Raw genomic sequence first — 106,749 nt, forward strand, 5'->3', positions numbered from 1 at the left:
ACTTAAACTCTGTGTAGATTCAGGACTGAATGGTATGCATATTCAATTTTCTACAGAAGATGGTTATAGTGGATTGCGACCAAACAGTGAAATAACAAAATCAATGACGGTCTTCTCAGGTAAAACCTTGTTTTTCTAGGAATCTGAAGCAAAAGCAATTCAGGAAGCAGTGAGTTAAATAATTCTGTTCACTCATTTGCTAATACCTCATGCTATTTCTGAATACCAGGAAAGAGATTTGATCTTAATGCTGGCATTGAGTTATTTAAGATTACAGTGTGTCCTGTGAAAAACAGAGTATGAGCTTTAGTGAGTGAATCACAAGCAAGGTGTGCACACCCACTTCCCTCCTGATCCCTTCTAGAAAGTGATACCGTGCTGTTTACCTTTCATAGGTTATTAAGGAACTTGAGTGAATTTCCTATAGTATGAGTCACTCTCAGGCGATACCAAGACTAAAATAAATTATATATTTTTTCAGGTGTACCACTAACAGCAACCACCATTTTTTTTATATCTACTCTTTTTTTATTCAGTGATATGAAAAGCAGGGAGCTACAGCAGTGCACATGAACGGACATGCATGTTTTAGTCATGTGCTTTTTCAATTAAAAGATATCATCCACATTTATGGGAAAAACATTGTGTCCTGCCACTTAGTCCCACAGAATCTAGACTGCTCCCAGTGAGGGGAGAGGATCTCTATCTCAGTTCCCTTCCTACTCCATCAAAGCAGCAAGGACATGTGACAAAAATCACCTGACATGTTCTGCTAAATGTTCCCAAGGCTGGAACTGTAAATTCACAGGGAGACTGGGGTGAAACACAGGATCTCAGTATAAGAACAGGAACTGTCTTGGTGGATTGGATGTGGAATCTTGCAGACTAATGGCAAATTGCTCAAAACCTCATCTGAAACACCAGCAGCAGGCACATCTGGATTAACTAAACCCTTACACAGGCCTTAACTGATCTCTGAATTTAGTGGCTAAAGTTATCATGCGTAAGATTTTTTTCCCTTTCAAAATGATGGTCGTCATTATTGAGGATGACTTTGTTTAATTCTCCACATCAGTATCATTACTCAATCATTCGCAATCTTTTAATCTCCTTGTTCTTCAGGGGGTTTCTGTGAAATTCTCAATGAATTCTATAGATGAATGAGAAAATACTTCAAAAAAGTTCTCACTTTTTGATATAGGTAAGTGGCCATATTTATTGGAAAATGTTTTGAAGCACTTAGGTATTTTCAGTCACTGCTAGTCTTAAAAGAGAACAGTACTAATGCTACCAGTGCTTTTTCATACAGAAAATTTTTCTGAGACACTGTTTTCTCTTGTTTCCACTCTTTCAGCCCTCCTTTAAGACTTGGGACAGCTGGAATGAGGTTCCCTATTCCAATTTACTGTCTTTCTTCATCAAACAGAAATCAAAACACTTGGCAGTTTGAAATGTAACAGTGGAATGGAACAGGAAATGGGTTTTCAGTTTCATGCAGGATTAGGGAGATTGCAAAGTGAGAAGAGTGGGGCTTGAGGCATGAACCTTCATCCCGAACCTTCATCCCCTTCTACCTCTACCTGAAAATTGTTTTATTCCAAAGGTGTGAGGTAGGTGGCTGGGGAGCGTTGTCTTGGGCTGTTTCAGAAAGATGTTTGTTAAGAGTCCCGGGCAGTTGACTTGTCTTGCCCCTTGAATCCTGCTGTAAACAACCATGTATATTCAAACAGGTCCTGCCTTCATCCAGATCAGAAGCTTGGGAATCCAGCAGGAGATGAGCTCACAGCTGAGGCACAGTTCTGCAGTGCAAATGCATGGAGAAGGCTAAAGAGGTTAAAAATGTGGCTGTAAAGATGAAATGTAAAATGAATCAAAATACAAAGCAGGCAAGGAAACATTTTTGCAATTTTTTCTTTTAATAATTTTTTTCTGTGTACAGTTTTTTACAACTAAGTTGACAGCTTCACAATACAGTAATCTTCCTCAAGAATATACTGTAAAGCTAGTATCTTCAGTTGCATTTGTCTCTTAAAAACCCTGCTATGATGCCTCTGGGCCCCATGGCTTTCAGTGAGGGCAGTTATGTGTTAATGGAATATCATAATCTGTTTGTTCCTGCTAAATGGGAAACAAAACCCTTCTGTGCAAATACGGAGTAATTTTTCAACAAATAATCTTCTTTTTAGCTGTCTCCCCGCTGGTGACAATTAATTAGCTATTGTCAGCAATTTAAAGTCAGAAACTTTATGCAAATTGAAGGTCCATCCCTGCAAGGTACTGAGTGCTTTGCCATTCTCAGTAACCTCAGTGATTCTCAAGGCCGCTGTAGGAGCCAGTTCAATGTTAATAGACATAGTGTAGCTGAAAATACGAACACCAAAGAGAAGTCACCTGATGGTTTAGCTTCTAGCAGCATTTTCCAGGAATGTAGTAAGGCTGTGTACCCATGCTGTTGAATGGATTCACAGGGTGAATGGCTTTTTCAGAGGTCTTCTCTTTTTTTCATGATAATCTGCCTAATTAATGATGCTACTTCTGGCTTGATATTTTCTATGGGCTCTTCAGGTCTCCAGAATTTCACAACTTTACCCTCAGGGCTGACAAGGTACTTCCAGAAATTCCATCGGGGCTCCTTCTTTGAAGAATCTGTAAGAATGGCATCAGGTCATTTTAATGACTTAAACTTGTTACTGTTTAATTACTCTGCAGTGATTCTTCAACTGTTTATGTTGAAGTTATCCTACCTTGTTCTTTGCTAGTAGTCTGAGCATGGATTTACTGGTTGGTGTTAATGATATGAAAATTGGGAAGTGAATGATGCTTTCCCTTTCTTGTGAAACTGTTTAAGGAGTTCCTACTTTTACTATGCTCTGCTTCCTAGGGAGGAGAATATGAGGGGCGCATACTCATTTGGGGCATCCCCAGTTTTGTGTTGGTTTAGGGGAAGTGAAATAGCAGCAGGAAGTCATACTGGTGATGGTTTAAATGGGCTCCTTTCATCCTATGAACAAAACCTTACTGGTATCTTTGCTATCATGAATACTTGGTAAGGTAGTTTCTAGGATCAAGGGGCTATCAGGAAACTGTGGCTCCTAGAGGAGACAGAAAAGGTTTCTTGACTCTGGCTTTGTTCTTGGAGAGTCTCACACAGATTAGAGGGAAACCTCTTTTTGAGAGAAGAACTAGAAGAAAATTTTAGATTTTGACTGGGGAGTATGTGTTCAGTGGGGAACAGTGCTACACCCTACACTGATTCTTGGAAGCAATGGGCTGAATTTTGCCATTGGACTACATTGTAATGTCATGATTGTAAGGGGACACCATGGCAAGGAAATGGGTATGGTAAGGCTCATGTCCTGGAGGCTCTGGCCCAGCTAGTAACTGTATCTTTGCTGAGTTATGTCTAGGATCAGTCTTGAAGTAACATAACCCCCTCTCTGAACGTGGTTCCAGTGTTCATCAATGCATAAGAATAACTCATACAAAGTAGAAACACATAGGAAGCTGCACATTGAGGAAATGTGAGGCCGCCAGCCTTGCACTGGCCCAACAAAATGCCTTGCTACTATGAAAGCAACAAGAAGCAGTTGCGTATATTTATGCTGCAGGTGGATTCTTTTTGCACTAGACTGTTTCACAGCGCTGGACAAATTGTAGCTAGCAGTCACAGTCACAAGGGGGTGTAGCATGAAGATGTTCAACCTTTGATTATCAAGACAGCTACATGAAGAAAACAGGTGCTCCTTTAATTGAAGATGCACAATAACTTCATGTGAGGCAGAGGAATGCAGGAAAAGAAAGACTTATTTCAAAATATTTGAGTACCAGAGTATCCTTCTCCTTGTGGGTGAACAGCATGACAGATAAGAACGAACTGACTGAATATGGCTATTCTGTTTCTGTATAGGTATTAATGTCTGATACTGATTGCACTGGTAGTTAGAATCTGAATTCACCCCACTCAGCTGGTACCTACAAGCTCTAGTCTCCTCAATAATGAACTGAGAGACGCTGCCAGAGTGCGTTCAATAATTCCACTGGACATCAGGCAACTCAGAGTAACAAGACTTCACCTGTGGTCTTTGGTGGCATGCCTACGGGGAGGTATAGTAAGGAACAGTTACAGTGACAGTGGTGACCACTTAAATGACTCCTAAATGATAATTTTCAAGTATGTAGGAAGTATCACAGAGGATATGGCAAGAAGCTACAGACTTAAGTGGTGTAAGAAAATTTTCATTTAGATGTTGAAATAGCTTTCTGACAAGAGGAGCTGTGAACTGGAATAGACTGGGAGGTTTTGGAATCTCTCACATGACTACTGTTCTAGTCTGGAGGAGCACATGTAGTACTGATTTGGGTAACTGTGATTCTGTCTTGGGGCAGGGAGATGGAATATAGGTTTGGGCCTTCCCCTACCTTATTTTCTATTTAAAATGATGTGGTAGAGAAGGGTTATGTTCTAACTATACTTTCTTTAATATATGAGTAATTAGTATGGGTCAAAGACCTGGCCAAAGTTCAGGAAAATTCAGAAAGGCTTTTCAAGTTGGCTTTGGGTCTATGAGCTCTTTGGTCAACTGAGGGGATCTTCATTTTGCTTGTGTGAGAATATGAGGCTCCAAGTCAGTAAATGCGTACTGTAACAGGAGTATTTGTGTCAGTGGGCTTTGCAGGCTGTACCCTTAAGGTCACAAGACAAATTAATGCAAATCAGTGATTATCTTTAACTACAGTATATATAACTCTGCTTTACAATATAGGTTTCATAAAGGTGGATATATGACTCAGCTAAAAAAGGAATCTTCACATCTGCATGTGTTTATGTAAAATCTTCTGGTAGTTTTGCAGCCCTAGTTACTTTTTTGTCCATAAGAAAAGTTGTTTTTCAACAAAAGTCACATGATTTGAAGTGGGATTTGTAGGTGGGCATCTTTGCACTCGAGTTTATACATCCACAGAATGGATATTCCTAGTTGGGCTGGTCACAGTAGGCTGTTATAATCAGTGAGGAGAGACGGATGGTTTCAGGGTACAGCTCTTCTGACCACATTTTTGATATCCACATTGGAATAAGATGAATTGTATGCTGAGTGCCTGTTCCCCTCCATAGACTGTGAAGACTACGATGTTTCCTGACAAACACAGACTCGAATTTAGGGAGAATACCATAGTCATAGGCAGCTTGATATATAAAAGAAAATAGTTACCGATTAGAAATTTAAAGGCAGGCTCTGCTTCTGATCCTAGGATCTTGATTTTGTGGAAAACAGGGAAGGTTACTCCATAGTTTCCTTTGGCAAAAGATTCTATTTCCTGGCTCGAACTAGGCTCTGATTCTCCGAACTGGTTGCAGGGAAAAGCCAGCACAGTGAAGTGGGAGGGACCAAACTCTCTGTGTAGTTCTTGCAGTGCGATGTAATTTTTGGCTGTGTGTTGGCAGTAACTGGCCACGTTTACAACCAAAGTTGCCTTCAGAGAAATAAATTTATAATAGTAAGAAAAAAAACTAGCATAAGAAAAAAAAATGGCATAGCAATTACAATTGTATCTTAAAATGGCATCTCCCACTACCACAGTCATTCCTGCTGAAAGGCTAAATTTAATCTATCTGATTATAATTTCATTAAACAGCTAAGGATGTTACCAGCTTAAGATACTTACTTTTAGACAGCCCGTTTTAAAAAATCCAGTAAATGGATAAATTTCAACTTACAGCTTTGTTTAACTATAAGCATGTAAAAAAAGCAGGTATTTAGGACAGGCACTGAAATCATATTTACTAAATCAACTTCCAGTCATCAACACAACACACAACCATTCTTAACTATGATTAAAATGCACGAATTGTATTGTTAGGCTATATTGATTTATAATAAAGAATACGAAAAAAACATTTTTCTTGATTTTTTTAGACCTAATACTTAATTCCTGGAGCAGGCCTAGATAAAATAAATTTCTCTCCAGCTTTCTGTTTGAAGAACAGAATTTAGCACAAATCTCTGCTGACGATTCCCATAGCCAAACTTATTATCTAGAAATTGGATACTTGTTTTTCTGTAAAGATTCAAGACAAAGATAAAATGAAGTTGCAACTTACTTTTCCTCTGTACTTCTCCAAGGAAATGATCCTTCCCCGGGAATCCTTGACTTCAAAAGAATAAAAATCCTTGATTTTAGGTTTAAAAAATCTGAGCTGCAGCAGGCAGAGAATGGCAGTACACAAAAACATTGACAGAAAGACAACAAAGACCCTGGCTTTGGGCACTGAGTATTTCAGAGGATAAGTAGTTGTGAGAGGCTCCATTTTTGAAATCTTTGGAGAGGAGCCTGGGCAGGCCTGGAATGTGAAGGAGGAGCTGAAACATGAAACTCGCCGCTGGGACTAGAAAGAACAAGCTGCTCATTTAGCCCCTGTTGCAGAAGTGCCTGTTTCATATCACAGTGTCTCTGCTGGGCTTCAGAGCTCTTGGGTAAAGTACAGAAATCTCCCGGGAGGTGGGGGTGGAGGGCAAGAAGAAAAAAAGAAAAGAAAGCTGAAAAAAAAAAAAGAAGGCAAAAAGGAGAGGAGGAAAAAAAAGAAATGAATGAGGAGTGTGTTCTTATCACCTAAAGCTTTTGACCTGTTTGCTCTGTTTGACCTGTATGGGATACATCAGTGTCTGTCTGCACGCTGGCTGAGAACTGCTGGGGCTTCTTGTGGGTCTGTTGTGCAGCAATAGTGCATCCCCTGGCCCCCTCAGGTGTCCCATACAGAGTTCAGCAGCAGGCACCTGTGCGGTCAGATCTGGAGAAGCAGTTTGGGGTAGCTGTTCAGGTAGGAGGGCAGTAGGACTGAACTAGCCTGTTTCATAGCCTCAGTTATGCTGCTTCTCATCAGCTGCTGTAGAATTGCAGGCAGCTTTGTAAAACTCTTACAGCACATGGGGCAGAGAAAAACTCCATGTTGACAGGCTGGCGTACGGGAAGATAATAAAATGGGTTTTTTTGTAATGGGGGGGCTGATGGAAAATGGGTTGCTTTTTTTTTGTTGCTACTCGCTAACTAGCACAAGCTGTGCTGAGATGAGAAGAGGGGAAGGTCTGAGTGACCAAAGAGTATGTTAGCTGAGAATCTCGGGTATAAGCCAGGCAGCTCCATTGGTGTTTTGTTGAGGCCATTGTGAAAGACAACCTGAACTTCAATGCCACACAGGTCTGGTGTCTTACCTGTCTTTGTTTATTGTTTTCTATTTTAGAGATGCTTGCCTGTTGCTCTTGGTTTCTAATAGCACATCAACATGTAGTGGTTACAACTCAGTTATGGAAAACCCAAAATTTTCCTCTTTGTCTTTTATCAGGTCTTCCTGTCCTCAGTCCTCTCTTTCTTTATGTCCATTTGCTGTTCTCTCTCTTCCTTTCAGCTTCCATAATTTTATTTTGTCCTGCTAATGCTTAGTTTTGGGGGCTTTTCTAAGCTGTTACTTGTCTTTCAATCCATGTTGCCTGTCAGTCTCTGCTAACTTTCTTTTCCTGCCTGTCCAAACCACCACTGAAGAGTGATTTCTGTCTCAGTTGTCGTTCTTCTTACTGATACTTCGCTGTGCTGAGAGGCTACATTTTAAAGGATGAAAATAGAGTGGGACTTTCTGAAGGTGAAACCTGGAATCTGGGGGTCTGCTGCTTTTCAGCAACTTTGAGATCACCTCATCTATCCCTGATTTGAACCATTTCTATAATCTCTAAATAGCTAAAGCCCATGTCCATTTTGTGTGTAACAAGATTATATAGAGGGTTTCATGCAGTTCTACGTGAGAGATGCTTGGGAAAGACTGTGACATTTCAGTATTTGTATGGGTGTTTCCCGTGAATTGGGGACATGTGAGGCTTGATCTCTGTATGGCAGTGAGGCCTGTGAGTACTGTTTTGGTGGCGGGGACAGAAAAGGCACAGACCTCAGTGCTGTAATGAACAAAGGTTTACTCAACAAGCAAGCACAGGTGACTGATTCTGACTTTAAAAGCAAGTTTGAATGTGTTTGATTTTAGAAAATCCATGCAAGATCGTGGTGTCTAAGTTATGTGTCAACAGCTTGTAATTTGTGTCTAATATTATTTCAGAAATTAAAAAATTACAAGACTTAGCGTATTATAAATATTACTGGAGTACCTAATAATGATCCAGAAGCCTATTATACTTGCTGTGCTTCCTTACTGTTGTTACTTTCACCTAAAACATTGCTTTAAAATTGTCTGAAAAACAAAGCCTTGTGTTCAGTATTATCTAGGCTGTTAGATTTCAAATTTTGATACATTCTTATGTTTCACGTTTTTCTGACACAAATTGCTCTATGAATTAATCTGAAAGTAAGAAATGTAAATCTGTCATTGAATTTTCATTTAGTATGCCTTAATGTATTAAAAAATGTGAGATAATATTAAAAATAGTAACATGAGCAAGCTGCAGTGGTGGTGAGATTTAGAAATCGGAAGAGATCTAAGCCCTCATTTGAGTGAAGATCAGAATACCAGCCTGGTTCCAGACAGCTGACATGTGGGTTTGCCCAAATGCCCATGTCTTAGGAAAGACCAGACCCATGAGCCTATGGAAAGTGTCTGAAGATCTCGGATCTTTCAAAGGCCAGTGCTGTAGCCTAGTGCATGAGTGACACAGATTTAGTTGGTGGGTTTTTTTTTTTTCTCTGCTACAGGCTGTGTGACAGTTTTCAGGGCTACATACCTAACCAGAAACATTTCTTTATGTTTTTTCCCCACTCCTTACTCTTTCTCCACCCAGGTGACCGACTGCTGGAGCCATACTCAGCCCAACATCCGTTTCCACGGCCCGTTGCTCTGAGGTGGGCTTGAGCCCTTGTAGCGCAGCAGACGAAAACCTGAAACATCATTGAGGAACGGGAATGCTGTTAAGTCATGACGCATTTTTTAGTTGGTGTTTTGTCTCCTGTCCCTTGTGCAGGTCCCAGACTCGGGAAGGATCACGTACTCCGGGTTTAAGAGCTCCATGAAGAGGAGGCTGGCGGCCCGCGCTGCGGTGGCGAGCAGCCCCATTGTCACAAGATGGCAGCAGCTGCACGCGAGAGGCCGCTCCCCCGCCCGCCTCGGTGCCTCCGCGGGGCCCCAGCGCGGCCGCGCCCCCGGGGAGACTCCAGGTCAGGCGGGGTGCGAAGGGTTTTCATGCAGAGGGTGGCCAAACTGCGGATGTCCACCCACTGCTCCCTCACAGAAGGTGCCAGGAAGGAATCCTGGAGCAACCCGGAGCGGGGTGTCGTGTGAGGTGTGGGCTGGTGTTGGGCGGTGGCCGTGTCCAGGTGCTTTGGGCATGGCGGTGTGCCGCAGCAGCGGTCTGCGCAGGGCTGCCCAGGCGCGGCGGGACAGCGGCCTCAGGGCAGCAGTGCGCCGCTGTCGTGAAAGGAAAGCTGGGGCTAAGGTTCCTGTTACTAGTGCGCAGGCTGCCCGGGGCAGCAGGTCGTGGAGGTGGGTGTGCAAAGGAGAAAGAAAAGTCAGTCTCACCCCCAGCCCAGCGACGCTTGCTGCAGACCAGCCTTTCTTCCTCTGTGGTGCGGGCTGTATCGGGCCGAGTTTAAGTGGCACTGGGCTGTGACAGTGTGCAGGGTTTGTTGGAGTAGCTAACGGTAACTGACAGAGGAGAGCAGGAGAAGTCATGAGGCCTCACCCCTTCCTTCTGCTTCTCCTTTGCCTTACACGCAGCTGCTGCAGACCCGGCCATAACTGCAGAACTTGGATCAGTCTACATGCCTGCATGTGCTCTAGCATACGCTCGCTGAAGAAGCAGCTTGCCTTGTGTCACTGGGTCTGCTCCAATGCATGAAGCGTCAAGTATTGACAAAGGGACAGCAGCCAAGGGACGCTCACACTCAGCTCACTTTAGGGAGAGACCTGACGGCCGCTCACAACACAGATCAAACTTTCAGTACTCGGACTTTGTCTGAAGAACTGACTATAGGGGAAGCTGTTTCTCTTCCTCAACAGCAGAAGGAGCTGACAAAAGGCTGAATATGAGCCCTTGAACTCACCAACTCCTACTTCCAGCAGTCCTGTGAGAAAGTGCGGAAGGGTCTACATGCAGCACGTACAAGAAGAGCTTCCTGGAAGACTGAGGGATCTAAATAGCTCATTTCTTGATTAATAATTGAAATCTTTAGAGAACAAATAAGAGATGCTGTTTAGTGTTCAGGATATGTTCCTGTGACGCTGTGGCTCTTGGCTAGAAAGTGCAATTTGTCTTCTGCTAAGCACAATACCAGAGCTGTTCAGAAATACATGCCCAGCTCTGAGAAACCCAGGTTCTAACACAGGGTGAAGTCTTCCCTACTTCAGTTTCTAGAATAAAAAGTCCTTCATGCTGTCTCTGTTAGCAGTGGTGAAAGGCTGTATACAGGTTCTGGGAAATCAGAAATGGATTTTCTGTGTAGCCGGTGATAAATATAAGGCTGGTTATGAGCTGCAGTAGTAAACAAGCACTCTTTAGAAAGCGAGTGATCAATCTGACCTTTATTTAGACACATGTTTTAGGATAAGAGGAATAATGCTGTAGAAATGTCTCCACTGACAAAAGGAAAGCAAGGGTGACTGGTTCAAATGTCACTTATTTGCGTTGTCCCACTTATTGTGTCAGATCTGCTTTTAGAGTACTGTTACTATGAAATTGGTGCTGTTCTGAGAAGTACTTGACAAATATTCCTGTGATGTTTTTTAAAGGAATTGATTCCATTGAAATTCTTTCTGCAGTGACACCTCAGGTGCCTAAGAAACTCTCCGTTACGAAAACTGTTGTGACTCTACCTAGCAGTCATGCTGCATTAGGCTTGGAAGGGAGCAGTAATATGAGAGCTGGAATGGAAAAGAAACAAGTGAGTAATACAACATTCAGATGCACTGGTAGGGTATTTGTTTTCCTGGGGTTTTTTTTGTTTGTTTGTTTTTAAATCTTATTTTTGATCTGGAATCTGTTGTGTGGATACTGCCTTATTGGCATGGAGAACAGCAACATGAGGAGATCTATTTAGGAAATGCCTGCTAGAGAGATGTCAGGAGCAACTTTGTTATTTATTTGATCTAGCTGCTCTCCCCCTCCTTCAGATTACTGTCCTGCAAACTAAAATTGAAACCAAGCTAATGAAGCCCTCAAGATATGTTTTTTACCTCTGAGGGAAAACATACGTTGCAAAAAGTACTCAAAGCATGAATGACTCAGTTTTCCACTTGCTTTAATAACCACTATGTGCGAAGAAGATAATTTCTTCGGTTGTGCAGGATGTAGCTGTTCATTTTATCACGTAGACAGAAATGCTATGAGAAATTTGGCAGAAAATAGCTTTCTGAGAGTAAAATTTTTTGTCATGACAGTAAAAGGTCAGATTCTTGTTCAAGGATAAAAGAACGCATGGAATTTGCCTAATATGTGAAACAAAGGCTTCAGATCACTTCGCATTTAGGTGTTATTTTCTGTTGCTGTACATGTTATACCTTCTTTTTTCCTAGTGGACACTGCCACTTTTTCTTTTTAGGCATTATCTGTTGCTTTTTGGTCATCCTAAATAAACCTGTGCTCTAGCCACCCACCTATTTCTGTTCACCGACTTCTTGAAAATTGAATTCTTGGGTGATGCTTGTCTGCATTAGTGAAACTCATTACCCTAACATTACACTCAAAACAACTTATCTACTTTAGTGCTATCAAATTGTGACTGTTCAATAATTAAGTTGTAAACTTTTAGTCAGTGACCATGCTTTTTTTTCTTTTTGGTGTGCTCTCCTTTCCTTGATTGCACCAGTTACAAGTTCAGTACTGAAGATACTGATAGCTGTTGACCGTAGCTGTTGAGTAAGGATGCTTCAGAGATGCATGCTCTATGTCCTTGCTTATAGTGGTTTAGAATCCTTAATTAATATTATTGAGAAGTTTCTGTGAGGGTACCAAGCTCAACTTCTAAGAAAAGGAGGACATACTGTCAGGACATGTGGGCTAACATGCTCACTGACTGATACCTTGTAATAATTGTATTCTTGAAAGTTGCTGGATGTTGGAAAAAGACCATGCTTTTACATCATTCTGGGAAACCTGGTCCTCTGGGCAATCACTTTCCTTTCTAAATAAGCAAAATAGTCTGGGAAATGGTCCTTTCAACAGCGTCCTTCCTGCCCCACTCCATGGTCTGATTGGAAAGTGTGAATTTTTTGAGTGTTAAGATATACGTCTCAATGGGTTTAGTAATCTTAGTTGAATTCACACTACAGAGAAATTTAATAGAACTCTTTTGTGAAATGGTAAGAACTTTCTATGAAGTACTGTGTGTAAAATATTCTTCCTTAAAATGTAAAATCTTTTAAAAGATGAGTACGTGTCATCGGTGATTGTCTTCACTCTTAGTCATAGAGTCAAAGAATGGTTTCATTTGGAAAGGACCCTTAAAGGTCATCCCTCCTGCAATGAGCAGGGACAACTTCAACTATATCAGGTTGCTTAGAGCCTCATCTTTCCAGGGATGGGGCGTCTACCACCTCTTTTGGTGACTTGTTCCAGTCTTTCACCACCTTGTTGTAAAAAATTTCTTCCTTATATCTTGTCTGAAACTACCCTCTTTTACTTTAAAACCATAACCCCTTGTCCTATTGCTACAGGCCCTACTGAAAAGTCTGTCCCCATCTTCCTGTAAGCCCTCTGTAAATATTGAGAGGCTGTGATAAGATCTCCCCAGAATCTTTTTTCTCCAAGATGAACAACCCCAGTGCTCTCAGCCTGTCTTTGCAGGAGAGCTGCTCTGCCCTCTGATCATTTTTGTGGCCCTTCTCTGGACCTGCTCCAGCAGGTCCATGTCTTGCCTGCGCTGAGGGCTCCAGAGCTGGATGCAGTGCTCCAGGTGGGGTATCACCAGAGCAGAGTAGAGGGACAGAACCACCTCCCTCAAGCTCCTGGCCATGCTTCTTTTGATGCTGCCCAGGGTATAGTTGTCTTTCTGGGCTGTGAGCACACATTGCTGGCTCATGTTCATGTTCACCTACCCGTACCCCCAAGCTGTTTTTAGAAGGGCAGCTCTCAACCCCTTCCTCCCTCAGCCTGTATTGATAATGGAGGTTGCCCCAACTGAGGTGCAGCACCTTGCACTTGGCCTTACTGAATCTCATGACGTTCACATGGGCCTGCTTCTTGAGCTTGTCCAGGTGCCTCTGAATGGCATCCCATCCCTCAGGCATGTCAACTGCACCACTCAGGTTGGTATCAGCTGCAAACTTGCCGAGGCTGCACTTGATCCCCACTGTCTGTCATTGGTGAAGATATTAAACAGTACAGGTCCCAGTATGGACCATGTGTCAGTCTGTCATTCCTGTGAAGTGACTTACCTGGAGTTACGCTGTAATTTACAAGTGGGAGCTGAGTTAGAACTAAGATATTCAGCGTTTGACATCAAGGACCACAGCCATTTCCTAAAAGTTTGGGGTGCGGGTCTTTGAGATAACGTTGTGGGATAACAAAACCCCAAGTTCTTCCTAAAACCATTTGGAAGTCAGTCCTGGCTAAAACCATATGAAAATCTATAAATTTTCTTAGATATAGTAATTAATGACTATTTAATTTGACTGCCTGGTAACATGAATGGATGGAATACATTGAAAATAAAATCTCACATCCAATCAATGCATGTGGTCTCTTTGTGGGCCAGAAGATTATTTCCTTGTATACACAGTTGGTTTTCCACAGAAATGTCTGCACTTATTTTAGAGGGACACAGATCCAAGCAATCTGATTAACTTTCTGCCAAGTTGTCTATATAAATAATACAGAAAGTGCCTCTCAAAACTGCAGGCCTGCTGTAGAACAGCTGGGATATGTAAAGGAGGAAAACTTTTTTTCCACTATGTTTTTGTAAGACATTTTTTATCATGATCGCAACAGGGTTTTGAAGAAGAGTAACACTGAGTGTGCTTGGAAGGACAGATTTCAAAGACATTAGAGGAAATACATACCAATCTTGAGTGGCTGGTAAAAACATCAGCTGCATTTCCACCTGACTGTAAATAAAGAATTACAGACCAAACAGACATCTGGCATCAGAGCATTCAACTCGGTGAACATTGTGAAGAAATGCATATCACTAGGGGTTGGTGAAGAAGTTCATATCCTGGGTGAGCTGATCTGAGCCTTTGCTTGAATCTTGACTAAAGGCCTAAGCTAATTTTTTTTTTGAAAAAAGAAAAGGTTCTGTTAAAAATTCTGATCTCCTTTTTCTTATTTTTGCTGCATCATCTATTTCTGTGATGCCCAAGGAAATAATAATGTAATGGAAAAAATTTTATTCCTCTGAGACACCTTGTATATATTTTCAGTTTCATATTGTAGAACTGGTTTAAGGAATGGGATCATGGAGTCCAGGCTTTGGAGCCCTGGTTTGAGAGAGGACTCTGACTCTAGTAGGTGTCATGGTGGAATCAATGGCCTTACAGTTTATGCACCACAAAACTGATCTTCTCTCATAGAGCAATCCTGAGGCATCAGACTTACTGTCTGCATGTAGAAAACATGGCATTGCATGCTGGTAAAATTAGCCCAAATGCCAATTCAGAAGAGAACAAGAGGGCACTAAGGTTTGGCAGGTGACCTACAGATGTACAGGCCTGGGACCTCTTCCATTGGTAAGATGGTCTTGTTCAAACAACTTTGTTGAAGTTTGTGTGATCATTAGCAGTGAATTGGTGTTTTGTGAAAGGGAAGATGGTGGCTCAAATTAGAGCACACAATTTTGGACACTGGTATGCCGTATTTGTTACTGATCTCCCATCCAAGAGGCAAGTTGTTTTGAAGCTTTTATATGACAAGTGTTGAGTCCTTTGGTGGGAGTTGTGTTATCCATAATGTTAAAATAAGGTTTTTGACAGATTTCTTCACTAAGTCATGTTTTCACTTCAATATATTAGCAGATATGTTCTTCTCAGCTTCCAGTGCTCCAGGAGGTTGGATATAGCATTGCAGAAAATGGTGACATGAAGGTCTGTGAAAATACCAGTTGCATCTGGAAAGGTATGTCCCAATATAGCAAATATTGTCATGCATGCTAAACAGAGAAATACAGCAGGCTGCATCTACACTGGAAAAGCAAGTGTATCTACCTGTTCCAGCAAGTGTTTCAGAATAATACAAAGTGGTTGAGATCTGTGCTGCTTGGGGCTACTTTTTTAGAGTTCCTACCATCTGTGAAGACTTCCAGTGTGGTTCACCCCTAGTATTTTACCTGGCTGTCCTTTGGGCCCCATTTAATGCGTTGATGACCCTAAAACATTAATTTCCTTTTAGCTTTTCAGTTTCAGAACCCTACAAATAATGTAGAGTTGTGCTGCAGAAAGGGCACAGGATATGTATCATATATATGGACTGTTGTATACATGAGAGTGCAAGACATGCAGAGATGGCGAGTCTTCTTGCTCTTACCTGTAGATAAATACAGTTGGAGTGAACGGTCCCTAGCACTCCCTCAGGTTTCATCTGTGGGAGAGTTGGTAAATTTGCTTCAAAAGATGTCCTGGGAATGAATGAGCATAAGGGAGTGTGAATGATCAGGTGACTGGAAAAGAGATGGGATGTGAGGAGCTAACCCGTGAAATAATACAGATACTCCCAGAGTTGTTTTAGTATGAGGGAATTCATTAAATATCAGGCAGATATTTTGTTGTGTTCTGTCTTGGACAGATGATTTGTTTTGGTGATCTGGCTATTTCTGTATATGATGGGTTCTTGCCAGTCAAGGCCTGATTCATACTCATGTAAAAACATTAAGAAAAGCTTCTTTATGAATCTGGAGTTCAGCTCCTGTAGAAGAAGCTGGGAGCTGTGGGATAGATTTTATATATGCCTTTGTGGCTCTTCTTCATGCAAATAAGACTCATTTCAGAACAGTCAATAGCAACAGTGTAGGAATTGTTGACAGTGGTTCTTTTCTTGATGGCAAAAGAATACAGGTATCAGGAATACCAGCTTTTATTCCACCCATCCACTTGTTGATTATGTGGTCTAGTGTGACAGTACTGACTACTTACCACTTCCTGAGTCTCATTGTGAGAAGTGACACAGACATGTGAGACCAAAATTAAAAGAAATTAAAAGTCAGTGATATCTGCTGGTACCAATGCAAAATAACACAAAATGGTGTAATGAAGCTTAATTTTCACTAATTAAAAATCCTGTTATGCACATTCATGTGTCTATGAAGTAGGTGAATAGACCTGATGGTGTATTCAGTATGAATTTGCAGTAGGCAAATTAATTACTCACGAGAGAAGAGAAGCCTCAAATGAGTTACAGAGATGATTTCATCCTTTATATCTCACTACTCAGTACCAGTTACCAATGTTAAAGAAGAAAAGCATTTTCAGTGTTTCAGAAGTGTTGCCATTCATCTCACTGTTGCAATTAAGAGCCTTAATTTTCCTGAATTATCTTACTTGGCTGGATTCAGAAAGGTTTGGTAAAGTTTTGGAAAAATAACCAAAAATCTAGATATTAGAAATACAGATTTTTCTGTACAGACAAATCTAATTTCAGTGACATTAGACCTTTTAGGGGTAGAATGCAGCGTTACATCTCCTGTTGGGCAGGTCTGAGAAGGTTGTTCCTGCAAGCCTTCTTGATAGTTTAACTCCACAAAATTTTAGACACAGAACGAAATCACTGTGGTCTGCTTCTTGCTCATCTTCAGTCCTTATTTGGAGAGAAAGGGGGTACCACAGCTGAGAGGGGAAATAGTTGTGGTCTGGCAGAAATGAATTTTGGATTAGGGGAGAAGATTCAGGACAGACTAAGGAAGGACCGCGTGAAATAACTTCTCCACAATTTGTCATTGGACTTCCATATAGGATGTTTATCTGTGTATTTAAGTTTGTCAGTGTTGGATTTTTTTGAATGGAGGAGGTTACCAGTAGAGATAAGTAGTGTCTTCTGCCCCTGAAAATTTTAATACTTATTGCAAATACTTCTTTCTGGAGAATAATTGAAAAAGGAGGTCAAAACACAGAGAGAAGCACAGAAATGTGAATCTCCGCCTTTCTGCTCTGCATAGTACATTAAAATGATTTCTTACACATAAAAATCTAGCATTAAATGGTTCATAGCACTAATGATCTGGGTTTTTTACTATGATGTTTAGGAGTCCTTGAAGCGCAAGTTAGACAATGACTATAAAGGGTGACTCTTCTGCTTGCTCGTACTTGTTATTTGCTTTTGTTTCTTGCTTATGTGCTGTCACAAGCTTAGTGTGCTGTGATCAAGGTGCATGTGCTTTAAAAACCTTTTCCTGTGGTTAGGTATTGGTGGGGGAGACCTTTTGGTGAGAAATTAACATGAGAAAGCAAAGTTTATTGCTGTGTGAGGGGGTTTTGAAGTGGGAGAGCATGTATGAAACATTCTGCTACTAACAACTTTTGACAGAGAACTAAGGCGAAAAAGGCAAAAAAACCCCATGTTCCGTATCGAGCTGTGGTACAATTTAAACAGAGTATAGGGTTCCCTATTCTCTGTTCTAGCTGACTAAATCTATGGAGGTTTGAAAGAGGTGGTAAAAGGTGGCTTTCACCTAGTTCAGCGTGAATGTTTGGAGCCTACCCAGGATAAATTAGACCCTTCTGGCCTCCTCTGGACCATGGAGAGACAAATATAGTGAGAATGTGAAAGGCTTAGGCCTGAGAAAAGTTGGTGGTGTTTTTGCATTACTTATCTGTGTGTGATGAATCTTCAAATACAGGATGCCAAGAGGGGACCCATAGTGACTTCAGAGCTGTTACCACCATGAAGCCTTCCATACTATGGGAACCAGAAGCGAGGCTTCATATTAGTGGCTTGCGCAATGATTACTGTAAGTTAATTTCTCCTGTGTGGTGGTTTTCACAGAGAATGGGAATTCTTATGTATATTTCAAGATAGATAGCAAAGGTGTGCCCCCTTCACATAAAATGGAAACTCTGCAGGACATATGCATGAAGTCATGTTTCTTATAAGGACACATCTTTGAAAACTGGCTGTCCCAGGACAGAGACATGACTGATCAAACCCTAGAATCAATACTACCTAACTCTCACGTAGTTTCCTTCAGCTGTAGATCTCAATACAACTTTCAAATCAAACCAATTTACTTACCTCTGGTTAATTAAGTTAAAACGTTTCAGCTATCAGCCTTGGATATCCAGCAGCCAGTCAACACAGCAGCAACTTTATTGAGCAGACTTTGAAATCTCTTGTTTTGGCAGAGATCAGTGACATTGATAAATACATTGACAGATGATAGATACCTTCTGAACTGAATTCTCATTTGTGTCTTTGGTGGTGCACAAGGAAAAATTAAACATGCACAAATTGCACATGAAGACACATGGATCTCTGGTCTACAGCAGCAAATACATGTTTTAACAGTTCATAAGATCTAATGAACAGCTCATTATGTGCAAGTGTTTGTAATTGCCCTGTGGAGTTTTTTTTCAACATATCTTTGCAAGTGTTCATGTATATCTATGAACAGGACAAAAGTTTGTGTGATTTACACTGTGCACAAAGTATGTCACAAGACTAACGGCATGAACAGAAGTCTTTGGAAGTGATTTCTGGCTACACCGATCAGGACTGTAGTTAAAACAGCTGACCGATGGATTCAGCTGTTCTTCAGAGTGATTTTAGTTACCAAAATATGATGTCAGACCTTGGCCTGTGGTAAGTCTTCTGTGCTTCAGAGGTCATGACTTTTAAGCTGCCCTAAATCATTATCATAACCCTTATCATTAGCAGCATAAATGTTATCATTAACCTGAGGATGTAGGACAGACTGTAGCATATAGGCTCTCTCCTCTGTCTTTCTCAATTACAAGAATTACCTTGGAACAAGGGTGGTTTTGGAACTGGAGTGGTTTCTGAGGGAGCCTCATTTCTGGTGGCAGAAATGAAGAGTGAATAACATAGTGATCCAAAACACAGCGTGATAGATTAAAAAAATCTAGTGGAGAAGCTGCAAGTCAGATCCTGCTGTGCAAACGTACCAGTTTGTAGAGATTAGTCTTGTGGAGACCTTACGTAGTTAGAGATACTGTCCTTCATGTAGGAGCAATACTTGCTAGTAACGGTTTCGTAGAAGCATTCTCTTGAAGTTTTCCCATAGCTATTAGAAAAAAAGTTTCTCTCCCCCAGAATGATACTCCCTTTCACCCCATCCTGTTACCTACAACTTTTTTGCAGTAATTTTTGGTAGCTTTCTTCTAGATCTAAACATACTGGACTGGAGCCTGGAAAATCTTGTGGCTGTTGCTGTAGGACCGGCTGCACACATCTGGAAGGGAGGAGCTCTTCAAACCATTGAAAGAATTTATTTGAATTCGAATTCCAAATACATTTCTTCTCTGGCTTGGATAAAAGAAGGAACTTGCCTTGCAATTGGCACCAGCGATGGAGAAGTACAAGTACTAGATAGTCTACTTTTTTAGTCTTTCTCCATTTTTAGCTAAAGTCTCCACATGACAATTTGATACTGAATTTTTTTTAAGAAAATAAACAAAAAAGATGGGCTAAGCTACAGAAGAACTCTGCTGGAGACAACATATAGCACTTCCCTGTATCAGTCTGCACCTTACTGAATGGCTTAGTAACATCCAGAGTTGTCTATATGTAATGGAGCCTCTGAAGCCATTAAAAAGCTGATGACTGAATAAATATTCAGTTGTCCAGAGACAATCAGATTTTTTTTCACTAGTAAGAGGAACTCCTTCATTAAATTATTTTACTCAGCACAGTTTTTTCTTGTATCTCTCTTGCTAAGATTATTGTAGTGATCCATACTCTGACCTCTCGACCTCTCCTTATGGATTCACACATGAGAATCTGACTTCAGTGTGATTATACACATATCTGTCAGCCTGCTTTTATGCAACAGTCCTATTATCAAAAGATTTTTTTGGCTGAGATGCTAGATAATATAGGGACCTACCAGCTGCAGTCCTGAGTCAGCAATCTGAAGGTACTGAAGGCCAGTGCTTTCAAGTACAGACTTCCAAATACTAACGTTTTAATAAATAGCTTTAAACTCAGGAGATGTGCATTCTCTTCAGTCCACTTCAGCATCATGGATATAGCTGCCAAAATCTGGAAATACTCCTTCTTAACTTTTGAAATAAATGAGCTTGAGGTTGTCCATATGTCAGAGCAGAACTGGGAAGTGGGTTACTTGCAAACAAATGAAGACAGCAAGAATTTTTTTTCTTTTTGTTGTTGAATTTGTATTTCCCATTTTTTTTGGTTTGGCAGCTGTGGGACATTGAAACCAAAAAGAGGTTGAGAAATATGTTTGGTCACCTGTCTGTAGTTGGAGCGCTGAGCTGGAATCATCATATTCTGAGCAGGTGAGTGGTGTAGTATATTCCCAGGCGGAGTCCTGTGGGTTTTACTTATACAAATGTCCCGTTCACTTTGGTTGTTTTCTTTGGCTTTGCTCAAAGATGATTTACCCTGTCCCTCTACTTATTGGGCATCTCAGAAATAATATGTAGATTTACTGTGTGGCAGGAAAGCAGCCAAAGGGGATTTAGCCTGCCTCTTTAATCTCTCTTCTTACTGTCCTTCCAGAAAACTGTCAGCACTCGCAGAATTTTACTAGGATGTGGAGACTGTGGCTCTGGTTTTGCACAAAGCCTGATCATAGCCTGCCCAGTGCCAGGGAAAGGACACGTAGTTTAGTCTGCCCCTCTGTTGATATCAAGATTACATCTGTCTTTTGAGGTGCACAGCAAAACACAGCTGTTAAGAGTTACACACCTCTCTAGCTGGGTATCTGCAAAGGAAGACTGGCTCACTGCTGCCTACAACCCAAGGAGGAGTGAAGTGGTTGACCTTTGCTTTGCCAAGGGTGAATTTTAAACTAGCTGGTGAATATTTTATATTTAGGGATCATTTCAATATGGGGACTCAGATGAGAAAGATCAAGTGTACTCTTTTATTGTTTTATTCCTCCCGCTTCCTGTTTCAGATCTTTGACTCACACTTGAAGGGGCTTAGGTTAGACTTGTTTAGGATGGATGCTTCTATGATTTTAAAATCATATGATAGCCTTCTGTTTTACTTAAATGCAGAACTAATAGCAAAGGTAGACTTACTTGTTAAACTCAAAATGACACTGGTATCTCTGGATATGAACACTAGAGGTAGTGTTATTTTGATTTTTCAAGATGCTCTGGGTTTTGGTTTTGATTGTATTAGGTCTGCTAGGTGCAGTGCAGTACAAGAATACCGGCTGAACAACCAGTTAATAAAATGCCGTTACTGGAGCTGGTACATTGCGTGTGTTAAGTTACAAGGATGCAGCTAGAACATCCTGCCAATGCCATGACCTTATTAGAATACGCAATAGTTTCAATTTGCATTTCAGCTTGGCCAGAGGAGTGAAAGCAACAGAGAAAATCAAATTATAGATTTATCTGAATAGAAATTGGTGATAAAATTCAGCATGAACCAGTGAACTGTTATGGTTAACAGATTAGGTTGAGATAACATTTATTTCTCTTGTTAGGTTTGAAACTAACCAGTTCATTCTAACATTAAGGCAGAATTAAAATACCTGTATAAGTAGAAAAAAGATATGAAGTTAATACTCATTGTTACTAAAATAAGAGCAACATTCTTACAGTAAACTTCACTGTGGACAATCGATACTTTGGGATTACATACTAATTTCAGTGGTTTAAAATAGCCCAACAACACATCATCATGAACCTGTAAATAAATTTCAGTACCATAAATTAATCCATCACAAAATTTTGTTGGCTTCTTTTTGTCTTTAGCAAAACAGACGCCACCTTCTGTGTCAAAAGCAAATAATTCTGATTTGATGCCAAGTGGAAAAAATTCCTTTCAGCCAGGATTCTCAGGACCCCAGTTCTTTCCCATGCATACCACTAGAAGTACCGAAAACCTTAATATGGCCAACACTGGCAATTCAGTTCTGTTTCTTTTGGTGTGGTGAGTTGACCTTGCCTTGATACCAGGTGCCCACCAAGCTGCTCTATCACTCCCCTACTCGGCAGGATGGGGAGGGGAGAAAATAGGATGGAAAAACCTTTTGGGTCAAGATAAAGGCAGTTTAATAAACCAAAGTAGGGCTGTGTGTAGAAGTGAAGGCAAACAAAAGATTATTGTCTACTTCCCATCAGCAGGCAATGTCCAGGCACTTGCTGGGAAGTATGGCTTTAGTACACATAGCAGTTGTTCTGGAAGACAAAAGTTATAATAATGAATGCTGCCACATGCTTCGCACCCTCTTTTAGCTTTTATTGCTAAGCAGATGTCATACGGTATGGAATATCCCTTTGGTGAGTTTGTATCAGCTGTCCTGGCCATGTCCCCTCCCAAGACCCTGCCCACCCCCAGCCTACTGATGAGGGGGGAAAGGTTGGAGGGACAGCCTTGATGCTGTGCGAGCGCTGCTCAGCAGTAGCCAAAAGACAAAACATCGGTGTGTTATCACTGCCTTTCTGGCTACCAATGCAAGGCACAGCACTGTGAGGGCTGCTATGGGGAAAATTAACTCCATCTTAGCCAGACCCGATATACTTGGTTAAATTTTCTGCATAGTATTTAGTAGGAAAAATCAGTGTAAATCTTTGGGAGGCAAATGATGATGGCTTTGCATATAATGCACATATTGTCATGTATTTTCTAGGTATTTTCCAGAAAAGTGTGCTTAATATTCACTGAAGCACTGCTTGGTTGCAATCTTTCATGCTTTTTGGTGAACTTCAAGAGCTTGGCAAGTCCATAATACAAACACAACAGAATGACATTTCTTGCAATCAGTCAGTTTTGAGTGTGCTTTTCTAGAGTTTCCACATCACTCAACTTGGATCTGAAATGTTTTGAAGAGCCGGTATGGGACAGTCTCCAGTCATTATTGCCTTCAATTAATAAGTGATGCCAGATACATGTCATCGTGTTGGAAATGTGAATTTCCAGCAGGAAGCCCTTCTGTTTTGTCATAGGTTTACTGTAGGTAGTATCCTTAGAAAGGCAGGAAAAGAAAATGTACTGCAAGGTATTTTCAATATTTTCATTTCAGCTGTACTGTTCATATGTAAAACCTGTATCTCAGAACTAAGCTGTAACAGTAGCTGTGCTTCCAGGCAGGATATTTCTTCCTTCTTTTGATAAACTGATGATACTGGCTGTAGAACCATGCATCCATTTCCTGACAGGCAATTACTGCAACAGTGTCAAGCTGTGCAGATTTATTTAAGCCTGGAAGTGGGAGGGAGAAGAGACAGAACCAAGTTACTTGCTAGGAAGCCCTTTCCCAGAGCGATGTAGTTTTACACTCCCTTTTTGTTGGGCATAGAGCCATATCTGGCCTTGGCAAAAATCATTTTGCAAAATGATTTTTCATGAAGAACAGGAAATAGTTTACATTAAATGGCTTGACAGGGTGTGGATTAGTGGAATACAGTGCAATATATCTTCAGGGAAATGAAAACCATGAGAGAGAACAGGTATTCTGCCTGGCTTGAACTGAGCAGCTGCTTGGCTTATTTCTCTTGTCAGCCACCTCTACAGTCAGGGTGTGCTTTCAATGGTTGGTTTGTGTTTCCTTTTACTGAAATAGTGTTGTTCTGCAGATGCACCACCCTGATGTGGTTTGGTTCTGAAACCACACATCTGACTCACATCAGTGTGATGTTGTAGCTTGTCTTCTTTAACATTAAACCCATGCTGTCTGTTCTCATCTACAGTGGTTCACGACTAGGATCTATTCATCACCATGATGTTCGGGTTGCTCAACACCATGTTGGGACTCTTCGCCACAACAAAAAAAGCATTTGCAGCTTGAAATGGTCACTAACCGACCAGTTGCTGGCCAGTGGGTCTAGTGATGGTATATTAAATATCTGGCCTGGTGACCCTGGTGTGAAATTGCAGTTGCAGCCACTGAAAACCATACCTCATTCTTCAGCAGTTAAGGTATATGGAAAAAGATTGTCTGCTTTTCTATATTTGCTCTCTTGAAATCACATTGTTGATGGGGACAGTTAGGAAATTTTTCAAGTTATTTCAGTGATACCTATTAGTTTCTTCTCCCTGTCTGTGATGCAGTTAATTTTAAGACCAGTTCTCCTCATACCAAGTCACAGATAAATTTGCTAGGGCTTTGATTATGAAATTTTACTGGATTAGTAGGCCTTTGTAAATATAATGTCAAACAGAACTAAAATTTACAGCCTTCTTTATCTCTCTGCCTTGCACAGAAAAGTTTGATGATGCAATACTTACAAGTTAACAAACAAGATCTTTCAATTTTTGGAATTTTGGAAAGTTCTCTCTACTGCAGTTAATTTAAATATGCAGTTTCTTCTGTCCATATTTTTATGTGTTCGCTGGTAGCAAATAATCTGAAGTAGGAAACTGGAAATGAGACCATTTAAGATTTTTCATCTTTAGAAAGTTCCAGTCTGTGTGGGAGAAAGGACAGGTATCAGCAATAAGAGGCAGGGGAGCCCAGAATATATGAGCTGTTTATTCTCCCAAAAGTCTGCGGCTGGCCTGAAGCATTGGAGTTAAAAGGTTGAAGGAGTTTGTTGAAACAGATGGAATTGAATTCTTAGTAGCTTTTCTTCAGGTAGAGTCTGGGCCTTAGGCATATCCTGGAAATATGTCAGAAGAAACCTTGTCTCTTTTAAGCCCTGTAAGTCACGTTGCTTAGGCTTCTGTGATGGCTTAGCATAGGCAGTAAGACCGTATCCTGCTGGGTTCTTCTGGTCCTGAGTGTGAGTCTATGAAGGGTAAACAGAGAAGCTGGAGTTCTGTGAGTGTATGTGGGGCAGTGCAGGCTACTGTGGAGCAATGACAAGGAAAGCAACATTTGGAGTTTTGGGATCCTGCTGTTCTGTGAACGTGTATTCTGGGTGCTTGTTGCAGTTCATTTTTCCAACTAGTCTTTTAAGCAAAAACTATTCTGTTTTTACAGCTAACCTCCTAGTCTGTTCTGGCATCTCTTTTTTTTTAATTATTTTTATTTTTTTTTTTTTTTTAGGCAATGAACTGGTGTCCTTGGCAGTCCAAAGTCCTTGCTACAGGGGGTGGAATGAAGGACAGGATTTTGCGTGTCTGGGACATAAATTGTGAGAAAATTATCCAAAGTGCAGCTACAGATTCTCAGGTGAAATGATGAAATGTCTGCATACTTAGGCTATGCTCTTCTGGTAAAGCTATGCTCATTTGGCAAACTACCACTGACTTTGAGGGTGGTTCTGCAGTCAGAAGAACAGCAGGATTTTCTCTGGATGTGCAATTGTGCTACATTCAACACGGCAGTGTGTGACTGAACTCAGAAGCGGTTTGTTGTTTCCATTCACTGCTTCTGTCTCCACACAGAAGTGATTGAAGAGGAGGTGGTCTTGCAGCCAGACACTTAGCATAATCTTTTCTTTATTGGCAATAATAGTTCTGGCCAAAACTCTTGGATGTGGAGAGAATGTTGAGTGGGAGGGAAAATTCCCAGAGTCCTGGGGTGGGAAGAGGTTAGAAGAGTCAGAGGGCAAATATCTGCCTCTGGAGTTTGAATATTAAGAGACAGAAGAACAGATTCGCAGCTGGAGTAAAGCAGCCTAACTGTTGATTTTCCTGGAGCTGTTACAACTTAGCTGAGGATGTGTCTGAAGGGCTTTGGTGTTATACTAATAGGCTGTTAATCACATTTACATAGGACAATAAGGCAATTGTACTTTGAAGTATTGTAAAGAAAGAAATGATCCTTTTAAATAAGTAAATATCCTGCTGGGACTATTTCTCAGTAGCTTGTTTAAACGTTGTAGATAACCTTTGAAATATATTGAATGGTGTTATGTTGACCCTTCCTGAAAACAAAAGCAGAATTTTAAATTGCAATAGGTTTGTTCCTTGCTCTGGTTACCCCAAACCAGTGAACTGATGACTGGACAAGGCCTTCCTGGAAATCAGATGAAGATATGGAAGTATCCCATGCTTATCAATTCATCAGAACTCTATGGCAAGTATTTCAGTTAATAGTTTTAACTATTTCAGTTAACTGTCTGTCTAATCACTGTGTTTTTGCAAGTGCATACTTTACACGTTTACATACAGAGTTAAAAGAGCAGTCACCTACACATCCTCCCTCTGCCTACACCGCATACATTCATAAGCACAATTCTGATTCATGGGATTGTAAATGTTGACTTCCTAAGATAATCGTGTAAGGTGCTTCTGTAAAATTCCTTGATTTTAATGATGGGATTCTCTCCTCTAATTTCTAAGGTCATCCCAGGTGCAGGGTGTGGATTTCCACTTCTCCCTAAGGCTTACTAGGCCTGAATTGAGTGTGCCAGTGCCAGGTTGCCTCCAATATATTCGAGGCTGATGGTCTCCTGGGCAACACAAACTAGATGTGGCTTTTTGATTTTGCAGCTCATCATGTAAGGATACTGAACCAGCATCCAAATGGTGTTTGAAATAAATCTCCGTGTTTTATTTAGAGCTGTCTGGGTTTTAATGCATGATTTTGGCTGTGAAGCAATGTGGTGCAGCATGTTTCCCTTGTACCATGCTGACAGCTAAAGGAAAGTGGAGTTTCCTTGCAGCTCTGTATTGGTCCATGGTGCTGTAGGGCTACCCTACACATAAAAGTTACTTTCTATTAAGTCGCCTTGTTTCTGATGCTTGCTGTTACTTCCTATCCATTATTTTACTTGTTTCAGTGTTAACTGAAGCAATCCAACAGAAGCATCTGAAGTTAAAGGAAAGTCACAAATTACTTGCACACTGACTGCATTTTCCCAAGTATGGTTGTTTTTTCACAGACTGACAAGATATGGCCAAAGAAGCCCTGGATTTTTAACCTGACAGCTGATATTAACAAATACTTTTTGTACCCTATTGCTACATTTGAAGGCATTCATTAAATTCCTAATCTATTAAATCCTAGCTATGCTGGGATGCTGTGCTTGGAACCAGGGACTTGGGTGGAACCAGGGACTTGGCTTCAACACTAGCCTGTAAGAGGAAAGCACAAGAGAGTCAAAACAAAGATGGATGGAAGAGAAAGGGCAGAAGAGACATATGTAGATGTAGTTACATTATCTTTGTGTAATGTTGCTTGTCTGTGTTGCTTTTCCTTATCCACCCTCATTTATGTACAGCTTTTAAGGAATGTCCTGTGATGTTCCTGAGAAATGATCTGGAAAGTGACACCATCATTATAAAGTAGCTTGAGGTTTCTGAAATCGTTGTAAGTCTTGAATATACTATTTGAAATGAAAACTAGATTGAATTTCACCTTTGAGAATAGTGTATGGTGTAAAGTATTTACCATATAAGTCAAATGCATTGGTAATTTGGTGAAGCCAGAGGTTTACTTATCATCCTGTTTCCTATTCAGTTTACTTATATGCAAAAGAAACTAATTTTCATGAACAAATAGACGAGGTAATTGTTACACACATACATTCATGCTTATGACAGCTCATAATACCTTACTATAACCAATTGAATATTGGAAAAAAATTGTGAATGTATCAAAATATGTTCAGAAAAAATACTGTGGTGAATGATTGTGGGATGGTTCAAAGTGAGCCTCAGACATCCTTAACCACATGAGTTTTACACCCAAAAAAATGAACAGATAAATTGTAACTGAATCTCATTATTTAGTCCTCCTGCAAAACGCTGAAGACCTCAGCTAACAATGAAGCCCTGTCAAGCTACTTTTAGGTAGTTTAGTAATTGAGGTTACCTATTACTGAGCATATTCAGAACAGAATAACAACTGAAAGATAGTAACCTTTTTATAGCACTAAGTCGATTTTTGAGATACTCCTGATAGAACTAGTAATTTACTAGAAAAAAAGATTAAATTTTGGATATAAATGCCCTCCCCTTAGAAAAGATGTTGTAGATCAAAGAAAACACACCAGCAAACAAAACAGTAATTGCTTTGAAACATATCTGAATGTGATCTTGAAACAATGAAATAAAACCAGAAAACTCCACTCAGAAAACATGGAAATGAGCATCTCAACTTTTCTGATTTCTCCCTGTCCCCCTTCACTTCTTTTTGACTGAAACTGTTAATTAAATTTCGGTCAGTGTTGTGGATAGATTTGGGTGCCTCCAAAAACTACATCTCCAGCTCTTCTGTCAAAGTCACTACAGACACTGAATGGAGGCAGTGTAAAGAATTTGCTGAATTGTAAATTCATGGTCTTAAATATTGACAAAGATAGTGTACACTTCAATAACCTGAGAAGGAGCAAAGCCTTAAAATTAGATTCTGCTGAAATAATATAACGTTGTTACCAAAATTCTAGTCACAAAGTTTAGCAGAGGGACCATGTTACTTAGCACCAGGACAGCTGATATTTGCTTTTTGTCACAGTGGCTCTGTAGCAGCTTCGCAAAGTTAGGGCAGACTGTCCATCTGCAGCAGTTCTATGAATCTTCACCAGGTGCCGTTGTGGTAAGTACCACAGTATCAGAGGGCTTTACAGTTCCTCACATGTTTATTCTCATAAAATTATTTTGAGCTAGGGAAGTGCTGTTCCTTTGTGTTCATAGTGAACTTGGGTACAGAGGATGTGTCACCTATGCTCATTCAAGTTGGTCACCCAAGACTTCATATGTACCTTCACACTTCCTTTTAGGATGTGGTTCATCTGGTCTGTTTTAGGTGAGATACACTGCGTCTCAGAAGGTTTTTTTTGACCTTGGGTGACTAGCTGTGCTATATGATTGTCGGTAACTCACCCAACCAGAGGAGCTAATGGCCAGTAACTTGGAGTAAAAAGGCTCCTCATTTCTCAGGCCCCTGTGTGCTTAAAAGCTTCATGGATTTGCTTAGCATTGGCATTGTGCTAGATGATACAGGAGGTCTATGGCAGAGCAGTGAGGTAAATACAGCTCTCAGCAGTCTCAGCTTAGTATCAGACTCTTTCTGGCTTCAGTTCAAATTCAGTTGATTCTACTGAGAGAGATTCTTGTATAATCAGGTTAATGAGTTTTGCACATTCTTTGTTCTCCCAGACTGGTGTAGCTTGTGGTCTTCAATGTCTAGCTCCCAAAGCCTACTGCAACTGCGGACAAACTCAATATACAATTCCAGTAAATTATTTTGTAGGATCACTGTTAAATGATCTTCTTAACAACAATAACTGAGCAGCTGGGGACACAGTCTCATTATTGTTGGATCAGCTGCAAACTGTCCCCAAGGTATGTGCAGCCAGATGGGGTGTCTCAGCAGTGAGATACATCGCCAAACACAGATGAGACTTACGTTGTAAGTGTGTGGAGAATCAAAGAGTTCAGGTTCAATGCTCTCCTTTGACAGAAATATCTTCTCAATGTGCTGCAGTCCTGGCAGTTAAAGCTTGATCCCTAATGAGAAAATATTGCCTTCAGCTCTTTCTTAATGTGAAAATATTCTATAGGTAGTGCTAGCTTCCCACATCCTATGCAGCATATTTTGCTGCTACAGTAGAAGTGGAACAAGCTACAGTATGTGTGGCAGTGGTGAAAGTGACTGGCATAATCAGAGTAGAATTGTGATGAATCTTTCCTTCTTTTGTATATATTTTATTTTACAGGTCACAAAGGGAGAGTCCTGCATATAGCTCTGAACCCAGATCAGAACAGGCTCTTTTCTGTTGCGGCTGATGGGATAGCTTGTCTGTGGAAATGCTGTGAGCCTGGGCAGAGCAAGCACAGCAGCAAGGCTTTTTCTAGTGATTATTTGAGCTCATTCTTGTGACTTCTTTTCCTTGAAAGCAAGTGATTAAATGTATTTAGAAGATTCAATAATTCAAAATATGTGTGTTCATTCCAGTGGAAACATGGCAGAAGACAGTATATTTTTTTTCAAGAAAAAGCAATTTTCCCCGTCAGTCCATCATGTGAAATGTTAGTAGCTTGTCTTACTTACCCTAGAGAAAAAATATTCTGACTCTGAAGAATAACATGATATTTATTTTCATTAAACTAGCAAGCATGGATGGAATCCACACTGTATCAAGTGCCAGCGTAAAATCTTAGGTCCTGCTTTTAGCTATGATTTTCTAAGTGATTTTACATCTTACCATCCCCATTGGGAACCACATGCCAATAATGTGTAAATTCGCTTGAATCATTCAAAGGGCTAGAATCAGCAGAGGACAGTCCAGGGGTCTGTATTGTTCTATATATCACATGGGTCATGGAACAGAATCTGTCTAAGTATTTCTAGAGATCTAGGTTAAATATGTAATTGTGGCTAAATATAAATGATTTCTTGGGAATTCTTTGGTTTTTTCATAGTAGTAATGATAACTAGCTTAATTAGAAAACTGTCTTTATTGTTTTGAATTGTTTCCTTTCCTTAAACTTACCTGATATGTTTAACAATGATTGAAAATATAAATAATCACACAATAGTTATATTATGTATAATTATGTAATGAACTGGTTAATAAGCCAGATGGACATAGTCAAAGAAGTTTGGATCTAACACAACATTTAGTTCATTCATTCCTTAAAGTTACCAATTAATTCTGGGTGTCAGCAAACCTGGCAGCTATCACCTTCTTATGAATCTTCTTTAGCGTTCACAAGGACCAAACCTCTTGGACTTTAACAGATGTCTGCCCGTGTTAAGACTTGCACACTGTCAACAGCTAAGTAAAGATGTCAGGATTGGTCTTCAGATGCTATTCAGATGGAATTTAGTGCTATTCAGTGCTATTCAAAATGTGTTCTATCCACAGACATCTTTGGAGCTTTGCTTTCATTATTAGGAATGACAGGAGGCAAGGGGTAAGGATTCACTCATACATTTGTATATTAAAAACCCCGTGAGCTCAGAAACTCATATTGTTTGGATTTCTTTTTTTTTCTGCTTGAGATTTATTTTGAGTATTACCTGTAGCTGGGGAAGAATGGGAGATTAGGCCGGTAAAGCAGTGTCAGCCCATGGAAAATTACATTTTACAAATGCATGAAAAGAGGTTGATGATGTTAACAGGGGCACAAGTATCTGGAAATGGGTGTGAAATTTTAAAAACCTCATCTTCTGTTGATAAGTCACGTGTATGCAATCTTTAAGTGTGGAAGGTTGAGACCACTCATCTTTTTTATCTAGTAAAATGTTAATTTACAATAAATCTGCTACTAAACTGCTTGTTTCTGACATCATCTCATGTGGTCTTCAAAATAGGTTAGAAAATGAGAATGTTGGTTATCAATTGAGAAATGACTACCAAGAAGTTGATGTCTAAGAATGGGAAATTACTTATCCTGTGCCTGTCTTCTAATATGAGCGTGTTTGTTGCAGCAGATTTTATCAAATGTTTATAATCTGATTTAAATATTCAAAATAGTTTTGAAAGGAGTTTAAAAGTTTTTGAAAATGTTAAAAACTTCTTTTCTCTTTTGAATAGGGGGAAAGGAGTGTAATTAATCTCTTTACTTGCTTTTATGATTCTTACAGAAATTCTCTCTCTTTCCTTAGGCAGTACCTACATTGTATTGGTTTGCCAAATGTAGGAAGAGGTGTATAACACGTGATGGGGGGCTGTGGTAGGGTAGGAGCTGTCAGTACTGAAGCCATGCATATTCTGTTGGATGCTTAACTGTCAAAATAAGAACATACATTTCTTTATCACTGAGAAGTGCTTATTTGTTAGTTAATTATGCTAGTTCGTTACTGAGTGATCAAACTGTATTGCCCCAGAAGTATTTTAACTTAGTATCTAAAGGTGGAAGAAGTCACTGATTTCAGTAGAATTAAATCATAAATATGACACAATTTTGTATGTGTGACCTGTACCTCTATTCTCTGACCATGTCTGAGAAAGCATTTAAGCATGCATTTAAATTCCAGATTGTGACTAATCTGGAGTGAAATTAAACATGTATTTGAGTACCTTTTCTGGATGTGCTTCTTTTCTAGGTCCTTTACTGCCAGTTTCTCTCACATGGCAAATATCTATTTTGCTGTAATAGGAATTTGAGGTCTTTTGCAGGTAATGCTGCTGAATACTAGAGTGTGCAGTTGCTGAAAGTACATCATTGTACTTGCATAGCTGTGTTGTTCTGCCAGTGTAGAAGTCTTAACATACAGAGTCTTGGACAAAACATGAAATCCTGACATTCTCCTGGTAGAATGTGACATATTTTTAGCTCTTTGCTTATTATGTGCCTGGTATGTTGTTCAGGCCCAGACTGAGACAGAAATCAGAACCTATTTCTAAGAGGTCAGCTTGTTCTGCACCAGAGGTCTGTATGCATTAAAGGCTGAGTTTCCAGAGGTGGCACAGAGGATTAAGTTAAATCTAAGTTGCCTAAACTCGGGCCTTAGTGTCCACAGTCCTGTCCAAAGTGGAGCACTGTAAAAGATATGGAATCCAAAACTTCAGGATAAAATTGTTTTTATAAGAGGGAAAACATCATTGCCCATGCAGGGCATGTGTCTTCCCAGCTATGTCAGTACAACAAAACGATTGTCTGTCTGTAATGCAATGAAATGGATTAAAGAATCTCAGACTGGGGAATCATTTTGTTTTGTGCCTAAATAAATGCACTAGTCTCTAGCAGACAGTTCCCTGTTTTTCAGCCACAATATGATCTGACTTGATGCTATGTACTTAAATGTTGCGTTGGTTTGTGTAATGGAGTTTATACTTGTTCATTTCCCCCAGTTATAGCATATAGCCACAGTGAGAAAAAATTGTTACATTCTAGATGTCACAATGACATCAAATGATTGTAACATTTTTCTTAGCTAGTACCTAAAACTTGTTCCATTCCGTAGTTGGTGGAGCTTATTGGGAATGGTTTCAAGCCTCTTGATCAGAAGAAGTCCCTACCTAGATGAAAACTCAGTTCTATCTTCTTGCTCTTGCTTCTGCTTTTTCCACAGATTTCCACTACTGGCAGTGGTGACAGAGGCTAGAATGTTTTGTTTACCATGTAAGTCCAGTTTCACTAGTTCATTTTGCACAATTCACTAAATAACACTCATGTAACAAAAAAAAAAAAAAAAAAAAAAGAGAAAAAAAAGTTTTAAAGTATTTTGGGGTAGACCATAAATTTCAAGCTAGAGAAGGAAGGCTGCACGTGTTTTCTTGCACATTTCTTCATGCACTGTAAATTTCTTGATCAGAACCTCTTCCTGGTCTGTAAGGTTCTGCAACACTTGGGGTCAGGACTACTGTCTGAAAAATAGAGAAATACTGAATTGGCTTTGAGGTGATTTTCCACTGACAAGGATGCTGCCTGTAACTTTCAGGAAGGAGGAAGAAGCAAACAAAATTGCAAGCAGTAAGATGAAAAAAATGCTGTAAGAGGATGAAGGAAAGACAGAGAAACAATGGGCAAAGAGGAAAGAAATTAATTAAGACTAATGTATGGGAAGAGTGAAACAGCCGTAGGTGATCGATTGTCTTGAAGGTCTGTTACAGATTTTCACTAGATTGATAAGGATATTTTTGTTTTCTGAAGGTTTTTAGAATCTGTTCTTTCCTAAGCAAGGGCTTCGTAGTTTATCAAAGTAGAAAAAGTCTGGACTAATCTTACTTCCTGTGTGTTTAAAGACAGAATCAAAGTCACCACTTTGGGTGTCAGTACCTGTCAGTGGGGCAAATTCTCCTCTCAGTTCCACTGATGCAATCTTACTTGGCTTGGAATCCTTCTCTTTGCTCCCGCTTTGCTTCTGCGTTTATGCGTGCCTCTGTGTCTTTGTTTCTGTGCTTGTTTGTATGTTCAACCCAAGAGTCCAGAACAAGCATTTTAGGAGTAAGAATAAGGAATGTGGAAAGTTCTGACTGTGTAACATTTGTAATGGACAGAAAACGTAAAAGATGTTCAGCATCAAAACTTTCAGTAAAGGTCCCTGTAGTTTAGGCCCTCTCCCTCCTCACCCTTCATTATTCCTCTGTGGCAAAGCTACTGTTTCTTCTCACCAAGATCAGATGAAGGTAGTTGTGTAAAAAAGTTTTTCTCTTTATTTTCTCATATTTATAAGGGATGTTTAATTGCTCATGATGAACCAAGCAATCATTTTTTAATGAAAATCAATACAAGATTTCTCCACCCTTTGAGTGTCCTCAGCATTCTCTTAGCCAATGCCTGCTTCCAAGTAAAAAAACCCAAAGCAACAGAAAATGAAACCAAGCCCTTTTAAGGTGTTCATGGCATTGAAAATGCCCAACACTGTTAATACAGAGATAGGCAAAAGCATTTTTCACAATAGGTCTGTTTGCTGTTTGACAAGTGGTTATTGAAGCACTTAAAAATTTCATTGCATATCTGAAACAGCAGTAGTGGTATCATAAAATTAAGATTGTTTTATGTTTTGAACAGCACTTTATAATACTGTTACTTCAGCTATGACACTTTGTGTATTCTCTGGAGGATGGGTTTTCAACTGATCTTTTAACATAGTGGTGTTGATCTTGGTGCATTCTGCAAACATATTGCATGTCCAGAACTTTATGTACAGACTATCTGTATTGCAACAGAGCGAGCTTTTCACATAAATTGACAACTGGAAACAGTAGATTTTGATTGCCATTTCTTTATTAGCTGCAGAGTGCTTAAAGGAGTGAAATCTAGAGGTTTAAAATACAAGACAGTTAGGAAATGCACATTTCTTATCTCCCACAATCAAATCCAGTTTCTGGAAATTTTCTGAAGTTTAGTAGTCCCCTACACCTGTAAAGTCAGCATCTCTGCTGCAGAGAAGCAGTTTTTCAGGTGTCTGGAGCTGTACCTAGCATCTTTACAACTTTCAGGTTTATTTGCAGAAGTCCAGATACAGAGGAGTGCAGTATATACTTAGCATACAGTGAGGACACGAACAGCTAGATTAGATTCTTGGTCAGAAATACTCATCCATGCAGAGCTAAGTCTGGATGTGCAGCACAAGAATGTCGGAAGCCTGAGTCACAAATACCTGTTGAATGACTCCATGGCTGACAGTATAAGCTACAAATGCTGTTGTAGCAGAGCACTCTGTTCTGGCCCTGTTAAAATCACATCTGTCCTGAAAACAGACTTAAGTATTTTCATCTGTAAGAATGTCAGGCTCTAAAATTCAGCATGGGAATACCTCTTTTACCAGTATAATGAAGCTGTTTTAAAAAGCGTATTTCAAAACTAGTTACTGTTACAAATACAAAGTAGGAAATCACTTGGTCAAAACTCCAATCTGTTAGGCTCCGCGTATGGTTTTCCTTATCCAGTGAAGGTACTGGTTTGTGAGCCGAGTGTAGACACCAGGGCCATCAACACTACCACACTTGCCTTTCTTCCCAAAAGAAGTGATGCCTCTCATCACATTGTCGCATCTTAAAGGTCCGCCAGAATCCCCCTGGAAAAAGGGGGAAAAAAATTGTTATTCAAGTTTACAAAAGCTAAAAAATGCTTCTTCTAAGTAAAATTTGCACCAGTAACATGGAGGAAATAAAAATGTAGATAGCATTATTGTGGGTTTCTTTTTTTTCCTCCTTGGAAGTTAAGTTTTTCATTAGAAAAAAAAAAAAGACGACTTAAATCTGACTTTTGCAGTGTGAGTAATGGGGAATGAGTCTAGCTCAGTGCTAACGAATAGTTAGTCTTTTTGAATATGAAAAGAAAAAGCTGAGAACTTTCCTCTTGAAAAGCAGAAAGTCTCTAGAAATCAGTACTTTTTTTGTAACTTTGTTAATTCAATATTTAAATCTTCTAAGGTGTGGTAGTTCTTACATAGTTGTGCATTTTACTTGGGGCCCAGTCAACATGATTTTTATCAGCAAAACCTGTTTCAAAGCCCTCTGACATCAGAGAAGTTGTTCCATTGAAGTGAGCTGCTTGAGAATGGGCTTATAAGCAGTTATGTGGAGGTTTTTCTATTAAAATGGCTATCTGATATGCCTGGATAAAACCACCATATCCAAAGTCTGTGAAGGTGAATTTATCAATCAGAAGTTTTGATTTTAGGATTTATAAGAACAAGCTTTGGAAATTTCATTTATTTTTAATAAAACTCTTCATTGAACTGAAGAGATGCAGAAATTACAAATGTGTAAAAGCTAGTACTTTGTTTTTTTTTTTAATATAATCTATGTGGATACAGACAGTAAATATACTTACAAAACATGAGTCCTTTCCTCCATTCTTAGATCCTGCACATATCATGTTGTCTGTTATAACAGGGTTGTTTTTATAATGATTGTTGTCGTTGCAGATTTGCCTGTTGATGACAGTGATGTTGACTTCCCTCAGGGTATTAGAAAACTTTTTCTGATGATTGTGAGTTTGTCCCCATCCTGCAACTGTGCAAGTTGTTCCTGGTTTGGGATCATCACCTGAGGTAGGCAGGGGAATGACTTTCACCGCTTTATTAAGTCTTGCTCTTTTCTGAAGCTGTAGAGGATATGGAAAATAGTTACTATGGGGCAGAGTCTAGCAAGGGCCCCTGGATGTTAACTGTCAGATCTTATCCATTACAGTAATGAGGGATTACTGCAATCTGTTTTTGGGTTCCTCCATTCTTGGTGACAGGATTTATGTCATCAATGTAAGAATGAACAAAATGAGTATTCCTTGTCTCCTGAAAACCCATGTAGCTTCTGCTGAAATATTAGCTTTAAGAAATACCCTATTGTACTTCTCTGGCTCTCAGACATTAGTGACAAAATAACGGTAATCACTGGAGCTGCAAAACTGAGAATCAGAGAAGTCAGACATTTTTCATTAGAACTGTTTTTAGAGAGATCATTAGGGTTTTTAACCAAATCATTTCTATGTGTGAAATATGCTTCTTTCTGTGGACAATATTTATTCTTTCACTGAAAAGCCAGAAATTAAAATATCTTGGTCAAGCTCCAGAATTTTTCTACTTCTAGCATTGTATGCATTACAGGAATGGTTGATTGCCTTAGTTGCCAGTGCATACCCAATTCCCCAGTCTGCTCGATTAGCAGACCAGACCATACCACCCCAGAAAAACAGTCACCAGAAACTGCCTTAGCCCATCTCCCTCACAAGAAGGAAGAAACTGGTACATCATAGGAGATGCATACTCTGCAAGTGATGTGTAAGTCTATACCTGCAGCAGCATAAGGTCATTTTCCTTATGACTGGAACTGTAGCATGGGTAGGGAATTTGTTTTGCAATCTGAAAAATCTGTCTTTCTTTTTCCTTTGCTTTCAGTGAATGAGCTCCAAGAATAACTTTGCCTCCTTTCCTGAGAAGACAGACAACATGGTTAGTTGTATTCACTTGCTGTAACTCCATAATTCTTTGCTGTTAAATATGATGCTATAATGTTCAGCTGCTACAGAGTCTCTTTGCTCATGCCTGAAAAGAAACAGTAATTTAAAAAAATATAATTACCCTGTTTTTACAAGTAGTTAAAAAAATTAACGCAGTGAATCAAAATCCATGCTATCCTGTTTTCAGCTTTCCAGGAGACAGGGTTTGGGTACTTGACTGTGAACATACCCCTGTTGTTTCCCTTTGGAAACTGATTGAGGGGTTGATGCATCAGCTTTGCTCTGGATAGTGGTCTCACTAACTATGCCCTCTGCAATTTCTGCTGAAAATTTAGGAGAATAGCTCACAGCATTATTATTTCAGAGATCACCACAACTGGACTGTATTGTACCATTGCTTTTCCCTAACACCATTTCAACACTGTTTTGAGAGTTCATAGGGGACGTCACTCGCTACCTTTCTCTAACTGTTCTGCAACATCATAATACTTACTAGATTCTGAAGTGGTGACAGAGTTGTACCTGCTGGGGCTCTCTGGTACAGAAACCATGAGGCTAGCACTCCTTGGTCAAGCAGTCCAAGCAGACCTTTATGTCAGGCCATGGGTTTAGCTGTATGTTACATAATGTACGTTATAATAATGTACGTTACAGCTGAATGGGAGAATATTTTTTGAGCAGATGTGCAGGTTGGCCCTCATTTGCATCTTACAGCAGCAAACAACCCTTAGGAACTGGCTGCTCCTTTCCTTCAGCTATTAAGAGCTGTCTGACTGTTGACTGAGCTTCATTAAGTTATTTATTTATTTTATTTTCTCTTAAATGCAGTCTCATGTGTAACTGCATGCTGTCTCTTTCTGTGGTGAACTGCATATTTTTTGCGGAATAAAATGAAAGAATATATTTCTGTTTTCTGAGCAGCTATTTAGGCTGGCTAGTCCTCTGGCCTAATACACTAGTTGACTGAGAAAATGGGGATAAACCTTTCCCCCAAATTCACTACTTCAGTGCTTCTATTCTGTGCTTGCATGCAGGTGGAAGCTTGTAAAATATCTCTTCAGAAAGTGAAGATCAGTATACATAGTTATATTATTTTTTACTCACTGAAGCACACTTCTCAATATAAATTATAAAACATACTAATCAGAACATGATTATGGTCATGCTAAATGCACAAAACCACCAGGGATATTAACTTTACTTCTTGAGCAGAGACACCATGTACTCACTAAGGACAATCTCTGAATTGGAGTAAGAACTTACACATCACAGTGGGCAGCTGTTAACACCCAGTTTTCCTTGATCAAAGCTCCTCCACAAATAGGTTTTCCATATTTTCCAACGATTAAGGCCATAAATGGTCTCGAGTGTGGTGCTATTTCATATCCTCCAATGATATCCACACAGAAACCTAAAAATAAAAATAAGCCACAATAGACACAACTGGGCTATCAAATACTGTAAGACACTCAAAGTCTCAGAAAAAAACAGTTAATGTAATTACAAACTGTTACAGACACACCGGTATGTACAACATGTCACAATGCTGTCTTCAGGGTAGACAGCATTACTATTCTGTATGTTTCATTGGCACCAAAATTAGATAGTAGGGTGAGTTTTGACAAGAAAAACACCAAAGTATTGTTGCTCTTGTACAGATTTCTTTTCTTGAAGTTTGCTGCTGTGGTTGATTTCTTAGCTTTCGTCGTGACTAGCAACCTCAGATCTGCCACATGATAAGTGTTGTAAAATATGTGACTTAGGCAGATACCTGGAAACTGGGCTGTATGGGGTGTCATATTACATGAACCTGCTTTTCAGAAAAACATAAAATCAAGAGACTAATGTATGTGTATGCTGCTGGAGAGAAAGGTCAGATAATCATTATGTTAACTCCTCAGAACTCCTCCAAATAGCTTGTCCTCTTTAGTACTTTAATTACTAAAGTAATTTAATTAGTACTACCCATTCAGAAATTATTTTGTTTGTATGAAAGATCAAACGCATGCAAACAGTGGAAAAGAGCTAATAATACCTCAAATAATAATTGTAACTGCTTCCTTTACATTAATATATGTTGGCTTAACTAGAACTTTATACATCAGCATTTACCTTCAAAAGGATCAAATTGGGCACGTACCTCCACGAATTACCAGGAGAATTACAGCAGCAGAGGCAGTCAAAGTGAGGAAAGCTGCCATGATTTCTGTTTCTACTTATTCACTGTGTAATATATATACCTAAATAAAAAGGATGTGGGTTTTGTTTTTCCTCTTAAGGATAGTTGACATTCGTAACTGTGGCAAAAGTGAAAAACCTCCTCAACAATGCAGTTTACTGCAGAGATGTTAGTGAGAAATTGAGTCATTTGTGGTGTGAAGATGGGGTCTGCACCCTTTCGTGTTTTCACTATAGCATTTGCAGAGAGCGAATATATGAGTACTGGGGTGAAACCCACCAAACCGCTAAGCCCCCCAGTCCAGTGGGACTCAGCTCACATAAATTTATGCTTTATTCAGTTGTCCCCATGACATATAGTTTCATTCTAGTCATCCCAGGCCTCCAGGGCTGAGATGAGTCCAGCCCATTGCCCATTAGAGAGCTGTCTGTGCTAGTCAGAAGCCCCTCAGGGCCAAGGAATCTGATGTTTGCTCCTTTCAGCATCTGATCCTATCTCATCAGCTTTGCACTGGATTAGCATCCATATAACACTGAGTGTGGTTTAGTGACTTAGAGCTAAGGGTATAACACCATTTAAAGTGTCTTAAGGTGTCTTAGGTCTGCCTCCTGGTACAGGAATCCAGGGGTCTTCTGTAGGTGCTATGTCAGATTTGCCAGCCCTGCACCCAGGGTGTCGCAAATGTCTCTAAATTGCCTAGTTTTAGGTGACTGGATTGAGTCCTGAGAACTGAATAAATCTTAATAGAGCCTTGTAAAGGCATGTTTCCTCACTTTCAGATATAACCCCAAATAATAGAAATAACTTCCATCAATATTAGATAATATGGAATATCAAATATTTTATTAAGTAACTAGGTACATTCAGTGAAGTGTCACTACCACACAGCCTGAAAGGTTTCTTGAAGGCTTGGGCTCCGCTACGGTCAGCCTGCAGAAAACTTCTGTGTTCTGGCTGTGTCACATCTTTGAGCTCATTTGGCACAACCTGATGTAAGTTTTATCTGTAGAAGGCCTCGGACTGATAGCTGGCCCAAATCTGCTGTTACCCTCCCTTCTGGGCCAGAAGGTAATTGGTGGTGGTTTCTCTGAAGAGGGCAGATGTGGGGCTGTTTTTAGAGATTGCAGAGTTCTTTGTCACTGATGTGTCTCATCAAACAGTCACCTATATGACATGGTGACAGCTTTGTGCACTGCAAAACCACACCAAGCTTTTAATTTTCTTTCATTTTTCTCCTCATACCTGCACAGCCCCTGTAGCTATCAGCAGTTTGTAGCACTGGCATTCTTTTTTTCCACTGTTCTCCCAAACACAATATCACCAGGTATCACAGGTACTGCTCTTTCATTTGTCACTTATAAATAGTTGCCAAAGACAAAGATTTTATGACATTTTAATTAGCAATCTTACCATATTGAAGCCATTTCCTCTCTGGATTATGTAGAGACATGATCAGGATGAGCACCTGTGGGCAAAAATCCTGTACACTGAGACCTGCTTAAACTCATAGTACTGCAGTGATTCATCCTTATATATTCCTGTATGTGGTGCCATGTCTAGTGAAAAGAGGTTTGGTTTGTATCATCCTATGTTTACGTGAGCTGCTTTCAAGAAAAAACTATTTGGGAGATACAGAATAAAAGATGAGCAAATGTTCCTAGATGTTTTCGAGGCAACTAAGATAGATCTATGGCCACCATCTAAAACCAATTCTATAGCCTGTTTACATTTTCTTTCAATATCTGAATGCACTCCTATTTATTTCTAAATCCTACTTCTAAAGATATTTTTCTGTAACTCCATAGGTATTAGCATACCCCTGCCTTTTAAAAAATTCCCTCTAATCCAGAGAGATCCCATTTACATTGATAATTACAGTTAGGAATATACAGTCTAAACTACTGTTTGATGATAACCAATTGCTTTCTGTGCAAGCTTATTCTGGGCTAAGATTGGTTGTGTGGGTATTAAAGATCAGATTATTATAGACATAATCAGCCTTTAGTTTTCTACCCAAATACTTTTGTCAGTGTCCTCTTCATCTTGTAACTTATGTAGGTGAGGCTGAAAATTTGACATGAAATTTTAGGGTGTGCAGCAAGTTGGCTGGACTCCTTTGGTTATGGCAATAACAATTTATGGTCAAGTTTAGATTTTATTGACCTTTTGTATGTAAAGGGAAACCTCAAAGCAAAACTTCCTTCTCTATTTGAGTGCATCGTCAAATTCTTTTATTAGCTTTGCTGCACAAGCAATTGGTCTTCAAGAGGACTGATGTGTAAACAAAATGCTCTATCCTTTCTCCCTGCAGTGCCCAGGAGGCATAGCCACTCTCTCAGCAGAAACCACTGCCTGAGTAACAGAACAGCGAGCCTACCCAGGTTCTATTTCTAGCCTTTGCCTTTGAGGAAATTCACTATGGGCATTAAGCCCATGGATCAGTGGATCACTTTCAACTCTGTTCAGTACTGTGTCGAGTGCTTCTGTCCTTTACCTCATACTTAGTAATTCTGATCATTTTGCTTCTGCAGTGACTGTGTTCCTTTTCACTTCATGCTGCTTTCTGTGGTGCTAAAGGTGAACATCAGGTGTGATTTTAGGAGACCAATCTAAGCTACAGCTACAGCTCTAAATGTTCCAGAGGCACTGGGTGCCCTGGTTCAGACAGTGTCTTAGTTCAGCCACAGAGCTGGGGAAGGGAGGGCAGGAGAGTGGTGCAGAGCAGACAGCCGCTCGGAGCACAGCGAGGCAGAGCTGGGGTGCTTTCTGTCTCCTCCCTGGACTATTCCATCCCCAACCCCACTCCAGTGTGTTTGTCTGGACACATCCCTCAGTGGCTGGGGGACACACTCCCAGCGACTTGCTGGAGGAGGGACAGGACATATGCTGGGGATACCTATTTTACTTTCTTTGTTGCTACCAGTGTCTCATGATGTTTATCTGTTGTCTTTCCTGCTTTGACTATTTGCTCAGCTTCTCTCTTTCCATCTATTTACTGTGTGATATCAGAGGAAAACGCTGAAACACAGAAATACAGGTAGATGTAGTTAACTCAGAGAGTCCTCAAAGCCTTGTAGCAAATTGGTGTTACTTCTATGAAGTTTAAGGTACTTGGCAGGAAGAATCCAGCATTAGATATAATGCTCTGGAAACATAAGCCTTCTGTCTGGTCAGAACATGGATCTGTTGCCGATTTTGTCTCTTATGCTGCTTTCTGAGCTAGCCACCTAGTGGGAGGGCAAAGCCCTGAAGTACTCAAACATGCCTTTAGGACCCTCTTTGCAGAGGTGACCTCCAGTGGGTGAATAATCCCAGTATTGGTTGGAGGATGGAGAGTGATTCTAGGGTAACTAGAGCTGACTGTTTTATGAGCTGCTGAATTCTAAAAGTCACAGGTTTTCTTTTAAAAGAGCTGTGGGAAGAGTCTTCTGAAATATGGAATGTGTTACATTGCATTGCATTGTGTGTGTGTTTTCAAACTGGGTTATAACTAGTAAGATTCTGTGCCACAGAAATAAGCATTTCTATGCTGTAATCTCATTCAGCAATCTGGAGAGCTGCCATTCTCCTAACTCTTGAATAAAAATGAGAATTAGCTATATTGGGCATTACATTTCTGATTTTTTCTAAAGGTACTTCAGATGATAGCAGGTTTTCAAATTTCTTCACAGAAGAGCACGCTGTTTTTTTGTAGTGGTTTACCAGCAAGGCATGCAAAATAAAGCTGCAGGCACAGAGGTTTGCAGTACAGAAATGTCTTTCCCACCACTGTGTCTTTTTGTCTTTTTCTTGTGACCACTGATTAGATACTTTGTTTGCATTTGACACATACACACTCTAGGGTTTTCTGCATCTGAATCCTGCACCCTCAAAAATTATTGCTAAGAAAATACAAATTGCTCTGCCTTCTGCCTTCCATGTGTGTAGCTTGTCTTTTGTGCCAGGCATTCCTAAGCTTATCAGACAACAGATGTCTGCCAATTCTCAGTGGCTCTCATAAAATTAAGGTATGAATCTTTTCAAGTCTTTCAACTGAAAATATTACCTGGGCAGTATGATTCTGCTGGCTGGTGGTGTACTTGGTCCACAGTTTGGCAATGACTTTTGTACTTCTCATGCTCTGAGTTTTCCCTCACACTGGTGTTCTGTGAAGTTTTTTCAGGTGGCCTTTGTATTTGTTCTCACACGTAGTCACAAGCTTGATGATGGCAAATTTCACTCTTCTCACATTTATTTATTTTTTTACCTTCAAAGTCAAAAGAACGTTGAATTCTGGAGACACTTAGGTTTTATTACATGTTGATTGCATGTAATGCTCAGGAATTTTCTCATGTTCTTGTTTTGTAATATAGTACCTGTGATGAAGGGCTACTGAAGTTCTTGTAAGACTTAGATCATTATTAATATTGACACGTGTTAGGGATTCAAGAAACTTGAAGAAAGAACCTAACGAGATGAAACTTCAGTTAAATGATACAATATTAATGATGTAAATGGAAATTTCAAGGGAGGGAACTAGTCATAAAACCTTTCAACCACTATTTCCTGTAGGGAGCATTTAAATAGAAAGGACTGTATCATAACTTACCCTGCTTTCCTAAGTAAATAGCAGCAGCTATGACAAGCCACCTGTCAGTTCTCCTGTTCTCTCTAATTGCTGTTATCCTACCCTTGAGATGTAAATATTCATCTAAGGATAAAAATATCCAAATTCCCAATTTTTATGGATAACACATAACATAATTGCACTTCTGTTGCATTTCAGATGGCTGCATGGACATTATCGGAGGACATGTTGTGCGTCCTCATTCGTGGCCTTACATGGCTGCTATCCAGAGAAAGGATTTAACTGTGTGTGGAGGAGCTCTTGTGGAAAAGCAATGGGTTTTGACAGCTGCGCACTGTGAGTAAGTATCTTATACTGGGGCAATTTTGACTCTTCATTGAGGTGGGGCATGGTGTGCAAGCCTGTAAGGAAAGAAAGGTAGATACTGATTTTTAAAGGATTGTGAAAAGCTGCAGTTCTCTCACTAAACTGATCTATGAACTTGTCATTCTGTTTTAAGTTGTTTTGTAAACTACTGATCTGCATTGTGTGCCATTACCTTAATTAGTCATATCCCGCCAGTGTTACAGCATAAAGACTGCATTGACAAAAGACCAAATTCATTATTTATGCATCTGAAACAGCAGTGTTTTAGAGATGAGGGTATATTTCAAAGACCTTTAAATTTATCTTACCTGTGTGCCTGGGATTAAGCCTCAAAACAGCCTGAGAGATGAAGCTGGATTAGGTGGAAACACTATTCCTGCCATTTACGTGACTTGGGCTCACAAAACCTGAATGTCAGTCATGACTGTAACAAGGAGCTTTGTCCTTTTGACAAGTCAGATGTGAGCACAAGCACCCCTTCCCCAGGTGCAATACCCCAAGACTGGCACAGATGTTGAACAGCTGGCTCAGGGTAAGGAGGACACCTGCTGTTCATGTTGGGAAGTAAAATGCCCTGGTTTTGCTAAAATATTCTCAAAATTGTGTTTTAGTTCTCCATTCCCCTGCCCCCCTCCCCATATTTTGAGGAACTAAAAGCAAACCAATTACAATAAACGCGGGCAAACTTGACCTCCTCAAACACAGCGTGGGCAGCTCAGCCAGCCTTCTTCCATCAGTTAGTCTGAAATAGAGGACACAGCTCCTTCTTTCTAAATGAATAATTTGACTGTCACACTTGTTCAGCTGAATCAAATTTGTTTGCATTTTTGTAAGGGTAGACATATTCACACCTGGCATGTGTTTTTTGGACAATTACAAAACAAAAGCCAAGCCTTCCTCTTTGGAATTAAGGGAGTTTTTGATGGGAGTTGGGGTCTCTCACTCTTCAGTCAATGGGCCGGAGACATCCAGTCTGTTATGGTTATAAAAATTCAGATTTGGAAGCTATTCAGTGGAAAGGGCACTAGTTGTCTCTGGTCCTGTGGAGAGTGTCTTCTTGTCACTGGTTTGGTTTTCTAACAAGCACATTAGTTTGGGCTGACTTAAAGTCTTTGTCACTGGGGCAATCTGAAACAACATCTGTCTGGTCTTCTCCTGACTTGTATGATGATGCCCATGCAAAACCCTCTCACCTCTACGCTATGTCTAGACTGCTCTTATCAGATCCAATTACAGTGCATGTAAGCCTTACTAACTAATGGATATTACGTGATAATCAATTTTTGTCTTATACAAGATAGCATGAACCCAGCAACATGAATTTCTGTGTGGCCTGCCAGAAACCTATCACAGACCTGGATGAGGTGGCAGTTGTTTTTTTGGGTTTTTTTTTTTTTTTTTCCTTTTCCTCCCAAGCATCTCTGTATACATAGTAGCTGATTGCCTGGGCTTTGTGCAAGTCCAGCAGTTGCACCTCTGTTGGGGATTATACATGAAATAGTCCCAGGATGGAGTTCGGTGAGTCTTGTATAATTCTGACTGTGTAAGTGTGCTTTGTAGATAAACCCAGAACTTTTTAGGATCCAGCACTGCCTTTGTAGCTGTTTTCACAAGCAAACATTCACATACAAATAAATTAATTTTATCTTTCAGTAAGACATGCAGCTGGAATAAAGAAAATAACTTTTTTCTTGTTTGTTCCAGCTTGAATAGGTTGTCCTGTGTGTAGTGAGATTGTGTTCTGAAGATGAAGCACAGGAAACCAGCAGTGTGTCTTCTGGCAATGTCATCTTACTGGGCTGTGTTAAATTTAGTAGGGCAAAATGATGAAAGACAACCTCTAATGAATACATTTCTGATGATACTTAGAGTGCTTGGGGGAGAGGGAGATTCATGAGTTGCTTAGCTCTTACTGTTTATTAGCAGGAACTGGACTTAAAACTCTCTTTGGGTTTTGGCAGTCTCCCTTTTTAATATTCACTATAGGGTTGTCTTAAGTTAGGCAACACCCGTCCTTCTTCCCTAATAGGCTGAATCCTGTATTTAGTGAAGTTAAAGACAAAACTCTTATCAATATTAAAGATGTCCACTTCAGTGGAGCACTTACATGTATGCATAATGCTTGGAATGAGTACTGAGTGTCAATGTGTGTTTTGACATCCCAGTGACGTCAGCAAGACAACCTACATGCTATGAGTCCGGCATGTTTAGTCCTTTGCAGGATTATGTCGTGAGTCCAAAGGAGACCATTAAAAGATCAATGAAAGGCATCAGTAGCAGCAGCCCTTTTGCAAGGGACTGTCTTTAAAAAGTCAGTAGGCTTTTAAATTAAACTAATTTTAAACTCTGGAAATCTTCAAAGGTCAGCTATCACACCATTATTTTACCAAACTAGATTTACAAAAAGAAATGTTACTTTGTAGAGGAAAATACAAGGTCATGTCAAAACATCAAAATGAACAATATCCCTCCCTATGTTTTAATCATGTGGTTGTAAAATAAAACTGTATTATGTTATGTGTCTTTTGATTTTCTTGAGAGAAGTTGCCTAGTTCCAGTAATGACCTTCTCTCCCTGTACTTTCTTTAAATTGCAGATTAAGCAAATCAGAAGCTAGAGTTGTTCTTGGAGCCCATCGGCCATCCATTGCTGAAAAAGATCAGCAGATATTTGAGGTTATGGACTACTTTCCTAATCCTCAGTATGATGGGTCTTCCAAGGAAAATGATATAATGCTTCTCAAGGTATTGTGTTAATTACTGTTGTATCATTATAAAAGGAATGGTGCTGATGACCATTTTGGCTGTTCTTTGATGTCAAAGAGTGCATTGTTTAGATAGCTTAACAATATCAGAGAACATCCTGCTTTTGGTTGTACTAATCTAGATAAGGTTACAAGATCACTGGCACTGTGAGCAGGGATCACATTTCAAGCCCATTCTGTGCTCTGGAACTCCCTTTAACCCACTTACTGCAGCAAACACTCCAAAACCCCCAAACACATTCTTCAGTAATTTTTCAAAGACAGTGCTGAAGTCATACATGCAATGGAGTCTGGGTTATACCTCTATCCCAAAGGGATACCTTGTGCTGGACTAAGCAAAAATGGGAATCAAACTTACTGATAATTATTTGGGGTAACAACATAAAGTAAAAGTATGGATAACACAGGACATAAATGAATTCAGCTCTAGGAGCACAGAATGGTCACATAATAAGGAAGGTTCAGGACACTGTAGAATGAAGCATGGAAAGATGCCCTCACTAACATCCCAACGTCATGATCCTGGAGGCCAAAGTAGGGCAAGGTTGTGAGAATTTCCTGCATACCAGCTCCTGCTCGAGCTGGCTCATGCCTCATGTGTCCTTGCACTGAGAACTCCATTAATCCAGCACTGAGATTGACATGGAGGCAGCCATGGGTGTTTTGAATAGGCAGAGGGCAATCTTTATGCAGGAAACCTGTGGATGGTCAAATGGTGCTGGAGGACTGCCTTCATGGTACCAGCAGTTGCAGTGCCAATCCAAAGTCCCTGAGAAAGGCAAGGTTTGCACATTATCTTGCCTGTACATTTAGAAACATCATGACTTCAGTACAATGCCTACGCGATCTTGGATGGGTCTTTATTCAGGCTATGCTTTAATGTTATGTCTGTAATAAGAAACAATTTTATGTAAAGGACCAATATGTATATTTAAAATAATTGACTAAGTACATTATATTATGTATATTGCCACACTTCTGAAATAATTGGTGGAATTATCTGGAAAAGGAAGCGATGACTTACTTGAACCCTATTTCTAATATTTAGATGGTATCACCAGTTTGATATGACAGTGACAGGGAGGAAACTAGCAATGTCCCTTTCTGGAACTAGCTGGAGCATTTACAGACATACGTGCCTCCAGTGACTTACCACTGCCCAAGTGAGAGAAGCTCCTTTCCCCAGATGTTAGCGAGTATTCTCCATCTGCCTCATTGTCAAGGCACACAGATTCATTTCACTGGCTTCTGTGGCCACCACCAACTTACCAGAGGCACATGTTATTTGTGGTCACAATACCCAAACGGATTGCTAAGAAGTAATATTTATAGAGCTGAAAGTTACAACTGTGTTGCAGAATGACATGGATATCATAAAATCCTTTGCCTGAATTTGATAAGGAGCATGGATAGTGTTGGCACCAGGGCTCATCTCCCATCTCTGTGGTTCTGCTGTAATGGAGTACTAAGTGACTTGGGATTAACTTGCCATCTTGGGAAGTTCCCACCAGCACAGGTGATAATAAAGCGTAAGAATTTTTAGGATAAACTTGTGATTTTTTAAGAATGCCTGTTAAAAAATGTATAAAGCCAGAATCATTTAACTGATAACCATTCAGCAACGTGTATAACCACCTGTAAAATGAATCATGGTGTGCTGATCATGTGTAAAACAGAAAATGTCTGTTCAGTAGCTGTGAGCCCTTACCAGGGACATTGAGAGTATGTTAGTGTTTGGCTGTGTTTTAATTTACAGGCTTAAACTGGCCTCTGCTGAAGGATGAATCTATCAGGTAAAGGTCAACAAAACAGTTTGGATCATTTAGGCCCTTTTGAATCTTTCAGAGCAAAAACTTGGCAATCTGAAGAGTTCAAGATCTCATTTTTCTCCAGTTATGTTGCTGCTGCCATGTCTAATTAGTTATAGCTTTTGCTTTCATCTTTGTTACTGGGTACATTGTACCATGCTTTGAGATTTTTCTGGATATCAGTCAAGCAACAGAGTCTGATTTCAACATAGAGGTTTAGTGGCAAATTTGGTTCTCCAATAGGACATAGATCCAACAGCCCAACTCCTGTGCAGGTTTTTAATTTCCTACTGTAATCAATGGAAAGCTGGGCTTGAACTCATGAGTACTGCTGTGGATAGAGAATTGCTATACAGACATGAGGGAGATTCTTTTGGATTTGCAAAGGGACAATTTGCTCAGGATCAGTTCCTAAATATTGAAATGTGCTTTATAAGGAAAGTATTGGTAAAATGAGAATAATTGCCAGTTGAAACTAGATTACACTTTCCTTCCTTTCTGCATAAGGAAGCCTTTATTTTTCTTTTTGTTTTCCAGCTGAATGATACTGCACAGCTGAATAAATATGTGCAACTTTTGCCTCTGCCTGACTCTTGTGAAGACATCAAACCTGGCACAAGGTGCAAGGTGGCCGGCTGGGGACGCACATCTTCAGGAAAGCCATCAAAATATCTTCAGGAAACAAGTATTGCAATTGTCGATAGAAAAAGCTGTAAGCACAGCTATAGAAATAATGTAAAAATAACCAGCAACATGTTGTGTGCTGCAGGGAAAAACAAAATTTTCAAGAGAGATGCTTGCCAGGTAAGAAGCAAAGTTACAAAGAGGATGTGCTTTTAACAAGGGTATGCTGTTCACTAGTAACAAAGCAGTACCAGACACTTAATGATGCTGATCAGATTTACAGTGATTTTAACCACATTTGTAAGAAACTTCATTGCTGTGAAAAAGAAGTGTTAAAACTTTGCATAGTTTAGGTACACAAGATTAAGAGTATGGGAATTTGAGTCTAGGATTCTCTCAGTTAACTTCAGGTGCATTTCTTTAACTAAGGTGCTCTTCTTAGGCACCACAGGTACTTGTCAGAGAAAAAGAACTTCCAGGGTCTGAATCATCTGATCCTTTCCAGATGTCAACATCTGAATAGTACAGAAATAACTTTACACTCAAAAGTGCTGTTTGGATCTTGCTTTTGATGTCTTCTGTGATGAGTCCAGAAGGGCCTGTTGCTAAAGAAGGAGAATCAGTTTATACCAACATCAGAAAGATACCTTTTAAAATAGAATTATGATAGCACTGTGCTGATTTACAGCAATTATATCAAAGGCTCCCCTGGGCTGGAAAAGCAACCTCTCCTTATACCTCACCCAACTACCATGAAGTGATGCAAGCCAGCTTATACATTTCATAGGTTGGAACAGGTTAGAAGCCACGTTACCAGAGATGCTTATGCACTGCAGGTGGTACTGTATGCTCCTCTGGAGAACAACGAACACACATTGATAGTTACTTCTATTTTGTGTTCTAGGGAGATTCAGGTGGGCCGTTAATCTGTGCCGGTCAATACAGTGGGATTGTTTCTTTTGGAGGACGATGTGGAAGAAGAAACATGCCTGGAGTTTATACACGACTGACTGAAAAATATGTTGACTGGATAACAAAAATAGTTTCCCTTCACAGAGATCCATGAGGCAGGCAAGATAGTTTTAATAAAGTGCTCCACCTTTAAAAAGTATCTCCCAGCTTTACAGCTTTGCACCGCCACAGTTTTATGAGAACAGTTAAAATGTTCCCCTTTGGACAGATAACATATTTACTAATCTTTCGTAGGAAACTGCCTCTTCAGTAATAGAATTTGTATTGGACTTCACCCAACTTCTTAGTGTGAAGGGAAAGTACTGCTCACCTTATTTGTTGTGCCTGGGATGAGGCAAAATTTTTGAATCTGCACTTAGAGAAAAATTAAATTTCAGACTGATAATGAATGATATGTCTGCTGAATGAGAAGAAACAAAACAAAAGCCTTTAAATGTTCAGATATTTTGCTATGATATTACTCAAAACCAAGTACTTACATTCTCCATTACTAAATATTTACTTAACTAAATTAATTTTCATAAAGTATTAAAAAATGAACATTTTTCCAATTAATCTTCCATTATGAGTGGGATAAAAATATTATTTTCTAGATTATTTTCGCCATATTTTTTTAGTGTTAAAATCAACAAAATCCTCTCTTCTCACAGCTTAGTTCATGATCTCACCCTTTCAGTGAATAGTCTGTTGAAAAATGTATAAATACTGATTGTAATGGGAGTAATTATACTTCTGTCAGATATCGATCTGTTTTTGCCAACAGTTTGGAAGGGAACATCTGCAGCGCTTCTCTGCTTCTTTGGTTACTGCATTACTATGTACCAAATACTGTAAACTTTGGGACATCACACAGGCATGGATAAATAACTCCAACACATCAACATACTGGCCTTGATTATTGACCAGCAGCTGTGTCACTGCACTGGGCAGAGCAAAGCCCAGTCTCCTAACAGCTGTGCAGGTAAAGGAGCAAATGGACACTGCGAAGTTGGGTTGGTGGTTAGCCATGGTGCGATAAATGATGTGGTGTATGGGGGCTTCATTCAGTTCTCACTGAAGGTCATGGGAAGGAAGATCTTAGAAGATGACAGTAAGAATTGACTCTGGAATACAGAAACTGGGAAAAAAATGAGGAAAAAGGGGGAAGTGATATAAAAGTGGGAAATATAATATACCACTGTTAACACTTTTCAGCTGGGGGTCTCAGAGGGTGTTACAAACCAGTCTCTTTTACCTTTGCAAGGTAAATAATAGCAAGGGTATCCTTCTACCCGTCCCACAGGAGACTTTTTACACCCTGCAGCCTAGCTACAGCTAAGTGGTTTTTAACCTCTCAAAGGCAAAGATTTCACTCACTCTGTTCATGTGAACAGTGGCTGTATCTCAGTCACTGGTGGGCAGTAATGAGTGACAGAGTGTGGAAACCCTAACCCAGCAGGTCAGGTCCAGTTCAGACACTGGGCTTTTTGTGTGTGATCTCTTGTTACAACTTTACTCCATGTACATTTCTCTGAGGGATGATGTGGCAGGTGGATGGGCATTACTGCCTGGCCCCCAGGGCACCAGCAGACCTGCCTGCCCCTGCCCAGCCCCTGGGGCTCCCCCACCCCCCTGCCCACAGCCCAGGACCCATGTCAGCACCTGGCTGGCTTGGCCCCTGCCCCAGCAGTGCCCCAGCAGGGCCAGTCCCCAGCTGCCCTCAGCCTGGCCCTGCCACCATGGGCCCGGCTGAGCCAGGCCTGCCCCCAGGCTGATGTCCCAGCCTGGCCTTGGCCTGTCCCCAGGGGGGTGCAGGAGCAGTGAGCTAAGCAGTGACCGTGACTCAATTTCTGTTTACCCTGAGGCAGCAGAGTCTTTATCCTTTCCACATACAACAGGAGGGAAGTCATCGCTGGTGCTGAAACCCCTGTGTCTTGAGACAGCGCCTGCCCGTGCACCCCCCTGGGTGAGGGGCGGCCTGGGCCAGGGGGCGGCAGGGGTTTCGCAGCAGGGCGCAGCGTGCCCGCAGTTCTGTGCTGGGGCAGCCCCTGTGGAAGCACGCAGTGGAAGGGTGGCTGGTTCTGCAGCCGGCGGTAGGAGAAAGTCCTAAAGGAAAAGGATGAGTGTTGGCTAAGGGAGGTGACGGCCAGTGTCACTCCCTGCTGAAGGCGCTGCCAGGCTGGGTCTCAGAACTGAGCTGAGAGTGGGAAAGCCACAGAGCAGCCCCCGGTGTGTTATGGTTTCACAGTAAGAGACACCCACAAGGCCTGACAAAATTAAGCTAAGAACGCATTCTTACTAGACTGAGAGGAGCCCATATTCAGCAGCCCCTGGCAGAGTTTACTGTAGATTCCAGTTGTTTCTAGCACAGCATTTGCAATTCTACTTTCCTTCCGTAAGGGACATCTAGGCTTTTCTCTTTTAACCTGTCAGGCCTCAGCACTAATCTCTGGGTGCCTGTGAGGTGTCCCCCTGCCCACCACCTCCCAGTTTCCAAATACTGGCTTCTAGTACTAGACCAGCTTTCCTATACTATCTGGTTTTATCTTTACTGGAAATTTCTGAGTGGATTAAAGGAGTCCTGACCCGAGAATCCTTCAGCCCTTGGCCAGGGCTGGACTCCTATCTACACGTGTGCTTTGCAGCTTGGTCTCTGCTGGGTTGGACTTCTCTGTCAGACATTTGCATCTATCCTTGCTTTTACTGAGGTTTTTCAGGTAAGCGATATTTCTTAAGGATTATTTGCTGAGAAGCCTGACTTGCTTGTCGCCTGCTCCTCACACAGTCGGATTTGGGCACAGAGCAGCCCCCAAGGCTGACTGGGCCATGCAGAGACACGACGTACGGCACTGACATGTGATGGATGTATGGTGTTGATGTAGAGCATACAGGGCTGACATACGGCTGATGGTTTTCTGTCCAATAGAGGGGGCTGACAACTCGTATTCACACATCACACAGGGATGCAGGTGGAAGTTAGCTTTAGCCCTTACCTTCAATCTGACCTTGGGCAGTAGTGGCTGGTGTTTTGTACTTCTTTTGGCTGTACATCTATTGCACTGTATGTTCAATTTGGGAATCTGTTTTTTTTTTAAAAAAAAACCAACATATTTCTGGTTCTGAGTACAGAGGGTGGCATCATCTATTGTCAACAGCTGTTGTTTTCTGAAAGTGCAGTGATATCTTTGGAGCATGGATTGCCTCTGCAGCTCCTGCTCAGTCTTTGTTTTATCTTCTGACTACAGAACTGCCTGCCATCTAGCAAGCTGTAAAAGTAACCTTCCTTCTGGGCAACTCAATCTAGCATCAGGAAGAAATATTTAGAATACAGAATGAAAACAAAGCAAGCCATCAGATTTTGATGATAATTTTATTGGATACTTGCCAAAGAAAAATAAAGGTAAACTCAGAGGACTCTTTCAAAGTCTGAATAGGTCAGTTCACCACAGTCAGATAAATTACAGCAAGTTATTTTAATATGTCTGTTACATCTTTTAATTATGATATACTAGTTTCCAAAATGTATCCTCATCTCATTAACAATCTAGCAGATGGTTCAGACACCTCCATCCTAGTATGTGCATAACCCCACAATCATCTAATGAAGCTCTTTTTGGATTGACTAATAATATTTAATAATTAATACCTAGAAGATTGCAAGTATGGTACATTTAGCTGTAATTCAATTCAAAGTGGCACAGGTTGCTTCAAAGCTGTTGAAATCAGCTGTGAAACGTGCATTGAAAGTTAGCCACTAATTTCACAAAAAGTCATTGAGTCTAAAAGCTGTACCAAGATCCACATCCTTGTCATGACAAAGAGGAAACCACAGAAAGATGAGCAAAAAAAGCCCTTATTTTAATGAAAAATAGAACAGATCTTAGTTACTTCAAAAGGCACCGATTCGATTCAGTGTATAAGCAATGGCGTTTCACAGGGTTCATTCTTGTCTATGTTTGTTAAAAGCAAGAAACTTTGCCATGTTAACACACACTCACAAAACCTTTGTTTCAATAAAATATCAAACCTGTCTGCAGCCATTTAGAAAATTAAGATAAGCAATAATTAAAACAGTGACATCAGTAAATGAAAGAAAATGTTACTTTAATTACTCTTAATCACTGCTGTCATTAAAAAATACTACTCAGGAGTATTTTATTAACCATTGCCCTTTAAATGAATAAATGGCACATGGCTGTTTGTTCAGGTTATCTTGAACCCATGTAGAGGATGTTACCTATCAGGGTGTAGTGTCCAGGTTGCTTGAAACATCCCTATCTCAAGCTGTTACAACCAAAGCCACATCACACATCCTTTCAGCCCCCTTGGTAACAGATAAAAGCAGATGTATGAGAAGAAGAGGGAGCTCTGGACTAGTGTGTTTTCAAAACCCCCGAAATTTTCAAATGGCAATGGACCACACTGACAGTGATGTGGCTTTCACTGATTAAAATCTAGGGCACCCACATCTTGTGCCAAAAGCCATGGTCCTGTCCTAGCACTGGTTTTAGCAGAGTTCAGGTAACAATAGTCACACTGAGCACACGAGTATTCTCTGAACTGAGGTTTCAGGCATGCTGATGGAGCGCTGTGGAAAAACTTGCACTGCTTCCTTTCACTGGGGATCATGAGAAGCCCCGTCTTCTAAGGTGGGGCCTTAGAAATCTTGTCTTCCAGCTAGACCTTGTCGATAGATTCCTACTGTGTACAATCCACATCATAATGAAAAGAATAATGTGGAGGCAGCAACTATACTTGCAGCACTAAAGATCTCACAAACACAGGGACAGAAGATAAACTTGCTGATACTGCTGCATAGCTTATTTTCTTTCTGCCATATTTCAAAGGGACGCGTTCTAACTGCAGGTTATCTTGAGGATGCCTCTACAACAAAACAGGAGTACGTGAAAATATGACTGTGATGAAAAGTGTGATACAGGGGGCTGTGGTGCTCATGATTCAAGGTACCCCAGCTTCAGGTTTTATCACCTCTGTAGCTGGAGGGCAGTGGTGTTTGTGCTCCTCCTGATGTGGAAATGGGTGGTTTGAGTTAACTTGCTGCCCTGTAAATTTGTTTATGGAGCTGTGAAATAAGACTCTGCTGCCAGGCAGTACCACAGTGAGATTTAACAGGGACTGCTCATTAGTGCACTGAATTATACAAAGTCAGTTTGTGTATTTTGTCTTATGAACAATGGTGTTGATCTTATTGGGTGGTCTTGGCTTCATCATGCAGAAGTATTGAAAGTATCTGCATGAGGTAAGAAGACAGCTGGTGATAAGAAAATGTAAGAAATAGACTCAATTCTAATGGGATATTCAAAGTTTTTCTCTTCCAGGGCTCTTTCTCCCTCCCCTTGTTTGTCCCGCACATAGTTACTGCAGTCAGGGTCATGGTAACAGTGACTAGTTTTGATATTCGTATTTGCAACAGTGGTTTTCAGAAGGGTGTTATTCCACCAGCTGTGTTGGGTTTGGGTTTTCCCTTCTCATGATGCTTGGTTCCAGCTTAGCCATCCTGGGCAGTATTCATCTGCCTAGCCAAACACAGCTAGTCAGATGAAACTCCGGGTGGGTTTCAATGGGCACAGCCAGTGATTCCTAAGTCCTGTTTCAGTCACTTATCTTAGGCAATAAACAAACAAAAAGTCCTTTCCCTCTATGTTTGTTGTAGAAAACAGACTTATTAGTTTACTACCAATGCTTTATAAAATGAAAAAAACAAGTTTTCATTTTATGAAACAGAAAAAGCCACTAAAGCCATAACTGAAGATACCATTGACCAATTCTGGCCCCATTCCCTCATGGGATCCACAGGAGGGAATATCTTGTGTACTACAGCTTTGGTGGCTGTTTCCTACTGTCAACAACCATCTGCAGCTGACCTTCCTCTTGCTCCCCTTTGCAGCTTCTCGACAGGCAGGATGACACACTTAGCCAGCACTTGGCCAACATTTGAAGTCTAGAACATTATAGGCCAACTTCTGGAATAGTGAAGGTGATACAGCATGGCTGGCAATTAGAACATGATTGGGGGATGATCAGTACTATCTGATTTTAATTAAATAATCTAAGAAAATATACCGATTGTGAACTATTTCAGAAATTCTGCTTGCTTAAATAGTTTACTCTGTCAGGGACAAGTAACTTCGAAAATAACCCATGGTCAGTCCATGACAATCCAGAAGATAAAGCAAAAGAGTAGAATATGTCAGTATGGAGAAATCACACATTCAGGCTCTCAGATTCATCATTTGGAAGAACAGTTGCAGCTTTGAATAGCTTACTCAATTTTTTCCCCAGCATTTTTCTTAAAGGATAAATGAAAAGAGTGGCAGAGCATTTACATCACCAGGTCAGTGCTCACCCAAAATATGTATACCCCAGAGGAAAAAAATAATAATATTTTCAAATATGTGAAAATACAGCCATATGATTGATGAGGCAAAGGGCAGAGGATGTAAAAAGCATGTACATGTGTGAAAAGCCTGTTCACACCCTGGAGAAACAAATGGACCTGTGCTAGATCCCTCCAAATGCATTGTTCTGGGAGACCTTGACTGGTGTCAAGACTTGGAAGCCAAGATATTAATTAAATTTATGTCCAAACCTGTTCACTGAATTATCTATCAATTGCATATAGCATGGAAATGCCTGATGACCAACTGTCAAAAGTCTCCTTGAAGAATGCTCTGCACTAGTTATCCCAAAGTCTCAAAAAGGCTTCAGCCTGGATAGACAAGATGGACAAAATGTGAAGACTGCGAACAAAATAAAGCAATAAAGATGGGCTGAAGTGGCACAGTCTTGTTCCACTCTTATTTTTAGGGTATATTTTATTTGTGGCATAGACTCACAAAGAATAAAGCTACATGTAAATCAGAGAGAGAGAGAACGCATTTACATAAAGAGATGAAGGTGTCAGCAGTGAAGAAAACCAGCATAGTGAGGACTAAGGGTGAGCTGGAGAGATTGCGTGGTAGAGAGAAGCCAGGATAAAACAGCCACTCATCCTAAGGAAAGAAAGTAACTTGGCGGAAAATTCTTCTAATAGTTCCTGTTGGTGTCCTTACTCCTTGCAGCCTTTGGCTAGCTCTTGCCTGAAGCTTTATCACTAGGAGATGCTGAAGTCCTCTTATGGCCTTTCTGGGTTCATGTAATTATTCTGTAAAGTGTTTATGCTCCAAAGATGGTTTCTTATGAAAAGGAAGAGAGTTTTCTTCTAAAAAAAAAAAAAGATGATTGATACAAATTTGATCATTTTGCAGATCTAAATGGATTAGTTCAAACTGGTTTTTCTCTGCCAATGTAAAGGTCATTATTCTGGCAATATTGCAGAGGTTACATAGAAATATTAGCTCATAAGGACACCTAGCCCAAAATCAAACAATGTTTTACACACATAATGACAAATTTTCTTATTAGAACACACAGAGTACCACAAAAGTTGAGCTTCTAATTGCTTTGTCATTCATTACAGGAAATAGCTACTTATTCAAGTGTGAACTATATATAAAGCATAGCTAAAACTTTTGCAGAAACCTTGTAAGACAGTAGCACTACTGAACTGCAACAAGGCTTTCAAAAACATGTTCTAGTACAGAAAAGTAGAAATCACATTAATACTTAGATATGGTTCTATTGCTCTGTCTATAGAGATGTCACTTTTTTTTCCTTAAAGAGCAGAGATCAAAATCAGCTTGAGTTGAGAGTAAAAGGATACTCCTCACCAGTCAAAAAACATTTGATTCTAAAATTTATACCTAGGATTTGAAAACCAAATGGTGCATTTTGAGATCCTGCACAGGTAACCAAGAACAAACCTTTCTCAAATGGGAATTTGGCTTAGTTATCAGGGACTGATAGAGTCAGAGTACAATTGCCATTCACATTGAGTAGGGAAAGGATAGAATTCACAATATTTGTCATTTTACTGACTGCTGTATTACTGTTTATGTCCCAACAAAACTAATGGCAATGCTTTTTTCAGTCTAATATGTTTTATTCTAGTTCTGCAGAGAACTACTGAGAGCATAGGCTGCATGGCAGTAGGGAAATGAATGTGTATTCTACCTCAGTTTATTATGTCGAGTAGTGAGGGACAAAATATCTTTCACATTATCTCAACATTAAAGCTGCATACCTGCATATGGGCAGAATATATACACTTGCACACCTAAGTACAGCATGCAAAGAACCATCATTCACATCTTGTTTTGTTTTATTGATAAAGAAACCGAATATTTGAAGACGATTCCTGGAAGAGGGTTTGGGATTGGGTTTTTTTTGGTTTTTTTTTTTTTTTTTGCAAATTCTTGAAAATTAGTAACTGTGAAAAATAGTGAAGATGTTTTTCTATGCAGAAAGGCTTTTTTTCCCTAGGTGGACATATGGCTTAATCAGGGTGATTTAGATTCCTAGGACCAAGAGATCTCACAAAAGAAACTGCTACTGACAAAACTACTGATAAGGTAGTGATGTGTGAAAGCAGGGCATTGGTTTGGGCTGTGAGTGGTCAGTCAAATTTAGTATTGTATTCAGAGAAGTAGATTTTCTGAAGTACAGAGAAGGTATGTGACTTTCCTGTACTTTTTAGAAACTCTCTAATATAGATCTTAGAGGGCTTGAGCACTGAAACTCTTTTCTTCCTCAGGAAAAGTAGATGATTTGGAAGTAGTAAAAAAGACTTCAGCATAATAGAATCCCAATCTATTTTTTCCAGCTTATATCAACTGCCTATTTATTGTGTGTGACAAACTGGAACTTGCCTGCTTTGGAGAAAATTGACCCATGTTGCCATGTAGTAGAGCTTTTCCACCACTCTGTGATGTTTTTTGTCTCTTGAACATGTTCTCCAAGCACAGCAGAATTATTTGACCCAATTAATGAATTAATTGAGGGAAAGCCAGTGATTTCTGCTACACAGATATTTGCAGTGGCTGTAAAATCACTAGGAATAGCCACACTGTGCAGGGATGACACAATGCAGAGAAGCTTCTATCAGGCTAGGCCATGACCGTGACCCGTTGAGGAACAGGGCTGTGCCACATGGACTCAGTAGCACAGACCTGAAAAGTGCCCAGCTCCATTTGTATGAACAGGTCTGAGGGAGGAAATTCAGAGCAGAAGTTACTTTCAGTCAGCTTGGCTTCCAGATCCCAGGCTGGACATGCCATGTATTTGTAATGTGAAGTAATGGGTAAGTATATTTTTAGTGTACTCTGAACAAGCTATGTATGGCTGTAGTTCCTGAGGCTCTCTGTGAGTAACCCCACCATATCCAGTCATTTCTATAGTAGTTCCTGAGTGTGCAAAGGTAACCAGCCTACCCAGTCCTGTGCATAGCACCTGGTCTGCCTGGAGAAAACATGTAAGCACCTCTTGCCTTCAGCAAGTAGGAAATGTCCCAAAGCATCTATTTTTACCAGAGTGAAGTTGAGTTGCCATGTTACAGTTAAAACAAAGAGTAATTAGCAATTCATTGAAAAGATACAAGAAAAGAAATCATACAAAGGGGAGTCCTTGCTGCTATCTCACTTTCCTGATTCTTATCTTTTACTTCCTATTTCTGGCTTTTCATATTGGACTTTGCAGCTCAGCTTCCTTTCGGTGTTTCCCTTTGAATCTTTGATTCTCATATAGCATTGTGCTTACGGCTTTTTGTAAAGGAAGCCTGGGAAAGGGTTGGATCATTCAGGAATGTATGGTAACATATTTTTAGTTTAGGGACTGCCTTTTGGAAACGAGCAACAAGGGTCATGCATTAAAATCTTTCCTATGTTTAAAGAGATATTAATGTTTCCTGCTTATCCTGACTTCAGTGTTCAGAAGACTGGATAATAAGAGTGGCCAGAATGTTTAAGTTCAGAAGAACTGAAGTGAATGTTACTCTCTCTATCTAAAGAATAAAATGACCAAAGCCTTAGACTACTGGCCTAATGAATAGATGGCTCCCATGTATCAGCACCAATTAATAATGTATATCATGAGGTGTGTCATTTCATAGGGATCTTTAACAGGTGGGGTCAAATTTTTCAGAGGGTATAAATACAACCTCAAGACCCCCACACAAGCTGCTTTTGCTTGAAAAATGGATTATTTGCAAAAAAACTAGAAAAAATGCACTCTGAAGTATTCAGCTGGAAATCGTTCACAGCTCACTGATACTAAACCAGTGATTGCTCATTTCCTTGTGAAGTGTTGAACCAAAGGGCTGAAATCTTTTCTGCTTCTAGAAGGAATGCCAAACATTATATGTGATGATGTAATTATGATGTAAACTGGCACTAAGACAATTTATACTGCACATTTGGAAAAAAAATATTAGCTCTGATCTGATCCAGAAAACCTTCCATATTTAAAGTACACTTATACCACAACTTAAATAATGGTGCCAAATTTTCTGCTGTTGATAGCTGGGGAAGCTTCATTAATTACCATTGCACCAGTTTTCAAGAAAGAGCTTACTTCAGGGCTTTACAGGATCAAGCTGTTCATTGGAAAGAAAAGCTTAATGGATTCAACAGGTAAAACAACAAAGAAACATTAAAATCAGAGAGAGTGACATGGGATTTATTTCACTACTTAATGAGTGGACAGTGTGGAAGGTCATAATATCGTTGCTTCCTCCATAATACTTGTACAGTAAGCCAGACCTTTAACTGTTCATACTTTTTTCTTCCATTATATGTATTTTTTGATCCATTATAATAATTTACTTTGGCTTCCAGCTCCAAGCAGAGAATACAGTTTCCATCTTATTCCAAATATTATTGGCTAGTTGCTAGGGGAGTGTGCTGATTTCTTTTACAATTTCTTTTCTTCATCACATCTGTGTGTAATTTTTTTATTTATCATCTCCCTAGGACATTTTTCCTGTGAGAAACCCAAACGTGAAATGTAGCCCTTTCAGATCTTGTTTGGTGTTTTATACAAGGAGCATTTCCTAAATATATTCACAGAACAGGATTTTACCAGCTGATGTTTACTACCAGGCATAAATGCCTAAATGCATGTGTGGATTGGGTCTGCATACTCCTCTGTTATCTCCACTGAGTGAACAAGCAGGTATGAATTTAAGGGCAGGTGTGAATTAACATAAGGGAAAACTAAGGGAAGGACTTAAGGGAGAGCCTTCCCGCTCCTTACAGCTGCAGACCTGTGAAGTCTCATGCACTAAGTATGCAACCTGCTTCTTTGGGCTGTTTCAACTTTGCAAGCAGATTTGGCCAGGGGACTGAAATGTTTACTGCCCTTCACTGTGCTCCGTGGCCTCTGATCGAGCTTAGCCTCTCTCCACTGAGGGACTGCCCAGCAGGGTTTACATAGGCTTCTCAACCCTACAGATTAAAGCCTGACCTATTAATATAAACAAATGTCAATTTTAGTTGATGCTAATGCCAGCAGAAATGGACAGTGGTTTACATTACTTTGCTGACCTGTGATCTGTGGGGGAGGTATTGAGTTGTGGTGAGTTGTGGGTTTTTTTGTTGTTGGTTGGTGGTTTTTTTTTGTTTTTAACCAGGCTTTGCTATGTTGTAGTTGTGATGGGGCCAGGGGTAGCACATCCATTTCTAATTTATCTGCTCATTATAACCTTGCACTTGTGCTCTTCCTTGGGTTATAGCTGCAGTCTTCATTTCCATGTTTGAATAATTCCTTTCACTTCCCAGAAGATGGTTGCATTGGATTTTGAAGATGAAGTTGTCTGCTACTGCTAATTGCTGTCACCTCATGGCTACCAATAGCACTTTGTTGGTTTATATAAAACTTCAACCTAATGCTTTAATTTCTACACTTTAAATTCACCGATTGGTCCAAAATTACATGTAAAACCAGGCATGAGCTACTGCATGTAAACATCTCCCAAGTGGCAACTGTGATTAGAACTGTATTTCCAGTAAATATACACTATATAAGATGGATGGCTGCAAATGTTTGCCTGAGTGTAATCTCCCTTTCACATGGGTTGAACATATTAGGCCCCCTTCCCTTCCCTTCCCTTCCCTTCCCTTCCCTTCCCTTCCCTTCCCTTCCCTTCCCTTCCCTTCCCTTCCCTTCCCTTCCCTTCCCTTCCCTTCCCTTCCCTTCCCTTCCCTTCCCTTCCCTTCCCTTCCCTTCCCTTCCCTTCCCTTCCCTTCCCTTCCCTTCCCTTCCCTTCCCTGCCCTTCCCTGCCCTTCCCTTCCCTTCCCTGCCCTTCCCTTCCCTTCCCTGCCCTTCCCTGCCCTTCCCTGCCCTTCCCTGCCCTTCCCTGCCCTTCCCTGCCCTTCCCTGCCCTTCCCTGCCCTTCCCTGCCCTTCCCTCTTTTTATCCTATCCTATCCTATCCTATCCTATCCTATCCTATCCTATCCTATCCTATCCTATCCTATCCTATCCTATCCTATCCTATCCTATCCTATCCTATCCTATCCAGGTTCTTACATCTACATCTACCAGAACTATATGAATAACTTACCCAACATACAGTATGTTGGTTTTCTCATCTTCTTCACAAGAGGCGAGTTAAGCACTTTGTTTTGGATCTATCAGTTCTCGTTTGCATTCATGAAGAAAAGGCTTTCCTGCTCTCCTGTATTTCCAGCATAGCCCTTCATTTTATTTGGCAGACACTGGCAGTGTCCTCAGCCCGCTGAAGACACAGGATTCCCAAATGGCAAGCCAATCACACACAAGTTTAGTCTGATTCGGTTCCCACTAACTTCAGTGACAGCAACTTTTAGTATTCAGAGATTTATTTATGACTAGCTTTATTCCTTTTTCCTTTTCTGTAGAACTTTCTTTAGAGCAGAAGTTTTAATCTCTCTGGTGGCTCATCTGTTTCACTGAACTCTTCAAGTGTTTGCTGTTTCTTGTCAAGTCTTTGGCAGTGTGAATAAAATCTAAGATGGGGGACAGGTGAAGCTGAGACTTATTATCTGTTTATTTACACTGATTTCATTGAAGAGGAACATCAGGGCATCCCATAGAGTTTGATCAGGATAGAAGAGGTATAAAAAGGAGGAGAATCGGCCCCTCCTGGATGCATGTTAAGGCTGTGTAGACGGTGCTGGTGATGGATGGGGATTTCCCCCTTTAGTTGTGAGGTCAGGGCAGCTCATTGATAGTTCTCCTGAACTTCCTGTGGAAGATCCCATAAAATGCTGGTTTCTGTCTGGCTTGGTTTTAGTTCTAGCAGTAAATTTTGAGTGAAGTAACTTTGAGTGAAGTGTTTAATTCATCTGCACCTAAATACTGATTAAAAAATATAATTTTAATGCAGGCAGGAAAACCACATCTGAGCTCGGCTGTTAAATGGCATGATCTCACTTTGTTCATTAAAGTAACTGTCCACATCCCCTTGAAGGGGATGGGAAAGATTTATTCTTTTAAAGTTTATTCTTTCAGCAATGAGATGATTCAGAGTGATTTTCTTGAGGCTGCATGTGCTGTGTTAGTGAGGCAGAGCTGTCCTGTCAGCAATGTGCCTGGTGTCAGAGTGATCCCTGTCCTACAGGAAGGTATGCAACCTAGTCAGGGTTTGTTTTTTTTTTTCTTTCCCAGTTGTGTGTGGTTTTTTGTGGGGTTTTTTTTTCCCTTTTTTTCTTTTGGCAGATGTCCTTGAGCATTTGAGACGGATGTGAGAGAGTTTTTAGTCTTCATGCAAAACAACCAACTAAACATAACAGATTACATCAGCTCAGGCTTTTCAATTCCTGGATGGCAGCAGAGTGCTAATCCAACCTTCATCCTGGATTTCATAAACTGAAACAACGGAGGCTGGCAGGAGCAGCGCTGCCGGATTGAGGAAGCTGACGACGGTGCAGCATGTGGGCAACACACTGTATAAAGCTCATAAACTTGTAGGCTGATGTGTGCAGCTACCACTTTGGATTCTGTACTGCTGTTTCCCTCGGCACAAGGCACCAGCAGGCTGAGCATTAAAGCCTGCTCTTTGGGACGGAGCATTTACCCTTGCAAGACATGAAGGGCTTCCTGTTTCTCACACTCCTCCTGATGCCCGTGCACGCTGGAACTGCTTGGAGTGCGAAATACGCAGTAGATTGTCCCGAGCCCTGTGACAGTAACGCATGCAAAAGTACCTTGCGCTGTAAGCGAACAGTGCTGGATGACTGTGGCTGTTGCAGAGTGTGTGCAGCTGCTCTGGGGGAGACTTGCTATCGTACGGTCTCGGGTATGGATGGTGTCAAGTGTGGTCCTGGGCTGAAGTGCCAGTTTTACACTGAGGAGGATGACTTTGGTGATGAATTTGGTATCTGCAAAGGTAATAATATTCACTTTGCATGCACCCACTGTGGCAATTTGGCAGCAAGCAACCTATGTATAGAGCTTGCCTCCTGCTTGAAAGGTCTAAAATGGGATTTTTCCAGCTCAGCCCTTAGCCAGGAAGAAAGTTAAAAATACCTGCTGGTATTAAAAGGTGTTACATGTAGGAGGGACAGGGTTATTAATGTGAGAATATTTTTCAGACTTGGGGACATCTGTGAGGAAATACGAGTGGAGTGTGCTCGGAGGTGAAATTTTTGATTGGGATATGGGAGACCCAGGTGCTAGTCCTGATCCTTCTACTGATTTAGTGGGTGGGTTTCTATAAATTGCAAAGACTTTAATCCTGCAAGTCCATCCTTGTCATGGGGTCCCTGCCCCTGCCATGCTCTCCCTGGGGTGAAGTTCCTGTGGGCACTGCCAGTTGCCTGCCCAGGGACCAGGTGCTCTTTCTGGGGTCTGGGAGATGGAGGTAACAGCACTGCCCAGTGCCTGGGGATGTTGTGGTGTTTAATTCAGTCCTGCTTTTGAGGTGCTCAGCTACTCTGGGGATGTGGTCAGGGGAGGCAGAGATGCTCCTGCCTGAAAGATGGGAATAACAGAACAGGAGCTGACTGTGAGATGAACAGCCAGTCACTGCTCTCATCTTATTCCAGGTATGCTGCATGTTGATTTCTTTAGTCACAGACTATAATGGCATTTTTCATTTAAGACCGATCCTCACTTCATGCAAAAAGGAAAATCTTTAAAAGGACAGGAGGTATTAAATTACTAAGAAGTAGGATCAAAGTTATTTTTAAATGAATAATTTTTAAAATAGGCTTTGCAAAGCATGAATGCAGTGAGTTTTCCCCTGTGTCCACGTACCACTCCAGAAAGTAGGTATAGATATGCCTTTGAACAACCTTAAAAGTGGAGATGTCTTGGCAGTTAAATATCAAGCGTATTAATAGCCTTAGTTAAAGTAATGACTTAGGATCAGATGCCGCAAAAATCATTCAGGCTGAGTCACATACAGCACACATTTATTTACATAGGCATTTAAAAACAAAATCATGTGCCTATTTGAGGGTGAAACCCAAAACAATACTTTCATTTATAAAGACTAGAATTTATGCATAAAGTTCATATCCTTGATACACTCATCAGAAGAGTATTTTACAGACATAGCTGACTGATCTTCAGTTTATTAAAAATTACTGCAGTGCAAGATACCACCTATAATTTTTTAACAGCTCCTTTGAATGATTATATACTTTTCACTGTCCTCACAGGAATTTGTTTGTAATACACACTTTAAATGGGAAAAAAGAAACATTGGGAATATGAGGTCTGAATTCCTGTAGCTGAATCTTGGAAGCTCTGTAGAAAATGTAAAGTAAATTTATTTTTTTTTTATCCCAGGGAGTCTGTGGAAAAACTCTTGTTGATTTAAATAAAGCTGTATCTTGACTTAGAGTTGTAAACTGGTATTTAAGGCTTATATTCCCCATATATTTATTTGCACTAAATATTATAGGTGTAATTTCTAATTCTTTTTCTTTTTTCATCTCAGATCTGAGACATTATAATCTCTCTATATATGTATGTGAATTTTATCAGGCAAATTATGGGGCCAAATGTTGTTATCTTATATATTCATTTATAGCTATGATACCAGACCACTCACTCATTTTAATAATTTTCATGTTTGTAATAATTCAGAGTCAGAATGGATAAATTCTGTCTGGTAGCTGGCGACTGATTTACTTTGAAGTTGTGGAAAAATTACTTGAATTCTTTGTTCTTCAGTTTCTGATTTCTAAAGTTGGTAAAACATGGACACTATATGTTTCAGAGTAATTTTCTGGGTACTTTTAGTATTATAAGATTGCATCATATTGTAGTCAATAGCAATGTCATTATTGTCCAAAACAGACTAGGGAAGACTAGCGCTCTGCACTTTTATCAGTAAATACCCTCTAAACTTGAGGTATAACTGTCACAGCAGAGAGCCTGCTCCTGCTTCCCCTAGATCTCTGGGAGCTATTTGCAATTTATTTAGGAGCAGGCTCCTGCTAAACAAAACCTTCTAACAGCAATATTGATTTAGATGTCAATTTCATCAAATCTGAAGAGCAGCGTCAATGCCGGGATTACTCCACACAGAGCCAAGTGCTTGGCGCTCAGACCTGTTTCTATGCTGTTGTGCACAGCTTTGCATCCCACCTCTTGGGCTGAGCGACTTGAGCACCTGCAGTGGGCAGATTAATGCTCCATGTGCTGTGTGCTCTCAGCTTGTCCCTCGGGGAGGATTGTGCACACAAAAACTGTTTTGCTTTAGCAGGATTTTGTTTTTGTGTTATGTGGACAAACAGCAGATCAAAGAGTATCCTTGCTTGGGAAGGGGAGTATGGTGAAGCTCAGTGAGGTCCTCCAGGCTGGAGGGATTCACTGTGCATTCCCTAGTGGGGAAGTCATTGATTTTCCAATGCTTTTTATTTATAAAAATATACCCATTGGACATGCATATAATTGTAAAATGTTGGTTTCTTGTTGAGGTATTAGCCTGATTCTCAGATAACCTAGGCAAAACTAAATATTTGCACTGATTCAAGAGGAGACTGGAAAAACTGAGAAGGATAACCCTGGTGTGGGGTGTTGTATGCACATAAATATGTCTGGCTCAGGAGGTTCCAGCGCTGAAAATGGCGAGCATATAAGGGGGCAAGTATCATTTCTGCTTACCATGCTCATCTTCCTTAAGTGTTTTGTGGGAGCCTGGGCTGGCTGGATCCTTGGTCCAGTCCTGAACGGTCCTTAATCTGCCCCTAGGAGTTGAATTGGAAAGCCTCCAGGACTTGCTGTTTAAGGTGACCATGTACCCTCGGTTGGCAAACACAGCCTGAGCGTAAAGACCTTTCTCCTGGGACACCCCAAACTTCCCTTGGGATGGTCTCTTTGGGGGTTTGGAAAGGGGATGTTGGATCTGGATTTTCCTTTTCTCCATCTCCTCAGGTATGGCCCTGGAAAGTTATACTTTTCAACAGCAAGGCAGATGAAAACAAGGGCTGTGACCACAGGTTTAAACCTCTGGGAAGTTATGCAATCCAGCATGTGACACATGTCGGCTATGGGATGGGGCAAATCCTCTGCACCTGACTCTGCACCTGACTTTTTTTTTTTTTTTTTTTTTTAAATATTTGGTCACATTCTGACAGCTGCCCTCAAGTTCTCCTTTACCAGCTTGCTCAGGAATGGGAGATTCGATGTGGGGCGGTATGTGATCAGATGCAGTATAATCAGGCAGCAGCCTAAGTCCAGTGATCCCTTCAAAGCATACTCATTCTGTAGGCTGGAGATGTAGGTGAGCTTTTTGGTGTCTGCAATGGGAAGGCAGACCTTTACTGTCTGAGAAGTTTTTGGATAGGGGGAGGTTCTTCGGAAAGAGACAGGAGTGTTGCCAGATGGAGGGTGCGTTTGCTGGATAGCTCCTCAGGATCGGGGCTGCAGCCTCCACCAAGCCTATGTGCAGTGGCCCAGACCACCAGCACCAGCAATAACCAGCTCTAAATCATGACAGACATGTAAGTCAGATAGTATCATGCCCAAATAGTGAATTCAGGAACTTTCTGAAGTCTTCTTTTATAAATCTAAAACTACATCTTCTAGGTTTACATACTTACATATTCATATTGCCTTTAATTTGCATTTTAGTACTAGGAGTTTTCAGAGTATTACTGTTAGCACATTGTAAATAAGTTATAAGAAAAGAAATTATGTATATGATGTGTATCAAGGTTTGTTAGAACTGGAAAATACTTGTAACAAGTATTGTTACATGTTACACTGGCATACTGAAATCCTGTGGTTAATCTTTAGCTGACCTCCACTCAAAGGTTTTCCACTTTTAAGGATATAAGCAGACCAGCTATTAGGAGTGCTGGCAGCTGACCTGGATCACTGAGGTCTGCTTTGCTGTATTACTTTTTTTTTCAGAATGTCCCTATGGTACCTATGGAATGGAATGCAGGAAAACCTGCAACTGTCCCTCTGGCATCTGTGACAGAGTAACTGGCAAGTGTTTGAAGTTCCCATTTTTTCAACTGTCTGCTTCAAAGCCTCCAAATCGACGAAAAATAGTTTCACACACAGGTAAGACTTCGTGGGGCACTTGATTTTGGCAGAAATCACCTTGTACATGATCTAGTGTCATGCTGCGCATGCTGTGTGTGAGTGATGTGTGCCTTGGTTGAGCTGTGCAAATAGCTAACAGCACAAGGTATGTTTGTTTTTCTTATTGGCAGCTCCTTTAACACAAGGCAAGAAATTAGGTGAGCTGTGACACACGGTAAAAACATTTTTAAATCCTAAAATGGGTGAAATACTTCTCAGCTTTTGCATGCGCTAGCAGTACAATGTCACCTGTGCAATGGGAGGCTATGCTAAGATTTGCATTAGTCAGTTCTGATGCAATGCATGTAGCTGCTTTGTGTAGAATAAGTTTTCACTAGGTTGCATTTACTGTTGGCTGATATATGGTGAAAATAACATCTTTTTTCCATGAAAACAGAGCTTTATACGTTTTCAGGTGTCAATAAATTGTTTTATGAAATGTTTTATTGTAGGCATTTATCACAGTATCTCTGCAGTGAGTTCTTACCTTTAAGATTATGTCTGAAGTGTGTAACAGATCTTTCCTAAATTAAAAAAAAATAAAATAAGGTGCATGAGAAACTGGAGTGGTTTTGAGGCAAGAAGGAGAGAACACTGAAGTTTCTAAAGCTGAAATTAAAATTTCTTCCCCTTTTATTCTCTACCTGATGTTACTGAGGTATATTTGACTGAACAGTGTTTAAATTTAAACACAAATAAATACAAATTTAAAGATTTTAAATAAGTATCAAAGGTTTAATCCTAGACCTACTGGGAGCTTTTCTAGGATTTAATCCAAAAGTCTTTGAATTTTATTTCTCCTCCAAATGCAATTCATGTGCCTTATTTTGATTTTCTCCTGCTGTATTAACCTATCTAAGTTTGCTTCCTTAATACATGATTTATCTTTGCTCTGCTCTCTGTTTAGAGAAAGTTACATGAAGCAAACTTCTTCAGCTTATGCACATACCACATTTAAAATGATCTTGAAAAAAAACTTTGTGAAATGGATTAGTCCTGATCCTTTCATATTTTTCTACATGATTGTGCAATTTGCCTTTCTAGGTTTTGTTTATTACCAATAATGGTGCTGAAATAACATGAAAAAACTGCTCCTGTCTTGCTTTTTTCTGTATCTAGCCTATAGTCCAATTACCAAGTAGCAACCTTTCACTAGTTCCTTCTTTCCTTTCCTCTCCCTTCTTGCTTTTGGTCCCAAACCTTCTTGCTGCCTTAATACTTAGCAGATTGTCTGATCCCAGCCAGGATGAGATCCTGACCCCATAAGAACAAATGGTACTTTTGACTTGTGCAAAGGTTTTGCACTGATTCTTGCCCTCAGAATTCCATCACTGGAAGTAGACCAGGGACACTGTAGGTAGTACTGCATTTAATGATCACACAGGGTTTCATTTAATAGTGGTCTTCAGAGGTAACTCTAGCATCTAGGACAGATCCTCAGTGAATTAGTACAGCAGTGTATGCTTCTGCATTTTAAACAGGTGAGTTTCTGGTCTGTATGTTTTATAAAAACGCTATGGCTATGTATACCTTAGTAAACTTAATGGTGCCAGGGGTGTTCCTGTGTGTTGCACTTTGACCACCTTCACAGTAGGGCAGCAGCCAGCATACTTTCTCCAAGCCTAGCCAGTCATACCACATGGCCTCACCCATAGCTCAGGAATCAGTGTCAGCCAGGAACTGAAAAACTGGATAAATTTTAAGAGAGTTTAGTGTTATGCACCAGGCTGTTCCATGGCAGCTGTCCTCAGTCAGAAGACAGAATTGTAGTATCACCTAGGTTGGCAAAGACCCTCAAAATCATCGAGTCTAACCACCAGCCCAGAACTGCCAGGTCCACAACCAAACCATGTCCCCAAGTGCCACATCTACATGTCTTTTAAATAACTCCAGGGATGGTGACTCAGCTGCTCACCTGGGCAGCTTGTTCCAATGACTGATCACCCTTTTGGTGAAGAAATTTTTTTTAATACCCAATCTAAACCTCCCCTGGTGCAACCTGAGGCCATTTGCTCTTGTCTTATTGCTTGTTATCTGGGAGAAGAGACCAACACCCGCCTCATTACAACCTCCTGTCAGGTAGTTGTAGAGAGTGGTAAGGTCCCGCCCTCAGACTCCTTTCCTCCAGGCCAAACACCCCCAGTTCCCTCAGCTGCTCCTCCTAAGACCTGTGCTCCAGACCCTTCACCATTTTTGTTGCCCGTCTCTGGACACACTGCAGCCCCTCTGCGTCCCCCTGGCAGTGAGGGGCCCAAAGCTGAACACAGGAGTCGAGGGGCGGCCTCACCAGTGCCCAGTGCAGGGGGACGGTCACTGCCCTGGCGCTGCTGTTTCCCACACCAGCCAGGGTGCTGGTGGCCTCCTTGGCCACCTGGGCACACGGGGGGCTCATGCCCAGCTGGCCACCAACAAGCCCCCCCAGGCCCTTTCCCCCCAGGCAGTTCCCAGCCCCCTGCCCCCAGCCCGCAGCGCTGCGGGGGCTGGTGTGACCCACGGGCAGGACCCGGCACTGAGCCTGGTTGAACCTCACACAACTGGCCTGGGCCCATCGCTCCAGCCTGCCCAGACCCCTCTGCAGAGCCTCCTGCCCTACAGCAGATCAACGCTCCCCCCCAGCTTGCCATCACCTGCAAACTTACTGAGGGGGCACTCAATCCCCTCATCCAGATTGTTGATAAAGACATGAAACAGGACTGGATCCAATACTGAGCCCGGGACACCACCACTTGCAACGAGCTGCCAGCTGCATTTAACTCTGTCCAGCACAACTCTTTGAGCATGGCCATCCAGCCAGTTTGTTACCCAGGAAAGAGCACACCCATCCAGGCCATGAGCCACCAGTCCATCCAGGAGAATGCTTGGGAAATTGTGTCAAAGGCTGTACTGAATTCTAGGTAAACAAATTCCAGGCATATTTACTTTACTGCTATAGCTATTGAGGATATGCTGCTTGGTCCCATGTCACGATGGAGTGTTACTGTGAGAAGTGTATTCAAATCACCTGCCTTATGCTTAAACTATTAGAAAGCACATCTGGCTTATGCCATAATTTGGCAGAAGTTTTGCAACTAGGTAATTGGAAGCATTCAGAGAAATTCCTGCAAGGTTTTTCAGCTAAGATTTTTCTGAAGTGTTCCCAAAATCAGGGACATTGCTGCAGGACAATTTTTTTTATTCTCTCATTTTCATGAAATCCACCTTTGTTTTTGTATATTTTCAGAGAATGACATGGCATCAGGGGATGGCAATTCTGTAAAAGAGGAACTTGTTAAGGAAAAAGCTATTCGCTCTCCGGTAATGAAATGGCTAAATCCTCGCTGATACTTAATTACACTTATAAGACTTTCAAGTGAATGCATTTGTCACAGATTATTGAATATGCAACAACACACTTTAAGAACAAAAGTAGATCTGTAACATATGAAAATGTAACCTCTGAAGGCCAATTGTGATTCTGTTTTTCATGAGCAAAATGTTTACTGAAAAATAGACTGTACAGTGTTTATGATTTTTGATACTTGTTTTGATAAGTATTTGAGCAGAGAAATGTATTGTGGATTCCTGAATGTATGGTAATATTAGAAAACCAATATGATTCAGCCCTCCTCATTTAAATAATGCCAGAGGCTGACTCTTGCAGCCTGAGGCTGGGAAAGCTCTCACTGAATTCAGTGTACAGTTTGGGTGAGTGAAACTACTGGTGTGGAGCCAACATGAAAGAAACGCACAGCAACAAATCCCAGGATAGAAAGCAATAATCCTGAATTGCAAAAAGAAGAATAATGTAGGAGCACAACAGTGTGAATTAAATAAGCCAATTTTAGTTATTAGTAACTTTCTGGTTTTTGGAAGTTTGGTGACCATTCTTCAGAGATAAATACACCTTTCTTCAGTGAGAAAACACCCAGCTTTTCAGTTTATATATTGTGAATAACTTAGCCAAGACACTGCAGACATCATATATGGTAATGAAGTAGACTTCAAAAGTTAAATACCGTACAAAGAAACAGCAGCTTATGAAACTGTACAGACTTGTAGAGGGTGACCTGAAATGAAAGCTGCCTAGCATTATTTAAATATATGTTTCCATAAAGCAGCTACTTTGGTGCCATTAAGGTGATGTCTGCATTTCTTGGAGAAGAGGGGATAAAAAGTCAGAGGCCAGCAAACGGACCTTTGTACTTTCCATTTTCTTTGCTAGCTGCAGCCCAGCTGTGACTCACAGGGAGTTTATCTGGCCCACTGTAGGGAACTTGGACCCTCAGTGAGTGGTAGTGCAGCCGCAGCCTACAGTATGTTGGTACCCAGTCCTTTGCTTCTTACTGCACAAGCAAGAAGTCCCATTAGAGCTAGGAGAATAACTTATATACATTACAGTGGCAGTCCCTCATTCAGTCCAGACTGGATGGTATACTCGTAACATAAAAATCTGCACTGAGATGGATTTGCCAATATGTCTGGAAACAACTGGATCCTCAGATAATGGAAATTGATGTAGCTGTGTCAGGGTGAACCTGGATTGCATCTGTTTAGGAACTGCCTCGTAATGCAGAGCACTCTCATTGCAAATGTGGTTTGAATTTAGTATTTCCTTTGAAATCAATGTGAGCTTTGACAGTGACTTCAGTGAAAGAAGGAGCACACAGCGTTGCAGCCAAAGTGTGCAGGATCTGAAAGCGTACTTTAAAAACTACAAACAACAGAAACTCCAACACCTTTACGAAGTCCAAATCGTGATCCAAAGCCAGCGTTGGTGGAAGCAGGTTGCTGTCACCTGGGAAACTAGCACTGAATCATGCTGCTCTAGAACAAGAGGATGATGATAGCAGTAGACATACAAATGTCAGTATGACAGGGCAGGCTCTCTTGATACGATAATTGGAGACAAGTAAACATGAATCTCAAACTAGCATATACCACATTTTAACCTGTATTTGAATGTTTGGGTCTGAGAGGCAGTAATATTATCTTGGGATATTTACAAGCAAGCATACTGATTCTCATCTACTGACATCAAAAGTGATTTTTTTCTTGATTTCAGTGAGAGCAGGATCAAACCCATGGTCCTTCAGCAGACTGAAGAGAATTATTTAAAGAATGTAGTAAATATTTACATACATTATTACTATTCTGCAATAAGTGTCATAAATGACATGACGAGTTCTTGAATGTAAATCTAATAAGCTGGTTGGTTTTAAAAAGTATATGATTATTATTATTCAATAAAAACACAACTGAAAGTATCACTGTCTATTGTGTCTATCCGTTAATGACAGAGTAAGATGGCTGGTGATGGCATAGCCATGGTGCATGCAGGCTAGGCACAGTTTTGCTGCCACATTCATGGAAACAGGTCACAATGGTTGCAGCTATTTAAATTAATTTGCTGGGCACCATTCTTCATTGCTGAAGGTGAGGGGTGGCCTGTGTTCAGAATGGCTTGTGGCCATAACTTTCAATCATATTCACCTCCAAAATGAGGTGAATGAATCCAGGGTGCATGTGGGGGACAGCCCATCCCTGGCCAATCCCAGAGCAGGAAGGCTTTGGGAGTCCTCTTGCTGGCCTGACCACCACCATGCCAGGGACAATTTAGCCCTGGTGCAGTGACTGCAGCTCCTTGGCACTGTTTGATTTACCATAAAGGAGTCACCTGTGGATCCACACTTGGCAAGTCAGAAGAAACAAAAAGGAGTGACTGCAAACTTTTGGGGGATATTTTTTCTGTTTTCCATCAAATTTATAAAATGCTTTTGCACTTCCTCAGGCTATTGCACGGCAGCTGTCCTCAGTCATAAAACAGAATCATAGAATCATAGTATCATCTAGGTTGGGAAAGACCATCAAAATCATCAACCAGCCCAGAACTGCCAGGTCCACAACCAAACCATGTCCCCAAGTGCCACATCTACATGTCTTTTAAATAACTCCAGGGATGGTGACTCAGCTGCTCACCTGGGCAGCTTGTTCCAATGACTGACCACCCTTTTGGTGAAGAAATTTTTCTTAATACCCAATCTAAACCTCCCCTGGTGCAACCTGAGGCCATTTGCTCTTGTCTTATTGCTTGTTATCTGGGAGAAGAGACCAACACCCGCCTCATTACAACCTCCTGTCAGGTAGTTGTAGAGAGTGGTAAGGTCCCGCCCTCAGACTCCTTTCCTCCAGGCCAAACACCCCCAGTTCCCTCAGCTGCTCCTCCTAAGACCTGTGCTCCAGACCCTTCACCAGCCCCACTACCTGTCTCTGGACACACTCCAGCACCTCAGTGTCCCCCTGGCAGTGAGGGGCCCAAAGCTGAACACAGGAGTCGAGGGGCGGCCTCACCAGTGCCCAGTGCAGGGGGACGGTCACTGCCCTGGCGCTGCTGTTTCCCACACCAGCCAGGATGCTGCTGGCCTCCTTGGCCACCTGGGCACACGGGGGGCTCATGCCCAGCTGGCTGCCGACCAGCCCCCCCAGGCCCTTTCCCCCCAGGCAGTTCCCAGCCCCCTGCCCCCAGCCTGCAGCGCTGCGGGGGCTGGTGTGACCCACGGGCAGGACCCAGCACTGAGCCTGGTTGAACCTCACACAACTGGCCTGGGCCCATCGCTCCAGCCTGCCCAGACCCTTCTGCAGAGCCTCCTGCCCTCCCGCAGATCAACGCTCCCCCACAGCTGGGTGTCGCCTGCAAACTTACTGAGGACGCACTCGAACCGCTCATCCAGATTGTTGATAAAGACATGAAACAGGACTGGATCCAATACTGAGCCCGGGACACCACCACTTGCAACGAGCTGCCAGCTGCATTTAACTCTGTCCAGCACAACTCTTTGAGCATGGCCATCCAGCCAGTTTGTTACCCAGGAAAGAGCACACCCATCCAGGCCATGAGCCACCAGTCCATCCAGGAGAATGCTTGGGAAATTGTGTCAAAGGCTTTAGTAAAGTCTAGGTAGATAACAGCCTTTCCCCTCATCCATTAACATCACGTTATAGAAGAGGTTTAGGTTAGTCCAATAGGACCTGCCTTTCACAGACCCAGGCTGGCTGGGCCTGATCACCTGGTTGTCCTGTATGTGCTGTCTGATGGCACTCAGGATGATCTGCTTAATAACCTCCCACAGCACCAAGGTCAGGCTGACAGGCCTGTAGTTCCCTGGATCCTCCTTCCAACCCATCTTGCTGATGGACATCACATTGTGTAAACTCCAGTTCACTGGGACCTCCTTGTTAGCCAGGGCTGCTGATAAATTACGGGAAGTAACTCAGGGAGTGCCTCCACCAGCTCCCTCAGTACCCTTGGATGGATCCCATCCAGCTCCATAGACTCATGTGTGTCCAAGTGGTGCAGCAGGTCACTAATGGTTTACCCCTGGAATATGGGGTCTTCATTCCTGTCTCCCAGCTCAGGGGGCTGGGTACCCTAAGAAAAACCAGTCTTACTGTTGAAGACTGTGGCCAAGAAAGCATTCAGTACCTCAGCCTTTTCCTCATTCTTTGTCATGTTTTCTCCCTGTGGTGGTTTGATACTGGCTGATTACCCGGTGCCCACCAAAGCTGCTCTATCACTCCCCTTCTCAACCAGACAGGGGAGAGAAAAGATAACGAAAGTCTCTTGGGTCGAGATAAGGGAGAGATCACTCACCTGCTACCAACAATGGCAAGACATACTTGACTTGGGGAAAATTAGTTTAATTTATCACCATTCAAATCAGAAAAACATCTTCCCCCCACACCTTCCTTCTTCCAGGGCTTGACTTAATTCCTGACTTCTCTACCTCCTCTCCCTGAGCAGCGCAGGAGAACAGGGAATGGGGTTTATGGTCCGTTTATCACACGTCGTTTCTGCCAGTCCTTCCTCCTCACTCTTCCCCTGCTTCAGCATCGTGTCCCTCCCATGGGAGACAGTTCTCCATGAGCTTCTCCAATATGCCTCCTTCCTACAGGCTGCAGTTCTTCTCAAATAGCTCCAGCGTGGGTCCCTCCCACAGGGTGCAGTCCTTCAGGAACAGGCTGCTCCAGTGTGGGTCCCCAGTGGGGTCACAAGTCCTGCCAGCAAACCTGCTCCAGTGTTGGCTTCTCTCTCTAAGGGTCCTGCCAGGAGCCTGCTGCAACATGGGCTTCCCACAGGTCACAGCCTCCTTTGGGCATCCACCTGCCCTGGTGTGGAGTGCTCCGTGGGCTGCAGGTGAATATCTGCCTCACCATGGTCTTCACCACGGGCTGCAGAGGAATCTCTGCTCTGGCACCTGGAGCACCTCCTCCTGCTCCTTCTGCACTGACCTTGGGGTCTGCAGAGGTGTTGCTCTCACATAGTCTCACTCCTATTTTCTGCTACAGTTTTTGCACAGATTTTTTTTTTCTCTTTCTTAAATATGTTATCACAGAAGCACTACCACCATCGCTGATTAGCTCGGCCTTGGCCAGCAGCAGGTCCATCTTGGAGCCAGCTGGCATTGGCTCCATTGGACATGGGGGTGGCTCCTGGCACCTCCTTACAGAAGCCACCTCCATAGAACCCCCACTACTAAAACCTTGCCATGCAAACCCAATACACCCCCTACTTCCAATAAAGGCTAGAGATTCTCTTTAGCCCCTCTTTTGTTGCTAATGTATTTATATAAACATTTTTATTGTTTTTTACAGCAGTGGCCAGAGTAAGTTCTAGTATGGCTTTGGGCTTCTAATTTTCTCCCAGCATAACTTCACGACATCCTTGTTCTGCTCCCAAGTTGCTTCCTCCTTCTTGCAAAGGTAATAAACTCTCTTTTTTTTCCCCCAGAGTTCCAGCCAAAGCTCTCTGTTTAGCCAGCGTGGTCTTCTTCCCCGTTGGCTCATCTTCTGGCACATGGCGACAGCCTGCCCCTGTGCTGTTAAGATTTTTTTCTTTAAGAATGTCCAGCCTTCCTGGATTCCTTTGCCCTTCGGGACTGCCTCCCAAGGGACATGAAGTGATGTTCATGCAACCAAAGGCACTTCACCAGTCTCTTCTTTATTTCCTTTTGCAGTTTTCCTGGCTCTCCACTGGACACTCCAACTCATTTCCCCTATTTTGCACATGTGGGTTTTCTTTCAGATTTTTTCTTTTCTTCACCCAACTCCATGTTCCAGGCCTCCTCTTTTCACCTGACCTTCACACACAAGCTTGAAGTTACCTATAGATGCTCTTCTCTCCTGAGGTAAAAGTAATGAAGTGGTTCATCACACAATGTGCTCCTGTCATCTAGTTTCTAGATTTGTTTTTAGTGGGGTCACATATTATTTCCAGTATGAATACGCTTGGCCTCATTTCTAGCAGGTAGACTTCATTTTCTCAACTACTAAACAAGTAAGCTAGCAATATTTGCACCACCTTTTATTTTATATTTAATGTGCAATGACACTGGTAAGAAGTACGCTGTAATGTAATATTATAGTTTCTATGACAGCCTGTACTATAGGATGTTGCAGACACCATGCAGTTCAAACAATGTATCATCATACATTTCAGGGTGACATCTGAAATACACAGAGCAGAAAAGCCTGAAATATATTCAGATGTATTCCATCCATAATTCAAATAATATTTAATATATTTCCAGTGCAGTCCAACTTTTAATGAAAAACAGCATCATCAGCTTCAACTGTGTAAAACATCTTTAATGTACTCTAATATACAATTTCCTTCCACACAAGTATTGTGAGATGTATCACTGCCTAGTCACCACAGTGTGATTAACGATATAATTTTGCTACTCTGTTCTGCTGGGACATACACATTAGAGCAAACACAACAAAGTATGTATTTTAAATGAAAATGTATTTATTATCACCTCTGTACATGCTTGCTGTCTGTTTAAATGGGCTGTCAGGTCACAGCAATGCTTTGGAAGTATTTCCTGACACCTGCAAAGCTGGTAAATATTTCCTGTTTTTGTTGTGTCTGCTGAAAATAGGTATTTTACAAGTTGGACTGACAACTTGACAGGCACCACAATCTCCAGTTTGGCACGTCTTAACATGGTTTCCACTGGGGTTCGTGACTGTCTGAGGAAACTTGAGCTGACAAACTGGTCTATTCTGGCTTTCTTACTCTCTCAGAACAGGCACGAGCACTCTTCAAGTGTACTCAGTTGTCCATCTGTCTTCTGGGTAGCAGAGACCACACACAACCCAGACATGTGGCTTAATTTTTGTAGCATGGGTGAGTATAGCAATTAAATAGGTGTCAGTACGGCAAGACCTCCGAATGCTGAAGCATTCCTTCCTGTCTCCTTACACAGCAGCTGCCAGTGACTGCTGTGCATGTGCTGGGTGCCTTGGGATGGGGTGGTTGTGTTGTACCCGTACACCCATGCCTGGAGAGCCCAGCTTTTTTTTCTGCAGGAGCTGGCTGGAATCTGGCTGCAGCCCTGGCAGAACCAGCAGCCCTGCATCCCCAATGCTGCCTTCCTGCAGGATTCTCAGGGCAGGCAAAATGCTCTGTGTAAACAAACAAACCTGTGTTTGGATGAAGAAAAAGACAGAGATTTCCTTAACTTTATTAGTACATGATGCTCCTGATCCTCCCTGACCCTCTCCTATCCACTGCGCTTCCAAAGTAGCTGCAGCTCAGATTCATGTGCTAGCTCCCTTCCTACTTCGGAAAGCTATCAAGTAAATATTCAGCTGAAATCAAGGGCAACAGTTGATCATGAGCTGATCTTCACCATTGTAACAAAACACAGATTATTTTTTCTTGAAATGCCATAATTGATGCAGTCTTTCTGCTCTGCAAACACTGAGCCTATAAAAGTGTTATTTGATAAACTGGGACAACTGAAATCATATGAACATTACTTGAAAATATCTTTCTTCCTCACAAGAGAAACATCTATTTTTGAAGAACAAATAATGGATTGGAATGCCATTGAAATCCAAACACAATATTAGTATGTTCCTGAAAAAAAAAAAAGGTACAATGCTGGGGGAGAATGCACCAGAGCCCTTGCAGCTGTGTCACACTTTCCTGTTTGTTATTTTTAGTTTTCCATTCCCGCTTTTTATTTTGGGCTTGGCTTTGCTTCCTATGCAGCTTCCCTTTAACTCCCGTTTAGCTCCGTCTTACATATTTCAGGCATTTGGCTCTTTTTTCCACACCCCCCCCCTTTTTATTTTTTTTTTTTCCTCAAAGGAAACCCAAGCAGTGCTGACCAGTTTCAGGAACTCATGTTTCTCTTGGCAGTGGCTGAGTTCTTGGTTTTCTAAAGGCATTTAGGAAATTTACATTGCTAGTTTTCAGCTTTAAACATGCTCAGGCTTTATAAGCATAAGGAAAGAGCAGCACACAAGGACAGCCCAAGTCTGCTTGTTCAGTACCTCCTGGTCTTTGGACCTGGGAAACCGCCAGTGTCCAGTCCCACATTAAAGTTTCAGGATGGCATTTAATAAAGAAAGGAACACAATGGGCTTTGGTGAAACACTGTATTATAAAGATCCCCCCCCCCCCGCCAACCTTGTTTACGGATTGAAGTATTTGTGCTCTTGTACACTCATATAGCTGACCTACAGAACAGGAAATGTTATCACCTCTTCAAGCCATATCACAAACCTCACGTTACTGAATGCTTTACCAGCAGCCCAGGTCCTATCTGCACAGAATTAGGAACCTCAGTTGATGTTTAAAAACCCAGAAATTTCTTTGAGGAAAAGTTTTGTTTCCCCCACAATAAACCTCATTGTAGGGGAATGCACTCACCCAGAGATTCAGAAATCAGCAGCCACAAGCCCGGTCGTAAAAAAGGTATTTTTAAAATAACCAGACCAAACCCTTAAAGATTTTGAAACTGATGCCACGATCTCTTGGTACTTGGCTCCCAGCTGAGACTGAGAACTCAGAGCCCGTAATATAGACACTGCCCAAGAGTAAGTACAAAACCAGAGCACACAACAAAGAAGCGTGAACGGTGAAAGCATGTTTGTTTCCCTCCCCTCATTCTCTCATCTCCCTGCTTTAAAAAGCCTCCTCAAGCTGCTGAAATTTGTCTGCTACCACAACAGGCAACAACAGCTGGCTCCCTCCAGCCAGTGTGAGCACAGCCATTCCCAGGACTCCCAGCCACACACATCACCTTTCCACCAGCTCACCCAGCTTAACATCAGTAAAATGATGTTTTATGAAAAATATGCACAAATGCACTGGCCACAAAATTTTATAATTACCAAGACAGCGTAGGCTATACCTGGGTCCAGATCTTTCCAGGTCCTCATGGTGTTCGAGTCTATAGCTAGCTTGGCTCTGCCTCAGGTAGGTAAGATGATCATGATGTGGAGGCTCTTTTCTACGGATCGCTAGGGTGGACACACAAAAGTAGAAGGTAAAATCACTCTCAGCAGACTCAAAGGGGCAAATAATGGGACACCAGGAACCTGATTACTTCACATAGGAAGCACATGGCAGCCAATATCAACCTTAACACCTGGCAAGCTAGAGCTGTCTTCCAGTGCTGCTGCTCACCCCAGTGAAGAACATAATATAAGGAGGGAGTACGAATGACCATATTACATCAGACTGAAGATCATTCTAACCCAGTATGCTCTTCATAATGACCCTTAGCTCCCTAACAGCCATCCAAACTGCCAGTGTTTTTCTCAGGACCTCCCTGGGATCTAGCAGCTTTTTTCCAGTGACCGCGTCTATCATAACAATAAGGCAGGGGACTGTTCTGGGAAGCTCCTACCAGTGCAGGTCACAGAGATGCTTGTGCTGTGCTGCGGAATAGCCCTGACAGACTCAGCTGTGAACAGGTGTTGGACAGACCCTGGCCTAATCACTTCGTGAAGTGGTGGTCTACCTGCAGCTTTTTACGTCTTTTATTCTGAGATAGCTTGGCTTCTTTGAAACCCTTTGTCTTCTGTTACCTCAAGTGATTCTTGAAGAAGCATCATCCAACCTTTACCCCTTGCTCTGCAGAGTTCATTCTCTGCATGTAGCCATGTAAGCCTCCCAGCTGCTCACAGCACATCAGCAGCTTTAGCTGTGGGGTTTGCATCTGCTCTTTTCCCCCCTTACCATAGGTCTGGGCAGAGCTCAGCTGGACAGTATGCCTTCTCAGGGTGGTGGGTATTCAACAGCACTTCCAGGCACTTAATTTTAAACTCTTTTTTTTAACTTTCTTTTCCTTAGGCTTTTAACTTTGTAGTAGTCTCATCAATGGAAAGAAAAGACCAGGCTTAAAGGCTGCTGAAAGGCTGCATTTCAGGGGCAGACTGTAGTGCTGCAACTGAGTGATGTGTCAGTGGAATTAATAGGAGAGGAGAGGCTAAAGACCTTAATTCTCCAATTAAGTCTGAGCCCATAATCAGCTCACTGGCCATACGCTGGCCTCTCTTACCATACACTGGATAAGAATTCTCTCAGGACACTTAATTTCCTAGGATCAAAATAAAATGCCAAAAATAGCTTTCTTGGCTGATCGATGTGAACTACTTGGTTCCATGTGCAAGCATTTCTGCCTGTTTCATGTGCTTCTAGGCTGCAAACCACTGCATCACCAAAGTCCTAAAACTTCATTTATATCTTTAATTGTTGGAACAGAAATAATAGGTCTTATCTTAGTGATATTTCCCCCCATGTTATATTAAGTTGAAGAGGTGCTGAAGAACTAAAAAACAACAGAGAAAAGAGAGAACTATATCATGTCATATTCAGGGACTCTTTTATTCCACCAGGACATGAAGTGCTTCTGTATTACATGGGGAATTTGGTGAAAAAAGAAGTTAGATGTAATAGATAATATAGCACATAAACGGACATTTTACTTTTTAAAGCATCTGCCATTTTCCTTTTCTGTTTGGGTTTGTAGATCCCTGAAACTTTTGACACAATCCTGCTTCCAATAAAGGCAATAGGAAAATGTCTGTGACTGGAAAATAAATAATCAGAACAGTGGCACTGCCTGAGGAGTATGATGTTGTGCAAGACTTCATATACTGTTTGCTAGCAGCATGGGTTAAACATTCAGTGGAGGTAAATGCCCTTGCATTAATTCATGTTTATTTGTATTTATTATTGGTTGCTCTTTACTTCCCTACATGCATGTGAATACAGTTACTGTACTTTCCTGATTTTTCAGTTTTCTGTGCCCTCTGGAACTCCTTGCAGCCAGGTCTCTGTTTGAGTGAGAAGTAAGGTCTGTTCATCGTGTTGTGCAGGGAAAATAATTTTTTAAAAATTAATTAAAAAATGTGCCGTCTATTTAGAAAAACACAATATATCCTCGCTCCACATAAACAATCTGACCTGCAGGTGGAATGCAGCCAGAGGGGCTATAAATAGCAGCCTTAATAAGGAAGGAGGCAGAAGTATTCAGAGTTTAACTGGCAGTGCTCACATATGGAAAAAAAGCAAACGAGCTACCTGTGGCTCATGCACTCTAAAAAGCTCAGATGCAGTTTATATAGGAACTCAGCTGAATCTGCACTGAGCAGGTAGGAGTATTATTCTTCTGAAAACAATGGGGATCCCTGTGTACTACAAAAACCTTTCACCCCTTTGTGGCATTTCCTCCACCATTTCACGAGCATCTCACAGTCAGTGCGTTCCCCAATGCTGCAATCATATCAGAAAGGCACTACAGCTTGCAGACAGCAAACAGAGGACAGAGGGGGCCAGGTGTCCCACCCAGGACCCCAGTGGCACTCTGTGCCAAAGCAGGGGCTCCATCCAGCTGTTGCAGGTACCAGACCAGTGACCTACATATCGGCTCATCCTCTTTCATGAATTGTTTTCAAAATGTTTGCAAGGCAAACCTCTAGGCATTCAGTGGCTTGATAAGAAAAAGGTTGTCTATTAGTCTGACTTTTGATTGCTACGATTTGGTATGGGGGAGACTTGATCATGTGCAGTGTGTGCACTTTCTGTGTATCCTAGAGTCTTATAATTTTAATGAAGAACACCTGAGCATGAGATGGCTACTGCTGCAGTTTGATTTATAACAGCTCAGCAAGTCTGCAAGACAGTCATGAATGTTTCCTCCATCTCCGGGCAGAAGTTTGCTTCTAGCAGGCTTGTGCATCTTCACACCTGTTTCTCCAGGAAGACCCATGTGAAAATATTTTTGTTCACACCGATATTTTGGGAACCACTATTTTTTGTATGTTAGTACATAAGACAGAGGGTGGACATGAATGATGCTGACTGACTGCAATCAAATTTTATTGATTTCTCGGGGAACATAAACTAAACCACAGGAGGATCCTCTCCACAGCCCCTGCCTGCAAATATCTCTGAACCTGCTGGGACTGTAGAAGCAGAAAATCCAGAAAGACAGATAACAAGACCAGTATCGGTTTCTTTTGTATTCCTCAGACATGCTGTAAAAAGCATTGTATGTCCTATATTTTATTTCATTTCCCAAACTCACAGAAGTGGCATGGAGACCTGGAAGTCCTGCTTCCCTCCTCAAAACCAGGCCTGCTTCTTCTACAATGCAAACAACATCCTCCACATCAGAACAAAAAGTGAATAGACAGACCATCAAAGCCATGTAAAAGCACCAGCTGCCCGGACACGTACCAGGACAGCAAAGCTATTTACCCAAGAAGCCTTTCAGATGATTCAGGTCAATTTTATTGTACATGGAGTTGACTCACGTAACTGCAAGACCTCATTGTCCCCTTCCCTCTCTGCTTCCCTCCTTTTGTTTCATGCTATTGTTTCTAGGTAGACATTAAAATGCTTTGGGACAAAGACCATGTCTTCCTGTGAGCTTACACACAGTGAAGTACAAAGAAGTCCCAGTCCCATGCGGGGCTGTGCAAACCCATTTGCAAACTGAGAGCAGCACATGCATATAAACCCCAGCAGCTAAGCATGCACTTGAAATGTTGGTTATAATTAACATGCATAGTGATGTATCACACCTGTAACTCACAGTCATGGTTCAGTATCCCTGATATTCCCTCTATGACCCTAAAGCATGAACTACACACAAGGAGAATTGGACTAGAAGCATATCCTTACATATGGACAACATGCTATACATTACTGCTGTCTGTATTAGACTATCTCTTGGAGCTTCTATTTAGCATTTCCCTCTTGCCTCTTGCTGGGCTAAAGTAAATCCAGCCTCTCTACTATGCTAATTCATTTCTTCCTGTCTACATTTTCTACTAATTCTTGTTATAAAACATTCTTTTATATACTTTTATCACCACAGATGTTTTTCTAATGTTCAGTAAAAGTTATTTCAGCAGACAAACCATGCCTCATACTCCAATTCTGTAAGACAGAATGACATCTCGTTCTAAAACTGATTGTCTATTCTCTCTCCCACACCACAGGTTTAAATTATTTTCTTTAATTAAATTTAAAATGTTTACTTCTTTATACTATTTCTGTCCAGTTCTTCCTGGTAAGGTTAAGTTTCCTTCCATGATCTGGAACATGCAATAAAGAAAACAGAAAAAAATAGAAGAAACATTGAGCCAAAGTTTGAAGCTGTGAAGCTTTTAACTCTATAGTGCAATGACGATGTCCTACACTGGTAATAAAAAATAATAGCCATATTTACTTCTTGTGTAATGATTGCATGCTTATCTCTAATGCACATTTCCGTTTCCTGTTTAAAGAGGAAGAAAGTGAGACCCAAAGTACTGATGTAACATAGCTGGCTTTACCCACCAGATGCGGGAGAGCTGGAAACAGACTCAAGTCTCCTGCTAATCCCTGAGATGTTGAAAATAATTTGCCACTTTTTAAAACCTAAGCCTATGTCTTAGGATTTTTCTCCTTGATGATAAATGGGTCTGTTGCTGCCGTGCTTCCCCAGTAAGTGCCTACAGAAGGGCAAGTGGAGTATTCTATGAGGTGTGTAAAGAACAAGCACCTTGGACACGGTGCCAAGTTTCCAAGCAGCAGCCTGAAAATGTCTCCAGAATCTTATCCTTGCCATCATGCCTTCATGAAATGTAAATATTTTTCTTTCTGATCTGTACACTTAGCACTTTCAAATGTTTTCATCAGCCACAGGATGCTGTCCTCTTGTTTGAAATAAGTGGTTCAGTCAAAAGTTGTATTTGAGAAATAGTCTATTACTAATAAAGTACATTTCAAAAAAAGCCAGAAACCTCATTTAAACTCAGACAATCGTTGCCAACTGAACAGCAAATCTCCTTAGGCTTCAGATTTTTATTTACTACTTGGCTTGTTAAAATGAGGCATCATTTTGGGAAAAGAACTTCCTTTGTGTCTTGCAAACTGGAAGTATAAATCCCAAAGCCTGTAGAGTATTTCTGAGTTTGAGAGAAGAGTCATTCACACACACATTAGAACGTCTGGGAAGAAATAAAAACAAGCAAACGTATACATCAAAAGGGAAGAGAAACCCACAAACCCACAGTCAACATCGCTTACCGGGCAGAAGTGGTTCATCTGCCTAGCCTGTTATGCCCTGGCCAGGTCCTGTCTGTCACATCTCTTCCCTCTGTTTTGGATTCCTTTTCCCCTTCCATTCCCCAAGGTGTGCCTACTCTGCCTACTGCTTTGGTCCTCTCCCTGGCTGTGCCTCCCTCCTCCCAGGCACACTGCTTGCTGGGCACCACATGCTTCCTGAACCCTGTCCAGGGTACCCCTTGCATTTCCTTCATAGACCTCCTGAAAATGCTTTGGATAGAGCTGTATGGGCTGTGCAGAGGTTACCCACCAGACCCAGCAAGATGAACCTGCAATTGCGATCATTCCTGGCGTGGAGATGCCACCACCTCTGCACGATGACACAAACACAACCAGTAATACTCTTGTGTGTGGGGGTTAAGGATCAAGGACCCATGGAAGCAGTCTGGCAGGGAGCTGACAAGTGAGTCCTTCTGAAGTCTGTTCCTTGCTACCAGTCTGAAACCATCTCTTTAGACAAAACAGGCACAGGGGACTGGCTGGGCTATGTGCATCCCCCGGGGCTCACACACCGTCTCCACAGCCATGTAACACTGGCAGTGCATGCTGTGCCCACACAGTTGGGCTTTCTGCATGGAAAAGGCCTTCTGTTTTAGCAATGCTGGTAAAATCTCTTCACCTGAGCAAGAAAGTACTTTTGTTGGCATTGCTCAAACCAATTCAGAGTAGAACAAGCTCTCCTGACAGGAGACACATTTTCTGGAATAACTGCATACCTACTAAAGCTTTCGTTGGCAATTTTCTTCAGGCTTAGAGCCAATGTTAGTGTGATGCACTAGCCCTCTGTGGGGTGACGATTCGTTCAAACCATAACGCCAAAGAACCCCACTTCCAAGCGAAAGAGCCAAGTGCTCTGCTACCTTCTTACTAAGAATGAAATAATTTCTCTACCTGTGTAAAATTCCCTGGGATTGTATTCGTATTCCACCACCTTGACTGAAAATGTGTTGCTTAGATCAGCCTGATTTAAATCTCTTATTTAAATAGGATTTTTACTGGATGGAATCTGGACAGCTGAATGTGCAATGAAGAAAGCAGGTGGGATCAAATAAAGAATTGACAAATGATGTAACCTGGACATTTTGAAGAATTATTGTGTTGTTTTTTCTTAAAAGCAGTAGCAAAGTGCTCTGTGAACACTGCAGGTCTGGATTCTACTGAACAGGTTTTTTGATTGTGGCTTGCTGAATTTTGTGTGAAATCCAGAGAAAAAGTACTGAAAAACATATATCTTAGTATCATGCCATAATCCACTGTAAGTACAAATAGGCATTTTTTCCTTTAAAATGTAGTTCTATAAATAAAATCAGTGCCTATTACTATGATAAATTTTGTTCTTCATTTCCACAGACTGTCATTGGTAACATCCACGAGTGATTTGTGGTTATGACAATAGATAACTATTTACTTCTGAGGGAAAAAAAAAAGAGAGCAGATAAAGGATTTTCTGTTTCTCTTTTCATTTGTTTGTTTTGTGTGGAGAGGAAGAGTTTAATATATTATACTCTGAGCCAACATCATTGTAAAATGACATTGGCACCGATATCTGAAAAACCCCTAAAGCTTTGGAAAAGCAAGAAAAAATATTTTGCAAGAGAAAAGATACTGGATTTTTATGTTTTAAAATTATACTCTCTGTGGTAGACCTCAATGTCTGGGAGCTCAGTTCTCCAGTGGGATCAGCTTTCTGACTTCCGTGTTTAAATAGAAGTATGTAAGTAATATTTTAAGGTCTACTCAACTGTGCAACTTCAAAAGTACTTGGAAATTTCCCTGCATGAGATGAGAGTGCTCTGCATCTCCCAGGTGTGGGACACCACAAACACCTCTGGAATAAGTGGAGAGGGTGTCTGCACTCAAACACTCCCATTTCTGTGTCAGTCTCCTGATTGCTGTGACTTAGCTCTCATTAACTAAATAAGTCAGCAGAGGACATCACCACACCTGAAATGTCTTCAGGACCTGGATTCAAATAGACCTGTGTTATCCTTTCTCAGCTAAAACTAAAGCTCTTTGGAAGTGCCAGATCTGAACATTCAAGCAGGCCGGGTTGCATGGACACTTTTTTTGGGACCTGTGATCCTGCCACTGGAACCCTTAAGCAGAGCAGAGTGATTTTATAGTCACTTTCCCTCTTTCTGTGTTGGATTTGAGCAGCGACTCAATGAGACCCGGCTGTCTCCAGGGCAAGATTTGCCAATAGCTTTGGGAGACTTGCCCAGTAAGAGGGTAACTCTGGGATTTACACTTGGCTTTCAGGTCCAGCTTCAGCCTACAGTTACCTTCAAATCAGTCAGATTTACATACTAAGGTACACTGTTCTCTGCAAACAAAACAGCATATAAGAGGGCTGCACATTTCACCCATGGGCATTTGCATATCTAAAATCCCACCTGTGTAGTTGACCTCTGAGGTAGACAATACAGTTTTTAATTGCAAAACTGAGATCTTATTTAGGAATCTAAGACAATGTATAGGTCCACCAAAGGCTGACCTGCTGTTTGCACCCTGCATTTAAAGGCAGAATGTATCTGCCATTCCTGGTAACTGTGGCTGAGCCCCCGGAGCAATCGTTTCACATCCCAGTGACAATCTGCAGAGAGAGTGCTCCATTTGCACTGCCTGCCATGTGCTGACTACCTCTGTGTGCTTGAGTTCACGGCTAAATCACACCTATGTGATCAACAATGCCAAAACCCCCTGCAACTGCCAAGGTGGGAAGGGGATGCACGTAGCAGTGGCCTATGAGGGGGAACCCCATGGCATGCAGAGGGTTCTGAGTGGGGCTTACTGCACTAAATGGAGATATGTGCAGAGACCAAGTGACTAGACTAAGAGACCTTAATGGTGTGGCCAGTTAGTGTATGCCAGCCCCAGGTCTACATGGGGCTACACAAAGCTATGGCTGACCTAAGCCAGTGATGGTGAGTCTTTCTTGGAGGGGCAGGTTGGATCCCAGCTCTCCAGGTGTCCCCTCCAACCACCACCTCCACAATTTTGTGTTTCAAGTGTTTGTACAGCTGTAGCTGCGGTGTCATTTGTTTTCCTGCTTCCTTCAGAAGGAAAATCTATGCTCCTAAACCCAAGTCAGTCACTGTACATGCTCTTCCAACCTACTTTTGGTGTCCTCTAGACAGTGAAAGGAATTCAGTCAACATATTTTTCTCTGTAGATTACATAAGGGTAACAGGGCAGAACAGATCAGCAGTAGGTGTCCACACTGCAATTATCTGAGTTAGGTCAGATGAATCCTACCCCATGCTTTCAGCTGAGATAAACCCTGCAGTATTCTTCTGGTCTCTGTGTTAAAATTACATTTAAAGCTATATAGAGGTTGGAAATAGTGAACCAATATAACCAGGATAACACAGTGCCCGAACTGATCAAAGGAGTTCACTACCCTGCAGTTGGTGAATGGAAGTTAGAATAGAAAGAACAGAACAGAACAGAACAGAATAGAACAGAACAGAACAGAACAGAACAGAACAGAACAGAACAGAACAGAACAGAACAGAATAGAATAGAGTAGAATAGAATAGAATAGAGTAGAATAGAATAGAATAGAATCGAATCGAATCGAATCGAATCGAATCGAATAGAATAGAATAGAATAGAATAGAATAGAATGGAAAGAATAGGAGTAGAGTAGAGTAGAACAGAACAGAATAGAATAGATTATTTCAGTTGGAAGGGACCTAAATGATCACCTAGTTGACTGCCTGAGCAGTTAAATATGCCAAGCTAAAATGCAGTGGCAAGAAAATCAAGGCCTTTTTAGTGTTATTTGGCCAGAAGGAGGAGAATTAGAGAAGAAGAGGAATATATAAAAAGTATGGGTGAAATTAATATTTTTAAATAAGATACTGAACTGTGGAAACAGGAGACAGTTGTGAGCTTTCAAGAAAGTTTAGTTTTCCAGAGCCTGGGTATTTCTGAAAATGGGACAGGGTTTGTGAATAAGCATTTTCATCTAACATTGACCTCTGAACACCTATCCTTCCTCTGTTATCTTGAACATTTGTCCTCCTAAGTGTGACAAATATAAAAGCAATCAATTAGTCAAACAAAACCAACCAAAGTGGCCACAGGCATCCAGGCAGAGGGAAAGGCATCCTGATTTGGTGCTGTGATTCTGTATTGATCATGATTGACATCTCTGCTTCCCAAAGGCATGTAACAGCAGTAGAAATAACTTTTTATTGTGGCATAAAAGAGTAATAACAAAATTTCCTCAGAGAGATACTAAAAGCATCAAAATCACTAACCAAGATTCAGATGGGTATGGTAAAGTACAAGCTGGTCTCCCCATCTTGGTGAAACTGGCTCCTGAGGTAGTAAGCAGAGAGCAAGATCTACAAAGCAACAACAGCAACAAAATGCTTAAGGACTCTGGGAAATGATGGACGCGTCATCTCTGCTGAGGGCTGATCCCAAACACCAAACCAGGAGAATGAAGAGCCTGAAACCTCTTGGATAAAATGTAATTCTGACTTCCTTCCATCCTGTCTGGTACTTAAATAGAAGATCCAGATCACTATCTTAAGCCCTTACCAAGAAAGGAAAAACTGTGTTAAAACTGCACATTCAAAGGATGAGGAACTGCAGATATGACAAGAGAATTAGTCATTTCATTCATTACTAAAACATTTTAACTGGGTCTGTCTTCACCAGGTCAATAAGCTCTGGTAGCAGCTGAAAGGATACATCAGCTGTATGAATCAAATATTAAGCCACAGTTTCATTCAGACCACACAATTGCTCAAGCAAGGGTACAGCGCACAGGTATGCAACTGGAAGCTGACAGTCCAATAGGTGCTGCTAAAAAGGCAGCATGTTGGAAAAAAAGTAAAAGGAGACACTAATCTAGAGGTCTATGTGCTGGGAAAGAACCCAGCACCTGAGATGTTCAAGGCTGATATCAGAGTGGGTGGTGTGCTGGGGACTTTGTCTTGAGCTTCACTTGGAGTGGAAAGAACTTGACTGGGGGGAGTGAATGGTTTTATAGTTTGAGGGATGAATGTGCTTAGAGAACAAAACCAGATAAGAAACTTTGTTATGGTCCACTTAATAAAACATCTGTTATTCTTCCACTTCTTGTTTTCAAGTGGGATTTCCAGAAAGAAAAAGCTATTTTGCTCAGGTTGTGAAGTCTTAAACTGATGCTGTTGGGAGGAAATATACCTGATTCAGTAATGGAACCAACAAATTGCTTTCAAGACCTGGAATTTCACAGGATGAAATGTTACAACTAGAACAACCTAACAACCTGAGATTTCTCAGAATTTCTTCATCTGCAAAGCAGCCAGATCTCACTTGGCTGAGCCTGCAGATGAAGACAAAGTCACACAAACCCAGTGGGGAGCAGGACTGCATGGCCATAGTGAAACTTTTACAGAGTCTTGGATTACATAGCCTGCTAGACAAAGAACAACTGAGTATTTTAAAGTTATCCAGAAGTTAAATACTCCAAAAGAAGAAAAGAAGGTAATAAAACCCTCTGTACGAAGTTTATAACACGGATTTTTATTTGTATTAGAGAACACACAACTTCTGCAGTCCTGTTCTTAGTAGTTCTTCATGCTAGCAGCAGTAATGAATGAAAACAACAGACACACAGTCAAAGCAGAACACTAAGTTCTAAATACAATAAATTCTCAGCCACTAGTAGCATGTGGGAATGTATGTTTGACTCTGAGATTTTGCTCTAAATCTTACAACACAGTTTCTGAGTAAGTTTCTACTTAAAAGTACATAAAACAAAAAAATTAAACCCTGAGAACCTGGTAATGAATCTGCATAGCTACTTCGTAACTTGTGAGTAGTTAATGGTTTATTTTAGCCAACAGATCTATCCCTTGGTGGTCTTCCTGGTGTGAGTTCTCTGGAACACATTGTAATTCTGCTTTTTACCACAATATTTCTACAATGCCTTGGAAGAAAAAATCTAAACGTCCCAAAATCTGGTTTGACATTAAATTTCTTGGTTGTTCTGCTGCATCTCCTTATTGCAAAATCAAGATATTATGCAAAGGTCACTGGCTAGGAGAGTACCACACATCCACAGAGACAGAAATAAAAGTAGCATAGCCAAAACCACTGAAAAAGATTTAAGATCTTTGTGTTAGATGTGTTAGATAACTACCCTGGTAGTTATGCTGATGGCTCTTGACAGACTGATGAATACAATTTATATACTACCTTTTTGCAGAAAGAATATGGGTTTGATTTATTTATAAAGAAAAGAAGTTGGCAGACCGTCTTGAAGAAAACATTTTTGGCCCTGTTTGTCAGTATTTGATAAAAGCACTCTGGATTTTGGAATTACCTCTGCATCTCTATGTGATCTGTGTTTTCTCTCAAGTGGAAACTTAGCTCAATTATGCAAATCTACACGAACAAATGCAAACTGTTCAAGGTTGTCTTCATAAACTTTTGAACCTTTCTGGCTTCTAGGAAGGAACATGATCACAAAAGAAGTTTCAAGAATTATTGGAATCATTTATCAGAATAGGAGAGTAAGTACTGATAAACAATAACCTGTCATTGGTGTTTTTGAAAGATCCAAACCTAGTTCACAATTCCACAACTAAAGTATTTGTGAGGCCTCCAATACGATACCCAAGGACTGTGATTAATGTCATGTGCTTGTTTATTTTTCCCCTGAGAACCTGAAAGGGTAAAAAAAAGATCACAACTAAACAAAAGCATATCAATAACAGGAAACTGTTGGTGAGAAATACCCCGATCTTCCTGTAAATTCACGTCACCACATTCCCCAGGGACAAAGGTGCGTGAACAGCATGGTAAATAATTATGATTTAATATGAGGCCTTGCAATGCTGTTTACAGTTTAACAACAAAAAGGAATTGTTTCTCAAGGCGCAAAATAAGCAAATAATAGAAACACATATCAATATAATCAGGAAATGATGATGTTATGTCTGGGTCAGCTGCTGAAAACAGATTGCAATCTATCAAAGTATCAACCTGATATCTCTGTGCAGCCCACGGAGAAACGTCAGTGATGGGAGAGAGTCTTTCCCTGGTTTGCATGCCAGTCATTGCGCTTTGATCATTTTATGAAAGTGTGGGGGATTGGGTTCTTGCAGAAGACCAGAGCTATTTTTGCTTGCTAATGTTTAGGGGATTTGACACCTGTATTCGTTGAAAGCATCTAAAAGGATTTCTTGCATTTTGCATTACAAAACTGAAAAGAAAACACTGAGGGGAGGAGAAAATGGAAGGAACAGTAACAGCTGATCTCTTTCAAGAAAGTTACATTGTTCCATCTAGTCAGCAAATCAGAAATAATGATAAAAAAAATACCACCGCAGAAACACAGTGGTAAATTTCAACAGACACCAGTGAAGATTCTTAGTCCCTTATTAAAAATATATTTTAATGAGAAATATAAAACCCACATAGAATGTCAGTTTTCAGCAGTTTTTCCCTACAGAAATACTTTTTAGAGATGCCAAGGCAAAATCAGCTATGTAAAAGCCAAACAAAACAATGTATCTTTGAACAGAGGACTATCATTGATAGTAGAAGGCCTAAATAATTTAAATATACATTTGGCTGTTAGCTACAAAAAAATAATTCCAGACCATGCTTGTCAAACTTTAAAGTTAAAGAGGGTCAGGTCAGGTCAAAGCTTGAACGAGAAAACATCAGGAATGTCCTTAGTGTTGCCTGAAGAGCACCAATGACTGGGTAGACTTTCTTCCATCACTCAGGACTGAAATAAAGCACTAACACCTGAAGTCTATCAAGTACCAGCTTCTGTCCTGAGTGCTGTCATGTGGCACGTGCATGCAGGACAGCCAGGGAATCAGGCCCAGCCAGCATGGGTTTGTGAAAGGCAGGTCCTGCTGGACCAACCTGATCTCCTTCTACCACCAGGTGACCTGCCTAGTGGATGAGGGAAAGGCTGTGGATGGTGTCTGCCTGGACCTTAGTAAAGCCTTTGACACCATCTCCCACAGCATTCTCCTCTGGCTGCTCATAGCCTAGATGGATGTGCTCTGTGCTGGGTAAAAGGCTGGCTGGATGGCTGAGCCCAAAGAGTGGTGGTGGATGGACAGCTATACCCAGTTGGCAGCCAGTCACAAGTGGTGGTGTCCCGGGCTCAGTATTGGATCCAGTCCTGTTTCATGTCTTTATCAACAATCTGGATGAGGGGATTGAGTGCCCCCTCAGTGAGTTCACAGGCGACACCCAGCTGTGGGGGAGCGTTGATCTGCGGGAGGGCAGGAGGCTCTGCAGAGGGGTCTGGGCAGGCTGGAGCGATGGGCCCAGGCCAGTTGTGTGAGGTTCAACCAGGCTCAGTGCCGGGTCCTGCCCGTGGGTCACACCAGCCCCCGCAGCGCTGCGGGCTGGGGGCAGGGGGCTGGGAACTGCCTGGGGGGAAAGGGCCTGGGGGGGCTTGTTGGTGGCCAGCTGGGCATGAGCCCCCCGTGTGCCCAGGTGGCCAAGGAGGCCACCAGCATCCTGGTTTGTATCAGAGACAGTGTGGCCAGCAGGGCCAGGGCAGTGACCGTCCCCCTGCACTGGGCACTGGTGAGGCTGCACCTCGAATCCTGTGTTCAGTGTTGGGCCCCTCGCTGCAAGAGGGACAACTGAGGTGCTGGAGCGTGTCCAGAGATGGCAACGAAACTGGTGAAGGTTCTGGAGCACAAGTTTTATGAGGAGCAGCTGAGGGAACTGAGGTTGTTTAGACTGGAGAAGACTCAGGGGGGACATTATCGCTCTCTACAGCTACCTGACAGGAGGTTGTAGGCAGGCGGGTGTTGGTCTCTTCTCCCAGATAACAAGCAATAAGACAAGAGCAAATGGCCTCAAGTTGCACTAGGGGAGGTTTAGATTGGGTATTAAGAAAAATTTCTTCACTAAAAGGGTGGTCAAGTGCTGAACAGGCTGCCCAGGGAAGTGGTGGAATCAGCATCCCTGGAGGTGTTTAAAAAACGCATAGATGCAGTGCTTGGTGACATGGTTTAGTGTTGGACTTTGCAGTCCTGAGTTAATGATTGGACTTGGTGATTTCAAAGATCTTTTCCAGCCTAAATAATTCCATCACTCTATGATTCTATGATTGCAAACATGCTCTAGAGCTCCCAATAGAACTAATGTTTGCAGAACTCTATTTTTTTGCCTTTAGACATACTATTACCCCCAACAGTACTTTGGACCCTAGCAGCTAGGTAAGTGTCAGCTCCTGCTGAATCAGTCAGCGCGTGCATGACTGCCATGCATAGGAAGCATAGGAAATAAGCAACAAACTTTGCACAGTCTCCTTAAATTAAAGCATATGCTTTATCATACCCACTGCAAATTGAAGCTGCTGTTAATTCTGTTCATCTGTGCCTGCCTGCCAACCCAAGCAGACAACTTCTGCACTGCTCTTGGGATAATGCCAATCATCTTAACAGATGCTTGTGCTTTTATCTGTGCTCTGCATCACATTCCTCGAAGAGAAGGCTGCCAGAAACAAACAGGTTTTCTGAAAGTACATAAGGGAACAATGGACAATAGGAGCCGTCCTATACCGCTGGGTATAAACAAGAACAAAACCCACTTCACATGGAATGAAAAACACTGTTTATCAAGATGTAAGTCAGTGGCTGGCAGGTTGCAGATGACATTTGGGATCTGACAGAGCACTACAGCAGGCTGCAGATATTCAGTTTGTTGAAAAAGGGCACTGCTGGGGCTGTATGGAACTATCAGTACAGTTCAGTTTGACTCTGTAAACAGCTTCAGAGTAAAAAAAGAAGAGTATTTATTTTTAGAAAATTAAAGATGTGGAATTTTAAAATTTCCAAACAAACCATTTGAAATGTTCTTCTGAAATGACACTTCAGGACTGTCAAAAGGCATTCCAGTTTTCCAAATACCAGATTAGAAAAAGGATATCAGTTTAAAAAACGTTAAAATTCGTTGGCAGGTAAGGTGTCTTTTCCTTCTAAGGCAGGCAGGATGCTTAGAAAGTATACAAGGAACAGGAGAAAACACCTCTGTCCTCCCCATACCTAAACCTTTATAATCTCCTCTCTGCCCAGCTGCCTTCCTGTATACTTTCAGGACCCCAGCCTCTGGTCCTGTTGGAGGACATGGCTGGATAAGAGAGGAAAAAGAGGAAGGGAAATACTTGCCAGAGCTGGATGAGAAGGGGACACAGTGTCAGCAATAGAGTTGTTATTTTTGGCTTACAAGTTCTTAAAAAGTACTCTTTTGATTGGTTATTTCTTATGGTTAAAAACCAAACCTAAAAGACATGCTTAAAATTAAGCTCAGCTAAATGCAGTTAGGAAAGTTTTAAAGATGCCTCTTCTCCCTGCTGCCCCTGACAAAGAAGAAAGCAGTGCTGTTACGATAAAGTGGGTAAACTCATCTGCTTGTTATTTCGAAGAAATGCTTCAACATTCACATGCTTATAAGCAAGCAAACTCTGTTCCACTGTGCTTGCTTCCCGGCACTGCTGAAAATCAAATACATGTTTGGTTTATGGATCTAATAAAATATTTCATTTCACCACATTTTTGACCACACTTCCACATTTTTTTCCAAGGTAGATCCAAAATATTTCCCCTGATTTCTTTTGGTTTAGCCCTGTAATTGAGAAATCACATCATTCACACTGTTCTATAAGTATATGACTAAGAAACAAATACTTCATAGTTAACTGCTTCTTGACTGTTCTCCATGTTTTCAGAAAATTAAAAAAGATAGATAACAGATTATGTTTATAATCTAAGCATTATTATCTATTGTTGCAAGAACAAGACTTGCATGCTTCCTAAGAACTTTACCTAGGTACCAAAACAGCCCTGAGAATCAGACAAGGACTGCATATATTTTCCAGTTTACATCTGGAGAAGCCAAGATGAGAAGATGGAATGAGTCATCAGAAAAATCAGGAATGAATCACATTCACACTGGGAAATGAATGGTATGTAATACTCTAAGACTTTGATCTTTTGACAAGAACAGTAGGTAATGTTTCCTGGAATTTACTAAAATATTTGCAGACAAAAAACCATACCAACTTGCTGTGTCCTCATCTCAACAAATGCAAGTTTGTAAAAGCTACTCATAAAAAATAGTATCCATATTTCTGTGTCTTTCTCATATTACTCTTGCTGTTACGTATAACATTAATGAGACAGACAGAAAGTGAGGGAGGACCTCTCCTTTTTTCTATGGGAAGAGTCTATAATATGATATAGACCCCTAGAAAAAAGTGAGAATTAAACTCCAGCATGTTATGTTATTCATTAGTACACTGGAATATACCTTTCTCACCATAGTTACAAGAAGCAACATGAACTCAGATGGTCAGATGGTGTAAATCAGCATTGCTGCATTCACTGAAGCAAAACTGAGGTCATTTCTAGCTCAGCTGGACTTGTGGTCCACTTAGTCCGATATAAGCTTTCACAAGCTCTCCATGGAAAAGCAAATCACTCTAGTGTTCATATTCCAGTGATTAATCAATGGACATTTGTTCATAAGTCTCAATGGTTTCCAAAGCATCTCCTTTCACACTTCAGGTTGTCCTTGCCTGATACTGCTGTGGGTCTGTCACATACATGCTGCCATGTGCCTATCCTCACTAGCCAGTGTGTGCAAAAAAACCACAAAACCCCACAGTTGTTCTCTGATCTCATAAACAGAAGTAACTGGTGACTTTGTGGTTTCTTTGGCAAACATTGACCTTTTAATGCAAGCCTTTCCATGAAAATTAATGCAATGAGGGGAAGTGTTAAGCAGTCAAAAGAACATAATTGCTTAGCCCAGTTATCCAAAACAGCAGCAACTGGGGAGTATTAGGTTTCAAGACGAAGACAAGATGTTAAGCCCATTGGTTAAGATGTGTACAACTCTTAACTCCATTTCCTAAGTAGGTGAACAGGCTGCCTGGTTTTTGAAAACAACTGGCCATGCAACGGTTTGTGTTGGAACTGTAAGGAGAGACTGGATGCTCAACACTTTTGGGGAAAAGGACTGGAAGCATAAAGGAAAATTTTCTTTCTGCTGGAGGATGAAGAGCTCCACTATGTACACCCTGCACGGTGGTAGCATCAAAGGAGTAGAATAACAGAAGTAAGTTTCTCCCTTTGTTATTAATTGCCCCTTGAGGACTGTAACACAGATGGGGGAACATCCTATAAAAAAGGTTATATGTCAGGGAAAGTAATGCCCTTGATGGCTCTATTTCTGAACTCATGCTGCATTCAGAGAACTCAGCAGTTGCAAATAACAGTTTTGAGGCTGTCCATATTGGCAAAATCCCTGTTTGACTGTCATGTGGAAGACTAAAACTACCTCTGTGAGCACACCCAAATGTTAAGGACATTTTTACAATAGATGTATTCTGAAGGTCATACAAAGCAGCAAGTACTGGTGTAGTCGAAGCGACTTTGATCACTAAGATCCACAGGGAGTCCCTTTACTATTTCTAATTATTTTCATTGGATCACATGGCTGAAAGTTGTGGCTTACTTTAAAAAAAAAGAAAAGCCTCCACACTGTATTTAAGGGAAAAATTACTATCTGCAACATAACACTGTTCAAATGTCAGCTATCAAATGACTAATTCTGTTTTTTCCATATGAAAAACCGCATTTGCACAAAGGAAGGCAACTGATTGCTTTCTTTCAAAACTCCACACTCTTTCAGAACTACAAAAAAAGTCTCACTTGATCTATCAAGCATTATGTTTTATGAGCATCAATTTTACAGCCCTGAAGTGGAGTCAGGAGTGGGTTGGAAAGAATTACAGAGACCCACAAAACACACACCATCAGGCAGGTCTGGTGCTGCTCTTATTGTCAGAAGTTTTCAAATACTGGAGTTCAACTGGATTTGGTGGTGCCACATCAGTAGGAGCGAGGGGGGAGATGGGCTTTCTACAGGCAGGCTGTTCCTCAGGAAACACCCACGCAAGTAGTTAGGCCTGAGATCTCATCACAGGAATTGTATTAGATTTGGCTGACCTCTGCCACTGTTAATGAGAAAATTGGGACAATACTGGGAAAGCAAAGCTTTTTCTAGTTTTAGGGTGTTTTGGTTAATGTCTGCCTCAAAGGGTTCTCACTGGCAGCACAAGATCAACCCTGCCAGGAAATGCAAGAGTGTCTCCAGAAAATGGCACGTATCAGTGTGCTGCGAATACAGAGCTGAGCAGAGCACAATGCAGATGCATGTCTACTTTCCGTATATGCTGGGTAAAAAGAGTAAGGAAGCCAAAATAAACCAGACATACTGTGCTTAAAAGCTAAACTGTTTGCAGAAGAAGCATGGCCAGAGTATGTAATGATAAAAAGTATTGTTCTTCTGAGCAAAGAATACAAATCTAGAGCCTCAGAAAGTCACACTTCATTGTAAGCATAAAAAAGGAGGGGAAAAGAAGCTCCCCTCTTTTGAAAGGGAACAGGACTGTGATTAGAACCTTTGGGGCCTGACTACGAAGTAATTATAAGTCTTCTAGTTTTCTCTGGCTTTAGGGAAAATGTTGACAGACTAAAATTAAATGATCAGTGAAACCTCTTCCCTAATTAATTAGGATTTTTACTCTTCTTTCTGGTATCTACATCCCAGCCATGCATATACAGATAGCTACCTACTGCCTGCAGGGCAGACAGCAAGGCAGGTACAAGCAAGGAAGAAACTCTTTCTCTTCCCCTTCTGCTCTTTTTTCCTTATCACTTTTTTTTTAACTTGTCAATCAACATTTCTTTATTCTTTTTCCATTCTCCACAACCCTTTCTAGTTCTTCCTGATTCCTGACAGAAGTCAGACCAACAACCAGCATTCAGGTTCCTTCTGTTTTGGAGCAATTAATCTCTCTGCTTGATTTTGACTCAGGTGGTGCTGCTGTGAAGAATTTCTACTTTGAAGCTGCCTCGGGGAGTGGACATACCTTAAAGCAGCCTGGTGCAGCCTAGATAGAGTGTGGGAAGTGATACTGGCACTCCACATACCTGGCTCTATTTCTGCTCTCAGTGCTAACCCAGGTCCACTTTTATGATGCCATGGTTCAATGAAAGTGGGTCTCCAGGCCCAGTTGCTGTTTTCAACCACCATATCACTCAACTGTCCTAGCTGGGAAGACCATACCTAGTGCTTAAGACCTACTGCAAGTTTAGAGATGCAGTCTCAAACAATGGCAAAGGTTTTACTAGTGTTGATAGTGCTACTGCCAGGTTGGGAACAGGAGAAAGCATTGGGAAAGCCTGCTCAGATGAGAGCATGTCATTCTTAAACTGCTGAAGAGAAAAGTGATTCCTATCCCAGCAGAACCCTGAAGCACCAGCTGAAGAACAGCAGCACTATGTAGATCTGAGATGACTAGTAAAAGGTGGAAAGAGAAACTGGCTCTCACAACACTGACAGAAATTTTGCACTGAAAGACATCGCAGATGAGCCCTACCATCACCTGTGATTTGTCACGGCCTGAAGACATATTTCTTGTCTTACAAGCAGTCCTTCATGAACAGGAGCTGTCAAGGGAGAAGCCTGATGTCTATCAGGTGATCTTGCTGCCAGCTGCGGCTTTTGCACTGAGTTCTCCTAGCTAAATTACATCAAGGAAACAAGCCTTCATTAGTGATCTGTCTGAAAGAGAAACACAGGAATAGCACGTGATCAGACAGCTGGAAAAAAACACGGAGCAATAGCTTTACTGATACTGGATCCCCTATCTGAATGGGTGGCTGGGCAGATACGCAGTGAAATGTGGGACTATGGGCACTGCCAGAGTCGATGGGTTAATGGTTGGGTTTATGGACTGCTAACATACAGGGCAGGGAAGGGGGAAAGAGGCCAGTACCTTCCATGTAGTAGTCTACAGGCATACTACTCGGAGTAGTGAAGATTCTATAAAATGGAGCAGGTATCACTGACGACATTTACAGATGCAGAAGTCTGTAGCTCATATCGGTTTCAGAGTATGCCTTTCTCTCTCCTAGCTCCCACGGGGCCACCCAAACCACCGAAACATTCCTTGGTAGTAACAGTGCAGAGTGAACTGGCTCCAGTTCAGTTGGTCTGGATAGTGGAGTGGGATACAATAACCAGGCTGCTTCCAAAATGTAATCTCAGAGTTGAAACACCACACACCAGAACGAAATGTTCACACTGGGTTTATTAGGGCACTGAGGGATAGGCCAGATGGGATGAGTCAAACATGCCTGAAGTGTTAAGAGGTAGCTTTCCAAACTGACACCCTCTTTCCTGAGGAAATTAATGGCTTAAAAATTAAAACAATCTTGCTCTTCTTTGCATAAGGAACTGTCCTGGCTGGGAAACGCTGGGAAACCTGGCTGGACAACAAGTTAGCCACAGAGCGACAAGAACTGAAAATATGTAAGGGCTTGTGCCCCCAGCCTAAAAAAAATTGTAGCCACTCAGAAATCAGCCTTTACTGGTGACCAAGTCACTGTGAGACATGCCATGACTCCACGTTTCCATGTGTACTAGACTAAAACTCTTTTGATTAAATCTAAGCCCTGTCAAGATCAATGCAAATGCTTTTGGTGGTGTTAGCAGGCCCTTAGGTTAGTGATAGCTTTGATTTTTTTTTTTATGTTCTCTTCACTCAAAATCCCTCCCGTACTTTCCCATTTCCTTTGATCTGGTGCAATGCTCCCAAGCACCTGAGCACCAAGCCAACAGTCCAGCCTTCAAATCCCATTCTTCCAAACTCTGTGGCAATATCTAGACAATATATAAAATATTAATCTTATTAAACATTACTGAAATACATCACCAAAGTATTCAAAACCTAGCAGCAGTTCTACATGTTCCTTTTGTAGCCCAGCTCATGACACATCTCAGCCTACCATTTCACTTTTTCCTCATTATTTGTCAGACCCGTTTCCTATCCCACTGGGCTGCACTTGTTTCTAAACTGGCTACGCAGTAAGAAGCACAGCACTTCTGCTTCCCCAGGCAAATAAATGATAATGGTGAAGCCACACAGAACTGGCAGAGTCCTCAAGAAAAAGCTGCAATGAGGCAACCTGTTTAGATATGAGAAAAAACAAAACAATGTATCTTCTAAAAGGTGCATGAAATCAGTAATGTCCAATTTCTAAGGAATAAAGAGCCACAATAGTGAACATAATACACTGTGTACTACACAGGCTCCAGGTTGCTGTGAGAGGTGTGGTCAATCCTGCTGTGGCACAAGGTGCATGCCAGTCCCAGCTGTGCTCCACACATCTGGCATGGGGAAGCATAGGCACTAGTCCAGCAGTTCCTGTTGGTCGGAGCCATCATTGAGAGGTCGCTATCAGACAGCACAAACAGAGAAAGCCAGAGCCTCTAGAGAGCAGCATGATGACAGCCATCTTGTGTGCCAGCTGTTGTAGCTGTCTCCTCCTTTGCCAGATAAATGAGTCTCCCCTGGCTTTGATGATCTGGTCCATGGACGAAGGCAGATAGACCTTCTGAAGGAGAAAGGGGAAGGCATGAGACAAGGCCTTTCTGTGACCAGGTCTGGATGTCTTTATATTGTTTTGGACACCTGTGTTTCTGAAAGATGGTTTCAAACCAGAAAGGAAGCATGAGAAGGCTGAAAAGAACGGTGAGGGTATTGAGAACCCAGTTAGTGAGAGGAGGCTAGATAAACTAGGCTTGTTCAGCTAGGGATGAAGGGAAAAAGTGTGCCATCTACAAATACACTGAGGAAACAGCTCAGCACCAAGGATTTGGTAACTCTTTAGATTAAAAAGCAATGTTGGCACACGTGAGATAGCAGCTGTCCATAAAGAACTTCAGCTGAAAATCAGAAGTTGCCAAACCATCAGAATAACTGCATTCAGGGGCAGTTTTGCAAAGGATCAATCAGGTATAGGACAGGAATGAGGCCAAGCCATCTGAGTGTTTTTAAGATGGAGTTCAATAAATGAATAACGGTGATTATTATATGAAGTAATGTCTGCAGTAGCTGGGAGGGGGAGTTTAATGATTCAGGTGGTCCCTTCCATCTCATGTTATTATGCACCCATGGCCAACAGAAAAAAGAGAGAGTCCCATTACTTCTAAGGCAAATGCTTTAATAACAGCAAACCAGTCAAAATCATGAAGTCTGTGAAAATAGCTAGCATGAGCCAGAGAAAATTTGGCAAGCACAGCAGCACCTGTAAGACTGATGCAAGACTGGAACACAATCCTGATGCAAAAGCAACTATCAACAGAGGGTAACGATTTATGGGAAGAGGCAGCTTTCTGCATAACAGTGGTGTGAACTTAACAACAGCGGCGATTTGATAAGTAATCTCAAAAGCAAAGCCATACAAAACACATTTGCAAATGCACCTTTTAATATAGGCAGCAGAAACGACACCCATGTGTGTATCAAAGCAGGAGGGCTGTAAAGACACCACACATTCACTCCTATATTAAAGGCAGCACATGAAAAAGCACCAGATGCTCAACAGGATAACAATGACACTGAGGACAGTTCTCACTAACCCAGGATTCACTTGACGAAAGAAAGATGTATTACCATTATTGGAAGAACCTGAACTGTTTGCACAGGCAAATGAGAAGAACAGATCAGTGTGGACCAATATCAACTATTTTCCTACAGAATAAAGGTCACACCAAAGGAGACTGAATTCTAAACACCAATCATGAGGCTACTGACCAGCAGGAGTGACATAAAACCCTGCTGAAGCCAAAAAGGATTAGTAAAACTGCATAAATCAGTGAAGCAAAGTGCATACCACTGCTACCCCCCCACCCCCCAAAAAACCCCAAACCCAAACCTGTATGAAATTGTTTTTCTGTTTCACTACTTTTATTCAGCATTCTGACATATATTGCTTGTAAATGTGGTGCTGCAGCATCTGATCCCTATACAGGGATCTCTAAATCTGTCATGTGGAATGAGTTGCTAGTTTTCACTAAAACCTTAGAACTTAAATTCTGTAAAAGTCTTGAGGGACACCACATGCCACTGTCTGGAAGTGAAGCTCTCTAGGGAGTTGCTTTTCTCTTTCAATCCACCAAAGCCAGGGGCATGAAAGCATTTTCTTTAGCACCATCCCTTTGAGTTCCTCTGCCTCCTTTGATCTTACAAAAGCAGAATTCTAGTCTCCTCCTGTGCTGAGATAACTTGCATAGTCTTGCTGTTGTTGTGTTTCTGTTTTTCCTTTGCTGGACTCTTGGCTGACTGACAGTTGTTTTGCTTTGGCAGATAGGGGTGAAGATCTGGTTCAGGACTCCCAGTTCTGACAGATTATCTCTGAGGAATGTTCTGGAGTTGGAAGTTTTAAATAGATTCCCTTGAAAGAAATTACCTGAGACTTGCATACGGATTTGCAGAAGAGAGTACACTAAACTGCAACACTTAGCACTGAACTTGAGGCAAGTTAATATTTCTTTTAAGGCCAGTGTGACAATTCAGACTCTTGCACATATGTGTATCAGTAAATACCTGAGATAAAGAAGCACACCTCTACATACTGAAACTGAACAAACAAGCAAAAGTAATACAAGCTAAGGCTACTGCATTGTTCAGTGCACTTTCCACATTTGTTTTATAATCATAGTTTGATTTTAATAACACTTAATATGCAAGCTAATATACCCATTATTTTATTCTGTAAATTAAGGAATTGTGTTGCTAAGAAATGAGAGATTGATCTATGACTAGTAGAGACCACATGGAGAGCATCCTGTGCTTGCTAGCACATATCCTATAGGGAATAAGGCAGAGTCTACACCATGGCAGCATCATAATATATATATATACTCATGTTTCTTCATAGCATGTGTTTTCTAAAACTGTACTGTTTTGCAGAAAGAACAACTTTTATTGAGCAATTGAGTGCAATTGAGCAGCCACAACAATTCAGGCATGAACATGAGGACAGCACGTGAGGACAGCAGGTCTTTCACTGTACAGCATGGAGATGTGCACAGCTGCAAACTGATGTAATGGGCTTTACCACCCACAGGCAAAAAAAGAGGAGGGGGAGGAGCATGGTTAAGCCTTCATCCCATCAGTAGCTGGGGTAGAGAAAATGCAGTATCTGGCCTGCCTACATGGCTGTGATTTTCTTCCTGCCCTGATAACATTACTACTCCATTGAGCTGGCCATGTGAGCAGTCTAGTAAAGGCTACCAATTAGCAACCTGATCACTAAGGCGTGCGTGCTATTTCGGTGCAGCTAAAGAGCACCACTACCCACCAGTGTCATCCCACCAATTTTTTCTCCGGGTCCTCCAACAGTCAGACCTATTCCTTCTAGTAGCAGCTGCAGCCTCCTCTGCCGAGTCCCTCAGGTTGCACTACTCCGGCTGAAAAAGAGGAAGATTTTAAGTTTCCCAGATGTCTTCAGTTCATGAATGCAATCTCGGAGCTCTCTGATAGAGCTTACCCAACATCAGGAGAGGAGCAAGAGCTGAGCACTCATTCTGTGATATCTTGGAAAGGACAGGTTTTGTATGGTGAATACCTGAAGCAGGCTAAGAGGTCTTGGTTTGAGGCATGAGTCACCAAGGGGAAGAAAGGATGCATTTGGATTCCTAATGAATGCCACAGCTATCCTCCTTCTTCCTTCAGTCCACACAGCCTTGCCTTGCTTTGGGCTTGCATGTTATGATCTTCCACACCACAGTCTGTATTCCCAATCCCAGTAGCACAGGATAAGATATCATTCTGAGCTACTGAGGACTGCCTGTTCTGCATGCATATGAATATCTCTTTCAGATACCTACAATTTTCAAAACTGTTGAAATGGTTTAGGAACACGCATGGACCAGCATCCCACAGTACCTTGTAGGATGCACCTAATTACTTTTGGTAAACCTACTTTGTTGCAAATGTGTAGTTTGAACTTGAAGGTGCTAAGCATCGACAGCTGCCTTTGACAGCAAAAATTCAGTTGTCTAACTTGAAAACTCAGGACCACATGGTCTACCTTTAAGTCTTCAGTGAGGGATCACAAGAAAAGCTGAGATGTTGTAAAACAGAGCCCTTGTAATTTAAGTTACCACAACAATAATGTAAGAGATTATTTTACTCCCTTTTGAATGCTTACTTCAAATATCCTCTTTACTGAAAAAATAAAGTCTTTATTAACAACACCCTTTTTAAAATTCACTTGTCTCGCTGAAAGGATGGTTGGAAAACTTGGAATTTAGAACTTGAACACTCTTTGATCCCATCTGAATTGAATGGCTCCTTCATTTTTCCCAGAAGCTCTATTTCAGCAACATTTTCATTTATAAGGCACTATTCACTTAAGAAATGGCTACAGGAAAAATATTTTTTTGCAGCACCAGGACTCCCTCTAGTGTTACTACAGCCAGGCTCTTTGGGGCACTGCAGGTTTGTGTTTGCTTTTAATTGAGACTACGGAACATCCATCCATAACTTCTTTATATCTGCGATGTTAAGAAGCTT

At 41.3% G+C, this 106,749-nt stretch overlaps 5 protein-coding genes across 6 annotated transcripts; 3 read left to right on the plus strand and 2 right to left on the minus strand.

The window, feature by feature from the left end:
- Positions 1 to 1,895: 1,895 nt before the first annotated feature.
- On the minus strand, positions 1,896 to 6,332 carry GPX8 (glutathione peroxidase 8 (putative)). 2 transcript variants are annotated; one of them, XM_037374607.1, is made up of 3 exons: positions 6,101 to 6,332; positions 5,211 to 5,472; positions 1,896 to 2,646 (listed from the first exon to the last, which is right to left on the minus strand). In XM_037374607.1, the coding sequence occupies exons 1-3, from the start codon at positions 6,305 to 6,307 to the stop codon at positions 2,483 to 2,485; spliced, it is 633 nt and encodes a 210-aa protein (XP_037230504.1). In that variant the 5' UTR covers positions 6,308 to 6,332; the 3' UTR covers positions 1,896 to 2,482. The 2 variants fall into 2 exon arrangements, with proteins under 2 accessions (XP_037230504.1, XP_037230506.1); XM_037374609.1 differs by lacking the exon at positions 5,211 to 5,472.
- Positions 6,333 to 7,606: 1,274 nt separating this feature from the next.
- CDC20B (cell division cycle 20B) lies at positions 7,607 to 29,778 on the plus strand. Its single transcript, XM_037372646.1, has 11 exons — positions 7,607 to 7,633; positions 8,955 to 9,147; positions 10,748 to 10,869; positions 14,936 to 15,035; positions 17,749 to 17,859; positions 19,251 to 19,447; positions 20,289 to 20,383; positions 23,756 to 23,984; positions 25,054 to 25,179; positions 25,911 to 26,028; positions 29,615 to 29,778. Exons 1-11 carry the CDS (start codon positions 7,607 to 7,609, stop codon positions 29,776 to 29,778), a joined length of 1,482 nt encoding a protein of 493 aa, XP_037228543.1.
- A 4,787-nt stretch (positions 29,779 to 34,565) lies between these two features.
- On the minus strand, positions 34,566 to 39,457 carry GZMA (granzyme A). The gene is made up of 5 exons (XM_037374615.1): positions 39,397 to 39,457; positions 38,520 to 38,667; positions 37,090 to 37,228; positions 36,132 to 36,404; positions 34,566 to 35,370 (listed from the first exon to the last, which is right to left on the minus strand). Exons 1-5 carry the CDS (start codon positions 39,455 to 39,457, stop codon positions 35,212 to 35,214), a joined length of 780 nt encoding a protein of 259 aa, XP_037230512.1. The 3' UTR covers positions 34,566 to 35,211.
- A 4,574-nt stretch (positions 39,458 to 44,031) lies between these two features.
- LOC119141504 (granzyme A-like) lies at positions 44,032 to 51,402 on the plus strand. The gene is made up of 5 exons (XM_037373890.1): positions 44,032 to 44,113; positions 44,201 to 44,342; positions 46,965 to 47,112; positions 49,478 to 49,744; positions 50,469 to 51,402. The coding sequence occupies exons 1-5, from the start codon at positions 44,053 to 44,055 to the stop codon at positions 50,628 to 50,630; spliced, it is 780 nt and encodes a 259-aa protein (XP_037229787.1). The 5' UTR covers positions 44,032 to 44,052; the 3' UTR covers positions 50,631 to 51,402.
- A 12,831-nt stretch (positions 51,403 to 64,233) lies between these two features.
- On the plus strand, positions 64,234 to 74,178 carry ESM1 (endothelial cell specific molecule 1). Its single transcript, XM_037374394.1, has 3 exons — positions 64,234 to 64,778; positions 68,759 to 68,914; positions 72,156 to 74,178. The coding sequence occupies exons 1-3, from the start codon at positions 64,478 to 64,480 to the stop codon at positions 72,254 to 72,256; spliced, it is 558 nt and encodes a 185-aa protein (XP_037230291.1). The 5' UTR covers positions 64,234 to 64,477; the 3' UTR covers positions 72,257 to 74,178.
- Positions 74,179 to 106,749: the final 32,571 nt, after the last annotated feature.

Source organism: Falco rusticolus, chromosome Z, assembly GCF_015220075.1.
Source record: "Falco rusticolus isolate bFalRus1 chromosome Z, bFalRus1.pri, whole genome shotgun sequence".
Classification (NCBI taxonomy): domain Eukaryota; kingdom Metazoa; phylum Chordata; class Aves; order Falconiformes; family Falconidae; genus Falco; species Falco rusticolus.

Excerpts from the sequence above, each read along its gene's own strand:
- GPX8 (XM_037374607.1), bottom strand. The coding sequence starts at position 6,307 with ATGGAGCCTCTCACAACTACTTATCCTCTGAAATACTCAGTGCCCAAA. Across the intron at positions 5,473-6,100 it reads TGGAGAAGTACAGAGGAAAA|GCAACTTTGGTTGTAAACGT; the intron begins GTAAGTTGCAAC and ends ATTTCTCTGAAG. Across the intron at positions 2,647-5,210 it reads TGCCTTTAAATTTCTAATCG|ATTCTTCAAAGAAGGAGCCC; the intron begins GTAACTATTTTC and ends CCATTCTTACAG.
- CDC20B (XM_037372646.1), top strand. The coding sequence starts at position 7,607 with ATGAAAATAGAGTGGGACTTTCTGAAG. Across the intron at positions 23,985-25,053 it reads CTCATTCTTCAGCAGTTAAG|GCAATGAACTGGTGTCCTTG; the intron begins GTATATGGAAAA and ends TTTTTTTTTTAG. Across the intron at positions 25,180-25,910 it reads GTGCAGCTACAGATTCTCAG|GTTTGTTCCTTGCTCTGGTT; the intron begins GTGAAATGATGA and ends AAATTGCAATAG.
- GZMA (XM_037374615.1), bottom strand. The coding sequence starts at position 39,457 with ATGGCAGCTTTCCTCACTTTGACTGCCTCTGCTGCTGTAATTCTCCTG. Across the intron at positions 37,229-38,519 it reads ACAGCTGCCCACTGTGATGT|GAAAGGAGGCAAAGTTATTC; the intron begins GTAAGTTCTTAC and ends CTGTCTTCTCAG. Across the intron at positions 35,371-36,131 it reads GAGGAAAGGACTCATGTTTT|GGGGATTCTGGCGGACCTTT; the intron begins GTAAGTATATTT and ends CCCTTTTTCCAG.
- LOC119141504 (XM_037373890.1), top strand. The coding sequence starts at position 44,053 with ATGACAAGCCACCTGTCAGTTCTCCTGTTCTCTCTAATTGCTGTTATC. Across the intron at positions 44,343-46,964 it reads TTGACAGCTGCGCACTGTGA|ATTAAGCAAATCAGAAGCTA; the intron begins GTAAGTATCTTA and ends TTTAAATTGCAG. Across the intron at positions 49,745-50,468 it reads TCAAGAGAGATGCTTGCCAG|GGAGATTCAGGTGGGCCGTT; the intron begins GTAAGAAGCAAA and ends TTTGTGTTCTAG.
- ESM1 (XM_037374394.1), top strand. The coding sequence starts at position 64,478 with ATGAAGGGCTTCCTGTTTCTCACACTCCTCCTGATGCCCGTGCACGCT. Across the intron at positions 64,779-68,758 it reads TGAATTTGGTATCTGCAAAG|AATGTCCCTATGGTACCTAT; the intron begins GTAATAATATTC and ends TTTTTTTTTCAG. Across the intron at positions 68,915-72,155 it reads AAAAATAGTTTCACACACAG|AGAATGACATGGCATCAGGG; the intron begins GTAAGACTTCGT and ends GTATATTTTCAG.